The 144179-nt window shown below is 47.3% G+C and overlaps 5 protein-coding genes across 14 annotated transcripts; 3 read left to right on the top strand and 2 right to left on the bottom strand.

The window, feature by feature from the left end:
- The first annotated feature begins 7858 nt into the window (after window positions 1-7858).
- LOC122384887 lies at window positions 7859-10670 on the top strand. Its single transcript, XM_043372692.1, has 4 exons — window positions 7859-8053; window positions 8150-8827; window positions 9021-9449; window positions 9774-10670. The coding sequence occupies exons 1-4, from the start codon at window positions 7859-7861 to the stop codon at window positions 10668-10670; spliced, it is 2199 nt and encodes a 732-aa protein (XP_043228627.1).
- A 78-nt stretch (window positions 10671-10748) lies between these two features.
- LOC122384886 (uncharacterized protein K02A2.6-like) lies at window positions 10749-12680 on the top strand. The gene is made up of 2 exons (XM_043372691.1): window positions 10749-12383; window positions 12561-12680. The coding sequence occupies exons 1-2, from the start codon at window positions 10749-10751 to the stop codon at window positions 12678-12680; spliced, it is 1755 nt and encodes a 584-aa protein (XP_043228626.1).
- A 42390-nt stretch (window positions 12681-55070) lies between these two features.
- On the top strand, window positions 55071-61401 carry LOC122384872 (putative carbonic anhydrase 3). Its single transcript, XM_043372669.1, has 7 exons — window positions 55071-55254; window positions 56496-56528; window positions 57024-57191; window positions 58273-58411; window positions 58700-58805; window positions 59549-59776; window positions 60307-61401. Exons 1-7 carry the CDS (start codon window positions 55194-55196, stop codon window positions 60592-60594), a joined length of 1023 nt encoding a protein of 340 aa, XP_043228604.1. The 5' UTR covers window positions 55071-55193; the 3' UTR covers window positions 60595-61401.
- A 27957-nt stretch (window positions 61402-89358) lies between these two features.
- On the bottom strand, window positions 89359-113370 carry LOC122384871 (midasin-like). Of its 10 annotated transcripts, XM_043372659.1 has the most exons (11): window positions 113238-113348; window positions 112881-112948; window positions 108349-108402; window positions 105068-105700; window positions 99254-99519; window positions 96693-96848; window positions 94896-95080; window positions 93745-93865; window positions 92674-92777; window positions 90961-91119; window positions 89359-90632 (listed from the first exon to the last, which is right to left on the bottom strand). In XM_043372659.1, the coding sequence occupies exons 3-11, from the start codon at window positions 108378-108380 to the stop codon at window positions 89658-89660; spliced, it is 2631 nt and encodes an 876-aa protein (XP_043228594.1). In that variant the 5' UTR covers window positions 108381-108402; window positions 112881-112948; window positions 113238-113348; the 3' UTR covers window positions 89359-89657. The 10 variants fall into 10 exon arrangements, with proteins under 10 accessions (XP_043228594.1, XP_043228598.1, XP_043228602.1 ...); XM_043372663.1 differs by lacking the exons at window positions 99254-99519; window positions 112881-112948 and adding an exon at window positions 99570-99796 and having other exon boundaries at window positions 113238-113367; XM_043372667.1 differs by lacking the exons at window positions 99254-99519; window positions 108349-108402 and adding an exon at window positions 99570-99799.
- Window positions 113371-115459: 2089 nt separating this feature from the next.
- LOC122384870 (extensin-like) lies at window positions 115460-138217 on the bottom strand. The gene is made up of 6 exons (XM_043372657.1): window positions 137901-138217; window positions 127778-127903; window positions 126396-126519; window positions 125457-125575; window positions 117245-117449; window positions 115460-116953 (listed from the first exon to the last, which is right to left on the bottom strand). Exons 1-6 carry the CDS (start codon window positions 137988-137990, stop codon window positions 116226-116228), a joined length of 1392 nt encoding a protein of 463 aa, XP_043228592.1. The 5' UTR covers window positions 137991-138217; the 3' UTR covers window positions 115460-116225.
- Window positions 138218-144179: the final 5962 nt, after the last annotated feature.

The following is a 144179-nucleotide window of genomic DNA, read 5'->3' as shown; positions in this document are numbered from 1 at the left end:
GTCAAGTTAACTGACCAAGCCTAAAAAAGTTTGCAATCATGTCCAGCCTGCAGTGTTTGTCAGAAAGGTTTTAAACTTGGTGGATTGCATGCTGTTATGGGCGCCTACAATTTGTATATCTCGGATTTTTTATATCCGTGACCTAAGGTCAGGGCAGTGGCGTGACCTTTCCATTACAAGTCAATGGAGAAAAATGAAAATGCCTCTAGATCCGTGTGTACGCATAGGAACAGTCCAAATATTTCAGAATCACAACGATTTAGTCCACTCGTGATGACCAAGGTGTCATTTTTGCTGATAGCCTCTAGAAAGGTCATCCGAGGTCATTTGAGGCTACAAACAGTTTTTTGCCAATAACTCGCGATTGGAAAGAGATAGAACGCTGGGGATGCTCTCTTTGTGTTTGTCTCGTTGAGACGCATCGACTGATATGCAACATGACCTTTTCCGGTCAGGTCATGACCTTGACCTGAGGTCAAATTTTCAAGTTATTATAGTTCATTCCACGCGTCTCGGCGAGGGGAACACGATTCTGGCAATAAAAATGTCGTGGCTTTTTGTAATCGAAAGTTATTGTCGAAAAACACTTTTCGTAAAAACAGCTATTTTTGGAGTTTTTGCCCTCTGGAGGCTAAACCGTTGACCTGAGGTCAATATTGATAATGACCTTTTCAACAGAAAAGTGCAAAAGCTATTGATTGCTCTTTCATGCGTTTTTCTAGCTAACATAGTTCCTGAGATAGCGGCATGTTTTCTGAAAAATATAATAACAATTGGCAAATTTTGACCTTTGATGACCTCTGGTGGCCCCAATATTGCTCTAAGGTGAAAAATGACAAAAAATACTTTCAAACGTACGCATTGAGAGCTATCGACTGCTTTTTACCGCGTCTTTCTAGCCCTCTTAGTTTTTGAGTTAGAGGTGGGTGGTAACATATGCCCCCCCCCCCCCCACTAGGGCGAAGTTGGCTGAGACCGCCACTGGTTCGCGGGTTAAGAAGTAGGTCAAACTTAAGAAAATTCTTACGAAAATGATTCACGTATTCACGTCGATCATTTTTGTAAGATCTGCAAGATTTTGTTTTTGCACAATGCCATGACTGTTGTGACACTAAAAAAGCTGCTTATACCGTCAGACAAAATGTTTTTTTTCCCCCAGTGACTCCCACCATTATATAGTTCATTGCGTTTATAATTCTTAGCTTATAGTACGATGATAAGTAACATCATCTGGTAAAGTTACCTAGCCACTCTCAATAACTGCGCTGAACCACAGACATTTTATCTTTGTTGCAGACTTACAAATTACGTGACCTGTTAGGTGTTCAGTGCATTGTGCAAGTTGCATGTGTCTCATGAATGCTGGTTTTAGTCTTGCGTTGTAAATCGCTTGCATAGTGCACACGTCAGTATCGCGCCATGTGGAGCGATGAAAATGGAACGTGCATTATCAACTCCGAACAGGCGCTCGACGTTCGTCGTTAAACCGTTCCGCTTACGTCATTGGTGACGTGATCTGAAACTGTAGCTCATAAGATACTAACAGTAGTCTCCTTTCTCATAAAAAATGATAAATTAGTTGCGTGATGCCTAAACAGCGTTCCATCCCATTATAAAATGTTGGTTCAGAAAAGCGAAAATGTTTGTGAGTACCTATGTCGTCATGGTGATGTAACCTAACCACGTTTAACCATGTCCCGGCCATAGGATTTTGCGTCCTTTTCAAGACATGCTGTCGCCAGATTTGATCTGTTACCTTTCGCACGTCATAGCATGCCGTGTAGGAGACGGCGTGCATTATTCACCTAGTTCATCACTGTCACGAATCTGGACAGTAGTTGCAAGTACAAGGGCGTCTGAGCATTCGTTTGTTTGTTTAAAAAGCTAAAAGAGAGCTCATAATGTAATGCACGCATCATGGCTACCACATGTCACATTACAAGAAAGTTTTTGGTAACATAACGGCCATAATGCAGTATATAAATAAGTGGACATGACTCCTTACGTGATTATACAATTTGTTTGCTCGTCTCGTCCTTATATTTTACGTAGTCTACATCTGACATCTAAACATACTTCAATTTTTGGGAATGACGGAATGAGCTATTAGATCCATGCTGCGGCCAGACTTATAGTCCTTTGCAAATATCGTTGTTTCGTGAAATGTAATTTATCTAAATCATTACACTGAGTGTCATATGGAGCTGGAGCTCTTATGATCTGCAATTGATCCAATTGATACAATCCATGTGATTTTTAAGCGGGAGGGCTACGTATACATATTACATCCGGATTTCGACTTGAATGTCTGACTGAAAAAGATGCGTCTCACTGCTCGCATCATTAGGGTTCGCATGAAACTTGACGTCAATGAATCGCATTCGGCGGCAGCATTCCACAAACCCATATCGACAGCACAAACGGCTGACCACGCACTCTGCTCGCTCGCTGCACCCCTCTCGCCCTCCCCACTCCCCAGTCCAGAACTGACCTGGGTCAACGCTGCATCGTTCGACAGGAGAGCTGTGAGACCGGCGCCGGTCAGACCGGTTAGTGTGGAGGGTCAGGGGCGGTGTGGGACGGCTGAACTGAAGGCTGTCTATGAAGCGTTAGAGAGACACTGGAGTGGAGGATTCAACCAGAATTTTTTGATGTCCTGGATGTTGATAGTATGATAGTTGAGTCGTCCATTAATACCTACTGTTTCGTGAGCAAACGCAGTGGTCTGCCAGAAAGTCATACGACTCCAGCATTGGCTAGCTTTAGTGGCGCCCTTCACTTGTGACTTGGGTATAAAAAAATACAGGAAGAGACGTTAAGAGATGATCGTGATTGTTTTTCATGATATCGTTTCAAATAAGGAGAATTGGTTTCGGATGGCAAGTTAATGAGGAACAATGCTATTTATTTCAAAAGGCTTACGCAGGCAACCTTTCCATAAAACAAACGCGAATTCTTTTCAGTGCCCAGCTCCTCCAAACACAAGGGAACTCGACGCACTCTTTGGAAAACCACGAGCGGTCTCCAGTCTTCCTTTGTTTTCAGCCGGGAGGCGCATTGTTTCTAGGCCTGCGATTTTCTGCTGCTCTAAGCAAATTTCCAACCTGGACCCCAGCCAGATCCTAACGAACCGGAGCGGAAAAACGCTGAATAGCCCGTCTTGGGCTGTGCGCCAGTGGCCTTGGCTGACCTTGAAACTCGCGGGCAATAAATTCGGCGACCCCGGTGTTTTAGTCTGGAACAGCTTCCACGTTTACGTGAGGGGAGATGAAACGACCTCTCATTTTATGCTCCAACACCCACCCAATTGTCACATCTCTCTCTCTCTCTCTCTCTCTCTCTCTCTCTCTCTCTCTCTCTCTCTCTCTCTCTCTCTCTCTCTCTCCCTCCCCCCCCTCTCTCTCTCTCTCTCTCTCTCTCTCTCTCTCTCTCTCTATCATGCCTACATACTTACCATACATACACTGTAAAAAAGTTTAGCATTTGGGGTACTAACGGCTGCTATTCGTAGCACCTTTTAGCGTCAAAAGAACCCTACGACGTATTTACAAAGAAGCATGGTGCTAATACTGTGCTAATGATAGCTAACATTCCCATCAAATATTATAAGTTTAGATCACCCATTCTTCTACTGAGCTTAACGTCTACTTCTGCTAGTACCCAGTCCATCAGCGAGTGCTCTTTCAAGCTGGATTTCTAATTAGAACCATTTTAAGTGTTTTAGAAGTTGGTAATGCTGAATATGGTGCTTACGTTAGTATCACAATAGACGCGTTTACATAGGGTTTGTTGCAAGCTTATATCTCCGTCCATGATGCTGCAAAAGATGCCAATGGTGCTTAACAATTTACAAAATGATCCCCTCTAAATATTTGAAGACCACTGCAACGAAATTATCGCCAAATTAACGAGCTAGAGCCTCGTCAAATATGCTATGTAAACCGGGTTACTAGCCGCGTTTACATAGGGCTAGTTGCCAGATAGTGGAATTTCCACTAACAGAGGGTTCCCGAGAAATACGCCATGGCCAATATCCTGGACGCAATTCGGTGTGCAGACGAAAATATGCATTTGAGTGCTAGAAATTCGTAAATTACATTATTTCATTGACTTTTTTTGTTAAAAACACGTGATGACAAGCTCAGCGAATCTATTCATGGTGGCTTACGTGGCAAATTGGCTTTCCTTTGTGGGATAATGCCATTTTCATAAGCTCTACTTTGATTAGCGTATGACAGGTGTTCGTGTAAAATAAGCAATTTTACCTATTTCCTTCATCAGTTTGGTAGCTGAAACAGCTACCAATTTACTTCCACTATGACAGTTTCCAGTAACATATGCTACTGATTGGCTAAAATTAGCCAATCAGATCTCTGGAGTTCCCCGCAGTGCGTTACAACTATGACGCGGCAAAGACATATTTGGACATAACATTTCTATATTGATATGCCTATCTACATTGCATGAAACTTGTGTGGATGTCATCAAGAGAAGTATTTTGGCATAAGGTCTGTGAGACGCTAGTCGCTTCTCTTCTATACGTTATACCCTTTTTCAATATGAATACGGTGCCGTGTTCTGACTGCAGACTCCTGGTAAGTTTGTGAAGGTCTCACGGAAGGGGCGAGAGCGCTCTTTCGCTTTTCGATCCAGCAGGCAACAGCAATGATTTTTTGTAAGGGAGTATCAGTGGAAGTCACAAATTTATTTAAAAGTTGGTAAAGTTGTTTTGGTTTAAAAGTTGGTGCATTTGCCTTGTCAAGGGTATGGAACCTCAATATATTGCTTAGTCATATTTCCAGGATGTTGATAGGTATGCTTGGAAAAAGATGTTTTGATAATGTCGAGAAATGTAGCAAGGACCTTCCTATCTTCAAATCAGTTGCTCCCTACAGTTTCATGATTTTAAGGTGTGCATGAAATAATGAGACAAGGTAAAAACAAAAATATGAACAAAATTTTTGTTAATTCATGATGCATGATAGAAAAAATAATTTTCTGTCGTTGATTAAAGCAAGGCTTGCGACTGAACCATAATGTGCATTGCCTGCTGCGCAGTGTCCCAAAATTTGTAGATGTGGGTGGGAAACGACATCGAAATGCAAAAAGCATTTTCCACTCTCACCTCCAGTTTTCAAGCCCAATTTTCCACTCCCAATTCCACCGAGAAGGAGCAATTGCGGCAATGGTTGTTTAACATCTGTCACAATTGTAGATGGATTAATGTTTTTGATCATTTTCCCACTATTTTTGGGCCTTACCTGACCGACAATTTTTCACTCTCATCGTTTTTTTTTTGTCAGCAATTTTCCCCTCTGACACCCAAGCAAAAATAGGATTTTGGTACATTGGCAATGTCCCAAAATTTGTCGATTTGGGTGGGAAACGACATCCAAATTAAATTCATTTTTCACTCTTGCCACCAATATTTAAGAATAATTGTCCACTCCCAACCAAGAAAACTTAGGATTTTTTACCAGGAGCAGTTGTGTGGATGCCAGGTTTAGCATCAAACATTCTACACCCTAGAATAAAATACATGTTTTTGTTGTTTCTCACTCCTTTTAGATCTAATCGAATCAGCAGTTTTCTACCTCCCCCCATTTTGGTGGGTATTTTTCCCCTCTGACACCCATGACAAAACTCAATTTTGGGACACTGCTACGCCGGACGCCGGTGAGACCATCTTGCGCCGAAATTCGGTGCAAGCGATTTTGCGCCGAAATTTCTGAGTGATTTGCGCCAAAAATTAGGTGCCCACTGCTATTGCTTAACGACGCTTGGCGACGTTCAGCAAGGTTTTCCATGCCTATCTCTACGCCGAAGGTTGAGGTCTCACCTGGGCGGCCGTTCCTCCGCTGAGTAGACTCAGGGCGGCTCGCCAGTTCGAGCACGCAACGACCGGGGCGGGGACGTCTCGCCCCGCAACCTCTCCAGAGCTGCCCACGGGGCGAATCTGCTGCTAGATTGACCAGCGTACCGCATAAATTCTCGGTGGTGAGCAGCCTGAACACCTAAAGAGACCCTCCCACCCAGGCCCATGTCACTCCACTTTTGATGACATCATAAGGGGGCCTCAGGACAATTAATGGCGCGGTGCGCCACAATCGCTCCCAAGGTACTGGCCAACAGCTGCCATTTTTGAAAATATTATTTTGAAATAAAGTTTCAAGTAATGAAAATATTGTAATGAAGTTGTAACTTAAATCTATACCACATCTAAAAACTTACTGAAAAATGATTTATCCATAGGTAGTAAAAATATGAGCTCGATGCGTTTTCACGTTGCTTTCCTGCTGCTGCAGAGGGGTTTTAATTCGTCTATATCTTCAAAACCGGCCATTTCTTAGCATATTGCTGCTCTTTTATGTCGCTGGAAAATTAGTTGGGCTTTCCATTGACATCAACGGCTGAGCGGTATGTGCAGAGTGTCATCAATAATCTTCAAATGAAGTTAGTCATTTTTACGTTGCAAAGGAATGGAGTACCCCTTCCGAGCATCAGGGATGACGTCACTCAGGATCTGTCTCTGATTGGTCGGCGGGGGAGTGACTGTACCTTCTATAGATGGCCTTGCTCCCACCTTCAAAAAAGTTAATGAATTGGCATAAAAGTGATGTCCAATAGATGAGAGTGAGCAAAAAGGAATATCTACTGGTGTACATTAGTTTCCATCGAAAAATATTCACTGTTTTTTTAATAGATATTACACTTATTATTTATTTCCCGGGGCCTACGCTGTTCATACGAAGTCATTGGGAAACAGTTATTGGTATTTTAAAAGTGCGACCGATGTTGCGCGCAAAGCAGCATATACCACCACTGCTTCTTGAAGATGTTAGGATGTACAAAACTATGGTCCTTTTAAAGAAGACTATGTATTTTACTTGACGAGAATGCTGCAAAAATTCCCCTAATAATAATAACCAGTAATTACTTCTATGATATACGTATGAAGGTACCTATTTTGCAACTGTGTCAAAGCACAAAAGAACAGCATTCTGACAGCTCACTGTGTTATGTGTAAATGGCAAGTTTGGTTAAACTTGGTCAGTGCTGAACTTGGATTTTAATTGCTAATTGTTTTGTCATTTCAGAGTGTTAATGGAAACAGACGATACTGAGCTGGGGCCGGATGCAGGAGGCGACGGACGCTGTGGTGTGCTGGGCAAAATAGTCCAAGATGCTGGTAGCGGGTGAAATACGCAGCTACTCGTCGTCTCCTAGAGCGCCGCGGACGCCGTGGACTGCGCCATCAAAGTCGACGGAAAGTCGGTTCCAGCAGCCGACCGTCTCAAACTACTCGGAGCCACCCCCTCAACCTGCTCCTTCACTTCGGGGCCCATTGCCGCAGTCTCCGCTCCCGAGTGCTCCCCGGATCCAGCAGCTTCGCAAGCTGACAGCGCGGGGCTGGGGACTAGAGGAACGACAGCTCTGCGCTGTGGCGTCTGGATACGTCCGTGGAGTGCTGGTGCACGCGGCCGCCACCTGGCTCCTGGTGACGCCACAATCCCACGTGGAACTCCTCCAGAGGGAGATGCGGGTGGTGACCTGTACATCACCGGCTGCCCCTTGTTTACCCCAGCCCACGCAGTGATGGCGGAGGCCGGACTGATGCCGGTGCCCGCTGGCCGCCCGGCGAGACGTGCTGGTAGCGAAGCTCTTCGCCAAGGCGCACGCGCTCCCCGAGGGCAAGCCCTCAGGACTATCGCGGAAGATGGGCCGCCCAGCCGACTGAAGTCGGTGACGGGCTGGCGTGGGGAAGGGCACGAAACCTGGCGAGCGGCTGGGATAATCTCTGATTCATGCTCGTGTCGCCAGTCGCGAGTGACATCTGTGTGCGGCGCGCGCGTCCAAGATGGCGGGCGGCGATGAGGCGCAGTCGGCCGCCGCCGCCGAGAAGCCGTCTGAGATGGAGCTACTTCGGGGCATGCTGCAGCAGCAATTGGAGCTGGCTGCAGCGGCAGCGCGACGTGAGGAGCGGATGGCCGCGCTGTTGGAGCGGGTGCTTCCCGGCCCGACGGCCGTGCAGGACGCCACGGCACCCGCCCAGGCAGCCGCGGGGCCCGATTCCGGCGCCCGGCCGCGTGCACGCATGCCCGCCGCCGGCACGCCCACGCCCCGGCTGGCGGCTACCGCTACCCTCAAGGAGTTTGAGGCCTGGAAAGATAAGTTCTCCGGCTACTGCCTCCTCACCGGCGTCCACGATCTCACCGAGGCTGAGCAGCGGGCCGCCCTGCTCGCTGTTCTCGACGACGACTGGGCCCGCGTGGTCCGGTTTGGCCTGCCCATCCCGGCCGAGGCGTCCATGGCCGATGTAATCACCGCCATGCACGCCCACCTTCGGCGGCAGCGGAACGTGGTGATCGACCGCTGCGAGTTTAACATGCGGATGCTGGAGCCAGGCGAGTCAGTGGACGATTTTATCTGCGCCCTGAAGGAGATAGCGTCCTGCTGTGATTTTTGCCCGAACTGCACCGATGATAGGTTCCGAGACCATCTGGTGGTGGGCACCAGTGATGACGAGGCCAGACGCCGCATGCTGGAACTGCCCGATCTGACCTTCCAGATGGCCGCCGACCTGTGCCGGGCGTCCGAGAGCGCCCGTCTCAACAGCTCGGTGATCCGTGGCCCGGGCGAGCCGTCTCTGCGCCGGCTCTCCGAGTACCGGCGACATCGCGGTCGGCCGAGCGGCGCGGACTCGCGCCCGGCCGACCAGACCCGGCGGTGTGACCGCTGCGGTGCCGCGCAGCACACGGACGGTCGTGCCTGCCCCGCCCTGGGTCGCACCTGCCACCGATGCCACGAACGGGACCACTTTTCCTCGGTCTGCCGGCATGCCGCGGGCACTGAAGAGCGGCGCCGGCAGACGCCTAGTTCCGAGCGCAGCCACCAGGGACAGGACTGGCGCCACCGTAGCGCGAGCAGCAGCCGCCAGGGGAGGGCCGAGGGGCCGGCGCCACTGTAGCGCAATCAGCCGCCGCCGTGTCAGCACGGCTGCCGACGCGTCGCACCGGCAGGTTTCGGTGCTGGCAGCGAATGCAACCACGAGAGACACGGAGAACCGGCAGCAGTCAGCGCCGCCGGCAGCCCGGACGCCGGGCGCGCGCCTCAACAGTGTGACGGCCCACCGGTCGCCGCAGGTCCGGCTACAGCTGCACCTGCCAAACGGAGTCAGGCGGACGACCGTATGGACGCCCGACACAGGCGCCGAGATATCAGCCCTCTCACTGCAACAAGCCGAGTCCATGGGAGTGAGCAGAGCGGACCTCACGCCCTCCACGGCTGTGCTGTGGGCCGCCGACAGCCGCCGGCTGGACTGTGTGGGCACGTGCGCCCTCACCCTGCAGCTCGGTGACGTCATACAGACCGTGCAGGTGTCCGTTCTGCGAGCACTGCACTCACCACTGCTGTCGTGGCACGATTGTATCGGCCTGGGAATTCTACCGGCGAGCTTTCCCCGGCAGATTTGCCAGCGCGGCTCGGCAGCCGAGACTGGGACGGACGGTGGGGCACCGGAGCCGCCGCCGCCCGGCGAGCCGCCTGAGGCCCCCGCCGCCGGCAGACAGCCCGCACTACGGCGCTGCAGCGGCACGACGGCGGCACCTGAGGAGACCCGGGACCTAAGCCGCGTCTCTGCCGCCGACCGGCCGGCCGCCAGCTCGGCCGGCGCCGACCCGACCGGGCGGGCGCCGCCGCCAGGCCCTACGCGCGCGCCGCCGCCCGGCCGCGCGCACGGCCCGGCCGCCGGTGGCACCCCCTCCGCACGGCAGCGGCGGGCAGATTTCGACAAATTAAAAGCCGAGTTCCCGAGGGTCTTTGATACGGAGTCGACCCTGCGGAAGATGACGGGGGAGCCGATGAAGATCGAGCTGACGGACGACGCCGTCCCTCACGCTGTGACCACCGCCCGGAATATCCCGTTCTGTTGGCGAGAGGACGTGCGACTGCAGCTCGACGAGCTGATGGAAAAGGACATCATCGAGCCGGTGGAGCACCCCACAGACTGGTGTCATCCGATCGTTCCTGTGGCCAAGGGGTCGTCAGACGGCACAGTGTCCGGCTGTCGGCTGACCGTGGACTTCACGAAACTGAACCGGTTCGTGAAGCGACCGACGTACCCGGTCCGCTCGCCTCAAGACGCTTTCGCCTTCGTCTCACCCGGCGCTGCGTACTTCACCAAGCTGGACAGCAAGGCGGGGTACCACCAGGTCCCCATCCGGCCAGAAGACAGAGACCTGACGTGTTTTATCACGCCGTGGGGCCGCTACCGGTACCTGAGGGCTCCAATGGGAATCGTCAGCTCTGGCGACGTGTACAACCAGCGCGGTGACGCCGCGCTCGGCGACATCCCGCGCACGTGTAAGGTCGTGGACGACGTCCTGGCCTATGACGCTGACTACGCCGCCCACCTGCAGCACGTGCGGCAGATTCTGCTGAGGTGTGACCAGCACGGTATCACACTCAACCCGGACAAATGTCAGTTCGCGGAAGACGAGGTCGAATTCTGCGACTTTCGCATCAATTCGGCTGGCTATACCGCCGACGGCAAGAAAGTCCGTGCCATCCAGGCCTTCCCCAGGCCGGGCAACATCACCGACCTACGGTCGTTCCTCGGCCTGGTGACCCAGCTCGGCGCCTTCTCCCCAGAGGTCGCCGCCGCCGCCTAGCCGCTGAGACAGCTGCTGCGGCCGCGGAACGCGTGGCTGTGGACGCCAGCGCACGAGCAGGCGTTCAGCGCGGTGAAGATGGCACTCACGTCGCCTCCCGTGCTCGACTTCTTCGACCCTCGCCGCCGCACAGTCCTTGAGACTGACGCCGCTCGCTCCGGCGGCCTGGGCTACTGCCTGCTGCAGCAAGACGCCGCAGGCCGGTGGCGACTGATCCAGTGCGGCTCACGCTTCCTATCGGACGCCGAGTCGCGGTACGCCGTGATCGAGTTGGAGCTGCTGGCCCTGGCCTGGGCCTGCAAGAAATGCAGCATCTATCTCGGCGGGATGCAGCGGTTTGAAGTCCTGACCGATCACCGGCCGCTCATCCCGATCCTCAACAGTAAGAGCCTTGCGGAGATCGAAAATCCGCGGCTCCAGCGGCTACGAGAACGGCTGGCGCCGTTCAACCTGCTCGCCATCTGGCGGCAAGGCAAGCTGCACGCCATCCCGGACGCGCTGTCGCGCGCGCCGGTGGATGACCCGGCGCCTGAGGACGAGGAAGCCGAGAGGGACGCCAGCCATCAGCTCGCCAGCGTGCTTTCACGGCTGGTCACCGACGGGGCGGACGACGGTCCCAGCCCGTTCAAAGACGCGGCGCTGACAGAGGTGCGCGCCGCCGCCGCCGCCCATCCGGAGCTCATCGCACTCACCGATCTGATCCTGAACGGGTTTCCAGAGCACCGGTCACAGCTGGACCCGCGCCTCCGACCGTACTGGGGAGTTCGGGACCGGCTGGCCGTGGACGACGGCCTGGTGGTGTGCGGCCAGCGGCTCGTGATACCGCCCAGTCTGCGGCGCGCCACGCTCGAGCGCCTGCACGCCAGTCACCAGGGCGTCGAGCGCACCAAACGCCGCGCGCGGCAGGTAGTCTACTGGCCGTTCCTGGACAGTGACATTGCGAACCATGTCGGAGCGTGCCCGGCCTGCCAGCAGTACCTGCCCAGTCATCAGAAGGAGCCGCTGATGCCGGAAAAGACGCCATCACGAGTGTTTGAGGCTGTCTCCGCTGACTACTTCGCCTGGGCCGGCCGCACGTTCCTGGTATACGCGGACCGGCTGTCCGGGTGGCCGTTTGTGTCGCACGTGGCCGGCGAGGCGACTGCCAGAGACCTGGTCTGCAGCCTGCGCCAGATATTCGCGGCCACCGGCGTGCCCACCACCCTCCGGACAGACGGTGGACACCAGTTCACCGCCCGGCTCACCCGAGAGTTTCTGCGCCGCTGGGGAGTGGAGCACCAGATCTCTACACCGCACTACCCTCAGTCTAATGGGCACGCCGAGTCGGCGGTCAAGGCCGCCAAACGGCTCATCCAGAAGGCGACCAGCAGCGGTGAGCTCGACACGGACGCCTACGCGCAGGGGCTGCTGGAGCTGCGCAACACGCCGCGCGCCGACGGCCGCTCTCCGGCTCAGGTCCTGTTCGGCCACCCGCTGAGATCGGCAGTGCCGGCGCACCACCGGGCCTTCGCCGACTGCTGGCAGCGGGCGGCGGACGACTGTGACGCCAGGGCCGCCGCGCAGCAACAGGAAACAGCCGAGCGGTACGACACGACAGCCCGCCAGCACAGCGCGCTCACCATGGGTCAGCGTGTGCTCGTCCAAGACCCGCGGTCGGGGCTGTGGGACCGCGTCGGCGTCATCACGGCGGTCGGACAGCGGCGCGACTACCTGGTCCGGCTGCCCAGTGGCCGAGTCTACTGGCGGAACCAGCGCTATCTGCGACCCCAGAGATCTCTCATCTCGGAGGGCGCCGCCACACCTGCACCCGGGCGCCGGCAGCAGCTCGCTCCGAGCTCGGCACCCGACGGCACGGAGGAGACCGCCGCCGCTGCGCCGGCGGGCGGACAGCCGGCACCACCGGTGCTGCGGAACAGCGCCGACGACCCCAGCTCAGTGCGCCGTGGGACGCGCCGCCGTCGCCGTCCGGCCCGACTGACCGTGCGCTGGGCGGACCAGACGTGCGACTGAGTTCGTGCGTCCACACCGTGTGTGGTGTACATTTTTGTTTATGTGCTAGACGCAATGCGTATCTTGTACCGACGCATGCGTCTTGAGGGGGGGGGGGTGTTGTGATGGGGCACGTTTTCCTTTCCCTTCATTTGGTCTCACCCCCCGGTCATATGGAAGCACATAAAAAATAAACAGTTCCATGGTCGCCGCCATCGTGTTTCGGTCGTCCTGTGTCGCTCCAGGGATATCGCCGTGTTAATCGCCACTACCGACCATAACAGAACTGACGCATCGGCGGAAGCGGGAGTCCGCAGCGGAGAAGCCTTCGTGGAGTGTACACGGGTGTGGGAAATGAATGCTAAGTGTATCCAAATTGAAGGCACTGCTCTCGAATGATATAAATACTGAACAGCTTTGGATTGTTTATATTCCAAATGTTTACTTTCAGGACGAGTACTCCTTGTCATTCGGTCGTCAACTCCTCTCTCCGACCCCGGCTTAGCGCAGGCACGTATAACCTAGAATTTGGCCGAGAGGGGGGGAGCGGAAGAATCCCGTAGAGAGAGCCTCCTACCTACAGAGGGCCCTCTACCCGAGGAGTCAGAGGGGTCCTAGTGGTCAGACATAGACACTAGCGGTTATTCACAGGAGGCCCCATGCTGTAAATTGAAGGACCCGGTGGCAGGCGAGTCGGAGAGCCTTGATTGTCCTGAGTCCTGACGTGATTTTTTGGGGGATTCCCATGAATTTCGTTCGTCTCCGACGTGATTTTGGCCAACGTCGGCCTTCTGCCAGCATGGGCCCTGAAAACCCCTAGGGGGGCGGCGCACCCCGTCCGTCCCCCCTTGGGTACGTCCCCGGTCGGTCCAGCGACTCCACACGCGCCTACCGACACACAAGAAACTCTTGCCATTATGTTTGCTTCCGACGCAATCACGACAGAATTACGCTCTATTGATATGCATGCTGCCAATTGCCATTGCTTTGGAGTCGGTGTTTTGAATTTCTGCGTTTTTTTGGATCGGCTCCACTCTCCAGACAGCTGGCTCAGCCTGATCGACCAGAGCAATGCGACACCTATACCAACTTGATACCAACCTACTTGGCGGGGTGGTGAATTCATGAAGTGCGAATGCGAAACATGGCAATAGATGGCGGAACAAACAGCATGGGGCTATGATGGGGAAGGCTGGGACACGCATTGAGGAATGAAATCCGTCACTTCGCAGATTTCGAACGCATCCTTAAAGTGCATTACTTTTATCTGCTTGCGTTCGGTCTTGGGATTTCTCAGCAGATGTCGCCAACAGTAGAGAGATTGATCTAGAATGTCTCGTTATCGGAAAAGTATGGTAGCCATACACCAAATGGTTTTTGCGTATAGCTACCATATTACTTCCGATATGACTGTTGACATTACTGCCGATATGACGGAGCAGTGCATTGGCAATATGCCAAGGGCAGTAACATGCCGTCAGTCACGTCAGTCATCGGCCTTGGCTATCTGTAAGAATCTTGGCAGGAATCTTGGCCTTTTCTTGGACCCATAGCCTCGGCCTTCGACCAATCATACCGCCGAATTCGCAGGCGGTGAGAGACAAATACGGCGTGCCAAAGACATATTGGGTGTCTCAAAATCACTGAGAACTCTATAGCTCAAAATTTAAGCCCTGCACGTTTTTAGATCTACCCCGTTGAGTGGCATTCTTGTGAAAATTATGTAAATATGTTTATCAGAATAAGGGAGAAGTGTAGGGGGCGGCGGGTGAGGTGCAGAAGAAGAATAAGAAGAAGTTGTACCTATCCAGTAACTTTATCTTGATTTGTGGACTAGACGAAGACTAGATTTTGATGAAGAAATTTGAATTGAAATCGATAAACTTGAACTGCAGGTAAGGTGTTGGTTTGTCATGCCGATTGTCTTGAAACCCTTTCCTTTTAATCTTTCAATTAAAATCATCAACTCCTATTCAAACCACCAAAGAGCCAACAGATCTCACTCAGTCTAAATTTTCGTTCAAAGGCCAGTTTTACTTTACCCGATTTACCAACAAAAATAGCTGCCTGGAATTTTTCTCCTTATATATCCATTCCACGTAGGTACCACATACAGAGAGTAAATGCGATTGGCATGTATGTAAGCAGGGAGGGCTTCACCATTTATGCTCCATATGTAAATTAGCCTTTAGGCAAAATAATCCGGCAGGTGGCTATTTTCTGTTTGTAAAACTGGCCTCAGATGGAGTGGTATCATTTGATTAACCATCACACGATCAGGCATCAACAAATTGTTTGTGGTTTTAGAATCTTGAAAACTTTCTTGGGAGTGGCACTTAGTAGACATCCATTTGAGATTCTGCTAGAGCAATAGCATCGTGCTCAAGCCAGCCATATTTTAGACTGCCAACACAAGAAAAAATGCTTGGTTAATCAGATTTCAGGCATCAAAATATTAGTGGTGGTAATAATCATGACCATATATTAGCATGACATCATTTTTTAACTTGTTGTGGTACACCTTGTTGTATATTGAGGCTTGAAGATGCTCAACTAGATGATATTTTTGATGTGTGTGTTGATTAAGACTGAAGTCCAATGAAAATAAAAAGCAGAAATTATCCTGACCTTACCTTTCCTACTAACCTCCAACCTCCAACCTGTCAGCCTACAAACCACTGTTCAGACTTCATCTACACGCAGGTTTAACATTTTATGATAAAGTAAAAAATGCTCAGCTTGTAATCCAATGCCTTTCAAAACCAATTGGCCTTTTTGGCCTTGCGAATGGTTAACGGAGAGAGAGAGAGAGAGAGAGAGAGAGAGAGAGAGAGAGAGAGAGAGAGAGGAGAGAGAGAGAGAGAGAGAGAGAGAGAGTTTCCTAACTCTTATCATGTAAAAGCTGCTTTGAGAAAATAGCACTGTGTTTTATCCTGGCTTCATGACTCTCTAACGCTCTTTCAAACACATGCTTGTTTTATGACAATTGGTGATACAGAGAGGGTCTGCATTAATGTCTAAGTATGGTCATTTAGGATCAATTTTTGGTGCCCTCGTTTTATATTATTCCAGCAGCCTTAGTCTGCCCAACTGACATGCGCTGACTTTGTCGCATGTGACGTTACACCTGACGTGCGCCGAAATTTTAGGTGGAACCCTGCCACTACGCCAAACATAAGTTATGGAATGATCACTGCTCAGTTTCGCAGGTTCACCAGAACAGCGTCATGGGTGCACAATGACCACCGTAGTGCCCGCAAACCCTAATAAACAAACAAGCAAACATCAGTTGCGCACTTAATGCCAATTTTCACAATTTTGATTGTCTATTGATATTGTTTGGTCATTTCAGGACTCGTGGCGCTGCTCGCCTCCTCGCCAATGCGAACGCGTTCTCTGAGGACAACCCGCCCAAGGCCAGCATGACGAAGCCACGCCACCGCGCCGGCTATAGACTCACGGCCTGAAGCGAGTTTGGGCGCGACGGCTGGCGAGCCAAGGCGGCGGAAAGTCGTCTGGCGGAGCTCCCGTTTGAGGCGAGCTTGATCTGGTCAGACAGCTTCGCCACCGATGGTGTGCTAGATGGAGGAGGGGCCATCCCCCCCCGAACCGCGACATCCGAGAGGTGCGTGTCGCGGCAGGCGCCCTTTGCTCTAGCACGCGCGGCGAGCTATTCGCCCGAAGAGCGGTGTTGGAGGAGCTGTTGACCAAGACTGGTCGCGACACCTCTCTTCCGATAATTATCGTCTGCACCGACTCGATGGCGGCGCTGGCCCTCCTGCGGAGCGGCGCGGCGGCCCAGAGAGCCCCTCTGGCCGCAGACATATGGGGGCTGCTGGCCGCGCTCACCGAGGGGGCCAGCCAGTGATAATGCAGTGGGTTCCTGCACACTGCGGGCTTCCGGGCAACGAGCGCACGGACGCCCTCGCGCGCGAGGCTGGCGCCCTATCCCAACGGTAGCGACGTCCGCCGATCGACGTCGGCACTATCTGCAAGGCAGGCGCGCGCGACGCTGCGCGCGCCTGGCGGCGGAGCTGGCCGGACGGATGGTACCGGTCGATATGGGTCGACCACCGTCTATCCCAACGGAAGCGCCGATCGACGTGGGCGGGCACTATCTGCAAGGCAGGCGCGCCACGGCAGGCGCGCGCGCGACGCTGCGCGCGCCTGGCAGCGAAGCTGGCCGGAGGATGGTACCGGTCGATATGGGTCGACCGCTGTCCCGGCTCCGTCCTGGAGGCCGACCGTGCAGTCGTTATCTACATCCGCTAGTACCTGCTCTGCATCGGCCGCCTCCCGAGGCCGGATGCCCACAATGCAACGACGTGGAGTGCCCTGCTGCCCGATGCCGCGTCTGCCGCGAAGAGGCTGGCACTCCACGGTATGTGCTGCTGCGATGCCCGGCGCTGGCGGCGTTGCGACAAAGAGCCTCGGCAGCTGAACTGCTTCAAGCGACGTAACGATATCTGCCCTCCCCTCCCCTATCGAGCCGCGTGGGTGTGGACGGACGGGTCGGCAGACGCGAGAACCTGCAGTGAAGGAGCTGGGGTCTACGGGGAGTAGCAGGACGAATGGACTGATGAGCCGCGTGTCCCGGCCGGTCCATTCTGCTGTTCTAGCTCCAGGACCGGCCGCGCCGTCGCCACCCGTCCGGCGTCAGTGGAGGACCGCTCATCAGCTGTCGATTTTCATCAGTTTCGTTTGGACCACTGGTCGGGCTCCTGCCAGTGCCGACATTGGGTTGGGCGGAGTCCTACCGATGAATGCCGCGAGTGCTGCAACATTGGCTCGGTACATCTCGGTACATTTTCCCGAGTCTGGTGTGCCTACGGGGAGACGGAATTGGTGACCCTGGCTGCCGCCGTGAGAACCATCCAGAACCGTACGGCTATGCTGCGGCAGCGGCTGAAAGGAACGCAACAACAATAACTACAACAGCAGCTGCTAATGAAAGGGGAAATCATGGAGCCGGATGACCCGGCACATGGCGCTCAGCCAGCTGAGAATGAGAGCAGCTATCATATCGCCAGCAGGGTGCTGCGGCTGGTAACTGACGACCTTGGTAGAGAGAGCGCCTCCGCTGATGCGGATGAAACTACCCCCTCTCGGGTTTGTTTGACGCCGTCTCCGTCGACTCTTTCGCCTGGGCCGGCTGGCGACCGCGACATTTCTTGTGCAGTGACTCGTAACTATGTTCACCAAACTTTTAAAACTCCCCACGTTAGCATCTTTAAAGAATGTTTTCCTTGTATACTGCTGCAATGTCTTATGTAGGCATATTGTACAGTCTGAACGAGTGTGAAATGCTTTGTTGTGCTTGTTCTGTATTTCGTTTGCTATTTATCACGGTGACTATAATTTATTTTGACCAACCCTTGCCTTGTTGCAATTTTTGTGGATGGTTTCTGAACTACAGTTTGCATTATAGATGTTGCTAGTGCGTAGACGCCAAAGATTACTTTATACCTATCGACGCGCCAGATAAAGGAGGTGAAGTATTCCTCTGATCTATACCTACGAAATTCCTTTATGTGTGTTTTGTAATCGATATTGGCGGTTTTCTTATGTGATGCGGTGTAGAGCGTGGCTGAGGAAGGCGATGTTTAAAGTTGCTAGTTATTTTTCAATACATCTATGATCGGACTGTCGTGCTTGTTGTAGGTCGGACTTCCGTTCTTGATGGTGATTGGACGCACGTGCCGGTAGTTCACAACAATGCGGCTTTCGATTATAGTATAGATTTAGATGTCTTTAAAGTGTTGTTTCGAGATATTATCCTTGCGGGCTTCTTGCCAACAGATTGTCCACTTCTGTGTCCAGTACTCATCCCACTCACGAGGCTCACTTATGTTTGCCAACCCCTATACGGAAACATTGGCCAGATAACTGATTAGGTACTACTGAAATTTTAAGAAGCGTGGGCAGTAGGGCATAACGAACGGTCCTCAGGTTATTTCTGACCTGACAGGCTCAGGGGGATTGCTGTTTGTTGTTTTTCTCCGATGAACCCTCTTGCTGCACACTGGCTGATCCAAAGGATGGAAGGGGCGGGGGGGGGGGGTGCAGACGCATGAAAAAAGAAGACAATGTTCTTTCCCTAGCGCACGAAATCAATTCTCAAATGAAAATAAAACGAATAAGCTTCCGTTAAGAAGCCCCCGTTCCGTATCTTCCGTTCCATTCCACGACTCTCGTTCCAGTGACTTGCTGCAGTAGCGTCATCTATACCTCGCCCTTATTGCTCGGAAGGCCGCGAGTCGCGACATCTATACTATGTCTAGGCCTGAACTACCTCGTTGTGTTCATCCGCCACGATGTATTTATTTTTGTCAATCGGTTCGGTCCTTCTGGCCGGATAGGTCGTCAGAATTATCTGAAGGTGCCTGAAATGTCTCGTTAGTGGAAAAAATGTCTCGTTAGTGGAATTCCACTATCTGGCAACTAACCCTATGTAAACGCGGCTAATAGAACCGGACATGCTTACAGAGGAACCAAATTTGAAATTGGCGCCAAAGGAAGTAGCTAAGCCCTTCTTTACAAATCCCTGGGAGTCTTATCACCAGCCCTTTAGCACGTTTTGACGGCGCAGAGCGATATGCGCATGCGCGTGCCAGCTGTTTCCGGCCAGGTGTTGCGCCATTTTAGTGGAGTCCGTTGGTCGTGGTGGGAGTGTGTGCACGTGCTCCGGTATATGAAGTGAAATGAAGTGAAGTGAAGTGCTCCGGGCACATGCCACCGAGTGATAGCTCTGGAATGATAGCTTAAATCAGCTATTATCGGTGGAATCCGTCGTGCGTGGCATGGGAGTGCGTGCCCCTGCTCCGGGAGGCAGTGAGGTGGAGGGAAGTGCAGTGCAGTGAAGTGAAGTGAAGTGAAGTGCTCCGGGGCCGGGTGGTACATGAGCATTTGCCACCGACACATGCCACCGACACCGACGTTGATCGACATTGGTGAGTCTGACACATTATATCTTTTGACATTATCTTATATTGTTTAAGTGCTTCATATTCCGGCTTTGGCAAATCGCGCTTCTTTGGTCTGAAAGGAAAGTTGTGTTGTTTGCAAAAATAGCTAGAGAAATATATTGGAACTGATCCAGTTTTTTTTTTGCTCCAGACATGGAGCCTGGTCAGTTCTTCCGTCGGCTGTCACTTATCAATGGAGGACAACTACGACAACAATACGGGGTCTCCGGGACCGTCTATCACTAAACGCCGTCTGGTCGTGGATGGGGTGGAACTCATGGCCATGAACGGAACGTCGGTTCAGCGACCCTCCCCCCCTCCCACCTCCCCCAGTCGATCTCGCGTTAATCGTCGGTCACTCATACTGCGAGTGAGCAGGTATAGCGACCTTTTGTTATTTCCCGTGCGTTTGTTTGTGTATATATTTGCACTTGTTTTTCATGCAGATGATATGAAGTGTTAATAAATGTTCTATTATTATTTTTCTGTTTTAGAATGTTTTGGATGCTTGAAAGATGCACTTACAAGAGAATATTGCAGAATGCAAAAAACAATTATTGAGACTGTTAAGTTATCACTGATCTAGGATAACCTTTTTTTGCACGCCTTTTCGGCTTAAATTCCTTTTTGGTAATTGATGAGTCCTTTTTGCAGTAACTAGTGAAAGTATATGCTGCTAAAGAAAGCAGTTTTTGCGAACTTTTCATGCAGCAGCTTTAACTAGTAAAGATATTCTACTTTCAGCCCCTTTGCTTTCGTTAGCATTATTCTACTTGTCGTGGGGTACCAACAGCGCTAAAACGGTTCATATGTGAGTACGGAAGGTACTAAATGCATGCTATTCTTAGCACCTTTTAAAGTTTAGCACCGCTAGGGTACTGAAAATTGGTCTAGCAGGTGTAGGGTACTACAATTAGCACACGGGTGCTAAACAAATATGGGTACTTATATTAGCACCTCGATACTAAACTAGATCTCAGTTAAGTACGAATAAAATGCTTAGCTTAGCACCGCTAGGGTACTGAAAATTAGTCAATTGAAAAGTACCTCTATGGTGCTAAACTTTTTTTTACAGTGTACTTACTTCATACATACATACTTACCAAGATATTCAATAGCCGTATACCTATAATACAATGATATCACTGATGTTTTTTTGACACTTTTATTTCAGAAGCAAGTGACAGCATACAGGTCAGAAGTCATCACAAAGGCTTCCATCGTCCTATCCATGTTATCACTGACGTACAGTAGGTCTACAAAATAAGTCCTCTCCGTATATGCGGGCAAGTGGCGCCTGAGTAGCGCTCAGGCGCGAACAGCCCAATGGTGACCCGCTTACGGCGGGGACTTATTTTGTAGACCTACTGTACGTCACATCCTACGTAATGCGTAACTATACCTTTCGATGTCCCACCACCTGTAGGTAGAAGTCGCTCCAGGATGGCAGTGCTTCACGGTCTGGTAACTGTCTGGCATAGAGGTCGCGCTGTATACCTTTGAGGGTCCCAGAAGGGCAGTGGGTGGGTACAGCAGGGTGCTCATCTTCGACCTCAAGTTCTCAGATCTTGCATCCTATGCCTTACTGTGCAACGTCAAAGGTGTTAAACCCTCGCCCGTATTGATGTTTTTCCAGCCGCGAACGTATAAGGGGGGGGGGGGTCCGAGACCCCCTTGCCGTTTCGCCCCTGATCGAGCTAGAGCTTTGCGGAAAAACGAGCGTGTTGCCTGTGACGAGAGGAAGCCGATGCTACCCAATTTTAAGGTCCTAGGTCATTGGTTGACCTTCCAGGTCAGGTCAATGACCCAAAAGTCGGGAAAATCTGGACCTGTTAGAACGTCGTAAAGTATGGCTGCTGACTGCTGAGGGGTTTTTCGGGGTGCTGATCACGAATATCATGTTAGTTTCGATCACAGATGATGTATTCATGCATTTTTGCCAGGTCGGGTCAGGTCAGGTCAGGTCAACCAGTAGGGGTCCTGCCGGGTATTCGTAGTAGGTGTCAACCACCTCTGACAGCTTCGTAACATGTTACGAAGGCACCGAAACTACTTCGTAAACGTTCATATGGTTGCTAAATTCTAATTCAGCTCAAAAAACTGGCCTAGAAACACGTACAACTCGAAAAAGTGAGCCGAGGTCATCAAAGGTCAATGACCTGACCTTCAGGTGACCTTGACACCCACCCTAATGCATGGGACCAACATCATTTCACATGTTTGAATGCTTGAAACCACGAAAAGACTGCAAACGCGCGGATAATGCGAGCCGACATACGCCGAATCGCGATTCCGGTCAAACATGGTCTCGAAAAGTAGGTCACAGGTCAAAGGTCATTTGGGTCAGGGTCATGAAGTTTTCAGGGTAGGTGTAAAATTGATCAGCTCGAGGGTACTGAAGGTTTCGTCGCGATCGGCCGCTTTTTACGCGAGTTATTCGCGAAAAACCGAGGGGGTCCGTTCGACCCCCCCCCCCCTATACGGGCGAGGGTTAAACCAAAATGTTAAATATTCCTTCTTTGCAAGGGAAACGACAAAATTTCGCAATTTTTTGAAGCAGCTGGAGGGGATGTCCCAAAAGTCAGCATTCCCTAAAAATAGCTAATACGTAAAACTCCTTTTTACTTGTCCATGGGCATCTGCTTACAATCCATTAACCCTTGCACTCATTCGGGGGAAGGGGTCGCACAGCTCCTCTCCGGGCTATTCATGAATAACTCGCGTAACAAGCGACGGAGAGTGATAGAACTTCGAGCACTAAACACTTTATCAATTTTTCACCTAACCTTTAACACGCGCACCGACGGGGGGCGGATATCCGCCCCCCCCCTGAGGGTTTTCGCGAATAGCGGGAAAACCGCGGCGCGTAGCGCCGCGAAATTCGGTACGACTATTTTCTCATCAATTTTACACATGGTGTGCAAGTTTGAACCTCCTAACTTTTAAGGTCAGGTCACCAGGTCACTTTGAATGACCCAACCTCAAGCCACTTTTTTGCAACTTTGTCACCGTCCCAGAGCTACAGTATATGTCGGAGGCCTTTGAAAGTCACAGGATGTTATAAGGTCATTAGTGGCTACAATTTGTTTATCTCGGAATTTTGATATCGGTGACCTAAGGTCAGGTCAATTTCTCGACCTCCCCATTATAAGTCAATGGGGGAAAATCAACTCCCTGTTTTTACCACTAAAACGGGTCGGAATGGCCCCATATACCATACATGACTTCATATACAATCAACCTTCACTACCTTGAGGTCAGTTTTGCTGTTGGGCAACTGTAAGGTCATGTGACGTCATCAAAGGTCACCAAAGGTTTTTTTGTCAATAACTCCGTACAGGAACAAGATACAGCCGCGCGGATGGTCTTATTGTGTTCAACTCGTCAAGACGCATCGAATGATATACATGATGACCTCGAGGTCATGTGACCTGAGGTCAACCTTTGACCTTGACCTTTCGAGGTCAACATATATATCATTCGATGCGATTGACGAGAGGATCACGATGATGCCCTTAGGTTGTCCCTATCTTGACTAATTCGAAAGTTATTCGAGAAAAACTCTCCATATCTAGCGCCGCCATTTTGACTTTTTTTGACCCCTGTGACGTCATCTTTGACCTGACCTGAAAATGACCTAAATACAAATTGTAGACCTTGTCCGTGCGTATCCGATGCCGTTTATCGCATGTCGCTATCTTGCTTCGTTCTCGAGATCTCAGGAGGGGGGCGGTCATCCGCCCCCCCCCCCCCCCGTCGGTACGAAGTTGGCGCAGACCCACGTCGGTGCGCGTGTTGAAATCTCATGGCCCTTACTGGCCGAAATACATTTGATCTATGGGACCTTTTCTACTGCTTGGCCAAAATGATGAGCTGATGTATGCCACCGGGCATAATATGATCTTTTTTATCTGATCTGGTGTCGATACTGTAATTCATGTTCTTGGTGGCGTCATTCAGGGTTTCCTAGCTCTGACAGGAGCCAGTAGCGGCGGAACACCTACAATTAAGGGGGGCAGTGGGCACTGCCGACTTTTGGTCCCATTCTTTCCGTGCAACGCCCATAGGGCTAATGTTAAAATGCCAAAATCAAAGAGGGCACGGTGCCCCGGTGCCCTCCCCGTTCCGCCGCCTATGACAGGAGCATAATCCTTATGTGTCCAGTCCGGGTTACGGACAAAACTACGTATCGCTAAAGTACGTAGGACAAAAGTACGTAAGCAAAAGTACGTAGGATTAAAGTACGTATCGCAGAAATACGTACAGTATAAAGTACGTATGGACAAAAGTACGTCAGGGACAAAAGTACGTATCGCAGAAGTACGTACAATATAAAGTACGTATGGACAAAAGTACGTCAAGGACAAAAGTACGTATCGCAGAAGTACGTACAGTATAAAGTACGTATGGACAAAAGTACGTCAGGGACAAAAGTACGTATCGCAGAAGTACGTACTATATAAAGTACGTATGGACAAAAGTACGTCAGGGACAAAAGTACGTATCGCGGAAGTACGTAGGGTATAAAGTACGTATGGACAAAAGTACGTCACGGACAAAAGTACGTATAGCTAATGTACGTTGGGTAAAAAGTACGTATGGACAAAAGTACGTCACGGACAAAAGTACGTATCGCAGAAGTACGTAGGGTATAAAGTACGTATGGACAAAAAAGTACGTCACGTACAAAAGCCTACGTATAGCAAATGTACGTAGAGTATAAAGTAGGGTAGCCTTGGGCAAGACGCCCCAGATAATTTATTTTGCTACATAGGTACCTACTTTTGTCTCACACCACCTGAAAGGCCAAATTTGTGCTCAATGTGTTCTTTGGACATTTTACTTTAAATTCCACCCCTCAAATTCATTCACTTATGATCGGACTCCCAGCTAGGAAGTGCTTTGTGAAGCAACTGCAAATGGGGCATTTTGCCCCAACCCCAGGGCAAAACGCCCCACGGCCTGAGGCAAGAAGCCCCATACACTAGATTAGGGTGAATAGGTCAAAAACGCCCCCATTAAGCGCGAAACCTTCTGACACTCAACCCAACCCAGATTACTCAAACCTTTGGGCACCATCATGTAGCTCATTCTTTTTACTACGCTTTGAGACCAAGAAAAGACACTTGCGTGTGGCATTTAACCCCCCAAAAAGGTTTCCGCATACCCTTACAAAAGGGCGTTTTGCCCCACACCCTGGGTAATACGCCCACACCCATGTGCAAAGCGCCCCCCACCCCATCCATCAACAGAAAATGATGAACATGGCAGAACTTGACGTCATTCTGACGTCATTTGTGGTCAACCTATCATAGCCTTTGGAATAAAATGTTGTTGCAATGTGTAAAATGGCTGCCCGGAGGAGTCCTGAAAGTTTGGTGACGATATCTGCAGTCGTTTAGGATATATCAGCAAAAAAGGACAGGGAGAGGCCTTTTCGGCCCCGACCTACAGGGCGCTACCGTGCACTCTCACCACCGTGCAAAACGCCCCCTTTCAGAAAACTGGGGGCGTCTTGCCCCATGCATCGAGTAGGCGTCTTTCCCCATCCACTCCATTTCCGGTCAACAAAATATTGACAAAAAACGCGCCACTAACGCCGCAGCATAATAAATTCAACAGAATGACAATAAAACGCAGTTTTGAGTGATGTGCACAATAGCAAGTTTTGTGATATAAAGAGGGCATCAAAAGCTTAGGAATCTTCTGTAAAAACAACAAAAACAACACCCAAAACCAACATCAGCACCTACCCACGCTGCTCCTCAAGACGCAGAACCGGAAATAGAGAACTACGTAAACAAGCAGCTGACTGTTCTGAAAGACAGGATAAAACACCTATCCGTCGATAAGATCTACGATTTTTTTAGGGGAGGCGTTTAACCCAGGGGTGCGTTTTCCCCACAGTTACCCTAACCCTCGCGGGCCCGGGGGGCGTTTTTCGCCCCCCCCCCCGGCGAATATTTGCGATAGCTCCCGAACGTTTATAGGGATAGGAAAGCGAAACTTTCAGTACCGTTTCTCCCATCAATTTGACATCTTCTGAAGTAAAAAATTTGGACCTAGCCCCATTGATGACGTCACAAAGTCGATTTTTCTAGACCCCTGCACGGCAAACTTCGGTGTCACAGACGCGAACTTCAAATAGCTGCTTAAAATAGAGTTTTAGAGATAAAGACAAATTACGAGCGCGGTTGTGTAGCGTTTGACCTAGAGAAAAATACAAAAATAGTTTTAGTGACCTGAGGTCAGAGGTCAGGTCAACGACCCCGAGCTGTGGTTTTAGTTTTTCGCAAATAACTTCGACAAAAATGGTCCTAGAGCTACGGCAGTGGTTACCATCGCATTTGCCTTGTCAAGCCGCGTCGAATGATATATATATATATATATATATATATATATATGTATATATAATATATATATATATATATATATATATATATATTGTTTGGAAAAAGACAAGTTTTATGTTGACCTCATGTGACCTCGAATGACCTTTGGTTGACCTTGGCACATCAAAAGTCGTTTCCCGCTGATCACGAATCTGGCATCTATTTTCCTCTAAGCCTTTATTTAGAGCCTCCGGATGGCAAAATTGTCTTATTTATTATTACTAACTTGAATCAGTGAAATAGCCTCTAGCAAGGACTCTCTTCTGTGACCTTGACCTTTGAGCAGCCTTGTATCGTAAGATGTACCACAAATAGGGACCTGATAAGCCTCAAAACATTTCAAAACATCTTGGAAGTTGACACGCAAGATGTACGAAAAAGTGCAAAGTTTGAGGTCAATTTTGAGCATGACCTTGACCTTGACCTTTGATGTTGAGCACATTTTCGGAATTCTCAGATGATTCTCTTCTTTCGTTTGACACCCAATTTTGCCGGTTTTATGCATCCTGCCGTCCTCTAGAACGCTCACTTTGAGATCACTACACATGTGCCGGTTTTTGCCTTTGACCTTGACCTCTGACCTTGAAAATTGACCTGAGGTCAAAAATTTTGGGTGCTTTAGAATCGTCTCGTAAGGACCTTTCGTTTGGTATCTTTTTTGTTTGCGTAGCTCCCTTATTTACGGAGTTAGACAGGGGGCGAAAAACGCCCCTCCCCGGGCTGCGGTGGTTGGAATTACCCCCCGGGCCCGGCCGGGTTAACAGAAGAGAGGATCTTTCCCCAGAACCCTGCCAGTTCCGAGAAACATCGGTGAGGTGTTTTACCTCGGCGGGGCGACTTGCCCCGGTCTACCCTACGTGTGGACAAAAGTACATCACGGACAAAAGTACGTATAGCAAATGTACGCAGTAGAGATGTCAATCGGATACCAACTTTTTGGTATACCGATACCAAACCGATACCAACTCGGTATTTGGTATTTCAATCCTAATGTGTTTGGTATTTTGTTGGTATCATGAACCCTTGCTAATGTTTAAGAGGCTAAGAAATCGGTAAAAAGTTGGTATTTTCCTCATGTTCCCAAGCTGGTTTGGTTTCGGTATTTCTCCACGGTTTTGGTTGGTATTTGGTTTGGTATCGGTATTCCAATTTTCCGTAATTGACATCACTAGTACGTAGGGTATTAAGTACGTACCCCACCCTTGGGTTAAGTTGATCAATGTGCAATACCTTTCTTATTCTTTATTTAATGAGCATTTGTTACAAGGCATAGCAAAATTTCTCGATGAGTAAATGGGCGAAATGGACAAAACTTTATTATTTGGTATATGAATTTATCATGAGTTCCCTGTAGTATGGCAACAGAGCAGCAATAAAGAAAAAGTGGCTCAACTTACACTACTATACCCTACTTCTAGCTTACGTACTTTATACACTACGTACTTTGGCATACGAACCGTACGTACTTTTGGCATGCGTACTTTTTACACTACGTACTTTTGCATACGAACTTTTGCGTACGAACATTTGCGTACGTACTTTTGGCATACGTACTTTATACACTACGTACTTTTGTATATGTACTTTTGCGTACGAACATTTGCGTACGTACTTTTGGCATACGTACTTTATACACTACGTACTTTTGCATACGAACTTTTGCGTACGAACATTTGCGTACGTACTTTTGTCATACGTACATTTTACACTACGTACTTTTGCATACGTACTTTTGCGTACGAACATTTGCGTACGTACTTTTGGCATACGTACTTTATGCACTACGTACTTTTTCATACGTACTTTTGCGTACGAACATTTGCGTACGTACTTTTGACATACGTACTTTATGCACTACGTACTTTTGCATACGTACTTTTGCGTACGAACATTTGCGTACGTACTTTTGGCATACGAACTTTATCGCCTACGTATATTTGCGTACGAACATTTGCATACGTACTTTTGTCCTACGTACTTTAGCGATACGTACTTTAGTCCTAAAATCGTCCAGTCCAGACTGTATGCGGAGTCCCGTGCAGCTTCCTTAGTATACCGCCAGTGGCGCTGGTGACGTGCGCGCTCCACCTAGATGGCGCAGGCGACCGCTAGGCATTGCACAATGCATAGTGACAATGGAGCCGCTGTGCAATTGCATGATTGCATGTACAGGGTGATTTTTTATACAGGGCAAAAAGTAAAGAGCAATGGTGGTACCAGAAAACACATCAACTGACAGCAAATGTATATCTTTGTACTAAGCACATTCTGACATTTCATTTGCACACAAAAACTTTGAGTTTGAGCTCCGTTTAGGCTTACAGAACGTGCTCGAAGTGAGCACAGTTTTAATGCTCGCAAGCCTGGAGTAATTGGCGATTTTTGGGAAAGCATTTTGTTGTGCGCCATTTTCACGGAACTTTACAACAGAATGAGTCCCAAGAAGTCTCTAAAAGGTCCTGAAAACAAAATGACAAACAATTTCCTTTCACGTAGATATACTATTTTCGCGTTTGTTATATGTTTTGGTATCTCTAGGCTTAAAAACTTTTTGCCCTGTAAAAAAATCACCCTGTAGACATGACCATTGCAAAGACTATAGTCTCATTTTAATCTAAAAAGTGTCGTAGCGAGTCACATCAAACAGCCAGTGGATTGCTTTAGTCGAGAAGTCACAGATGAGCATTACCTTTAGCTTTGATCATTTGACGGGTCTGTTTTACAGGTCTTAGCCCGCGCCGGGCCGGTGCTCCGAGATTCCGCGCCGGGACGGGGGTGTGTGTCTGAACACCCCCCTCCTGACTCGGCTCCTGGGCCACGTAGCGACACGCGGATAAGCGGCATTCGAAGGAACGTCCAGAATAAGGTTGAAAACATTCTGGCCATCTTTTAGGTCAGGTCAAAGGTCAGGTCACCAGAGGTCACCAAAGGTAAAATGCTGCATTTTCAGTTTTTTTTTCAAAACAGCGGCACATAGCTCGGAACCAATAGAGCTCAAGAGCCGCGGGAAGTGCATTCGACGCCCTTTTAAAGTTTTAGCCCTCTTTCTGCAATGTGCACTTAGATTTGACCTCAGGTCAGCGGTGGCATCCAGAGACTAAAAAACTAAGAGACTAAAAGAAGACTAAAAAGCAGAGACAAAACAAAAAATAGCCCTTTTACGCAAAATGATTGTAACGATATTACTTTCGCCAGCAGCGTGTTCCTCTCGTCGAGACCCGTCGAATGAACTATAAGTTGACCTTGAAAGGTCAACTTGAAAAGTTAACCTCAGGTCAAGGTCATGACATGACCGGAAAATGTAACTTTGCTTATCAGTCGATCTGTATCGTCGAGCCGAACATATTAAGGCATTTTCATCGCTCTAGCAAGCATCTAACAAAAGTTATTTACGGGAAACTGTTGGATACCTTTCGTGACCTGAGATGACCTCAGGGACATAACGAGTTGTCACGGGTGCCATTTTCCAGCTCAGTGTTTCATGATTACTTATGATTTGGTGATTGAAAGTGTTTAGAATGACGTTTAGAGGAGCCTTTCAGTTTTCTCACATTGACTTAAATGGAGAGGTAACGAAATTGACCTGACCTTAGGTCACCGATAGCGAAATTCCGAGGTGAACATTTGGTACATATTGCTGCTCTCATCAATTGTTTAATGTTTCAAAGCAATCGGTCATTCGGTGTAGCTATGGCAAGCATTGATACTTTTTGGGAGATGAGGTCACTTGACGTGACCTGGTGACCTGATCTTGAGTGACCTTGGTCTGAAATGTTCACAGCATGTATGACCTTCGAAAGAAATTACCAGAAAAAGTTATAATAGCCGTTTTCACGACGGCCATCTGGTACACATTTGGTGCACATTTGGTGCAGCTTAGGTGCAGATTTGGTCAAACTAGGTTCAGTGTAGCCGTTTTCACGACGGTCTATCCGGCGAATGCCCCTGATTTGACCAAATCTGCGCCTAATCTCTTTTACAGCAAATATCTTCATTTTATGAATTTATTTCAGTGTTTTAATCGATGATGCTCACTGATAATATGACAAAGCAGGCATATAAGCAATTAGTGCAACCCTAGCTGACAGCTGCTAAGAGACACACTGAACCTGATTTGACCAAATCTGCACCTAATTTGTACCAGATGTGCACCAAATGTGTACCAGATGGCCGTCGTGAAAACGGTTTGTGTCTCTTAGTAGCTATCAGCTAGGGTTGCACTAATTGCTTATAGGCCTGCTTTGTCATATTATGAGAGAATATCATCGATTAACCCGCGCCCTGATGGGGGGGGGGGCATTTTGGCCCCCCCTGTGGTTTTTCTTAAATAGCGAGAAAACGGCGGCGCGCAGCGCCGCCAAATTTTGGATACCTTACCGGGCATTAATTTGACACCTTCAAACAAAATTTCAAGTCACAGGTCACCTCAGGTCAGGAGTTATTGAGGTCAAACTGAGGTCATGTTCGAGTAAAAACAAGCAAAAAACATGACATCTTGAAACGCTCACCAATTCTACAGTTAACAAGCAATTTTAAAGTTCTTTTTTGTGGTTGTGAAGAAAAAAGACGGCGCTACAAAACTGCAATCTCGGATTTTCAAAATTTTGGGATTTTGACCCTCAAAAATCAAAAAAATTGATTTTTTTTAGAAAAACTCAAAAAATTTCCAAAAAAAAATTCGAATTTCGAAAAACCGGAATATATGTGATAGTCCCTGCGCTCTTCGATATACATACCAAATTTTAGATCGATACCTCTTTTTCTGGCCAAGTTATAGCGAAAAAACTGTTAAAAATTGATGACGTCAAGTTTTTGAACTCAAATTTTTAGCAATTCTAGACCTTGTAGCGCAAAACGGAGACCACCATTGAACTCCCCGTGACAAGCTGCATCGAATCGATACCAATTTTATGCAAAAATATCAACTTTGAAATTTGACCTAATTTGACCTGACCTTGACCTGACCTTGACCTGACCTTGACAAAAACGTGACCTAAGCTGGCCCAAAAGTCTGCCTGACCCACATAGTCGCATTTGTCATGTAAAATGGACCATAAAACATGTATCACACGACACTTTCATATTGTGACCCCCCCAGTGACCTGACCTCTGTGACCTGACCTGGTATCAGTGACCTCAAATAGCAAAATATGTGTTTGAAGAACATTTCCCCATCGATGATTTTCAATGAAATGCATTTTACTCGATTTTACAAAGCATTTCTTGAAATGCCTGTAAACGGTGAAAATTCGACCTTTGACCTGACCTGTGACGTCATCGGTTTGACCGAGGTCAATGAAATTGGATCACAAGGTAGTTCCCCGTTGGGGCTATCCAACGCCGTTTACTGCTTGTCGCTATGCTGCGTGGTTCTCGAGATCTTAGGGGGGAGGGGCCAAAATGCCCCCCCCCATCAGACCGCGTTGCTCGGCAGACCCCATCAGGGCGCGGGTTAAAACACTGAAATAAATTCATAAAATAAAGATATTTGCTGTAAAAAGATAAGGTGCAGATTTGGCCAAATTAGGTGCACTCACCGGATAGGCCGTCGTGAAAACGGCTAATGCTCGCCATAGCTGCACCAACCGAACGATCGCTTTGAAACTTTCAGCGATTGATGAAAACAATAATGTCTATAAAGCCTAAACAATAAAAAAATGTGCGATAGCTTTCAGTTCTCTATCGCTCTATTCAGAGGAATGGCGACAAAAAAAAAAAAACGTCAGAGGGTGTCACCCGCTCTCCCCTCGGTCTGCGAGGGCCAACAAATACCCCATCACGCCTCCTCGCATGAAGACCGTGGTTTGACACTTCTTTGCTTTTGCTGAATGAGATGAATTTCTTCAATTCTTACGGCCTCCGTTGCAAGAGTGGCCGCTAGCATAATCAGAGGACACGGCACTATAAGGTCATGTGTTAAGTGACCTCCGCTAGCACGGAGAAAATTTAAAACACTGCTAACGGTGTAAGTGGTTAAACTGCATACCCACGGGTGTTTTTGAAAGGTGTCAGATAACACTTATATGAGCGTCAAGATACACCATTGTACTATCCCTAAGGGTGTCCAGTTTCTGTACTGTGGTGTCAAACACCCCAGACAAGGGTGCGTTTCGACTCCCCTCAGACACCCTATTTACACTTATAATGGTGTCACCAAGATAACGCCCGTAGGGATACTGGGGGGAATAATCGCTTGGGTGTGTGTTAAACTGCATACCCACGGGTGTAATTTAAAGGTGTCACAACGCTTATAACGGTGTCACCAAGTTGACACCCATAGGGATACTGGGGGGAATAATCGCCTGGGTGTGTGTTAAACTGCATACCCACGGGTGTAATTTAAAGGTGTCACAGCGCTGCTTACACTTATAACGGTGTCACCAAGTTGACACCCACAGGGAGCCCACAGGCTCCATATACTCCATGACACCCTGTGGGTGTCATGGAGTATATGGGCGGCTCCACATGGTGGCGCAGTTGGTACACGGAGAAAATTTAAAACAACGCAAATTCAAATTCAAAATTCAAAACAAGTCGCATGGAAACATGGTTTCATTAGGTTGCATGTGGTGGGATTCAATCGGATCTCAGATCCTGATTTTGGTTTGTTATAAGATGCAATGAGATCATAGATTCAGAGATTCAGGATACATTTTCTACGTGGGATACAATGGGATTATAGATCCAAGCTTGTCGTTTGCTTTAAGATCCACTGAGATCATGGATCAATCACTCGGATCCATGCACATGTCTACTACATATCAGCCCCCCCCCCCCTGTTATAAACTTAAAATCTCTTTTGAGGCCGATGCATTGTATTTAAAAGGTATGCGCCGTCAAAACTAAAAACAAAACACACAAATGCCTACATTTTTAGACCACACACACCTTTCTTTCATTTTGTCCTACATTTCGAAATAAAATAAAACACGTGCTGCACGAACTCGGTAGCCTAGGGAGCCACCATATCGACAATGCCCTATTATCTATAATACATGTAAGCTTTGTTCGTAACACCCCCTCCTCCCTCTTAAGTCCGTATCAGTTCAGTGTTCACCGAGGTCGCCGTAGGACGCTAGCTCTCTCTAGCCCTATTCACACACTTCGCAGTTCATAATCGCCTGTCGTGCCTACCCCCCCCCCCCCCCTCCCTCGCCACACACACCTTTTACAGCTCTGTTCACTTCAGCGCGGCCCGAAGCTTGATCTCTGAGCCCTTCTATCTCTTTGCCCTTTGCTTCAGCTCTTTGAAAACGGAGCGCACTTGAGTGGGTACATGGCAACTGAGCTCCACTTCGAAGACCGTTTGCTCCATGAAAATGTTTATGTTCTTGGCTTTTGGAGGCATATTCTGGAGAAACACGAAAGGACGACACTTAGAAATAGAAACACGTACAGACTACAGAAACAAGTACAGGATGACTCCGCGGCGGGCTTGAGGTGTTTGAACATGAACACCACTCCCCCCTCCTGCGGTATTTCGCAGATCTTAAAAAAACGGCGGCGCTGCCCACTTTTGTCCAAGATTTTTGCACATGTTAAAATTCATACCCAGGTCGCTCAAGGTCAGGTCACCAGGCCACATCAAGTGACCTCATCCCAGAAAATTAAGAGTTTGTTCGCCAATGCTACACTATCTGAGTGATCACTTTCAAATTTTAGGCGATTGATAAGATTAACAGCATGAATAAATACGTATCTCTGAAGCTTGATATCTGTAACCTGTAAGGTCAAGAATGCAGACATTATGCATAAGTCAACGGGAACAAATTGAAATGTGTTCTTTTGGGCGAAAGTCATACTTAACGCCCCCAAGCACTGAATAACAGAGAAACATTACACACTGAATGGGAAAATTGCACCCGTGACTCTATTTATACCCAAGACGTGCTATCAGGTCATGACATGTATCCACTATCCACTATTCAGTTTTTTTTACAGTAACTTTTTATAGAGCTAGAGCGATGAAAACACAAGATGTGTTCAGCTCGACAATACTAATCGACTAATTTGTAACATGACCTTTCTGGTCGGGTCATCACCATAACCCTTGGTCAGATTTTCAAAATCACATTTGACGGTCATATTATTTTTTAATTAGACGCGTCTCAAATCGAGGAACACGATGCCGGAACAATAAATGTCGTGTCGGTTTTGAATCAAATGAATTGCTGCAGAAAACAATTTCTGTAAAACCGTTTATTTCATGGGTTTTCTCCTCTGTAGGGCAATTAGTTGCTCTTAGATCAAATCTGAGGACGCATTTCACACCCACAAAAAACCGTTGAAAGAGCTACTGGGTGTACTTTTCGGCGGCGCTGTAGCTCTATTCGTTCACAAGTTATTCGCCGATTCGTCAACAAGTGGCGTAAGAGGCAAAATTTGTCCTTCGATGAACTTTGGTGACCTGACCTTTGACCCAATCTAAGTCTCCCTTAATATCAGCTTCGGGTTACGTTGTTTTTAACGCCCTTTGGAATTTAAGCTCATCCTTCAGGCGTCCATTAAGGGTGTACTTCAACACTGTTAAGACACCCTAGTAACACTCGTAACGGTGTAAAATTGATAACAAACACTGACATTGCAGGGAATGGCGCTCACATGTGTGATAAACTGAACACCCACTTTCATCATTGGTGTTATTCAACCTTGTTATTACCAACAATTCATTTAAACTACCAGTGATACATTTGTACCTGACACCCTGTACCCAATGGGGGAATCAATAAGTTGTATGCATACCTATATGATACAGCGTTATGAAATTACACACAGAATGTAGGTTGCAGGGAACAAATGCCACCACATTGCATCGCAAATCAGTCTAGCAGCACGGATACGCGGAGCATAATAGAAATAAGCAGAATCCAACCCCCTCCCCCTCTCCAGTGGGGTTACGAATTCGGATAAATACCCAAGCAGGGTGCGTGTTAAATTGCACACCAACACAAGAGGAAAAAATCTGAGGATATTTTTTCGGATATTAAAGAACCCCTATCGGGAGTATGTCGCCATCCCCCCCCCCCAGCGGCCAGTACCATGTCTTTCGGAATCCGCAGCAGTGCCATTGCTAGCCAAGAATAGCTCACCTTTGCTAAAACTGGAGCTCTTCGAGTACCAAGACACCACTCACGATCACTTCTAACTCACTTGCACACACTTATACTCCCAACACACCGTAATCCCACCAGCGCCTCCGCCCGCAGTCGCGCACGTTTCAAACTAGTATGGCGGCCGGCCGCATGGAAGCCAACGGTTGAACATGGGCTACTAGGGCTGCATTATGTTTCCAATATTTTCCCGACGCGTTTTCTTTGAAGTATTGTATATGAATTTATTTATTTATTATCGTGGATTTGTTTATTTGATGTAGTTGAAGCAAATCCATTAGAATATAAATGCAAACTCTGTACACCATACAGCACAGCAGCGCCATCTACCCAACTGCACCCATAGGGAATTTCAAGGGTGTCTGACACTGCAAAGACAGGCTGACGAAGAAAGACGAACGTCTTTCGAAAGCTCCCGTAACTAATAAACGAAGCTGGTAATTTGAATATTTTTATGCTAGAATGTCTCTGTCCCAGCTAAACAATAACATTTATAACTACATGAAGTACCAAGAGAATACGAACGGTGTTAGTCATCCCCGAAACACTGCCACTATAAAAAATGGGTACATCCCAAGTCACCAAGTGTGCTTTTCAAGTGTCGTGTGACACCTTAAACGGTGTTTAAGGGATGACATGGCACACTCAGTACACCTAACGGGTGTTATGTTTTCTCTGTAACACCAAAAAAGGTGTTGGATGGGAGTTGAGACACCTCGATTACACCCCAAGTGTGTTATTTCAAGTGTCATGTGACACCTTAAACGGTGTTCAAGCAATGTCATTACACCAATAACGGTGTTCAACGGGGTAATGACACTGCTATGAGTGTTGAATGGGAGTTACGACACCTCGATTACATCCCAGGTGTGCTCTTTCAAGTGTCGTGTGACACCTTAAACGGTGTTTAAGTGATGACATGACACTTTCAATACACCCAGAGGGTGTTTTGTTTTCTCTTTGACACCAAAAGGAGTGTTGAATGGGAGCTACGACACTTCGAGTTCATCCCAAGTGTGCTTTTCAAGTGTCGTGTGACACCTTAAACGGTGTTTAAGGGATGACATGGCACACTCAGTACACCTAACGGGTGTTATGTTTTCTCTGTAACACCAAAAAAGGTGTTAGATGGGAGTTGAGACACCTCGATTACACCCCAAGTGTGTTATTTCAAGTGTCATGTGACACCTTAAACCGTGTTCAAGCAATGCCATTACACCAATAACGGTGTTGAACGGGGTAATGACACTGCTATTAGTGTCATGATACACCATTAATGGTGCTTAACACCCATAATACACTAATAAAACACCCGACCAGTGTTTTATATTTTTTCAGTATACTGAGATCCGAGCCGGGATGGTCACCTTATCCGTCGGCCGCGGCGGGTCGATCCGGGGCGTAAATGGAGACTGATTTTCAGATAGTAGCGCTATCGCTCAACTGCATAATGCATGACACGTGACATTATGCAGAGCATATCCAGAGTGGGTGCAATTTCTCGTTTGCATACGGTCATTTTTTGTCGGCCATGTCACGAGCGGGCCGCCCGACAGCCGTCTATCGATGGAAGCGCGGCCGGTGCATGGCGCAGTTTCTCTGGGTAACATTTGCAATGAGTGATACCTGCTTCTCATTAACCCTCGCCCGCACATGGGGGGGGGGGTGGTTGCCACCCCCCCAGGTAGTCTTTCTGCTCTGCACTCAACATTTTTAGAGCTAGAAGGCTGATTTTTCGTATAGCTGCTCCTCTATCCTTTGTTGATGTCCACTGAAAATTTCAAGTTTCTGTGGTTTTTGGTTTCGGAGATATGACCTTGTTTTTCAGGTCATGTCATGACCCAAATGGCCAATTCTCAACATCTTGCGTTGGCTATGGGCCTTGTGAGCTTTTGACACCTTGATTTCGGCCTTTTTTGCCAGTATTACCTCCCACCTATCATGGAACATGTTGTTCGACGATGTACAGAGGTCAAGGTCAGGGTCAAGGTCAACCTAGGTCATCTAAGATAATTGCGTTTTAGGCAAGCGGAATTTACTTTTTGTGAAGTTTTTTGACTGCATTTTTGGTAAAAGCTTCTCAGATCATGATTTCATGTAACAGGGACACATAAACAATCGGTGCACACATCAGTATACACACAGACACACACAGACATACAAACACCTATAATTGACCTTGACCTAACTTGACCTGAAATGACCTCAGCAGCAAAAACCTGGTCGGGTAGTGTGACAAAGAGGTTCTAGCTGGCTTGGCACCAGAAAACGGCATCGTCATCGGTATATGATAAGCAGCGCACTTGATATCCAACGGTGACCCAAAACAGCAACATCTTTTAGTTTGACCTGACCTGGAAGGTCAATGACTGACCTGAGAAGGTAAAACTGGGTATCATTGGATTCGTCTATTCCCAAAGCATCTTTTTGGTCTTTACCGTTAAGCTCTATCTTCAATAGGAACGAAATGGCGCGGGGGTGGCAACCCCCCCCCCCATGTGCGTTCTAGGATGGGAAAATGGCATGTGCGGGCGAGGGTTAAAGGCAGCACTTGAAATTGAAGGAATCATATGTGGCGCTTTGGTTTCAATGTGGAAGCATTTCAATCACGGATTTTTTATGTTATATGCAATTGTTTTGTATCTTTCAGGCTGTAAAATATATCGCATAAATACGGATTTACTGTGGCAATTAATAAATTAGCACTTATCGTTGGCACCCTCAAGGCCCTTAAATATATATTTTTTGTCCCATGCGTATTTAATTGTCCGCGATGTGAAACAAAGCAGAACAGGTATGCAGGAGCGCCCTTCCATGCCCAGGCCCGGCTAAGTTTAATGTCACAAAACTTGAATTAAGGATTGGGACTCAAGCAAGTTCGGTCACATCACTCCCTGCTCCGTTTCTAGTTTTGCACTGCCTGCCACTGCACAGAAGGGCATTAGTAAAAGGTTTCCCTGAGAATACAGCAAACAGTAACATCCTAACTAGTAACGATCGCTGGACACTCAGGGTCAGGGCTGACCACGGTTAGGTAGGATAGGGACAAAAAGAGGCGAAGTATAAGCATTTAAGCAGCGATCCCCTCGCATATAAAACGCAACAATCCATCGTTTCATGGTCAAATCAAAACTCCATTCCTTCTTCTCAGTGGTTAGATATCTGCAGTGGCTCCCACAGACCATGTTCACTCTGCGCACTGCGGGCTCATTTGTTCTCACTACTCTTTCTATGCAGCAACTAAGCAGCGCTCCATGCATGTGACTTCCAAGACACAGTCTGATTAAATCGAACAAACAATGCCTGATTTAAGACCTTTGTCTCTAAAACATACAATAAGCTCACTTAAAGGTAACAAGTTTACCTATAAATCACTTATTTATCCACTACTGTTTCTTTGGGAGGTAAATATCACTATGCCGTCATAATTATTGTCCCTGATATTACCGGCTTGGAAATAACGAGCGTCCTTCAAAGTGGAGTACCTGCCTGGCAACAGTTAACGGATGTGTTGCTCAAAACAAGTTACGCCTCGTACACAACCTAGTGAAATATCTGATTCGGTTTCTACTGCGGTGTAATTTAACCCGTGCCCTGCTGGGGGGAGGGGTGAACACCCCACTGCGGTTTTCAGTTTTCACGAATGCTCCGCCGTTTTTGGCAAACCTTATCATACATCAATTTTACACATGTTGTGAAAATTTCAGACCAAGGTCATTTAAGGTCAGGTCAACAGGTTACTTCAAGTGACCTCACCTCATAAAAATTTGATGTCTGCCGTAACTACACCGAGTGACCTATCGCTTAACTTTCAGCGGTTGATAAGCGCGATTGTATAAAATTGAAAGCCGCCTCTTTTGGACGAAAGTCATTCTAAACACTCTCAAGCACTTAATTACAAGTAACCCTGAGACACTGAGCATAAAAATGGCACCCATAGCCCCCTATTTATGCCCTTGAGGTCATATCAGGTCACGAATGGTAAATGTAACCAACAGGTCAGGCCAGGTCAACAAAAACAAGTTCAGGTCACCAGGTCAGGTCAAGTGACCTCACTACATAAAACGTTACAATGTCTGCCATAGCTATACCGATAGACCGATTGCTTTGAAGCTTTCAGCGGTTGATAAGAGCAACAGTGTGCACAAAATGTACATATATCTCGGAGTTTTGATATCGGTGACCTAAGGTCAGGTTAATTTTGCGACCTCTCCGTTAAAAGTCAATGGGAGAAAATTGAAAGGCGCCTCTTTTTGACGCAAGTCAGTAGCCGTTTTCAAGACGGGCTATCCGGCGAATGCACCTAATTCGACCAAATTTGCACCTAATCTCTTTTACAGCACATATCTGTATTTTATGAATTTATTTCAGTGTTTTAATCGATGATACTCTCTGATAATATGACAAAGGAGGCATATAAGCAATTAGTGCAACCCTAGCTGATAGCTTCTAAGAGATACACTGAATCTAATTTTACCAAATCTGCACCTAATCTGCACCAAATGTGCACCAATTGTGTACCAGATAGCCGTCGTGAAAATGGCTATTATAAACACTTTCAACACTGATTACAAGTAACTTTGACACACTGAACATGAAAATGGCACCCGTGACCCCTTTTTATGCCCCTGAGGTTATCTCAGGTGACGAATGGTATCTGGCAGTTTTTCGCGAATAACTTTTGATAGAGGTGAGTATGCTAGAGCGATGAAAACGCCTTAGCTGTATTCAGCTCGACGACACGGATCGACTGATACGCAATATGACCATTTCCGGTGAGGTCATGACCTTGACCTGAGGCCAATATTTCAGGTTGACCTGTCAATGTCAAATTATGGTTCATTCGATGGGTCTTGACGAGAGGGACACGATGTTTGTAAAATTAAGCTCGTGCAAGGCTTGAGTCAAATGTTATTGCAGAAAAGTGACCTAAGGTCAACTTTTGACCTTTCGACCTTTCGAGGTCAACATACATATGTTTCGATGCGGATCGACGAGAGGACCACGATGGTGATATTAGTTTGTTCCTAGCTGGGATACCTTGAAAGTTATTCGAGAAAAACTTCATATATATGTAGTGCCGCAATTGTGACTTCCTTTTTGCTCCTGTGACGTCATCTTTGACCTGACCTGAAAATGACCTCAGTAAAAATTATAGACCTTATCCATTTGTACCCTGCACCGTTTACCGCTTGTCGCTATCTTGCTTTATTCTCGAGATCTCGCTGTCGCTCCCGCTCGTAATAATGGACAGGTCATAAAAATGACCTGACCTGAGGTTAACGCAGGGCGATGTCCACTTTTTTTATTTTCGCATATGAATGACAATTGATAAGGCTTTAACCGTCATCAGACAAAATTGCAACTTTCAGTGGGGAAAATATCAAGGTCACTCTTCGAAAAATAGGTCAAAAGGTCACGTGATCAAAATTTTCAAAAATTGAAAATCCGCGATAGCCAAAATGTTTGTTGGTTGATTGTGAGTTGAACCATATAAAGTTTTTATCGTAGAAAACCAATAGTTTTTTAGTTATAGGCCGCCAAACATAGAGCTGCAGCGCGACATCCAGGAATTGCCCGAGGCTATATCTCGGAAACCGTTGTTCGAAGAAAAAAATCCTTGCCACAGCTGGCTTCCCCGCCCATCACAACCCATTACACCAATTTTAAGCAAAAAATAAAATATGAGGGTGCAGGGCACTTGTCGTGGAACGCCCCATTATTTCAACGCTCTTTCGAACCCCGCCTTTCCCGTATTGCTACGTAGCCCAGGTGCCGAGTTACAAGGGGAATGGGTGTTTACTGTTTACCCCTTCCCCCGCAAGGCGTGAAAATTAAGGACCCCAGCGGGGCGCCGGTTGCACTACACTATTTAACCCGCGCCGGGCCGGGGGGGGGTGTTTGAACACACCCCCTGCGGTTTTTCGCAGATCGCCGTTTTTGGCACACCTGTTCGTGCATCTTTTCCGCACATGTTGTGAAAATTTCAGACCCAGGTCGCCTTAGGTCAGGTCACCAAGTCACGCCAAGTGACCTCACCTCAGAAAAAATAGGAATGCTCGTCATAGCTACACCGATTGATCGATTGCCTTGAAACTTTCAGTGATTGATATGAGCAACTATATCTACAAAATGTATATCTCGGAATTTAATATCGGTGACCTAAGGTCAGGTCAATTTTGCGACCTCTCCATTATAAGTCAATGGGAGAAACTTGAAAAGCGTCTGTTTTGCACGAACGCTATTCTAGACACTCTCAAACATCGAGATGTATGTAACATTGACACACTGAACCGGAAAATGGCATTTCTAACCCCTCATTATGTCCCCGAGGTCATCTCAGGTCACGAACAGAATCTAACAGTTTTTCGCTAATAACTCCTGATAGAGGCGTGCTAGAACGCTGAAAATGCCTTATATGTGTTCGGCTCGACGTTGCGGATCGACTGATATGCAACATGACCTTTTCCGGTCAGGTCATGACCTTGACCTGAGGTCAAATTTCCAAGTTGACCTTTCAAGGTCAAATTATAGTTCATTCGACGCGTCTCGACGAGAGGAACACGATGCTGGCAAAAGTAATGTCATGGCTCTTTTGAGTCAAAAGTTATTGCCAAAAAACCACTTTTCGTAAAAACGACTATTTTTGGAGTTTTTGCCCTCTGGAGGCTAAACCGTTGACCTGACGTCAAATCTGAGAACATTATTCAGAAAGGTCTTTAAAAGGGCTATCGAATGCGCTTTTCCGCGGCGCTGTAGCTCTATCGGTTCCCGAGATAGCCGTGGGCAGTTTCCAAAATGTTGAAATAGTCAACATTTTACCTTTGGTGACCTCTGGTGACCTGACCTTTGACCTGACCAAAAAAATGACCGAAGTGTTTTCGTCCTTATTTTAGACGTTCTTTCGATTGCCGCTTACCGCGTGTCGCTACGTGGCCCAGGAGCCGAGTTAGACGGGGGGAGGTGTTCAGACAACCCCCCCCCCGGCCCGGCGCGGAATCTCAGAGCACCGGCCCGGCGCGGGTTAACCTCTCCAGTCATGGACTTTTCCCGACTCATTATACACGTAATGTGCCTGTCACATGATATAAACAGTAGACCTGTTGGCATATCAAGATGACATGACAGCAGACCAGATAACATGATGGTGACAGTGTAAAGCTGGAGTAAAAAATGTAGTGACCACCACTCAAGAGTTCCAATTTCAGTTTGGAAGCTTTTGACAGCCATATATCGTGTGAATAAACCTACTCTGTGTTTGTTTACCATTTATGCTTGCGTGACTTATGTTATGCCTAAACGTAATGCATGATTGTTTTTTTTTTGCATTCAACACCACAGCAACAATCAAAACCACCGCCCAGCAACCAATAGCGAATTCATGTTTGATTTATGGCACGCCAACGTTCTACGTTTCGACCTGGCTCATATGATATGAATTGCTCAAACATGTTTGCCTCTCAAGTTAGTGAATGTATCTGCGCAGCCCGCGCTGGGCCCCAAATTGGCATATGTGGCCAGAGGGAGCGGCCGCGCAAATCGGGCACATCACTCGGCACGCAATTCTCGTCTGGGTCCGGCCAGGGGGTCTGCAAATCCTGTTCATCTCATTTGGGGTCAGGTTGACGCCTTTATCAGACTGCATTCACCAGACTCAAGCATAATGTTAACATTATAATGAGCTTGCTGGACACATAAGGGACATGTGCACGCTACAAAGGTAGGTGTATTGTTGTGGGTAAATCGTCATATAACAAACGAGAGGTGAGGTAGGAGGGAGAGAGAGAGGGGGGAGAAAGAGAGAGAGAGAGAGAGATAGAGAGAGAGAGAGAGAGAGAGAGAGAGAGAGAGAGAGAGAGAGAGAGAGAGAGAGAGAGAGAGAGAGAGAGAGAGAGAGAGAGAGAGAGAGAGAGAGAGAGAGAGAGAGAGAGAGAGAAAGGGAATAGTGTTACTGGCTTCTCTATACGATCTTCGAACTGGTGGAAATAATATAATGCTGTTTCCTTTTAATTCCGATTGAGCTGGAGTGTCTCAGCAAAATAAGTCATATCGAGAAAGATTGCTAAACGCACGTAGTTTATGCGATTCAGTGAGCCAAATCTTTGCGAATTTCTGTTGACAATGGTCGGATTCTCTACGATGGGAGAGGCAGGCATCGATCCAAAAATCGTTATGATAACCAAGGTGAAGGTGGTTCTAATCGACCGCATGCTTGGAACAAACCAGATGCGGGTATACGGGCTATCTACCAAGTGGGTAGTGACAAGCACTGAAGGTCTTGTAAGGTCGATATATTTACTTTCTTCCTCATCAGACACAAGTACAGAACCGCTCCATGCAACACATCTGGAATGCCCAGTCTATCTGCCATTGTTTTCACCCGCTCCTGTTCGGTCTGTCCACGAATGTATCCTATAGCAGAGCAGTAATCCGTTGGACCCACCCCGTGCCCCTGTATAGCGTCCCGTCCTTCACTGTAACGGTCCTGGGAGCGGCAGGGTCGACCAGTGGACCACTCCGCTGGACTGTCCGACTGTCCCGTCCATTCAGCCATATCCGTCTGTATACCGGACAGAAAATTCAGCGGACACCGCCGAGGAAAGGCCCCAGGAACGAGACAGGGCCATGGTCAGCCCGCTTCACTGACTTTTGGCTGTCTGTTAGTCATATTTGTTACTAAGTATGTGTGAGCTAGATGGATGTCACATGGTAGAAGGCTTGCTGCAGAAGAGAAGTTTGAATATGATGTTTATTGATTAGAGATCAAGGGTATTATTTTGAACACACACAAATAGAGCTGTGTTTTCACATCTGCTATCGCATTACATACTCGTATATCATTCATCTTGCCAGATAGTCGTTTTGTCATCTTTTCCTTTCCTTTTTAACAGTTTTATTCCATACTTGATGCATGTTACGGATTTGCTCCAGCCAAACATTTTTGGACTTTGCATAGAAAGCTATGCAAAAAGTATTGCAATTTTGTATAGCTGTTTTATTCTTCACATTGACGATTTTGCTGAACTGCACTTTGCCGTTCATTTACTCGAGATCAAGCAAAACAATTCGCAGTCTTGTTATTTGAAGCGTTCATTTTTAAACGATGACAAGTGAAACAATGCAACGAAATTCCAGTATTCTGCTCGATGTTCACCAAATACGGTAGCTCACACGACTTTAACGACACAATGACCCGCTGTTGCTAACACTTTTCAGTCTGCAATTTACATGGCTTGGCGGTTTGGAATTACGCTGAAAGCAAGCCTGTCGCGATTACGACAAATAAGTGATTCCCACGCGTCTGAATAGGCTATTTTGTTTGAATCGCCGCCCCTACCGAGCCTTTCAATGAGAGGGTCTCGTGGGCACCATGTGTCTTGGCTAAAAAACAGCTTAAGCCACACCAAAAATTACTTATCGTCACTCGCGATCATTGCAAAGATGATTGTTCATTTGGACTAACCCATTTTTCCTCACACGAGGAAATAAGTTGCCAGGTTATCCAAGCTACTTATTATTGTGAATTTCGGCTTGGATATCCCGTATGGCCACAAAATAATCTAACTTTTGATGGTCCCACATGAGTGAACACTTTGTTTTCAGAATAGCAACGTTTTTTTTTTCTCTCGAAAGGTGAGACGATTGGCAGCGCCTATCTGAATTACAATAGTCGCTTTCCATCTGTAACTCCACTGCCCCAAACGATCGCTTTGAGATAAGACAATTTCCCGCTTTTTAAGCTCATGTAGCCTATACAAAATTCACAAAAAGCATTTTCGCGTTAAAGAAACGTCAAACCATGAGGGTGCTACTCTCTTGCAATGATATAATCAGCATTTATTTGGAATTTCATGGCGTTTTTGGGCATGCTAGGATTGATGCAAGAAGAGGTGAACCAGGCTCGACATTTATGCCTCTATCCGGCGAGGATCTATTCAAATAAACAAGAAGTTTAACATTTAACATGTCAGAGGGCTTACAAACACCGACAGCGGTGACAACATGCGGCAGAGACCCTATCAGTCACTTGTCGGGGTAGCTGGCGCCGTCGTGTTATTCGCACCGATGGGTTCCTGGCCACCCAACCTAAGTCCGGTGACCGCCGCGCCCATGCTGGTTACTAAAAATACATGACCACTAGGAATTATACATACACATATGACCTGCCGTACCAGTCGCGGCGCCGTCCTGCCGACTCGGTGACGGCAGTCCTCGCTATCAGGGCCGCTGAGGACGGTCCGCCGAAGGTCCTACCTGTCCGGGCGACGGGCGGCGGCGGCGAAAGGCGGCCGTCCCTCGCCGTCCCGATCCAATCTGCGCTGATCTATGCTCGGACAGGACAGAAGTGCGTCGCGAAAAGCGCGTGGAACGTGCACGGCGCGGTGCGAGATGTGGTATATCTGACAGAGCGGAGACGAGAGGGCTACGTGTGGTCAGATGAGACACGAAGTGATGGGGGAAGAGACGCCTAAATAACAAGCTGACGGCTGTTTCGCGGTAGTCCGTGGGTGTATTCAACAAACAGTGCATTTTATAACACGCGTACACTCGTATATACGCTTCTTGATGTGTCGCGAAGTTGGGTACCTTATTGAACTTTGTTTGCAGAGTGCAAAAAGGGTGATAATTTTGCGCCGGTTGTCAAGTGAACAAAAACAAACACATAAATGGAGATTGCAACACGCTATTTATAATTCGTCATGCTGCTAAAACGAGCGATCAGCATTATAAATAAGCTCCAAAGATGCATCACTCTGATAAGTGTCAAGAAGTATTACGCAAGGCACAGACTTCTCTATATATAGAGAGAGAAGACTGTGGACAAGGTCATTATTTGGCGAACCTGCGACATAAATACACAATTAGCTTCATATTTTCTCATTCAAGGTCTACAAATTATACTTCATTTATCTATTTGTTTTTGTTGCAATTCCGATTGAAATTGTGCACTCCCTGCCACTCACCAGTACTGCGTTTGTCTATCCAGCTTCTCTGCGCAAATTGAGGTGTCAGAGCTAATGCATGGTTCGTTGGACCCCGGGGCTCCAATGGGACAGCACATCTGACGGACAGCACATATGACTATATAGCAGGGAACGGCTTGGATGTCACGTCGGCCACTGTCACATAAACTACAATCACCCGGCACACGAGTTGCTTCACTTTATTGGAAGATAGCGGAACACTAGTGGTCTAAGCTGTCACTATTGCAAACAGAAAACAGCATTTCCTATAAAGAAGTCGAAGCGTATAACATTATGTTGTCCCATTGACGTAAAAATGGAATTTCAATTGACATTCCAACCAACTATTTCAGTGTCGATGTCCAATGTTTGGTAATTGAAATGTTATGAAATGTACAGGAACAAACATCATTGCGTTCACCTTGACCTTTTACCAATTGACCTCTGCACTTTGACATCAATGTTTAAGGGAGGAAGGAGGCCACCCTCTCGGGGTGCAGCGAGTGATTTGAGACATCGGCAAGGCACAGCTCAATTTATATCCCATTAGCCACTTCTTGTAGATATGTCTTTTTTACATTTTGTGAGCCTCCCTAATTAATATGCTTGAATTTTCACATGATTCCCAAACGCCGTAGCAGGCCCGTGGTGATTTTGTCCTTCAAGGTTATGTTTAATGTTTCTTCCTTTTGGGGGGACGGGGGGGGGGGGGGGTGCAATCATAGCGAATAATGCATATGAATTATGACATTGTAGCCAGAGCATGCATTTCACACTAATGATGGTATGCCGCTGAGGATCTCGCCCGAGTAGCCACGCCGTGTCGATTTTCGCCTGGTCCTCCAAGGTCAGGTGGCCAGCGTCCTATCAAGGTATCGCTGGGCCTTGGACGGGGAGGCCGGAAGCCGGAATTAACTTTCAGTGCATCTGCCCCTACTGGGTCGCCCTTTGTCCAGCGTCCCCCTGAACCGTGTACGAAATGATGTAGCCTGAGAGGCCAATTCGGACAACTATTCCAAGACCTGGCGGGGAACGTCCACTATTTGATGTGTAGATGCCATTTCATTAATCGAGCGCATAAAAAACATATCGCTAGTCGATAGCAAAAATGTTTGAACAAAAACTGGCGAAGTGACAGAGAAATTGCATGAGAATGATGCTTCTAATTAGCACTTATGAGCTCAGCAATGAAGCTCAAACGAATAGAATCACTTCAAGGATGTTATTGTCACAGCAGCTTATAGAATTCGGTAACTTATTCTGTAATTGAGATCGTGAGAGATCGAAAAAGTCTAGATGTTTAAAAAGCAAGAAGATTGAAGTAAAAAGGCAAACATATCATATCACACAATGTGGAAATTCTTTCTTGATACAATTAAGAAAACTTTGTCTTAATCGCATTGCACTGTTATAAGGTAAAAGAGGCCTTTCCGACAAAAGAAGAGTTGAATTATTTGTAGGGAACCAATGACGTAGTAGATGGTGGACGACGTCCAAAGGCCGCACCCCCCCCCCCATACCCCCCGCGGTGAAGGTCGGCGACTTTGGGCCCTCGCTCCACCTGGCGAGGGGGACTGTCAGACCGGGTAAATGAGCGGATCTAGTCCCACGAGGGGCAGGAAGTCACAATTCACAGACACACACATGGACGCACTTCGGTGACATTCGACACGGTACAGAGCATCGTTTACAGCATGTGTTATAGTGAGTGACGTTCACACTCTGCCACGGATGTCTGTCAGTTGTCACCACTCTATAACGCTCACGTAAATGAGCAGCTCACATACTCCAGGGCAATGCCTTTCGAGGAGCGTTTCGGCCCGAATTTGGGACTTTGAATTGTGAAAATACGCCCGCTCGTCGCAAAACGCAAACACCGCAAAACGCACAAAACGCACGCCCGAAACGCCAACGCCAACGTTGCAAAAAAGACAAACAAACGCCCGGCCACCGCAAACAGCAAAAAAACGCATATACGCCGCAAAAAAATAAGACCACCCGTATCGCACGCCCGCTAACCGTCAACCGAAAACGCCTAAAAGTCGCACGCCCGCCGCCAAACGCAAACACCGCAAAAAAAGAAACGAAGAAGCGGCCGCCATCCGCAAGCAAATTTAACACCGCAAACGACGCAAAAAAACGCCCGCATCGCCCGCCCGCCTGCCGCCAAACATAAACACCGCAAAAAAAAAACACACACACACAAAACGCCTGCCCGTATATGTATGTGCGTGTAGTTGTACAATTACATATTAGGTCGTTCAATAAGTAACGAACAATCGGTCATAACTTCTTTATTTCCTTGTCTAACACTTTCAAACTTTCACAGATTATAGATCAAATGTTTCTGAATGTAGCCTTTGCCTCAAACCAGTCGCCGCCCGCCTGCACATACTTCTCCCAGCGTTCCGGCCAACGCCGGAATTTCGCCCGGAAAAACGCGTTTTCCGTCTTTTTCACCCAGTTCTTGACAGCGCACCTGACTTCAGCGTCGGTCTCGAAGTGTTCACCACGGAGGCCATCCTTCAGGGGACCAAAGAGGTGAAAATCTGAAGGAGCCAGGTTCGGACTGTAGGGCGGCTGGGGCATGATATTCAGCCCTGTCTCGCGATCTCCTCGCGTGTGGCTTGAGACATGTGCGGACGAGCGTTGTCATGGTGTCATCCTGGTGGGCTTTCTTGAACCTGGGCGGACTATGGACAGCGGGCCGCTACATCACAGTCCTGCAGGAGACTGAGAAAAGCAATCCTGAAGAAGAGGCGCGGCTCGGATGTCAACAACATCACCATACACCATGACAACGCCCGACCGCACTAGTCTCACGCCACGCGCGAGGAGATCGCGTGACAGGGCTGAATATCATGCCCCAACCGCCCTACAGTCCGGACCTGTCTCCTTCAGATTTTCACCTCTTTGGTCCCCTAAAGGATGGCCTCCGTGGTGAACACTTCGAGACCGACGCTGAAGTCATGTGCGCTGTCATGAACTGGGTGAAAAAGACGGAAAACGCGTTTTTCCGGACGGAATTCCGGCGTTGGCCGGAACGCTGGGAGAAGTATGTGCAGGCGGGCGGCGACTGGTTTGAGGCATAGGCTGCATTCGGAAATGTCTGATCTATAATCTGTGAAAGTTTGAAAGTGTTAAATAAAGAAATAAAGAAGTTATGACCGATTGTTCGTTACTTATTGAACGACCTAATAGATGACAACGAACAACATTCTTTTAACCCTCGCCGGACCTATTGGTTTTCTACATACGCGCCGGCCGAGGGGGGGGGGGGGCGGGTACGACCCCCCCTCGCCGTTTCGCCCCTGGTGGAGCTAGCGCGTCGCAGAAAAAACGAGCGGGTGCGCCGTTACGAGACGCAGAGATTGGTACCCGATTTTAAGGTCCTAGGTCAACCGGTGACCTCTGAGGTCAGGTCAAGTGCCCCAAGGTACGGTTCAGTTTTTGGTGAATAACTTCGCAAAAACGGCCGCAGAGCCGCGATTTTGGCAGCATCGTGTTCGCCTCGCTCAGGCGCGTCGAATGATATACTTTTTGTCCGGGTCCGGTCAACTTGGGGTGTTGACCTCAGGTCAAGGTCAGGTCAGCACCCCGAGGTCACGAAGTTGGTCGAAAGAGGTCATGTCGCATATCATTCGATTCGGTAGGTCTTCCTGAGTCCATTGGTGGCTTTCCCGACTCGCTAGCTCAATTTGTTCAAGAGTTATTGACGAAAAACTAATATGACCTTGATGACGTCATAAATGACGTCACGCAAGGTCAACATTGCAAAACTGACGCATCTAACCTTGCAAGGAGTGCATCAAATCACGATTCTGTGTGCTTGAGATAGTTGGAGATCGTTCCCGGCGCCAGAATAGCAGTTTTCATTTTTCCCCATTGACTTATAATGGTGAGGTCACGAAAATGACCTAACCTCATATGACCTTTAGGAAAAATCCGAGATATACAAATTGTGAGACTCATAATGGATACTAGATCCTGCAAGTTTCATTTCCCTGTGACATCTCCTCTGGCAGTGAGGGCGTTGCGAAGTTGCGACATCTGAAGACCGTGCAGAGGTTCACTTATGACGTCATAGGTCAGTGACCTGACCTGACCCAAAAATGCGGTTGGTGTCAAAAGATCCGGATTGAATCAAAGGTCAGGTATGCCAAGTTTCAGCTCTATATCCCCAGCGTGTTCGGAGCTATCGCGAAAAAACCCTATGGGGGGGGCGGCACCCGCCCCCCCTCGGCCGGCGAGGGTTTTAACACTCGCCGGCCGAGGGGGGCGGGTGCCGCCTCCCATAGGGCTTTTCGCGATAGCTCCGAACACGCTGGCGATGGATAGGTGAAATTTGGTGGCCCTAGTCTTTGATTCAAGCCGGATCTTTTGACACAGACCGCATTTTCAGGTCAGGTCAGGTCACTAACCTATGACGTCATAAGTGAACCTCTGCACGGTCTTCAGATGTCGCAACTTTGCAACGCCTTCTGTGCCAGAAGAGCTTTCACATGGAGATGAAACTTACAGGACCTAGTATCCATTAGAGGTCTCATAACTTGAACATCTCGGATTTTTCCTAAAGGCCACATGAGGTCATGTCAGTTCCGTGACCTCACCATTATACCTACCTAAGTCAACGGGGAAAAATGAAAACTGCTATTTTGGTGCCGGGAACGATCCCAAACTATATCAACCACACGGAACCGTGATTTCTTGCACTCCTCGCAAATTTTGATGCTTCACTTTTGCATTGTTGACCTTTCTTGACGTCATTTATGACATTACTTTGGTCAGGAGAGTTTTTCGTCAATAACTCCTGATCACATTGAGTTAGCGAGTCAGGAAAGACACCAATGGACTCGGGAAGACCTGCCAAATCGAATGATGTGCGACATGACCTCCTTTGACCAAGTTCGTGACATGGGGGCTCTGACCTGACCGTGACCCGAGGTCAACACCTCAAGTTGACCTCACCCAAACAAAAAGTATACCACTTAACGGGCCTGAGCAGGGCAAACACGATGCTGTCAAAATCGCGGCTCTGCGGCCATTTTATGCGAAGTTATTTGTCAGAAACCGAGCTCGTACGTTGGGCCACTTGACCTGACCTCAGAGGTCATCGGTTGACCTGATACCTTTGAATCTGGTATCATTCGCTGCGTCTCGTAACGGTGCACACGATTGTTTTTTTCCGCGACGCTCTAGCTCCATCAGGGGCGAAACGGCGGGGGGAGGTCGTACCAGCCTCCGCCTCGGCCGGCGCGTATGTACATACCTAAAAAACCAATAGGTCCGGCGAGGGTTAATTCAATTCTCCTTCTAAGTGTACATACCAGACAACGTCCTTAGCCTCAGTTTCGAGTAAGGCCATATGATTGACTTATGGGTGTGTCATGAACATTAAAATTGTGTTTTATTTCAAATTGGAGGCTTCCTTTTTTGTACACTTTTCGGTACAATACCATGACGCATCTTTTATGGAATGAATAAGCTGCTCATTTTTTATATTAGGCACTTGATCCCAGGCAATAATCACAAAATTTGGAGTAAAAATGTTTTTTAGAAATAAGACATGTTTACTTAGTGTATATTGTTACAACTCTGACCTCATGTATTTTGAGCTCATTTAATCCGTGTTCAGTGATATCGTAGAATAGCCGTTTTCAAGACGGGCTACCTGGCGAATGCACCTAAGTTGACCGAATCTTCACCACATCTTTTTACAATAAATGTCTTCGTATCATGACTTTGTTTTAGTGCTTTAACCCGCGCGGGGCTGGGGGGTAAATTTTACCCCCCCCCCTTGCGAATTTTTGCAATATCTCAAAAACGGTGGCGCGCAGCGCCGCCAAACTTTCAGTACCTTTACTTACATCAATTTGACACGTTCCCTGAAAATTTGAGCGAAATCTGTCGGAAAATTTTTGAGAAAATGACGTTTAAGTGACGTCATGTTAGCCATTTTCGCCTCAAAAAACGGCAAAATTTCAAACGCCGCTAGCATCTTCATTGTTAACCCGGCACCGCCTGGGCTATTTCCGTACCCACGACAGCCTGGGGGGGGTCGGATCCGACCCCCCCCCTGTTATCTCGAGAACCAATGGTCGTATCGAGCCCCGCGAGGCGGCGTTCGAAAGGTCTCTACGAGACCTTCCCAAAGCACCCTTAAGATTTTAAGATTGAGGTCAACTTTCGGGTCAAGGTCAGGTCAAAGGTCAAATTCAGGGGTTTTGCATGATTAGGCTTACGGACAGCGGAATCGATAGCTGCTGCTTGAAACTCACCACAAATGACCTCAAAGACCTAGTGAAGGTACCATGTGCGTATAGGGGTCATACTAAGTACGGGTCAAGGTCAGGTCAGGTCACGAAAGGTCACGGTTTTCACTTTCTGCTACATGGGCGTGCGACACATGTTTTATGGCTTATTTTTCACGCCAAATCCGATGGTAATGGTTATATGTGACCCCAAGTCACTGTGCTGGTGATAAGTGTGCATTGAAAGCATAAAATATCGTTTATACCATACACAACTAAACGAGGGCTAAGAAAAAAAGTCAATTTTTCAACTTTTTATTTTTGACATAAAAATGCACTTTTCTAGACCACCTTTGTCCCAGGAATCTAGTGGTGCTATTTGTTTTCACATGCGATGTTCAGAAGTGCCTCTAATTCGCGAAAATGCTTATGACGTCACCATGCCCTATGCATGTTGGAGCTATTTTTTACAATTTGGGGGTCAAAAATCAAGATAGAAAGTTGAAACTTGGGACATCTAATGTTCAAATAGAGCTCTATAACATATATTCCGGTTTTTTGGAAATTCTCAAAATTTTGGATTTTATTAGCTGTTTTCCGAAAAATATAGTTTTTTGAATTTTTAGGGGTGAAAAACGCATTTTATGGAAAATCCGAGACAGCCATTTTAAAGAACTCGTTGAGCTGCGTCTTTTCTTGTCCTTAATTTGCAATTTACTTAAAACCTCGATTTTTGGCGATTTTTTAAACACTTACCATTTTTTGACTGAAAACGCCATGTAGTTACATCACTAAAATCGATATATCTAAACAAATTCAAAATTTTTTCTTAAAAATTGCACAGGAGACGTCAAATTGATGGGGGAGAAGGTATGCTAAGTTTCAAGTTGATAGCGCAAGCGGTTCATGAGTTATTCAGGAAAAAACGGAGGGGGGGGGGGGTCGGATCCGACCCCCCAGGCGGTCGCGGGTTAAGGGAATGAAGACGTAACAAAAAAGGTTATACGTGATTCTACTTTGTCTATCAAATGGCTATCTCGGTATTTTGAAAATTTTTGATTTTGGCCCATTTTTTTCTCAAAAAACTGACTTTTTTGGAAAATAATTATAAAATCCAAAATTTTGCGTGTATAAAAAAACGGAATATATGTCAGAGAAGTGGTCCATATGCACCTACATACCAATTTTCAGAAGAATCGGTTCAAAAATATTGGAGTTATTCAAAATATTATGACGTCACGACAAACAATTTTTTTTAAAAAAAATCTGGAAGTTCTAGACCTCGTACGGAAACAAAAATAGCACCATTCGATTCGCCGTGAAAAACTGCACCAGATAGACACCTTTTTAGGCCTTAACAACCAACTTCGAAATTTGACCTCACTTGACCTGACCTTGACCTGACCTCGACCTGAAATTCATCCAGATGTGGTCCATATCACCTATTGAGTGTGCCTATTGAATTCTATGAATAAAATGACCCATAAAACATGTGTCGCACATGTCCTTTTCTATATTTTGTTTTTGGTGACCTGACCTGACCTGACCTTGACCTTGACCTCTGAATGATATTGTATGCAACGAATATTGTCTTGGTAGCCTAAGAACACGTTTTGGGCAATCAGTCTCAGTCCATGACTCCATTCTTCGGCAACTACGGTGCAAGGCCGATACTGTAGAAACTTGCAATTTGTACCCTTGACCTGACCTTGACCTTGACCTCAAACTTTAAATTAAGTACCTTTTTTTAGTTGTTCGTGATGAGTTCTTTCGATTGGCGTTTGAATTTTCCAAATCGGACCATTAGTTCGGGAGATAACAGGGGGGGTCAAATTTAACCCCCCCAGCCCCGCGCGTTCGGCTGGAGACCCCAGCCCCGCGCGGGTTAATCGAAATTAATGTCTGATAATTAAAAAAGAGGTATACAAATAAGCGTCCGTGCATCTCAAACTGATAACTTTTAAGAAACACTCTGAAGTTAACTTGGCCAAATCTGCACCAAATCTGCACCAATATCAATACTGATTAATAGGTATTAGTGCTGGTACAAATGCGTTATAATATTAGGAGTTCTCCTACAATGTTACTCATCACAATGTACAACCTACAATGTTCTCTCATCACGTAGTGCAGAAGGCCAGGACAACAGTTAGCTCTGATATGATCCGAACTTTTTACTTTATGCACATATAGACGCTTACTGTTATGCAAGAGCGGTAAATCACCTTCCACTACCACGGCAATCATCAAACAAGCATCATGCTCTCTTTTCCTTAGGCATAGAAAACCTGGCGTTTGACACACATTTCAGCTTCCTTCCGCCTTTGACTAGGTAACTGTGACGATGAGTCGCTGAGCAGACGAATTGTATCACTATGACCCGACATGGTTATGTTAAGTCATATGACATAATAACCAGACATAGAGAACCGTCACTGTAGATTATGTCACAATGGCAGTGTAGTTACGATGCCTTGACATAACACTGGGCCATTCCTTTGAGATCAGACCTCCATTTTTCCTTCAGTCTGCATCAGCCGTCGGCTGAGCTCATCCCTTTACGCATACCGGTCGCTTCCCGACCTTTTGGGGAAGTGGTGACTACTCAGCCACCAGCCCCTGGGGGCACCTGACCCCCTCGCCGGCGGGAACTCCCGGAAGGGCATCGCGCCGCCGGTGGCGTCGGAGGCGGTGACGACGGCGGGCGGCCACGTGACCGGCGCGGATTTGATAGGGAGCCGGCGTCGGCGGGCGGCCAGTGTCGCGGTGCAGTGGAGGCCGGACGGTGTGGCTCGTCCCGAGCTCCCTCATCGCACTCCTGTCAGAGCCCAGCCAGCCCAGCTCAGCCGACCATGGCTCGTCCGCTGCAGATTGTCCTGCTGGTGCTCAGCGCCGTCACACTCGTACTCGCCGGTCAGTGGAGATTTCAGAGAAGTCGGAGATGGGGAGAGTGAGTGATGTGACCGCGGTGGATGGGGCGCATTCGGACTCTGATACCGACGGAAGGCGGTGATATCGGACACTTGTCTCCGCCCACACACCGGTGCTTGATATCAGAGTGGATAAATGGATAAACAGCTCGAGAGCCGGGGAAACTCGGCATGATGGCACACATTTTAGTGTTTACATTCAATTATAGAGTTATCACGGATTTGAAGGATTTCCACTTTCGCGTATTTAACAATTTCATCGTTAGAAATCACTCTAGGTGATATTCACCGTGAGCTCAAAGGTTCATATATCCAGCTAAAAGGCAGAAGTCACCAAATCGATGCATTTAAGATTACCGTGAAATAACAGCAGAATGTTAACGTCTCCCGAATCATCGGTTTTGCGAATAATACTTGTTTTGAATCCGCGCAAGAAGCAATGCATGTCAAACAGCTACCGAGAAAGCCTCTCATAAAGTTTTGAGTAGTGTTTGACGTTTGAGCGCAGTCTTTGAATATCTGATCATTGTGCGTAAATGCAGTATCGTAGTTGTCAGTACAGGAAATTATTTTGGCTTAGCCCTCACAAATGTTCGCAATTCATAACAAATTACGACGCTAAAACACATAAGTAGATCAAAGGGGATTCAGTGGCATATGCATAGAAGATTCCGGTGTCTTCGCTTGAAATGTTCCAAAATAATGCATTCATAGAGCCGCCATGGTACCGCATCGAATTCCTAAAAGCAGTTGAATCAATCCAACGGCAATGCGTTATCAATAAGGCCCATATACATACTTACAGGTTCTTCCATGGCCTCAGTCCTGTGTCCAATCTAATCAAACAACCTTCTGTCGTAACCCCACACTTTTTATGTAGTCATAGAGGAGCTATTATCACAAACCCGGTGTATTTTTGCTCATTGTCGTCGAGTATACCGTGTAACTACTCGGTGTTACCGCTCGCATCCGTCCTCCCTTTCATTGTGGGTTAAAAAGTGTGCGCCTTTCCCGTCCAGTGCCGGCGGAGTTTCCATGCCCTCCGCTTATTGTGCCCGTCCACTGATTTCGCCCAGCCTTGGGAGTTTTTATGCTAGCATCGCCTGTTTAAAGTTTCCTGTTATATACATACATATAATATATAGAAAGCGTCTGTAACATTTTGTATCAATCGTTTTATGACACTGCCATCCTCTTATACATATTCGTCTTTTTTATTTCCAGGTCATGAATCGTGGACGTACGAAGGAGAACTCGGTGAGTAAAACTCTTTTTAGTTTTTACCATATGTATCAGCATGGAAGTCGCGTGCAGAGACAAAATGCTTTTAAAAAATGAACAATCAAATTTTCCGTATCTACACGACATAATATACCTATTACATTTCATCATGAATCGTCACACCCAAATATTTGGAAACGAAAGTTATATGATGGCTTCTTTGATATCATGCAAGCCACGCACCAATGTTGGGATGGTCTGGCCAAGCGTGATATAGGATCACCTTCCAGGTGTGAAATGACTATATAATCGCGTGTAACTTACTGAAATCTGGTCATGGGCAACATATTATATGACGCTGGACGGATAAACCTCAGCGAAGTAACAATGGGCGATCGCGACCAGTTAGTGTTACAAGCTGAAATAGTTTGTTTATTTCGCTATTGGTACACGCTTTTTTTAAACGCTATTTGCCTACTGTATTGGCAATCTAGGCACATTTATCTAGCGATGTTGTGTGCTCCGTTTCAGGACCGGACCATTGGGCTGATCTCGGCTTCAAGAACTGCGACCGCCACCGGCAGTCGCCAATCGCCATCGAAACCAGCAGCACGGTCCGCAAACGCATGAAGCCACTCGAGTTCTACCACTTTGACGAGATTCCGCTCACCATGAACCTAACCAACAACTATCACAGCGGTGAGTAGCCCACTATCACCGCCGACTTCTCACCGGCCTCTCACCGGTGCTCACCTCCCGCTAGACGCTGGCCTGCTAGACAGTGAAGTGCCTGGAATGTAAGGATCCGACTGTCATACGTCGATGTAGTGGGTAATACAAGGAACGGTAGTCACAGGACGAAAGAGACGTCAGTCAGTCCTGAGGTTTGACTGAGAGGGATTGGATGGATTCAGCTACAAGGCTCACTGGTTGAATCATTTCAAAGCGTTTTTTTCGTGTCAGTTGCAGTAATGCAGCTTAACATCTAAAAATGAATGGCGAATGCTATTGACGTATTCAGCTTATCACGGAAAAATGTATGTAACCACGAATCATAATTTGTCCAACAGGCAAAAAACTTATTTCTACCGATAATACATTCAAATCGTTGACATGTACTGCAAATAGCATCGCAAGCAAATTTTAGGCAGTGCTCTTGAATATATATTAGGCTACCGCTCTTCCTCAATTTTCTTTAACGCAGCCAGCTAAATCAATGATAAAACCAAACAAACGCTTAAAAAAAAAACGCGTCTCCTAGTGACGGCAGTCTTCCGTTAATCCGTTTGGTTTAGTATCGATTTTCTCTTATTAGTACCTACTGTATGACGTGAATCTTGAAGAGCGAAACCACACATTCGCCTTGGCCCGGTAAATTTTCTCAGAAACGTCACTGAACTACGTCGATGTACTGGCAGAGACGTCAATGGCTTACGGCATCGATTGCTTCTTCTCTCACTAATCTAAAGTTACGAAGAAGTCATAGATCGACTGGCAGTTATATGATTCACCATTAAAGTCTCACCGCATTGGGCTTGTTCCCGCTCCTTCTCCGACCCAAGTCACATTATTGTCAAGTCTATAATAAAGCGTTCTGTCTAGACATGCCTTTATACCTGCTTGGTGCTTGACCTTTTCGCCTTAAGCGAAGGTGCATCGCCGAAAGCTGTGGTCGTGACTGATAAAACGTCACAGCATCAGCGTCTCTGGTATGTACCGTCACGGCCTGTTTGCTGTTGCCTGACGACCTCAGACTGATAGACTTCCACTTCCCTTTCAGCCGGAGCTACCATGACCACTAGGAAAGTACCCATGGTGCGGAGCGGTGGTCTGCCGGGCAACTTTGAGGTGGTTGGATTCCACTTCCACTGGGGTCTGGACAGCACCACCGGCTCGGAGCATACCGTCAACGGCAGACAGTGAGTATAAAGACACGAGGAGTATCTAGAGTATCTGTAGTATTTAAAGTTTCTAGAGTGACAAGGACACTTGACATGTTGTTGGTCGGGTTGGGTCAGACTTGGGGTCACAATGGATGGTCCTGAATCGCCGTTTATTTATGTAAGCGTAACGGTAAATATCTTGTCAACAAGTAACTTCGAACAATGCAACGCTTGAATACAAATGCATCAAATACGATGGAACATAACGGCCATATGAAATCAATAGTCGCATGTCGATGACGGTCATTATTTGCATCATTGCAGCTATCCCCTGGAAATGCACGTGGTCTGCAAGAACACCGATTACGAGGAGCTGCAGGAGGCTCTGAAACACGAGGATGGTCTGGCTGTGCTCGCCGTTATGTTTGAGGTGGGTGCCGTAATCCGACTCCTGTGTGTCTGAGCCATGCCATTTTTACAGTTAGCCAGCCGCTCATTTGAGGCGGCGGGCTGAAAACCACCAAATTACATCCACACGGCAGACTACTGACTCCCCGTCACTTAACTTTCCGATAATCATGCTGGAGAAAACATTGAAAACAACTGGTACATACATATGCCCAGATAAAAGATTCAGCTGGGATTAGAATCACGGAAACTGGCATCACAGCAAAGCTGATAAACGTTGCATTGCTCTTCTGCCACAGTGTATAGACTGTTGAGCGACAGCACGTCTTGTTAGCGTTTCGGTTTCGCCACTGAAGGGCTCCAAACACCATTTCTTCTATCGTTATCATGAGATTATAGCCAGGTGTGACATCGTCTGAACCGTTACTGCAGAGTATCTAGAAATCCATCGATGATTTACAATCCACAACAGATAAACAAGCAACAAAGACTTTCGACATTTCCTAAAAAGTGCCTTCTCCATGCTTCTCTGCAAAGGCCATTCACCCCACCGTCATGACAAAGTAGCGGGGCATAACAAGCATCCCTATCAAACAATGGAACGTATTTGACATGGTGCATTCATCAAAATCTCACTCTCACGGATCACGCTCGGTTTACTCGATCTACAACTGACCAACAACTCACTTGTCGGACATTTTACATTACGCCTCTCTAAAACTGACCCATAATAACTTATTAAAAAATTTTCTCTATCGTCTGCAGTTGAGCGAAGCCAACAACCGTGCCATCGGCCGTCTGGAGGAAGCGCTCGCTCAGATCACGGAGGGCGGCAGCTCAGTGCCCGTCGTGGACCCGCCGCGGCTGCAGGAGCTCATGCCGCTCAACACCAACGACTTCTACCGCTACGAGGGCTCTCTGACCACTCCCGGCTGCTACGAGGTGGTCACATGGACCATTTTCCAGCACCCCGTCAAAGTCACCGAGGCGGAGGTAAGAACCACAATAGACGAGACGCCGGCGGTAGCGGCGGTGACTAAAAGTTGTGTGATTTATGTTAGAGATGTGCCGCTCTCAGAGCTTATTTTCGCTTGGAGGGAATGGCATGTGTTGTGACAAGACGTCTTTCGCGAATTGTTGTTACGTGGTTACTGAGCAAAGGATTTATATTCCTCTCTCCATCTATCTTCTCCCTCTGTCGGTCTCTGTCCTGTCTATGTCTCTGTCTCTGTCTCTTTTCTCTGTAAGTCTCGCTCTATTCTTTTTTCTTTCTTCTCTCTCCATCTCTTTTCTCTTTCTTTCTTTCTTCCTTTCTTTCTTTCTCTCTCTCTCTCTCTCTCTCTCTCTCTCTCTCTCTCTCTCTCTCTCTCTCTCTCTCTCTCTCTCTTCTATGCCTTCCCCAATCTCCCCGAATCTTCCAGACTTCCTGATGAGCTGATTTCTTCTTCCTTTTTTTTGCTATATCCCTTTCCGATATCAATGTATCTTGCCGTTGCTGACTCTCTCTCCCCTCCCCTCCCCAGCTGGAGCTGTTCCGCTCGCTGAAGCGCACCGAGAAGCTGCCGATCGGGCACAACTACCGGACGCTGCAGGCTCGCTACGGTCGCACCGTCTACCTGCGACGACCCGAGGACGAAGAGGACATCTACTACGACGACCACGACGAGCACGAGCTGCTTGACGAGCTGCACAAGAAGCTGCTGGAGGAGGAGATCGCGCTGCTGCAGCGGCAGCGCGGCGGCGGGCCAGGTCTCCGGCCGACCGCGCTGACGGCGCTCGTCGCGGCCGTCATCGCCGCGGTTCGTCTGTGAGGTGATGCTAAGGGACTTGGTCAATAGCTTTGGGAGGCGAGTGGGCGCAAGGGACGGGGAGGGAGGGGGCAGCCGTAGCGGCTGATGGCCTGGCCCCGAGACGGCATTGGTGCGGCATTTAGGCGCCGAGCGGGCGCGTCCAGGCTGTCTTCAGTGCGCGTGCGGGACCGACACCCACTCTGTACAATCGTCGGCGGTCGGACCGGCCGAGCCGCGGCCGCGTGCAAGTCGGTGACGTCATCTCTGACGTCAGAGTGTGATAGCAGTGTCATAAACGGGAGTGGTGCTGACTGCTTGTCTGAAGTCAGGGAGCCCAGGACCCAAGTCGTCCTGAAGCCAGTTATCGAGCGTCTGCGACCACTACCGATGGCTTTTTCTGTCAGCCCGCCAGCAACACGTTTAGACTTTTGTCTGCGTGTTGCATGCAAAAGGAAGTTTACACTCCTTGGCGTCGGCTTCATTGTGGCCTCTTGTTGACGATGTGAACCATGCAATATGTGTACTTGACTGACTCATATGTTTATCCATGTGTGACCGCAGTGTGAACGATTGTATACCATGTGTCAAACTGCTCGTATTTATGTGTTCTAACACTGTTTACCGCTTACTTCTTCGCTCCGCATTGTCGTTTTGGGTCATGATTCATATTTTCCTTTTCTAACGTCCGTTAGACGTCTATGTATGAAAACAACAACAACAAAAAAATCACAGCTTGCAGCAATATGTCCATCATCTGTCTACAACTGAAGCTGAAAAGAGGCTCGTGTGAGTGTGATGGGAATCTCGCAATAAAACTGAATCGTACAACGCTGAATTTTCAATGCGACAGGCGCATGTGTGCAGACAGAGAACTGCGTAAACGAAGCCGATTGATATTGCGAGCAGCTCAGCCTAGCCCATCGAAGCCTTCCCGCATGTCCGTCGAGACTAGCCCGTAGGTACTCACCGTGCCAAAAATGCTCAGAACTGACTCGCATATTTGGCGCACCGATCACCTGATAACCGTCCAACCGTTGCATACGAGAGTGGGGCCAACAACATGGCGCAATCGGCACGAAAACAAACAAATAACATATTTGAAGAAGAAAAATAACGAAGGCGCCTGACCACTTTGGATAAAAAGCCAAATTTGCTATATGTTTTCGCCATGCACTGACCGACACGATTGGTTGCTTGAGGTGTATGTCTGTGTTCAGCATGAGGGAGCCGGGGATAAACATTGTTCCAAATATAGCACATAGATTCACATCAGTATTTGGCCATCATCGATTACTGTCCTTCAATAACAGCGCTGATTTATGCATCGTACAGTGATTGGCTCAAAAGTAGATATTTATGTAAGCACTCGGTGGACTCATTGGCCACGGTAAGCAGAATGACATTTGATATTTGGTGTCAGGCGTTCTTGCCATAGCTACTGTTTTATCTGAAAATATTAGCTTTATAAATGCGAAAGTTATCTAACAAATAGGGGTGAACGGATCAAACAAGCCGATTTTCTAGTTAATTCAACTTTTGCTGAATTAAATTGACAATTCAACTTGTGCTGAATTAAATCAAGTAAGGGACTTATTCGCGAAAAGGGGTCTCATTATCTAATTCGAGTAAGGGTGTTATTATATAAGCGAATGGGTGTCTTATTCGTAGGACAACACATTTCATTTCCCTGTGTCCCATGACTTAGCCGCGCGCATTCTGGACATGCATGGAAAGTAACTCCCTTTGAAAAGTTTTTATTCCTGTTTTTCGTTTTGGTCGTCGGGAACTGAGTGATAGTTCCGAATTCGCACAATGCAACACACTACACTGAGCTACCAAAGTGATGTCACCAAAACGGTGGTAGGTGCCTGCGGCAGGCAGTGATGTGAGCTACCGGTTTACCTTTTTGAAGTCTTCTGTAGCGGTCATAGTGCCTATGTCATGGTCATGATGCGGTCACATCACTTATGGCACGATAGAAAATGTTTCATTAAAATTATGCATCAACAACTGGTTTTTGGAGTTTCGTAGTGGATTCCCCGTAATCCTTCATGTCTTCAAAAGGAAAGCACGGGAAATTTCAGGTAGTAGGAACTAGGAAGAGATGTATTTGCATTTATCTGCCCTGGATTAAGAAACTTCCCTGACTTGGCATGGCAACAGAATAAGCATACGGAAAGTTCATCAAGCATTGTATGAAACTAATTGGTCTATATTTTTTTCTGACATATTTACCAGAAATGCTGCATGTGTGTGCCATTTTGTAGCTTTTTGTATTTCTCATTTAATTAGTATTTGTTCTGTGCTATTAACCCGCGCCCTGGTGGGGTCTGTTTATAACGCGACCTGGTGGGGGGGGGGCTATTTTTTGCCCCCCTCGTATCTCCGAAACTACTGGACGGATCCGCAAAATTCAAACGGCGTTCGAAAGGCCTGTCAAATTTGTCGAAGGAAACCAAATTTCATTCACCTCGGGGTCACCGATGACGTCACAGGTCAGGTCAAAGATGAAATGTTTCACCGTTCACGGGTCTTCTAGGGAATGCGCTATAACACCGAGGAAAACGCATTTTTTCGAGAATCAGCGGTAAGGCGTCAGTTGCTTAGTAGATATGTTGCTATTAGAGGTCACTAGCAATACCAGGTCAGGTCACAGGTCAGGTCACCAAGGGTCACAGGTCAGGTCACATGAGCCCAACTTTACTAAGGTTGTGTGATACATGTTTTATGTCCAATTTTTCATTTCCTACTCAATGGTGTTGGTTATAAGACTATCAGGTACGGCTTAGGTCACTCTCTGGTGAAGTTCAGGTCAAGGTCAGGTCAAGGTCATGCCAAAAAGGTCAAATTTTAAAGTTGATAGTTTTGCATAAAATTGGTATTGATTCGATGCAGCTTGTCACGGGGAGTCTAATGGTGGTCTTTGTTTTGCGCTACGGGGTCTAGAATTGCTAAAAATTGAGTTTGAAAATTTGACGTCATCAATTTTGAACAGTTTTTTCGCTATAACTTCGCCAAAACAAGAGGTATCAATCTCAAATTTGGTATGTGGATGGAAGGCGGTAAGGACTATCACATGTATTCCGGTTTTTGCGAAATTCAATTTTTTTTTATTTTTCGATTATTATATCCAAAAAATCTATTTATTGATTTTTAGGGGTCAAAATCCAAAAATTTCAAAAATCCGAGATGGTAGTTTTGTAGCCCTGTTCAATCTACAGCTTTTATGTCTTTATCATTTTTCTGTATTTGCAAAGCTATAGGCCTGACAGCTCTTCCCGCGAAACCCTTTTTTGGGTCGAAAACGGCAGAACATGACGTCACTCTGACGTCATTTCCGGCCAACCTATTATAGCTGTTGGAAAAATTTTTGGTCACAATGTGTAAAAGTGATGTCCGGGAGGGTACTGAAAGTTTGGTGACGATCGGCGCAGCGGTCCTGGAGATATATCGAAAAGTCTGGAGGGGAGGCAAAAAATAGCCCCCCCCCCCCACCAGGTCGCGGGTTAAACGCTTGCATTTCACAATCGCACCTATCAGGGGCGCGGAGCCGGAGCCGGAGCTGGAGCCGGAGCTGGAGCCGGAGCCGCCGGAGCCGCACATTTTGCCCGGAGCCGGAGCCGGAGCCGCCGTAACCATTCACCCGGAGCCGGAGCCGGAGCCCGATTTTTTTCCGAAGCCGGAGCCGGAGCCGGAGCTGTCTGAAATTTCCACGGCTCCGCATCCCTGCGCATATGGGATGTACTGAGTCGGAATCGGAGCCGGAGCCGCCGGAGCCGGACCATTTTACTCGGAGCCGGAGCCGGAGCTGGAGCCGCCATGGCATTTCACCCGGAGCCGGAGCCGGAGCTGGAGCCGAGTTTTTTTTCTCCGGAGCCGGAGCCGGAGCCGGAGCCGTCTGAAATTTTCACGGCTCCGCATCCCTGCCTAATATGATTAATAAGTACAAAAAATTGTCACCTTCATAACAAACAAGATGAGCCGCTTCTCTGTTCCAGTCGAAATTTTCACAGCTTCACCGAGTTTGAGCTGTTCTGTGAGAACTACGTCACCAGACGCTTATCAACCCTCCCCCTCCTACACACACACACCGGTTAAACGGAGTGGGTACGATGAGGTAATTGCGGGATGACCCTACACCTCACGTGTTGTCACGGCTAGCGCTAAACGTTGGTGGAGCATTTTAAAGTGGTCTGAGCGCTTTTGTGCCGCCTTGAAGTAGAGAACCTTCGTGTTTTATCAACGAAAATGAAAGTGTTGGCTTACGTCACTTTATAGTTTATTTTGTCGTGTAATGAATTGCATGAAATCATAAGCGTATTTAGTTGAGATGCTAGATAATCAAATTATTACGTTGGTTGCAAGGCTGCAAACTATTGAGAGTCATCTCTCTCGAGTGCCGATCAGGATGCAAGTTGCAAGGTCAAAAGCAAAGTCGCAGAACAATCAGTTCACCACCTGTTTCCAACTGCATTGTGGACTCGGCAGTTCTATCAGACCTTCTCACTTCCTCGCCCCAAGCCGGTGTTATATTGGCCGGCCCTACCCATGTAGTGATCTCTGGTCTGTCCGGCGTTTACCTGAATGTCTCCCGTTCTAAGTCGTGTTTTGTCACATAAGACCCGAGATATATGTAAGCAGAAGCTAAGTACTCTGATATATCCGGACTTCGCGACACCTCAAACGGGCTTCCCAAACCGTAGTCAAGGTCAGCGTCCAGAGAAACAGCTGGGGGAGAGGTGGGTGCGAATCACGTGAACTCTGCCACTGTCGTCCCCAAAGCCCCATATAACACCCCGACCTTGCACAAAAGGCGATACCGTGGCCGCTCGGATACGCACACGCATCGCCTCAGCGAATCTCATTAAATTCAGAGGTCAGATGACTAAGTGTCCTGTGACCGTAAGTGTCTCCAGCGCACCTGCACTCCGACGGCAAGGCGAAGTAAGGACAGAGTGGGCCGATTGAAGGGTTTGATGTGTCTCAGGGTCGCAGGACCGTCCCGGCGAAAGAGGACAGGGTCTGGGGATCTTGTTCTGGCCCCGTGACCCCATCTCGCCGCCCTGCGCCACCTCGCGCCGCCTTGCACCGTCTCCTGCAGCGCGTGCTGTATCGAGGAGCAGCAGGCGATGCATGAATTCTCAGAAGCATTCAGGATGTCACATGAGTCCCCCTGTGGCAGAGTGGGGGTGTGCAGTCACCTGCTGCAACGGTACCGTTTCGAGGCGCCTGCTGAATCGTAATCAGGCGCTGAGGGACTAGGACCACTGTAGCTGCGTGTTATCGTCCCCGTGATTCGACCGGACCGAACGGTCCCCTATACAGATGCATTGCTACATTTACATATGATTTAGTCCCGGTGATGGATACTTCGCTGTGGTGAAGTGGATGAGAAAGGAAGGGTCACTCTCTACCAAGTACCATGTGATGCTTCTCTACCAGGTATTATGCATGCAATCTATCCCATCAGAGCTTCAGACAGACAAGAGTTGAAACCACCTACGGTACAGGATACAGCTCATTTAAAATATGATAGGATGAGTATCGAATTAGGTGCTACCATAGCCTCTGTATACAGAGGTCTATGCTATGGTCTGTGCTACTGATCTAACCACTCCTAAAACTGAGAAGCGTGTGACTACAGGTGCAAAAAAAAAAAGATGAAGAAAGTATTGCTCGGGGATGATTATTGTCTCAATCAAAGACTTCTCTATACATATTTAGAGAATGTATAGAGACAGCTGTACAAGCAAATCAACGGCGTGGCAATGGGGTCACCACTCGGTGTCCTCTTTGCTAACGCCTACGTGTGCTCAGTAGAAGAGACGGCTTTGAACAGTTTGGACCGACAGCCGTACATATACAAGAGATATATTGATGATATCTTCCTTGAGATTGACAGTGAAGCAGAGCTTGAAATTCTTCGACAAAAACTAGAAGGTTCCTCCATCTTGAAGTTCACCTGTGAGGTAGGTCCGTCTGGGAAGCTGCCGTTCCTTGACGTTAATGTCGACATCACTGGCGGCAAACACACCACCTCAGTGCACCGCAAGAAAACTGATGGTGGACGCTGTATGAATGCCCGGAGTGTCTGCCCCGCGCGATACAAACGTGGGGTGATACGGACATATGTGCGCCGCGCCCTGAAAACATGCAGCACATGGGAACTCTTTGACAGTGAAATGAGCTACGTGAAAGAAATGCTCCTCAATAACAACTATCTGGCCACAGACATAGAGCATGAAATCAAAGTAGCACTTGATGAGCACCTCCAACCTGGCAAAAAGGATGACAAACGGCACACAAACATCTTGTACTACAAGGGTCAGATGAGCGACGCCTACCGTGCCGATGAGCGCATCCCGAAAGAAATCATCAAGACCAATGTCACCCCTGTCGAAGACAACCATGTGGCGCTACGCATATACTACCGCAGCAGGCGTGCTTCTAGCATGGTGATGCGAAACAATCAAAACAGGACAGCTAAACTGAAGGCCACCAACATAGTGTACAAATTCACATGCCCAGATGAGGACTGTCAGCCTCAGGATACCCCGGTATGCTATGTTGGTCATACTACAACGACGCTGTCCCGAAGATTGACGTATCACAAGCAAAATGGAGAACTGGAGCGGCACATGAGGGAGGATCACCACAGGCGGATCACACGTCAGGACCTGGTGGATTATACAGAGATTATCCACCATGAGACGAACACGAAACGCCTGCGTGTCCTAGAAGCGGTGTACATACATCTGTCTAAACCTGCGTTAACCCGCGCCCCACTGGGGTCTGTGTATAACACGCCCTACTGGGGGGGGGGGGGCTATTCATAGCCCCCCCTCCTAACTCCGAAACTACTGGGCCGATCGTCAAAATTCAAACGGCGTCTGATAGCCCCGGAAAAACTGTCGAGCGAAACCTAATTTCATTGACCTCGAGGTCACCGATGACGTCACAGGTCAGGTCAAAGTAAAAATTATTAGCACTTTGGCTTGCTCACATTTTGGGCTCTGGCCGCCGTCTTACAAGTCAGATCAGGCTCATTTTTGGTTTCCACACTCGTGAACAGATGCTCTAGATACCTTGAGGGTACCAAACTTGTACTTTGATTTTCAGGTCAGGGTCAGGTCATCACAGGTCACGAAAATATTATATCATGCGTCGGTCACGTGACACATGTTTTGTGGTCCATTTAGGCCATAGATTTCGAATTTGATGTCGTCTATGTCATTCGAGGTCATTTTGAGTCGAATTTAGCTTAGTTCAGGTCACTTTCAGGTCAAAAAAGGTCAAATTTTGAAGTTGAAATTTTTCAACAAAAAAGGTGTCTATTGGATGCAGTTTGAGCTCAGGAACACGATGGTGCCATTTATATTGGTGTACGATACCAAATACGTACTGAAAAATTGATTTGAAAAATTAATAATTGTGAATTTTTTGCAATAATGCGTATAACTTGGCCATTTTTGAAGATATTTAGCTAAAACTTGCTAGAGTTAGTCATAATCATGCGTTCTGTCACATATATTCCTGTTTTTTCGAAAAGTCAAAAACTTTTTGAATAAAATATAAAAATATAAATTTTGAATATTATTATATAAAATTTTCGAAATTTTCAAAATTTTGAAAATCCGAGATAGCAGTTTGATAGCGCGGTCAATTTTGAGTTCTTTCATGCAAAGAAATTGGATCTAGCTTAAAAACTGAGCTCTTGGGAGCGATTGCCGTGGTTCAATGTTTTGCGTCGAAATCGGCCGAACATGACGTCACTCTGACGTCATTTCCGGCCGACCTATGGTAGCTACGAAGTTCAAATTTTGACACAAGGTGTCAAATTGATGCAGCCGAAGGTACTGAAAGTTTGGCGTCGATCCGTCAAGTGGTTTGGAAGTTATTGCAGAAAAACGGGAGGAGGGCTATAAATAGCCCCCCCCCCAGTGGGGCGCGGGTTAACCCGCGCCGGGCCGGTGCTCTGAGATTCCGCGCCGGGCCGGGGGGGGGGGGGGGGTGTCTGAACACCCCCCGTCTAACTCGGCTCCTGGGCCACGTAGCGACACGCGGTAAGCGGCAATCAAAAGAACGTCTAAAATAAGGACGAAAACACTTCGGTCATTTTTTGGGTCAGGTCAAAGGTCAGGTCACCAGAGGTCACCAAAGGTAAAATGTTGACTATTTCAACATTTTGGAAACTGCCCACGACTATCTCGGGAACCGATAGAGCTACAGCGCCGCGGAAAAGCGCATTCGATAACCCTTTTACAGACCTTTCTGAGTAGGGGCATTCCAGGACGATTCAACAGGTGCATAACACCCGACCCCCTCAGATTTGCTTCTAAATTGCTGTACAGGGTTATTCTGTGCCCAGAAGCCGAATCTGAAATTGTCAGACCCGTAGAAGCAACAGTTTTTGAGTTATAGCATTGGAAAATTTTGGAAAGTTAAAAAACATCATTGTATTTTAGTAGCTATATCTCTTCGAAAACTTTTAGTTAACTATAAAAATTATACATATTTGAACTCGCCACATCACAAGCTTTCTGATGGTATGCAAAAAATTTCAAAATTTTGAATTTTAAATTTTCCGAAAATTGTTCAAAAATTTATTTCAAATTTTTCAAAGTGTGGCCAGTTAAATAAAATTTATTTTTTTAGCTTTTATTAATGCTTAGGGTATTGGGAAGCTATATTGTGAAAATTGGAGATAGGTATTTTTTATAAATATTTTATTTTATTTTTCACTTTATCCATGTAAATATACCATTTTGCTTTGATATGGTGCCGACGGTGCTATCTCGGGAACGGATGATCGTAGCGCGCCGGACGAGGCGGCAATGGAAAGATCTCAACGAGATGGATCTAGACATTGTCCGAATGTTGTTCTTAAAGGTCACAGGTCAGGTCAAGGTCAGGTCAAAGACCAAAATTCCAGGTTCTCATTCCCCGGCTGCTCCAGAGGCACTTTCATAATGATGAAGCGATGTGAAAATCGCACAGCACGCGTCCAACATATTTATAAAGGCGGTGAATCAGTAAATATGCAATCACAAGGTGAGGTCAAGGTCAAAATCAGGTCACGAAAGGTCATGATGAATAAACAGGGATTAGGGACATGCGACACATGTTTTATGAGTTATTTTTCGATTCCAAGTCAATGGTGATGGGCATTTGACCATTCGGGACCAAATCAGGTCAGATTAGGCCAATGCCAAGGTCAATGTGTAAAGTTGCTGTTTCTATGTCGGCATTAAAATACCTACCTAATAAAATTGTATGATATATGGCTATACTAGAGTAATGAGTGAAATGAAATGAATAATTTTTACATTTGTCTCCGTTTCTAAATTTCCATTTGGCCCATCCCGAAACCTATCGCTATATCATCTGCGTCTGTGACAGACCAGTCACTGCGAGCTCGGCTCGCTCGAATGAGCCTTGGCGCGGTGACAGACGACGCGCCGGTCCATGCGGTCAAAACAGCACAATAAAATCATCGGGTGCCATAAATCGACCACGCAGTATGTGACACTGAGAATGAAGAATGCATGACGGGAATGTGTCAGGATTGCCCTGGCGAGGCTGGTGTTGACACGTTCTTGAGCCTCGTCCTCCACGACGAGGAGTGTGTGACCATGGACGACCATATGTATAAACAGTGGGTTAGCACCGACCGATGTGAGCTTATTGATGTGCGAAAGTACTGGGATGATTTCATTCACGATCTATCTGTGTCAGTGGTGAAGCTCACCAACCATCACTATGTAGCAATCCGACAGAGTAGGGCATTTAAGGAGTGTAAAGAAAGTGTTGTGGAGGGAGAGGCCGTTGTCGTTGGGGACTTCAGTGAGAACTATACGTTCGTCATACAGGATGAGGTGCAGAGTCATCACTGGGACGCGCCACAGTGCACCGTTCACCCGTTCGTGGTGTACTGGAGGGAGAATGGAGAGGGACAGCACCAGAGCTTCTGCATTATCTCAGATAATCTAAAGCACAACACGACCGCTGTCCATGCCTTCCAAAAGGCTCTGATTCCACCACTGAAGGAAAAAATTCCGTCTTTGACTAAAATCAGATACTTTTCAGACGGCTCAGCAGCACAGTACAAAAACCGTGGGCTAGACTGCGACTGGCAATTTTTTGCCACCTCGCACGGGAAAGGCGCATGTGACGGCGTGGGAGGCACCGTGAAGAGAGCGACCGCTCTCGAGAGTCTACGCAGGCCCGCAAGGGAGCAAATCACAAACGCGACCAAAATGTTTGAGTTTCTAAGTGACAAATTCGAGACTACAGTGAACTTTGTATTCGTGTCGAGGGTCGAAGTCGAAAAAGCTGCAGAACACCTCAAAAAGCGTTTCAGCAAAGCGGTGGCAGTGAAAGGCACGCAGAGTCTGCACTGCTTTATTCCGGTCAACCACGAGACACTGCGAGTCTCAAAGTTGTCAGGGGGACCAGGCTGGCTGGTGAAAGTGCACCACAGTAGGGCACCGAAAAGACGAAAGTGAGCCCGCGTAGACTTGCTAGCACCCCTGCCATGTGTCTGTATGGTGGCTTTCTGTGCACTTTATTGTTGGTGATATGTGTGCCCAATACATTTCAGCGAGCTGGTCACCAAAATGTGTGTTGTATTTCCTTCGTTGAACAAGGGATTGGTTGACCTGACCGTGACCTGACCTGAACTGACCTGATTTTGTCCCGAATCGTCAAATGCCCATCACCATTGACTTTGAATTGGAAAATAACCCATAAAACATGTGTCGCATGCACATAATCCCTTTTTATTCATCATGACCTTTCGTGACCTGACCTTGACTTGACCCGTGACCTTTAAGAACAACATTCGGACAATGTCTAGATCCATCTCGTTGAGATCTTTCCATTGCCGCCTCGTCCGGCGCGCTACGATCATCCGTTCCCGAGATAGCACCGTCGGCACCATATCAAAGCAAAATGGTATATTTACATGGAGAAAGTAAAAAAATAAAATAAAATATTTATAAAAAATACCTATCTCCAATTTTCACAATATAGTTTCCCAATACCCTAAGCATTAATAAAAGCTAAGAAAATAAATTTTATTTAACTGGCCACACTTTGAAAAATTTGAAAGAAATTTTTAAACAATTTTTTGAAAATTCAAAATTTAACATTTTGAAAAATTTTGCATACCATCTGAAAGCTTGTGATGTGGCGAGTTCAAATATGTATAATTTTTATAGTTTTTAAAAAGTTTCCGATTAGATATAGCTACTAAAATACAATGATGTTTTTTAACTTTCCAAAATTTCCCAATGTTATAACTCAAAAACCGTTGCTCCTACAGGTCTAAAAATCTCAGATTCGGCTTCTGGGCACAGATTGACCCTATACAGCAATTTTGAAGAAAATCTGAGGGGGTCGGGTGTTAATTTGCACCCATGAGCTGTTGAATCGTCCTGGAATGCCCCAGTAATGTTCTCAGATTTGACCTCAGGTCAACGGTTTAGCCTCCAGAGGGCAAAAACTTCAAAAATAGCCATTTTTACGAAAAGTGTTTTTTTGGCAATAACTTTTGACTCAAAAGAGCCATGAGATTACTTTTGCCAGCATCGTGTTCCTCTCGTCGAGACGCGTCGAATGAACTATAATTTGACCTTGAAAGGTCAGCTTGAAAATTTGACCTCAGGTCAAGGTCATGACCTGACCGGAAAAGGTCATGTTGCATATCAGTCGATCCGCAACGTCGAGCCGAACACATCTAAGGCGTTTTCAGCGCTCTAGCACGCCTCTATCAGAAGTTATTAGCGAAAAACTGATAGATTCTGTTCGTGACCTGAGATGACCTCGGGGACATAACGAGGGGTCACAGTTGCCATTTTCCGGTTCAGTGTGTCAATTGTACCTATATCTCGATGTTTGAGAGTGTCTAGAATAGCGTTCGTGCAAAACAGACGCTTTTCAATTTTCTCCCATTGACTTATAATGGAGAGGTCGCAAAATTGACCTGACCTTAGGTCACCGATATCAAAATTCCGAGATATACATTTTGTAGATATAGTTGCTCTTATCAATCGCTGAAAGTTTCAAGGCAATCGATCAATCGGTGTAGCTATGACGAGCATTCCTATTTTTTCTGAGGTCAGGTCACTTGGCGTGACCTGGTGACCTGACCTAAGGCGACCTGGGTCTGAAATTTTCACAACATGTGCGGAAAAGATGCACGAACAGGTGTGCCAAAAACGGCGGCGCTCCGCGCCGCCGTTTTTGAGATATCTGCGAAAAACCGCAGGGGGGGTGTTCAAACACCCCCGGCCCGGCGCGGGTTAAACATTCAACGCGAGCATGACAGAATTCTGACACTGTATGACATGGCCGTGTAAATGAATGACAAGCTCTGACATTCATTTTTCAGTTCTTCAGAGAGCAAGTGGTACCACGTGCTTTTGCATGTTTTTTTTGGAATTTAAAAGTGTAGAAATGAAAACAGTGTGTAAAATTTATTTGAATCGTTCCTGTAACGTTTGCTTGTCTTATTTTCTGTAGACATATGTTTTGTATATAATCGCTTGAAAATGTCATGCTGAATATGACGAAACCGGTTGCGATATAAATGACTATTCTTGGAGAGTTACTGAAGGGTCTTAATGATAACGATAAGCAACACGTACGTTCTATCGAAAAAGTCCAAAAGAAGCTGATTAACACACGAAATGCGGTCTTCTTCAATGAAACATGTCTTGAACAAGGGTTGCTTCCTAAGTATTCAGATATTTAGAGAAGTCTATGTCTCAATCAAATTGCAATCCCGACTTACTGCATGAACTTCATTCACGTATGCATATGTGAAAGGGAGTGACCTCATTTCCACTTCTCCCCTCTTTTCCTCATTTTCCCATGATTTCGAGGGAAGATTTCATCGGACTAATTTGTAACTCCCAGCCTTGCCGATATTCATCAATTGTGGCAATGCTCTCTCGGTGTGAGATAAGTATGCGCTTCTAGTTAGGCTTGAGGCGCATGCGAGCAATTCACTCGTGTCACTCCCCCACCATATTTCCCCTGCCTGGACAACAGACGCTCGCCGTTTGTCCTTTGAAGTCTGCAAATCGCTGCACCATCTTTCCATCGGCGGAGATTGCCCTCTGCGTCTGGGTGACCTTGGTCATGCCCGGCATTCTGCACCAGCACGCGGGACGCAGTTGGTAGAGCGCGTCAGCAGCAGCGCGTCAGCAGATTTAGGGTGTGCTGTAGATAGAAGAGGACAGCGGCTACGCCCACCGCTTACGTAAGAGGTACATAAGTGACGCGGGTCCTTACCAAGGTGACGTCCACGATGTACCGAACGGCTTCACGTTAGGTTATTGCGGCTTTGCTGTGTTTGTTAGCGGTGTGAAGGGGAAAACAACATCCGACAGTGTTTAAAGCAGGCAGACAAAAGGTTGCGACATGCAAGAGGTTGAAGGAACATGGTTGCGATGGGCCAAAAATAAGCAATATGACATCAAAGGGAACTTACGTCAGAGCTCATTACACATGCCGAATATCAATTGACAATGGTTGCACAAGCTGATTTTTTGTGCACTTTTAATTCACGTAGACATAAGCTGATGGGAACTGTTCGGAACACGCTAAAGTTTATGGGATTTATAGCAATTCACGGCGTAAGCCATAGTGTGGGTCACGGAGAACAAGGACTTTGACTTCTGCTTCTAGTAACAAGGCTGTTCTGGGTCGTAAAACGGAAAATATCAGAAGCTTTCCTGCACCCTTTCGAAGCCTGCCATAAAAGATAACAATGTGCGTCAGCATGATAACTTTCTACACATTGCCCCCATACACCATTTTTGAATCCAACAGCAAAGCTGGTAAATCAAAATGCAGGCAATCGTTTCTTTGTTGACTATAAGACATCCCTCATTTTTACAGCGGTCTCAATAAAGTTGAAAATCCCGGCAATATCATTTGCGATGCCTGGCGCCTCTTTAGTTTGACCGAGCCATATTGTTCATGGTCATGGCGAGACATTATGTCACAGGCCATTGTGACGTGAGCGCTATCGTGGCGATAACGCTATAGCATACACTATGTCTGGCTTTGATTAGAGGCTACAAATAGACCCCCGCATGGTCAAACTTTCCACGGCGTCTATCCATCATGGTCACGCGTGATCATGGTAGTTAGCTGCACCTTAAACTGAAAGATGTTACATGGGTATTTAGTATTTATTTCATTGGATTCATACTTGTGATTACGATCTGACTTGAAAAATACAGACATTCAATGGAATATTGTACTTTTTACGCCTGCGAACTGATCCACTTTCAAACCGTTTCCTATGCGTCAGTCACGGCTTTCCTGCACATTCATTTGAGTCGACCCTATATATACAATCACGCACTGCCATATACAATGTGTAAACCTGATCTGTAGCGAGAGTTCGTCGCTCCATGACCCCCACAAGGCCCCACGGCCCGCAATGTTCCGATATCCGATCCCACCTGTCAGAGGAGAGGGGCGCAGACGACGCTCGACGCTCAGTCACCTCCCAAAGGACCGCAGGGTGGGGGGCGGATGTGATAGGATGGGTGTCAAAGGTCGATATCGCTTGTCAGAATATAAGCAAGAAGTCCGCTCGGTTCCCGAGATTTGGTGAGTGCGTCACGCAGCTTGACATTAGGATTTGTCGAATATTGTATTCATCTCTACTGTCGTAAGATACATTAGTGCTGCCTCTGAAAGTGCGCAGGCATGCATTAAAAGCAGTCATACCTACCTGTGACTTTTGACGTACCTAACTTATGATGGGAAAAAGAAAAAACTGATTTATTGAAAGCCAAAACAGAAGATATTGCTTACCACATATTACAACTGCCATTTTCTGATGGCCATGTGTCACTTTGCAATCGCGTGTGTCCACGTGCAGAGAAAAACAAAGCAAATTGCTATATACCTATAGAGGATTGAACTGCCCTCGTGCGACAGCTACAATGATATGGCCCAGCAGGAGAGACACAACAAAATAAAGAAAGACGTGTCCGTTTGACCGGCCACGCTTCACCGACCTATCAATTTCAAACAACTTCAAATGTAACGTGTTCTGCTGATACGTGTTTGTCAGCCAGCAAAAATCGTCCTAACGGACTTCACGTGATGATATCATTTGGTCAATAGCATATTTAGCGTTCGGTAAACGTTGTTAAGCCGATCCCGGACCACGTTATCAAATGCATATGCGTCACTTATTTCCGGTTCTAATCGAGGAATCTAGCCAGGCGTGGGAGGCATCGGAAGTGCACGTCTCGATTTTGAGTACCTGCGGACACTCACGCTGTTCTACGAGCAAATGAATCGTAGTTTTGGATTGGGCTAGGTCAATTCACAATAAGCTTGTTTATCATTTAGTCATTTGTCTCATTGGGGATAATCGCGTCCTTTGATTATGTCTCAAATATCAACACAGGAGGCCTTCAGTTAACGTCGTATCGCCAGTCTTGCGCCCGTATAGGACTTTCAGCTTCGATATAGTATTGATGTCCTATCGAGGCAATTGAACTATAAACCCATTCATTGCGTCAGAGCGCGAAGCTCACCGCTTGTACTTACGGATGCTTTCGTGGTGATAAAAAGTAAAGTGGTCAAGAAGAAGGTATGTAAGTTACATTGATTTCAAACCATTTGAAAAAATATATAGTGAAAAAGACCTATGCAAATTAGATTTCAGTTACTGGTAAAAAAGCAATATACGGTCATACCATGAACTTTGTGAAAAATTTGCTTCAGCTTCCTTCAGTTACGCTCCCTGCTTTCTCATAGTGTTATGCTGCACTTTGTCTACTCCTCCAAACCCATGACAGCCACAAGTGATCATGCTTTGCAGCGTGCAGCTAAGAACGATGACACAAGCACAGTCGATCGGTCGCCCGATACCGTTTAGTTGACCACTGTCTGGGCCGAGCCGACCCCCGTCGCAGTGACTCGGGCGAACCGTTGGTTGGCTGCCAGATGCCGCCAATTATTGTCGTTGGCGACCGTGATTCTACGGCAGACCTCCGCTGACGACCGGCGAGGCAGCTCCCGTGACCTATCTGACCTGCCAAGCGAGGCTAGCGCCACCAGCGGACGACTGACCGGGCAAAACGGTCACAGACATCGACCGATAGTGACCGAAAAGTGACGCAGTGTCGAAATGCGCATCCAGATGGGCGGTGAGGTCACTTATAGGCGGAAGTACTCAGAAGTTTTTGCATGGTGGTTGGTGCATATGTTGGTTGGACGAGGAAATTGCTTCACTTTTTTGCTTGAATGTCATTGGAACGACCTTTGCAATGTCTATTTGAGGACGTCCCCATTATTGCAATCGTTATCTTCCAAACATGAAACAACAAAACACGGTAATATCATGTATGTTTTTGTCTTTTTCATAAACAGTTTGTGTTCCCACGATATTTATTATTGTGTTAGCTCCTATAGTTGAAACGTTACTTCTGTAAAGCAGCACTACATAAGCTGCTAGCTGCCGTCCGCAATTGGTTAGAAATCTCTACCGAATAATAAAACAAGCGGGCAGCCAAAATAATGGAAACACCTGTCGTGAGCTGCTATAATAGGTACGTCTTTCCGCCAGTTTTACAGCAGCACGAATGACATTGCCAAATCATCGTTGAAGGTAGCTTGAAATTAGATGGATAAACCTTACGTTGAAAAGTCCAATCGCCGGCTAATTCATGATATTTGTGTTTCCGACGTCGGTATAGCAGTCTCACCGAGAGTACTTCCACCACCTCGGGAAGACCATTCTCGCCTGAGAGCCGTTTAACTTCGCATGAAAGCCGTCATAAAAGCCGAAAAATATGTTTATTGTTGTAATATATATTAGTCATTATATCATATTATATTTTATCATATTATCTAAGCGGCTTGTAACATACATGATTTTGACTTCCAATATTTATTTAAAATTGCTATTAAATGTCGACTTTACTAAGTTTACATACTATGCAGTATGAATTGACGTGCTGCCATAAGAAAATAGACCTTTATAGCACATGAACACGAAACAGCGAACTGTTTCCGTCATCGGTATATTAGTGCGACTGCAATGGTAAGAGAGATCCGTGACAAAAGCACCACCCAAGGCTGTCCGCATCCTGTGGCGACCAATGTGGCGACCAGCAATGTCACATGGTGCCCATAACAGCGTGTCATCCCGTCAGCCGTGAAATCAGGAGCCCTTTCTCGGAGTTCAAGCTCAGACAAATGCTCATACCAGAAAGCATCCATTCAGCAGAATCCAGAAATCATGCGTACGAATTATTTACTGACTTGTTTCCGAGGCTATTCTTTAGAGAAATAAAAATTAAGAATGTTTGTAGATTAAAGGGCATTAACCCTATTCCTGGCGGGGGGGGGGGGCCTCAGGAGCCCCCCCCCTGAGGTTTTTTGGTTATTTCTCCCAAACGCTTTGAGCTAGGAAGCTCAAATTTTCTGACTTTTACTAAAAGGCTTTTACGCAACATTTCTGAAAATTTTGAGTTCATCTGACCTAAGGTCAAGTCACCAGAGGCGGTTGGTGACCCTACCTCAGAAAAGTTTGCAATCACGCCAGAGCTAGAGTTTTTGACCGATCAATTTCTTCCCTTCAGGCTTTAGTTAGGGTACCAGTACCTATGTGCAATTTGTATATCTCAGAATTTTCATATCTGTGACCTGAGGTCAGGCCAGACTCGTGACCTTTACATTGCAAGCCTATGGGAAAATATTGAAACTTCTCCTGCTTCGTGTAAACGAGTCAAAACCACCCAATTCTTTCAGTATTATGGAAGATTATCTCATCGGTGATGATCCTGGTGCCGCTAATTGACAGGGGCACCGGCAAAGGTCATCTGAGGTCATGTGACGTCATAAATCGTTTTTCTGTAAATAAATCACGACATGATGGTGCTAAAGACTTGTAAGTGGTACCAAACTGCTCGCCTGGTCAAGGCGCGTCGTTTGGTATGCAGCATGACCATACCCCACAACCTCATTGATGAATGATCTGACCTTGACCTCAGGTCAAATTTCAAATTGACCTGTGAAGGTCATCACATACTTATTTCGCATCGCCTCGGCGAGAGCAACAAAAAATGTATTGGTTTTATGTCTCTATGTTTCTTAGTTTAAAAGTTATATAGGTAACTAATTCCAAAACATTTTATCGTTGATGACCTCTGGGCTCTGGTGACCTCAATATTGACCTGACCTGAAAATGTTTTTTTTGTAAAAGTTGTAGATCTTTAAACGACCTATCAAACGCCGTTCGCCGTTTGTCGCTGCGATGTGTAGTTTTTGAGATCTGAAGGGGGGCCGAATCGCCCCCCCCCCCGCCAGTTTCTTGTCCCGGCGGAGCCCGCCAGGAATAGGGTTAAGGAAAACTGCCAACTTTGCCCACCGAATTATCGTCGTTAATGGATTATATCATCAATGTGTTGCGTGGTAATACACACTACACACAGCGCGTCATTCAAGTCAGCGATATTAAATGGCCATCATTCCACCGCGTCCAACCTGCAAAGCCCTCAAAGAAGCTGTACATGCAGCTGCTACGTGATCGCGAACATGTCCGAGGCGGGGGGTGGACGGGAGGCGGGCGGGGACTGCCTGGTGATGACCATGCAGACTTTGTAAGTAGCCTTTGTGCAGCAGCGGTCCCGAGACCTGGCCCATGCGGGAGCGGCAGCGGCCGTGCCAGGCGCCAGCAGTTTCACGTGGTGTCACGTTCAGAATCAACAGCTGACTGCAGGCGAACACCTCGTGACCGGCGCTGTCGGCGGGGGTCGTCTTTCACCAAATAAAGGGCGGCGTGACCCTTGGAGACGGAACATGCGCGGCCCTGAGCAAGGTGACCGGCTCGTCGGGAACAGACATCGCTCAGCGGATGTGATGGGTTTTGACTTAAGGTCTTGAAATGGTGAAAGCCGTTTATGTGTTACATTTTTCTGTTATGCAAGTTTGATTATTCTTCATTAGAAAAAGACCGTCAGTTTGTCTTCGCATAATGGGACAATATCAAATAGAACATGTAGCGGAGGATGCACTTACGTAGAGGGAAGCGGAATAGATTCTAGCGATCTCGCTGAGCTTAGACTGATTACACTGATAGGCAGAGCTTAGAGCTTATACTAGAGTAGGTACCACTTCTTATCGCTGATCATTCTGTTTTTTATATATAGAAATTGATCGAAGTATATCATTTAGAGGATCAAAATGAAATATATTGTTGCAACTTTTTTAGTTTCCCCGTGAGATGCCACTGATTGGAATGCAAAAAAAAAAAACGTTTTCTTACATTCAACTTTCAGATCCATTTCAAGTGTTAACTACTCGAATGCTTCACCAAAGCCCACAGCTGACGTATAGGAATTGTTGGGTTACCAGCATTTAGCATTATTGGGCTACACAAAGACAGGACGAGTGTGCTACCACCACTGTCTGTCCGCCAGCTATCGCCAGCCTGCGACACGCGATTGACTGACGTTCGCTCCGTTTTTAATCGAATATAGACGAGACGACGTAGCGCTGTTTTCAACTACCAAGGATTTGTAAGAATGTTGTGACGTGAATTCATGAAAATGTTCCTATCAGCGTTTTCTGTTCCATTGCGATGCCTTGCACTTTGCAGACATGCCACGGGCAATGGGTATGCTGCGTCAAAGTATTTCTAAAGAGCTGATAGTTAACCCTCGCCCGCACATGGGGGGGGGGTGGTTGCCACCCCCCCCCCCAGGCAGTCTTTCTGCTCTGCACTCAACATTTTTATAGCTAGAAGGCTGATTTTTCGTATAGCTGCTCGTCTATCCTTTTTTGATGTCCACTGAAATTTTCAAGTTTCTGTGATTTTTTGTTTCGGAGATATGACCTTGTTTTTCAGGTCATGTCATGACCCAAATGGCCAATTCTCAACATCTTTCGTTTGCCATGGGCCTTGTGAGCTTTTGACGCCCTGATTTCGGCCTTTTTTGCCAGTTTTACCTCCCACCTATCATGGAACATGTTGTTCGACGATGTACAGGGGTCAAGGTCAGGGTCAAGGTCAACCTAGGTCATCTAAGATAATTGCGTTTGAGGCAAGCTGAATTTACTTTTTGTAAAGTTTTTTGACTGCATTTTTGGTAAAAGCTTCTCAGATCATGATTTCATGTGATATGGACCCAAAAACAATCGGTGCACACATCAATATACACACAGACACACACAGACATACAAACACATATAATTGACCTTGACCTAACTTGACCTGAAATGACCTCAGCAGCAAAATTCTGGTCGGGGAGTGTGACAAAGAGGTTCTAGCTGGCTTGGCACCAGAAAACAGCATCGTCATCGGTATTTGATAAGCAGCGCACTTGATATCCAACGGTGACCCAAAACAGCAACATTTTTTAGTTTGACCTGACCTGGAAGGTCAATGACTGACCTGAGAAGGTAAAACTGGGTATCATTGGATTCGTCTCTTCCCAAAGAATCTTTTTGGTCTTTACTGCTAAGCTCTATCTCCAACAGGAACGAAATGGCGCGGGGGGGGGGTAGCAACCCCCCCCCCCCCATGTGCGTTCTAGGATGGGAAAATGGCATGTGCGGGCGAGGGTTAATGTAGAGCGTGGTTGTAGGGAAACTTGTCTCCTCATTCAACTTCGGATCGGGTTTTGTTTCACCTGGCGACAAAGTCAAAACTGCTCTCGAACTTATTTCTTTTGATATTGTCAAGTGTTAAAGAGCGAAGCAATAAAGTATGGAGATGCGATCATGCCACGATAATAGAGGTCCTCTGGAATAATTTCTGTAAGCCCCCATTTTTACTGAGATTTCACCCAAAGTGCAGGCTGAAATAAAGACGCTCCTCAATTTTCCGAGCCGAATAAAGCAAACAACTTGTATTGAGGACCGATGAGCAATGTTTACCCTAAGATATTGCAAGTCATTTTGGGGAGTTCACAAATCACATGCCGCGGCAATCAATGCAGCTTGGTCACGGAGTTTTAGGTGCGTCTTATGAGCCGCGATTATCTTATGCATAATGACGTTCGTCACAACTACGCAGCCAGCACAAGTGAATCTCATTGTTGCATTACCTCATTGGTATTCATGGCTGTTATATCATCCACGGCGTGCAGAAAGAGTGAGGAAAAGTCGGGTTGCCACCCGCCGTTCGCAGCTTGGCATATCATCACGTAATGAAGGATAAAACCACACTGCTACTACTGGTTGACTGAATCGAAGGCGGAATCTCGCAAAAAGTTTTTAATGCGTCGTTTTCTCTGTCGTCATGCCAGCTTTCCTTTATCTTAGCAACAGCAGGACCTGGCTTATGCAAAAGGCAGTAAACTGCACGCCCTTTTAGAAAGTGAAGTTACGTGAGCTCTAAAAGGAAGAGATGCCGCTACTGGTCATAGCATGCCACGATTCAGTGGAAGGTGGAGACAGTGTTGACAAAAATGCGCATAAACATTACTCGTTGGGTGTCAAAAATACCTTTGTTTCCCGCTGATTAGCCAAAAAACGTGATCGTTGACATCCCCTTGGCAACAGCCTGTAAGCCTGGTTATGATGAATTTTAAATGAACCCCACCTTTTTAAATAAGGCAGGTAAACAGCGGCTTTACCGTTTGGGCTGAAACGTCTATGTCGTAATTGGTGTATAGATAGAAATGTTTAGTATATTCACGATTTACGTGTATGCTTTGCTGACTTTGATAGTTTTGTTTTAGGTTGGGAAATATTAATAAAAAATTTCCGAGTGTCATTCTTTAGGATCAGTTTGCAAACTACTAAATTTCTACTCAATATTTATTGAACCTAAAGCCAGACGACACATCTTCACCAATATGATCCCAATATCACAAACTGCATAACGTTGCATAGCAAGTGAATACGCCACGGTTGTTGATCATGACATCTAGTTATATTCTAGTTATAGAATATAACTAGATCTAGTTATATTTCAGCCAGAAGGAGACTTAAAAGGAGTATAAGAAAAGCAAAAAGAGCATCAGAGATAAATCTAGCCAATGAGTGTGGAGGTGATTTGAAAAAGTTCTTCGGTTTTTATAAATTTAGTAAACATGATTCAAGGATTGGACCAATAGAAAGTCAGCATCAGGTTTACCATGACGATGCCGACAAGGTTAAAATATTCAATGACCAGTTTTCGAGCGTTTTTACTGATGAGTGCCTCAGGCAGTTTCCTACAAATGTACCTGAATCGACAACACACCCTAAACTTAGAACTATTTACCTGTCTGAGGATGACATAACTAAAGCTTTGTGTAATCTTAAAGCAAATAAGACAAGTGGTCCAGATAATATTAGCACTAGGGTCTTAAAAGAAGGAGCAAGAGAATTATGTGTTCCACTTTACATTATCTTTAAAGAGTCATTAGAATCAGGTGAAATTCCTGATGATTGGAAGTGTGCGAATGTCATTCCAATCTTCAAAGGTGGAAACAAAACTGTAGTGAGCAATTATAGACCAGTAAGTTTAAGTTCGGTCGTGTGTAAAGTGCTAGAAAGAATCATAAAACGTCAAATAGTTGCTCATTTTGAGGAACACAAGATTTTACTTCCATCTCAACATGGTTTTTGTAGTGGACGCTCCTGTTTGACAAACTTATTAGATTTCCTTGAATATTCGACAGACCTTTTGGACAGGAGTAACAGTGTATCAGTAGTTTATTTAGACTTCAGCAAGGCATTCGATAAAGTTCCACACAAAAGACTCTTGATCACATTAGAGCGTCATGGTTTAGACGGTCCTCTTCTCAAATGGATAGGGGCCTGGCTAGTAGGTCGCAGGCAGCGAGTCATTCTAAATGGCCATCAAGCTGACTGGAAAGCTGTCAAGAGTGGTGTGCCTCAGGGAACTGTTTTAGCACCATTGCTTTTCATTATTTTTGTAGATCTTATAGACTCTGACTTAACAAGTAACATATGGAAATTCGCGGATGATATCAAGATAGCTAAAAATATTACTTCAGATGATGATAGAAGAGCACTACAGGCAGACTTAGATGCTCTTTTAAAATGGAGCAAGGAATGGCAGATGGAATTTAATGCTGATAAATGCAAAGTTCTTCATCTGGGAGTAAAAAGTAACGATACATATTATTTGAATGGAACTAAGTTGGCAACTGTGAGGGAAGAAAAGGACCTGGGTGTTTTGGTGACAAATGATCTGAAGTTCAGTGGCCATTATGTGCAAGCTCGAAAAAAGGCTTTAAAAATGTTGGGGGTTATAAATAAAAATGTATCATATAAAAGTAAAGAAGTAATGAAAAGACTCTATTGTTCATTAGTTCGGCCTCATCTTGAATACTGTGCACAAGCATGCCACTCGTCTCTAAAAAAGGATATAAAACTTTTGGAGCGTGTGCAGAGGAGGGCAACAAAGATGGTTCGTGGGCTGGGTGAAATGAGCTACAGAGAACGCCTGGCTTCCTTAAATATGTTTTCACTTCATTACCGCAGGATAAGAGGGGATTTGATTGAACTTTTTAAAATATACAAAGGGATTGATAAGTTAGATTTTGGGAAGATGTTTACACTCAATACAAATTCCACGAGAGGAAATGGGTGCAAACTAGTAAAGAAATTTTCAAGAACCAAGTTAAGACAGTCCTTTTTTACCAGTAGGGTCATAGAAGCTTGGAACGGTTTACCTCCTAGAGTTATCAATAGTTCCTCCTTAAGTAATTTTAAAAATGAGTTAGACTTGTATCATAAACAGCGTGGGCTAGTGTTCGATGAAATGGTGTAATTGTACCGTGTTTTACATACAGTGTTTGTTCATCTACCTGTAACCTCGTTGGGCCCAAGTGGCCTGCTGTTACATGGAATACATGTTATGTTATGTTATGTTATGACACGTGTGTGCCTCCCCCCCCCCCCCAACGTCACGTATGTACTTACACTTCGGATACTCAGGCTTCGGCTGTCGGTGCACGCTTTATAACCTCAGGGCAGTGGGTCACGTAGCGCTAGATCACATACAGATGGTGCCGACAGGTCCATACAATGCTTCAAGCGGTAATTTGGTAGGTTATGTAACTGGTAGGAAATTATGAAATTATTTTTAAAATAAAGGGCTTAAGAACATGTCTTGGGCTAATGGTGCTATTTGCACTTGCAGGGAATATTTTTGTTTGACGCGGTGCGGATGCCAATTGTGTTTGACGTTCGTCCCTATACGGCTTCTGTTATTTGAAATAGTCTGCAACGCAGCAAACGAAGCATCTTCTCGGACATGTCTATTTCTAATGCTTACTGCTCATTGTTCACCTTCGAAGTTAATTGTGAAGGTCAAGCTTTACCCAGTCGCTGAAGCTATATTTCTGAAGAAAGCTGTGCAATACAATTCCTGAATTTTTGGGACCACCGCCCTTCCCCTAAAGGCTGCCTTTAAACAGAACTGATATGCAGGGACGAAAATTATTACCCGGCGCACAGTGGCCCTTTTTCAGAATTAGCACGCATAAATTCAAAATATTTGTTTCTCTTCTTTTGAGTAAAAAGCAGTCTAATCGTGTGCAAAACATTCCAAACTATCCGATGGTGCCATTTTTACCTCCGAAAAATAATTACCTTTGGTAAAACTGACCGCAAAATCGAAGTTTGTCGAGAGTCGCGCGGACATGACACCACCGGCGGACCCTAAAAAGTAGGGTGAGATGAACATCAATTTGTAAGACTTTCGATGAGAAAATATTAAAAATTATTGACATGGCTGTGAAGCTGAGTTTACGTAGAAGCCCTAGAAACCACTATTTTCATTGTATAAACTTAAATAGACCACTTTTGCCGAATATTGTGGACACAATAACAGGACAATTATTAACTGGAGATGGTGGCATACATATGAAGCTTTATGTTAAGTGGAACACTCTGGAACATGTCGTATTATACATCGTTCGAATCGCCGATCTCTTCTGACTATGTCCACCAAAGGGCATCGCGCCATTTTGCGCCATTTTGCTTCTACGGTGGATAACGCGAGCCAGTTCAGTCCGCGAGCGGCTGTGGCTCCTGTTCGATACGACTAAGCTCATTGACCTGGCTCGAAGCTGGTGTCACCTGGTGTGCGCCTAAATGTGGCTTGGCTTTTGCCATAAGATGTGCTAATTGAAATGTCATGTAGGCATAACGCTGTGCCCAAGAAAAACTGTCCGATTTCTTGTCGCGTTTGATGTCCAAGCCGCACAAGTCCCGTGGTCGGCTTAAGATCTAACGTCAAAAGCGCCTATGTGTTTGTATTGTTCGCGTCGCGATGACCTTAGTTGCTGCCCGGCCGGGGCCGACTAACGGGGACTGGCAACAGCTGTAGATGCGGTCATGTGACGCCCTGGGGCGTCCTGGCGGTCAGTGCAGCGCGGTCGGCTGGCGGGCTCGCCACACTTGCGTTCGGAGCGGCCTGGGCCGGCGGGCGAGCCGTGCGAACGTGCGCCAAATCTTGGGCCGAGCGGCCTGTCGCTGTTGGGCCGAATCTCCTTGGGCAGTTCGTTTCTTTTCTTCTCTTTGCATTGGCAGGGAATACGTCCTTGATCACGTGGTGATGTCTTGCACCACTTTCAGGTAATGTGGGAATTAATGCGTGCTAATTCTGAAAAAGGGCCACTGTGCGGCGGCCGGCCATTGCTTCGATAGGCTTCTTTTGGAAGCTGCCTTTCCCTTTATCCCTGGCTGGGGCTGCTAGTGTCTCTATAGGCAAGGAAAGCCGAGTTCGAATTAACTTCGTTCTTTCTCGGTTCATATTTTCTTAATATTGATTAGGGGAGAGCGGGGCCAGTTGAAACACGGGGTCAGATGAAACATGGCTTTATTTTCAACAGTATGCAACATATGGCGTTGCCGACACCACTGCGCATCCGCGCTCGACCACTTCCTTTGTCAACGGCGTTTGGGCGGCAAACGGACGGTAATTTTGATTTGACACTTGTTTTTGTGTTTTTGAGGGGCGTTTGGGAGAAATCGGTTTTATGAATATTTTGTGATATATCATATACCTTTGTTTGCTGAAAGAAGAACTCCTGGCTCCGGAATAACACCTTATTTGGCCCTTCATTCAGCATGATGCCGTCCCTCCAGCTCGTTTGACATGTACTTTACGGCGCGTGCGAGATGGCGGGAGCGGATGGGGTCAATTGAAACGCTTCTCTGAGGGTCAGTTGAAACAGGGCCACAGGCCGTTTCAATGGACCCCGGTGACCTTTGCAATGGTTATTGTTCAGAGGCTGTAAACATTAAAGGAAATAGTCCACCTTTGAAATGAGCTTTTAAACTGAAATAGTAGTTTAATAGAGCTCAATTTTTGACCCCTTTTTCTCCAGCCTTTTGCTTGAAAGCACACTATAGCCTGAGATATTTCTCATTTTTCTCATCCGCACATTTTACCATAGTCTATGTACTTTATGTCACCTATTATGAGGAACTTTGCACTTTTAGCTTTCCAACGACCTATTGAATGTAGCATTTGGAAAAGTAAACCGGACAAAATATCTCCTTAAGAAAGTGGCCTTAAAGAGGAAAACATCCCATTGATAAGGATAGGTGCAATTGACCCCATGGGCTGATTCAATTGACCCTCGCATCGGGGTCATTTGAAACGGGCGTAGAGCTGTTTTATAAGCATGCGTTTGGCAGCAAAATATGTTTGAAACATAATTTTACATATCTTAAAATAAAGCCAAAAGAGCACATTTTGTCATGGCATTGTGCATTTTTCGATATGACAACTAGATCTCGCTGTGCATGTCAATATATAAAAAGTGGTTCAACTGGCCCCGCTCTCCCCTAATCGTTTTTAAAGTGTAATGAACTGCTAGAACTCTACGTGCAGACTAGTATAATTCATCCACAATCATGAATATGTAGGTATCTAAGTTTTATATGGAAACACTCTCTGTTCGATCTTGTATGACCATAACAAGACTCGTCAATTGTTTCGTGAGGAGCACACCTCGTGGGACGATTCGAAGCGTCGCTGCCAAACAATGTCCCCCTTGCACGCAAGATCTACCACCAGTCAATGGCCTATTCGGCTTGGGAATTCTGACACGGTGAATAGCTATTGTTTATGAAGCTGTTTTGGGTGGCAATCCCAACAATATGCTTCATTTAACCATGGCTGGTGAAAAATATTTTGGCCCATTCAATCAGTAGGCCCAGCATATACTTTTTGATCCTAAAATTGTTAAACACAGATCTGGCACACGAAATCTTTTTTTCTTGTGGATGGGACCTTCCAACTATGATGATATTTGCACACATTTTTTTTCTCTTAGCATTGTATCAAAGGCTATTTACGACTAGAGTCTCGGTGCAACTGTCAAGCTGTTGCTACTTTGTTTGTTTGTTTATTTAAAGATCGACAACGGGCTTGTAGCCAATGGCAGGTGGAGTCATACGGTAAAATTATTGTGGAGTAACACTTCGTAATTATTGTGAAAATAATGTGGAGGCGGAGGGACTGAGCTGGAGCTAACGGCGTCGTGGCCGCTGTAGGGGTGACAGTCCGCGCTGAAGGGTCGTCTTCCGCGTCCGATTCCCCTGCGTCTGCCTCTCGTGCTGCCTCGTTTCTGTCGTGGTCGGTTACGCCAGTCGCAGTAGGCGGAGCTGACCCATGCTGCTGACGGGGAGCTGGTCACAGCTGCAGCCTATGGCGAGCACTATGGGGGTGCTGCCGTCGCGGCAACTGGTTCAAGGAATGGACAGCATCCATTCCTCGCGCCAGTGCCCGCGCGCGATGTGTCGCAGATGCCGCATGAGCTGCAGCTGTGTCCATTGCACACATCTACAGCACCATCTGGATCTCTGCTCCGGTGCCACTGCGTTCGGTGCCAAAGTGGCCGTCGTACAGGTCTCATTCAACTTTTTTTTCGTTCTTAATTAACCCACGAGCCGCTGGGGGGGGCATAAAGTTGCCCCCCTTTACGTTTTGTGAAATATCTCCGAAACCTGATGAGCTACGAACGCGAAACTTGGCATAGCTTCAAATGAATACCTAGGCAATGTTTGAGGAAAGTTTGGTGGTTGTAGCACCTAAGATGACGTCACAGTGACGTCATGAAGTTTTGTCGTTTTCCGACATGGACCGCTTCTGATGACGCTGAGCATGAAACTCGACTGTAAATGAACTGGACAGCACCTGCTGTCATCCTAAAACATCTTACTACACTTCCATCTAGTTTCTGACCAATAATCGGCCCTTTATATTCGGTCCCATATATGTGATGTATCGTGAGGAATATGAGAGTCGCAAATCTATAATTTCACTTATGACGTCACTGTGACGTCATTTCAAATGGGATCGACACCAAATTTGGACACAACCTCAGCTAGGTATTCAGGAAGATGTGTGCAAAGTTTCGCTTCTCTATCTCTTCGCGTTGCGACGATATCGTCGCAGAAGTAAAGGGGGGGGCAACTTTATGCCCCCCCCCCCCCCCAGCGGCCGGCGGGTGGCGCGGAGGCCCAGCGGCCGCCGGGTTAAAAAAAAAACACCTACACACATCGTCGGTGTAAGCAACTAAAAGTATACTTAGGAAAAAGACAAATGAAGTGAGGTTACTGGTTTAGCACAAGGCTCGCATATGTAGCAATGCTCGCATAGTACCTAATGTACATGCTCGTAGTACGTGGACAGTAAGATGCAGTGCAGTGAGTGATATACGGATAATGAGATGCAGACACAGATCGGTGTAAGCATAACATGTCAAGCGGAAGCGATCCTACCTGTCGCTCTGATGAAGTAAAAAATGTGGTTATCAAAGCCAAGTTGGTTTAACTTTTATTATTTATTGACACAATACATAACCAAGTACATCTTGCCTCATCATTATTTGCACATCCACATAAGACTAGCCGCAACATATACATGACTTCTCCACGACACGCAGCATATGAAGGCATACCTACTGCCACATTGTGCTGCAAAGTTAAAATTACAGATACTGAGAGTATATTCTGATGTTGCATACCACCAAGGCGCGTTTGCGTATTTGACAAAGCGCTATTTTACAAGAATCCCCCCACCCGCATCAACCCAAGCCATCCGTTTATAATATCCTGTAATCTGATTACCCTAGCTCATTTACAAGGTCATTCAGCTGTCTTTCAAGCATACGGTACTTTTCTTTCTCGTTTCTAAGCTCGTCAAACAGCCGCTCGGCAGTGGTCTTCAGCATGTAGTTGCCCTTCTTGATTGCCTTCTCGCTCTCTTCGTGGCGCTTCACCCGTTCTTGAGTCGCTTTGAGCCGCTCCTCCAGCGGCAGCTCCTCGTCAATCGACTCTGACTCCTCCGACTCCGACTCCTCCTCGCTCTCAGACTCTGTCTCGGAGACGGACTCCTCGCTGGATTCCTCATCAGACTCCTCATCGTCCTCGTCCTCGTCCTCATCGTCACTGTCCTTCAGCATCGCGCCCATCTTCTTCACCTCCCTCTGCAGTTCCTTGTACTTCCTGTTCTCGTCCTTCATGTTCATGTTCAGCGTGCGGATCCTGTTCTTCAGGTTCATCCGCTCGTCCTTGGCGTGCTTCTCCTTCGTCTGCAGGTGCGACACCTTACTCTGGCACATTTTCAGCTCCCGGAGCGTCTTGCGCCGCTCCTGGTCGGCATCGCGCCGTCGCTCCTCCTCGCTGTCGAGCTCCTCGTCCGACTCCTCGCCGGAGGACTCCTTCGCCTCGTCCTCGAGCGGCGCCTCCTGCTTCCAGCCGCTCTCGTCGCGGCTGATGCGCGCCTGGGACGCCGTCTTGGACAGCCTGTCCCTGGTCCGACTGCGGGCGACCTTGGCCGACGAGCGGTTACGCCGCAGCTCTCCGTCCCCGCCGCCGTTCTCCACCGACACTTTGCGGCTCTTCTTGTTCCCCGTCTCGAGCTCCTCGAGACGAGCTCGCAGGGCAGCCAGCTCCTGCTCGGCGTTGAGACAGCGCTCCTGCCACTGCTGTGCCTCGCGGCTCGACTGGCCAGCCTGGTCTCGGATAGCCTCCATCTCACCCTCCAGAGCGCCGAAGTCGTCATCCAGTCCATCCACAGCGTCATCGGACCTGTCCGGCTGGGCAGGGAAAATGGGTGGTGTTAGGTGGCGTCTAAGATCTCAAAAGATGATGGAGTGAGTTTTTGAGAATTATCATGTTGATGGGATACATTTGTGCTAGTGAGACATGCGACACTAAATTTCTTTTGACAATGCATTGTCGCATTGACGCAATGATTTTACATTGATGCATCGAGCCGATTATAATATGCAAAGATAAAGCCGTTTGGAAAAGTGATTTCTCGGGAGCCTAGAATTACGATGTATGGCTAAGAGTGTTAGCACTGGGACGGTGAGTGGAACATGCATGCATTACTGCGTACTTATTTTACTTAGCGGTGCATACCTTGGGAGGAAGTGTAACGGAGACACGAGGTCTCTGCTGCAGCTCTTCTTGCGCCTTCTTCAGCTCATTCCTCAGGTGTTTGTTTTCCTTTGTGAGACGCTCCCGGTTCTTGACCTCTTCTCCCAGCAGCTGGCGTACAGACTGGAGGTCGTCGCGCACCTGACAGGATTACATAGGTCGGGTCATGTGAGGTCAGACTTTGATATGCATTCAAAGGAAGCTCACATTTTAGTGCCTGCGAGATGATGATGTCCCTTCGCGATGACGTGGTTAGAGGTTACATTGAGTGGGTGAGAGTTGTTTACTACATACTCGTATGCCTGGTTATTTCTGGTTTAACATTCGATTGATATTTGGCTGCTAAATTGTAGGTATATTGCTTTCCAATACGTATTGTACAATTTGTATATGCTGCTCTGTTTCATCGTTATCGATCGTCGGTATATGTTACATGATGGCCTTTCATTATTTTGTTTTTTAGAAACCGCGTAAGCAATAATCTTCCCAAAGAAATCACTGAACTACTTCCACCGACCTCTAGCGGCGATTACGGTGCTCATCAAGTAAGATTACAATGTCACGGAAAACATTTGTGCGTCCGTATGTGTAGCTGGCTTGCAGATCAAAACTGCATTGCTCCTACAATGCTATGCAATATGCATTGCCTCGAGTCAGCTGCGAAGTTAAATGTCAGCATGAGCAAACAGAGGGTGAATGCAGGGGGTACCCAGAGCCCGCGTTCTGTTTGTTCAACCCAACCGCTTCCAGCCCACTGATTCAGCGAATCACAAGACGCTAGGTGCACGCAGTCATCTCATGCACATCAGACTCCGAGCACGACCTGGCAGGAACGTGCGAGAGGGGACCAGGCGGACGCCAGATCTTTGACCTGCAGGTGACGCGTCCCCTGCCTCTGTCGGCGGAAAATCCACGCAGTCAGACGTGTCACGTGGTGTCCCCGCCTGCGCCCGCGGGCCGCAGACCCTGAAGTCAGCGTCTGTGCGCGGTCATCACCGCAGTCAGTGTCTACCGGTGCCGCTTTGTGGATCGTGACCGCCACTGGGGTGGGACGCGACTGGCTTTTTGCCGCCTGGTCGCGTCACTGTACGCGCCGGATCACGTCATCTTGACTCGGTTCCTGTGCTTTCGGCTGAGGTGTAATGAATCATTTAGCGGAATAGGAAGCGTTACAAATTGATGTGCTCACGGTTTGGGCTTTGCTCTGCATCTGTTGAAAATTGTTTATTTTCTTTTAATTTTTGTCGACGGATTCGTCACTGTTTCGTGTCAATTGTAATTATGTCTTATATGAAGTCATGCTGTATGAGCTGCCAGGCCCTTTGTTTCGTATGAAATATTAATGCACTCAAAATAATTGAAGAGACCTTAACAGTGTTATCATGAGCTGTCGTCACCCTTCCACCCTTTTATGGTATGAACTTGGGAATATCATATGCATTTCTTAGAAGCCTAGTATCCATTTAGCGATATCCCTTGTCATTCCATCTATAAAAGACATTTGAAAACGCCTTCCTATAAATTTCTCAATCACGCTGTCCTCAGTTCTCAATCCCCAGTCCCCAAGACATCGGTCCCCAGTCGCAATCCCGAGTCCTCAATCCTCTGTCCCCAAAGCTCCGTCCCCCCAGCCCGCAGTCTTCAATCCCCAGTCCCCAGTCCTCAGTCCTAAGTCCTCCGTCCTCGACTCCTCACCCTATCGATGTCATCCTGATCCTCCGGCTCGGAGTCCATCAGCTCCTCGGGAGGCAGGTTCAGGAACGCTTCCGACGTCCTCTGCCTCCGCAGCTTCCGCAGTCCTGCCGAGAAAACCAGGTCATCGCGGCTGGTCCGAGAAAAGTCGGACGTCCTGCTGACTTTGTGACACCGCTTGAAATTGCGCCCATCTGAACAAATAAGCGGCAAAGGTATATTTACTGAGAACAGTCGCCGAACTAACCTGATTCAGTATCACAATTCACAGGCTTGGAATGATTACCGTTCGTTGTCTTACGACAGGACACCCACCATGACTACCCAAGCCATGGTGTGCACTGTGCATTGTGAAGGGTTATTAACAGCGCAAAAAAAAAATGAAATCGTTCCATCTCGGTATTTTTCATACTTCAATAGTTATTTGTGCAACTTCTCCAGCCTGTGGTACCAGGCAAACGTCTTTACTGAAAGAACAGGTTCAATGCAACATACGGCAATGCCGGATTTCTAAATGGAATCGATCATACGGCTCACATTTTACTTGGTGATTTTTCCACGTAAATAGCAATATACTCAATAGCACCTGAGGGCCCACAGGAATGTCTTGCATTCATGCCCATATTAAGAACGGTGGCGCAAAGCAATGCTTTGTTTTTCCATGGGATATGGTGCAACTATGCATTATCTTGCATCCATGCCCAAGGTCTCTTGCAACAAGTAAACAATGCGTGACAACGCTCGCAAATTGAATTGTGTTGCATGTGTCCAATCGTGTTCCGTCACACATTTTTTAGCTCCATAAATTGATTTGGTCCGTCTGCCAAATCCGCCTGAGCAAATACGATGAATATGTAATTTACAGTCAAATAATGTATGCGCACATTGATATACTTCATATCCAGCATAATTCAGAATTTGTGTGAGATAAAAGTGGAACAGACAACATTCCAATTGTGGTACACTTAACAAGTCAGCACTGCTTTGCTAAATAAGGACATGTGGGTTGAAGTGAAGTTCCACTAAACAATTGACTGAGTATAACACAAGTATCGAGCGTTCAGTCGTCCTTACCTTGCAGGTTCGGCCGGCTTCTGTCGTTGCAGCGAACCTTTTTCAGTTTGACTCCACTGCGGATGTCGTTCATCAGCTTGGCCGCCGCCGACTCCTTCGCTTTCTCAGACTCAAACACAAACTGGAAAAGACAAAAATGCTGAGATTTGGTATTGCAACCGCTAAGTGCTGATGTGTTTATATGGTGAGGCAGCATTATGCAAAATAAGTAAAATCCATTTTAATAAATCTTATATGGCTTACATTTTACACGAAATCGATGGATAATTAGCATTGCAATGTCAATAAAAACTATATTTATTATCTAGCAGTGCACCGAAAAAATCGATAAAGTATCAACTTTCCTTCACTAGCGCTCGTCAAAATCCGTATAAACACCCTTTCAGTTGAGTTTACATAGCGACCTTCACTGCTCCTGTAGTATACACATGGCAGCCCACCGTCGAAGAAAGGAACCATTCTGTGGGTTCGCGGTAACAAACGCGTGTTCTTAGCTGCACCTGCCCTTGGTCCGTAAATAGCTGGTCTAAACAGTCGGGCGGGAGGGACAGGGATCGGACCACCAGGTTCGTTTGGCCTCTGAACTGATTCCTGCAGGTCGATAGACGGCCAGATTACAATCTGTCGTGCAGGCTGCAACCTAGATCTCAGCGGCGAATATTTTAGTGGTAAAATCCTCTTGCGGATAAAATGAACGGAGAATGTAAATGTTTTTATATGTGGTGAATGTGTAATTACCTACTATACATTTACTTATTGTCTCGTTCTCTGCACCTTCTGCTATGTATGGCGGAGCCAGCTTGAACTAGCCTCTGAAATGATAAATAAACAACAATGTTTCGATGGACGTTAGATGTGAGTAGATTTCGCTGCTTAGCACTGACTTTGTAGCTTACTGGTATCAATTGATTTATTCACTCTTAGCTGGGATTCCCTAAACATTATCTGGCTATGAATGAAGCATTGACAATATTTGGTCGCTCCGAAAATGGCAAGCACTGCATCGCATGATTTCATTGCGATTCATTAATCAAAAACATTCAAACCAAACTATCTTATCACTTCCTGTAGACTAGACCGAATCCCCGCACCCCTCCCCTGGATCCCTGACCAACTGAGACTCGTACCTGGTGGATGGTGGCGCCACCTACCTCACTACCTCGTCGTTTCAGGTCGTGGATGATGGGGGCGCTGCGGTCGCGACACTCGACCCTCTTCAGCTGCCGGTCGGGACATGTGATCTCCTTCATCATTTCGTTCCAGTCGGGTCGGCGGCGAGGAGTCTTCTTCAGCCGCTCCAGACGCTCCTGCTGAGATTCGCTCAGAGGCTTCTTGTCTGCCGACACGGGTGCACGTAAACATCAGAAGAACGCATGGAGCGGGACAGTAAGAACATGAAGACATATTACATTGAAAACGTTGTGATCAAGACACGTGTAGGACGGTGAAGGTAGGCGATTAATGTGATATACGTTATGAGGAAATATAACTAGGAATGGGTCAGTTATCTTGTTATGCAACAGTGGCCCTTTATAATCAGACAAATTATGCACGCAAGTGATTGCTACATGCGACTGCGGTGAATGGTGATGGGCTATGAAAAGAAGATCCCGTAGTTGACTTTTTTGCCAACTGTGAAATAAAAACTGCTTCGATGTGTGACATTCATGGCTGAATATAAAACAGTAATTGAATGGAGTAATTGAACTTGTGGATTAACTTTGCATGAATGATTTATTTCACCCTATAGGAAAATGCCAGTAAACAGAAACAATATTCGTACGAAATTATTGCTATAATTGAACATGGGTCTTCAAAATAGCCGTGGTTAACAGTAGGGGAAGTTGGGGGAACGCCGAATACTTTTTTTCTGACGCCTGTAGCACGCAAGGTAGACAACATAAGCTATTCTTGTTGGCGTCATTCGAGAGGCCAGTCTTTTGTCTTTCAAACATACCAGGCGCATTTGATGAATTCGCATACCGTTAAGCGCAAAAACTAAAAATATCAAACAACTGACTTTTTCGGCGTTGCCCCGGACTGCGGGGAAAGCCGAAAATGGGATAAATGATCTACAAGGAATGCCGACATTGATGTTTTGCCAATTTATCTCAAACTTTATCCAAAATTCATCAAAGCTGACACGCGTTTTAAGAGCTTGAGGACGCTTGGTGCACACTGGAAGTTATAATTGTGTGATATAATAAGAAAATGCCAGGTAAATTATTCCTTACAGGCAACAGGCCGTTGTGCCGGTTGAAAGTGTAATTTGTTTGACTAAAAATACGCGTTGCTATTCTACAGCAGTAAAGTCCACCTAGCGTGCTTTAACGTGCGTAATTGCACGTTTTCGGCATTACCCCAGCCAGCCATACTTTCATTTGCAGGCCCATAACTTTTAAACGTGCTGTATAAATTTCAAATAGGCAGCACACTTATGCAAAGACATGCTGAAGATTACTTGACCGAATTTGCCAGACAAACGGTAGCATAATGAGTAAGAAATGCAGCTTCAAAGGCGCATGTAGTACAAGGGAAACGTACCTTGAAAACGCTTTTGGCGCCCTCACAGCCGAAGTATTCCAAATGACGACTCGTAACAAACATGCGATAATTGTAGTCACTTAAGCTTCAGAGCATCACTGAGACGTGGCATCCATGTCGTACGGTTTTAGAAATATCTCGAATTTCGGCTTTGCCCCAACTCCGGCATTGCCCCAACTTCCCCTATTAGATTGAAAAATGTTAAATAGTTAATTTTACCTTCAAAAATAGGAGGGAAAAATAGACGAACCGAAGCTATATTACTGCAGATTTACAACCGACTGTCTTACTAGCCTTTTCATGTTAATGTGTAGAGTCAACGACGAAATGAGGTGGTAAAGGTTACTCAAAGGTTGTATTAGTATTTTAGGCACCAATGACGGACCACATGTCTGCCCATATACCTGGCGGTGGCGGCGGTCTGCCAGGGGGCGGGGGAGGAGGAGGGGGCGGAGGGGGCGGAGGGGGCACCAGCTTCACGGATTCCCATGGCGCCTTGGCCTCCGGTGCTGGCTCAACGGGCTTCGATTTGTCCTCCAATTGTTTCAGCTTGCTGAAATCTGCAACAGTTTGGGTCAGAACAGCCTCGCAACATGGTATTTGTATGGGGCCATACAAAACGCGTGCTAAGCAGTGCAAGCGAGATCCTGATCATGGACTATTTTCTACAGTTTACTAAATGCGCACTCGGAATGGGCATACGAGTATGCTCTAAAAATCATTCGGTCAAGACTGAGTGAAACTGTCTCCTTACGTAGGCAAAGCTAATCTTATGGCTACACGGTCAACAAAAGCACACACGATAGCTACACGAGGGAGGAGTGTGTGTGTGTGGGGGATGCAAGGGAGGGAGAGGGGGGAGGGGAGTTACAATAATACATTTGGTTGTTTGCGCGCTGCTTCGTTTGCATATGCACTTCGCATTGGTAGTTCTAATTCCAGTCGCTAGATGGCACTAGCGTTCAGCGCCTGAAGTTATACTGTACCGCATGACTTCAGGGCTTGTGTGGCGTCGGTATCCAGGGCGGTTTTCGTAAAAAGACAGTATCATCTAATGTGATGTGAGCGCGGAGTGTGCAGGTATACAGAAATGAGTCAAATGGGTGAAGATGAATAAAGATGAAGATGGTCGCAACGATGACTGGGAAGGCTGCTGGGGAAGGCTGCGAGACATAGTTAGGTACAACACATTAATTCACTGTTACGTTAGGCCGTGAGTGGATCGTTCGCCGACTAGTCGGAGATTCGGAAGCGGTCGGATGGGATCGGGCGTTCTTGGGTGGATCGGGAGGAATTATGAACAGCACGAGTGCAACTTTATATATAAAATGGGTTGTAGCAGGAACCCCAAAAGGGGGTTGTAGCAGCAACCCCAACATCTCTGAAAATGATCATTAAGCCTATTGGTGTCGTATGGAAAATAATTGACTCAAAAGCCCAAGCGCACTGCGCAACCCTGGTATTTTCTTTAAAAAAAACTAAGTTATGTACACGTTCACTTCTGGTGATTACAGTGTCCCAAACTTCAGATTTCTCTTGGGTGTCTGAGTGGAAAATTCGAGCCACCCAAAATGCGAGAGTGGAAAATTATCCATTCTTATTCTTGAGTGTCATCTTCAGCCCAAATGAGAAATTTTTGGAACGCTGACTGTGGACGGTTCGAAATTCGTCCAACTGGTCAGATGTGTGACTGCAAGCATCATACCGGTCGTGAAGACGCATAATATCGCTTGCAGACTTCAATCGGCTGGAAGTCGCCGACACTACCTCTAGTTTGACTCTGGCTTATATCGTGTCTATCGGCGAGCCGTCTGATATCGCTCGCCTAGGCTTATCCCCGACCGTCTGAACTGGTCTGTTCTTTATTTGTAGTTTTTCTTGTAACCGACTGGTCTGCGGCAGATGCTTATGTGACTGCAACCACTCGATCGATCGGAAAGCTTGCAAGAACTCTCGCAGACCTCGATCGGCTGGAAGCCGCCGACACTATCTGTAATTGACAGAGGCAGAGGTCTTTCGCGATTATTGCATAAAATTTAAAGCCTCGGTCACACTTCACCGGATTGGACCAACGGACGAGAAACAGACGAGAACTGTCAGCGTCCGGTGATGTCCGTTTGTTTCCGTTGGACGTCCGTTTGTCATCCGTTAATATCCGTTCCATGTCCGGTGGTGTCCGGTTGAGCACACCGGACACCACCGGACATGGAACGGATATGAACGGATGAGAAACGGACGTCCAACGGAAACGAACGGACATCCCCCGGACATCACCGGACGCCGTCCGTTTCTCGTCCATTGGTCCAATCCGGTGAAGTGTGACCGAGGCTTAGTCCACTTAGTCCACTATAGTTCACTTTTTACCCCAAGAGGATATTGCAAACAATAGGTTGAATTTTTTCACAAGAATATGTTTCACCGATGGCTACTTTACAGTCTGAAAATGTACGATAAGATCTGCTAATTCAATTTGAAATGTGGAAATTTGGAAACTTAGATTTTTCGGAAAATTACTGGTGGGCCAAATCTTTGAGGCTGGTGGGCCATTTCGGGTCACTGGTGGGCCATTTGGCCCACCAGTTAACATGTTAGCCGAGGCCCTGGTTACGTAAATATAGTCATTTACACATACGCACTCAATTACTACGGTTCCATACCATCTGCGCGACTGTCTTCACGGGGATATTGGTGTCAAAAACCCATTAGCGTGGTGTCATTGGACTTTACATTGCTAGTAAGGTGGTTTGGTACAGGTGTCCTGGGTGTAACAATACTACCGATAATAAAATGGGTGACCATTCCGCATCAATACATTCAAAAGTCAAGTCCGTCAAGCTACTTCTACGAATGTTTCGATCCATGCTTGACTTGGGTTCTGCTACGATTTTCTCTGTTCTGCGCACATTCAACATTGTCTTCTAAAAGGGTTGGATCGGATCGCAGTTCTATAGCTTCATGTAACAACCTTGCTCATCTCCCTCGTCCTCTTCCTCCTCTTCCTCATCACTGTCCTCTTCCGAGCCACTTCCGCTAGAGCTCCCCGACTCATCACCAGCAGGAGCTGGCGGCGGGGGCGGCGGCGGGGGCGGCGGTGGCGGCGGCGGCTTCCTACCGGCCGCGTCTCTCAGCATCTTCTCCCTCATCCAGTCCACCTTGTCAGTGAAGACTGACTCCTCTTGGTCTTCATCATCATCCTCTCCATCTTCATCGCCTTCCTCCCCGATGCGCGACCTGTCAGGACAGACGGCAGACACACGTCAGGTGTTAGTATATCAACTCACCGATAGAGGCGCTGCGCTCGGCCCACTCGGGCGGCGCCCGGTCGAAGCTGGCCATTTTGTCCAGTCGGTTGTGACGCTCCAGCTTTCCCAGGGTCGCGGCATCCAGACGTCGACCGCTCCACTCGGGTTGTGAGACGTTCGTCGGCGGCTTCTCCTGGCTCCGCTTTCTCTCCAGCTCCTCGAGGCGCTCGACATCGACCTTTCGTTCGGCCCAGTCGGGTCGACTGCTGCTGTCAAACGGTTGGCCGCCACCAGTCGGATAGGTCAGTCTACTGCAGCGCGGCACACCAGCACAGCAGGCGGACCTAACTTCCTACAGGTGCTATGTACATTACTGCGAGCTAGACACCAAAGCATTCGCAAACTACATACGGTGATAGGTTCACAGTCCATCGCAACTAGTTACACCGTCTTATCTTACAAAACATCTGGGATGTTTTTAACAACTAACAAGCACATCATTCTGAATTAACCCATTAACGCCCGTAATTCCCCAGCGAACGCACACGGGTGCCCATTTGCTGAATTGGAGTAAATGGACCCCTAAGAGTACCATGTGAGTTTGGTAAATGTGCGAAATCTAGAAATATCCTTTTTTGAAGTGGTACCTTTTGGTACCACTGGGCGTTGGTGACATCATTTTTTCGCAAAAACATGCATTTTAGCAGCATACAAGATATGTTTGCCAAGAAGACTTTGCAACTCATTCGTGAAAATTAGAATATTAGACGACATACTCATCGGCAACATTATGGCAAACACTCGCCTCTGATGTTTTCCAAGTTGTCAGATTATGACGTCATTACTGACATGCTATGCCTAACTGCCATAAAGATCGATGCTATTATTCATGGTGGTGGGTCGGTCTAGTGAACTGTAGGGGAGAGTGGGGTGGGTTGTATCAGTTTTTACTCCGAGACCCATAACCTCGTAACTATCCGTGATAAACTCATTATTTCCATACTATCCACTTCCTTGATTCTTCTGCTTTTTTGTGCAAAGTAACTTTTCCGCTACCTCTACCAGTTTTTCTTCTACGGTCTGCCGAATAGAACAATGTTTTTGATACAACTTGCCCCATGGCTTGGGTGAGTTGTATCACATGGTGGGGTAATTTGTATCACTTTTTCACGTTTCAGGGAGTGTGCTTGCTACTGGTTTTGAACATAACAACAACATTAAATGGGGTTAATACAATGCATAGGTATGCTCAAAGGCTTCACTTTATTAGACCAAACTTAGGTTAATGCAATCCGAACGAAACATCAACAGACTAGACGCAAAAGTGGCCCGTTAAGAGCAAAGAAGCCAACACATTGTGCCGAAATGGAACGGGCATTGACTAGCTACCTACAAACGCGAGCCAGGGCTTAGCTTTCGCGATCAAAAGCAACATACCCATGCATACATACATACATACATACATGTTACAACATACCCCACCCGGCTCTGATACAACATGTACCTAGCCGCCATCTTGGAAAAAACATCCTCGTGCTAAAAAAACAGCAGACAGCTGGAGAAATCCGCTTTCACTCACGCAGCCTTAGAACCTACCCTCACCACCGCTACGGAGACCTTTCAAATTCGTGCACATCTAAATGCCCAAAACACACATTTTCTTGCAACTTATTTTTTTAGAATGACATTAAAAAAAACATAAAATCGGCTCTCACCTCGAGACGCGTCCACTCAGCCACACGACAGAACAGGGAAAGATGGCGCCCGGAAAACCTCGTCGGCTGGTCGTATCGCGAGCGCCATCCATTGGATAAGTTTGGCACAATTCGCCCTGATACAACTTGGACATGATACAACTCTCCCCGCTCTCCCCTACTGTTTCAAGCAAGGATGCGGAGTCGATGGATTTTCGGTGACTCTGACTCTGACTCCAATTCCGACTTTCACTTATCACCTCCGACTCCGACTCCGACTCCAGGTATGGCTGTCGACTCTGACCGACTCTAACCCCGACTCCATGTTCGCAGCCCTGGCATTTGCGCGGAGTCGCGGGATTTTCGGTGACTCGAACTCCGGCTCCGGCTTCCACAATCGACTCCGACTTTGACTCCGACCTCGGCTAGAGATATCGACTCCGACTGACTCCGACTCCGACTCCGCAGCCCAGGTTTCAAGGCTTGCAGGGTCGTTTATTTTCCTAAAATGCACAAATATTTCTATACAAATGACAAAACTAACAGTTTTCTGAATGTTCTGAACCAGCAACTACTCTATAATATCTTTCAAAACTATGAAAACAAACTTGAAACCCATAGATCAAGAGCCAGCAGAGTTTGTGGTTACGGTTCATGCACAGCAAGACCCTTCCAAATCTAATTCAGCAACCAAACGAGACAGATCTCCAAAATGGACTTCAACCGGATCGTGCAGTGCTGCTTGCGCCGAGGCACACGCTGCAGCAGTCAACACGCATACCCTGGTCAATATAGGTCTTACTTTTAGCCGTGATGCTTCTCTCCATGTAAGTACGTCTCCGAGCAGAGCGCCACTCGCCACTTGCCACAGATGACTTTAGTGCCAACCACGTACTTTGCAGACGCTTTGCCTTCGTGGTAGGGCCAGCTCTAATCCAGTGTCCGAATCCGTCGCGGTGTAGGTATGCATCCCATTCTCAGGTGTACGTACCACTGACCAAGCAGCAGGTCTGCAGGAACTCGTCTGTCAATACCATCCGCATCAATATTTCCTCCGTAGGTGTATTACCGCACAAACTGCACTGGGATATGACGCCGTTACCCATTTCTTCCTGAACAACAGCAATAGCCTTCCTATTCCTGAACAACAGCAACAGCCTTCCTAAACAACAGGACTATCTCAAAACCGTGCCCCTTCCCCTCCCCCAAGCAAAATTCATTTGGGGCCTTAACCACATGGTTGCTCCACAGGGGTACCCGCAATAATACCAGCGATTATAGGGCAAAGCATCCTATCCAACATCCATGCGTCACGTTAGCAGTGAATGACCAATCAGCAATGAATGCTCCAGCTTCTTTGGTGGCGACGAAGGCGCTCCCCTCTCCGACCTCTTGCCGCAAAGGGCGCATCACCCCTGAGAAACGTTACACAAACGACCTTCAACCTACATAGGCACCCCTTTTTCGCATGAAGACGCCCCATAACTTTCATAGGCGCCCCTCTTTCGCATGTAGGCGCCCCTATGGGCATCAAAAGCGACTCTGTAGACCTTACAGGCGCCCCTCGTTCCCAGTGAGGCGCCCACAGGCGCCTATGGGCTTCACAGGCGCTCCTTCCTCTTTCCATAGGCCTCAGAGGCGTGGCCATCTTTGGGATGCAGGGACCGATCTTTCGCATGGAAGCTCCATTATGGCGTTCAAGGGCGCCCCTTTTGCATGTGGGCGCCTCTACTTATGGGCGTCATGGGCCTCAGAGGCATTCCTATAGGCTTCACAGGTGCCCCTCTTTCGCATGCAGGTGCCCTTATGGGCATCCTCATTTGCATTGAGGCGCCCCTAAAAACTTCATAGGTGCCCTTCTTTCGCATATAGGCGCCCTTATGGCCTCAAAGGCGCCCCTCTTACGCACCCAATTCCCTCGGGCGATGGCGTCCCCTTGAGGGATGGCGCCCCAAATAACAATTTGTCCGCATCACTCCGTTGAGCGTTGTTTCCCCTCTGCAAAGACCGCACACGCATGTAATTGCGAAAAAACGCTTAGCCTACCGCCCAGTGGTACCAAAAGGTACCAACAAAAATTCTGCCCCTAGGAACGCCAGGATTCATGACGAAACATCTGATTTTCTGCTTAACTGCAGCTGCGAGTTCTTCATCTTTATTGTAAACACACTTTGGCTAAAAAAATATTTACAGACAAGCAACCACAAACGTTTTTATCTCCCAACGTCAGCCCATGACTGCGGCGCCTCGAAACACTCCGAGCTTTTCTGCACCTCACACGAAGCTCTTCGTATCAGCACGTTATTTATACCCAACAGCATATCCGGAAAGGAGGTCATTATCCGATGACAAAATCTATCCGGCGAAAAACGTGTGGTCTCAACGCAGCAAACCAAAATGTGCGTTGGTACCTTTTGGTACCGCTGGGCGTTAATGGGTTAACCCGGCAGTTGCTGGGGTATTTCGCCACCCACCGTTTGCTGGGGGGGGGGGGGGCGTTAAACGCCCCCAGCCGATAACTCGAGAACCAATAGGCGCAGCGAAACGCACGCGGCGGCAAACGAAAGAGCGCGACGAGACGCTTCAGATGAGTACTTTAAAGTTGAACTTTGAGGTCACAGGTCGGGTCAAGGTCAGGTCAAACACCTGAAATCGGGCTTTCAGTAGCATGGACTTCAGGACTTCGCAATGGGCACCTCTCGTCATAAACTCTGTCAAAACGGTGCACAATCCATCATATAAGGCCTACAAGAGTGTCAGCTCCATGTAGGGGTCAGTCAATCATAGGTCAGGGTCAAGGTCAGGTCAACCGGGTAGGCACATATCCCCGAAAATCAAAACTGATATTCGCAGCCTGTGACACATGTTTTATGGGTAATTTGGGGCGTAGAACACGATGGTGACATTCATTTTATCATATGTGTACGTGTTTGGCTCAAAAAGTTCAATTTAAGAAATGCATGAATCATGGTCGTGAAGTAGTCACGAAAAATTGCCAAGATTCAGTTCAAGATTATGGAAAATACGGAACGATAATCAATAATCGAAGATAGCCATTTGGATGATCATGGTATTGGCAGTCTAATGGCGTTTACGGCATGTCTGTATGTCTATTCTGTGATTTTATATGATTTTTTGAACATATGCCGTTTTTGGTCGAAAACTCAGAAATCATGACGTCACTAAAATCTCGATATCTCAAAAATTTTCCAACCGATTTTTTTGAAACTTTGTCACGATAAACTTCAATCAATTCCCTACAGGTACCCAAAATTTGGCGCGCCTGCGGCGCGCCGTTTTTATGCTATGGCCCGGCGAAAAAAGTGGGGGCGTTTAACGCCCCCCCCCAGCAACTCGCGGGTTAATTTACACCTGTGGCTGAGCACTGGAAAAACACAAATGAATATAAATCGCTAATCAGTGAACTTGGGAAGTGGGATGATATTTACGTACTATGAGATTTTGATTCAGACGTTGAGCACGTAATCGGCTAAAAATACTGATGCAACAACAAATCATCGATCTAGTTCAGACGAGTAGCAGGCAACAGCAATCTGCCACGCTGACTAAGCTTACTGACGTCGACATAAACAAAGTTAGAATAATATGGCTCAACTCCAGGCTGTTCGTCTTCTTCATGGCAACGAATCAGTGACAAGAAAACTAAAACCGGGCCACGATGGCTGATTGCGAGCGCTGAGTTACATCCAGGGGTTATTCAAAATGCGTAGCTTTGTGCATGTAGCACGGCAAATAGCAGGTATGTTTCACCATTCCGGGAAGGCGTGATGCAAAGCGCGATAAGCGAAGCGCGAGGAGCACAGCAGCGGCTGTAACACGGACCTCTCAGTGGTGTCCTGGTGCTTCAGCAGCGGCAGTGGCACGTCTCCGAGCCGCTTCTTGGCGTCCTCCGCCCACTCAGGAAGCTCGGTGGACGGCTGGCGCACCACGCTGCTCTTCCTCTCCACGCGGCGCAGCTTCGGGCGCCGCCAGGGCACCGGGTCCTCTCCCGAGGCGGACATCTCGGCGGTGCCCGGCCGGCGCCGGACCGGAGCCGCCTCGCGGTGTCCTGAGCCAGAGGAGGAGTCCTCTGAGGACTCCTCGTCGTCGGAGGACTCGCCGGAGGAAGACGCGGTGGTGCCGTTCGTTTGAGGAGGAGTGGTAGGATTGGTGGTGTGGTTGTTTGGCTTTTTCTTCTCTTGCTCTTCTTCTTCACTGGATTCCTCTTCTTCACTGCTTGTCTCCTCTTCAGAGGAGCTGCTCTTTGCCTTGGTCGCTGACCGATCTGTCCCCTTTTTCGTTTGTGTTTCTTCCTCTGATGAGCTCTCCTCCGATTCCTCAGAGGATGTTTCCTCCTCGGAGCTGGATTCCTCCGGTTTCACGGGTAATTTCTTCTCCGGAGCATTTCTCTTCCTCGGCTCGGGGTCAATCACCGGCGTGTTCGAGTACCTCGAACGATAGCTGTTGATAGACGTCCTGGGAAAAACGTGGCGCCATCGGGTTAAATCAGGAATTCGTTATGGTTCACGTCAAACGTTTGGCACGTTAACACGTTGACGGTCTGATACACGTACTGTCACACGTTAATGCGCCGTTACCTGTTAACGACGCTAATCAGTAACAGTTGCGCTACGGTTCACAAACAGAAACTAAGTGCCCCTTAGTTTTGATATCCCGAGCGAAAACATTCCAAATTGGCTAGGGCGTACACTGAACAATGCTATTGGGTTTCGGTATAATGGTGGAATGATTCAGCGGGCTACAAGCAGAGCAGGCAGGATGACGCATTAAAAACTCATCAAACTCTGCAAGAAAACGCGACAGACACCTGCAACATGCAGACATGCGGTCTTATGTATGTACGCGCGTTGACCAGACAGGGACTAGGCTCGGCGGCTCAGCGCCTCTGTCAGGTACTGCTGTCAGCTGACACAGTGTACCGCTGTCAGCTGACGCAGCGTACCGCTGTCAGCTGACACAGCGCCCCCGCGGCGGCCAGCTCGCGCTCTGACGTCACTCAGGGATGCGCAGCTCGCTCGTTGGGCCGTCGCGGGGCGCGTGAACACCTCGTAACTGATGGCTCGACCGATGACCGCGGGCTGGCGACGGCCACGGCCAATCCGCCAACGTCACCGAACGACCGACCCCTCTCCTCTGACTGCCCGCGCCCGGCCCGGAGGACCTGTCACCCAGAATAGAGGCCACAGGTCCCACCGGGTGGCAAAAACGAGAGCTGCCTCTGAGTCAGGAGAGGCCATGGCTCAGCAGGGCTGCCAGTGTGCAGCTGTCTGACGAGAACGCCAACTCAGGGTGCTGCTCTGAGAACAGTCGGTGGCCTTTGACGTGCAGCTTATCGTGACTATAATTAGACTGTGAGGGAAAATGAATCAGCGTGAAGTAGTGGAGAGGTGCCTCATTAAATGCCGGTTAAGCCAGCTATGCTGATCGCAGTCTAAGACGTACTGATTTTACTAATTGGCTTAGCTCGGAACTCGGAAGTAATCCTAATCAAGCATACAAGTCGCGTCTAAAGTCTTTCCTTCAGACATTATGTGCGGCATATCGTAGCATGCTAAATGTAAATATCATACAGTTTCGAACCGAGATTATTGAGGCAACGGGCAAAAAAAAAGACATGAGACGCACACACAAATACTGGGAGCACTGTAATGCGCTATTGTGCATTTTCAAAAGACATGATTCCGATTTCCGACTACGAGCTGGGAAGAAGCTAGGCCTACGTCAACGGCTAATTGGCTTGAGTAATTACTTAATTACGCACACGACATAGGCTACTAAACTGACTACTACAACTGTACAATCGCATATACATACACTGAACAACCACACATATGCTTTAACCCGCGCCCGGCTGGGGGTCCTGGATTTCCACGCCCTGCTGGGGGGGGGGTGTTTGAACACCCCCCCTTCTAACTCGGCTCCTGGGCCACGTAGCGATACGCGGAAGGCGGCGTTCGAAAGAGCGTCAAAAATAATGAGGAAATCACTTCGGTCAATTTTTTGGTCAGGTCAAAGGTCAGGTCACCAGAGGTCATTGAAGGCAAAATTTCGCCGATTTCCAGGTCGAATGTCGACAATTTCCAAGAAGCCAACGCATAACTCGGGAACCAATAGAGCTACAGCGCCGCGGAAAAGCGCATTCGATAGCCCTATTAACGCCCTTTCTGAGTAATTCTCTCAGATTTGACCTAACGTCAACGGTTTTGCCTGCAGGGGGCAAAAACTGCAAAAATAGCCGATTTTTTTCGGAAACAGTTTTTCTGCAATAACTTTTGACCCAAGCATTGTACGAGCTTACTCTTACCGGCATCGTGTTTCTCTCGTCAAGACGCATCGAATGAACTATAACTTGACCTTGAAAGGTCAACTTGAAAATTTGACCTCAGGTCAAGGTCATGACCTGACCGGAAAGGGTCATGTTGCATATCAGTCGATCCGTATCGTCGAGCTGAACACATCTAAGGCGTTTTCATCGCTCTAGCATGCCTCTATCAAAAGTTATTTGCGAAAAACTGTTAGATACCATTCGTGACCTAAGATGACCTCAGGGCATAAACAGGGGTCACGAACACCATTTTCATGTTCAGTGTGTCTAAACCACTTGTAATTCAGTGTTTGGGAGTGTTTATAATGTCTTTCGTCCAAAAGAGGCGCATTTCAATTTTCTCCCATTGACTTATAATGGGGAGGTCGCAAAATTGACCTGACCTTAGGTCATCGATATCAAAATTCTGAGATATACATTTTGTACATACTATTGCTCTTAGCAATCGCTGAAAGTTTCAAAGCGATCGGTCACTCGGTGTAGCTATGACAGACATTGAAACTTTTTATGAGGTGAGGTCACTTCAAGTGACCTGGTGACCTGACCTTGAATGACCTTGGTCTGAAATTTTCACAACATGTGTAGAATTGATGCATGATAAGGTGTACCAAAAATGGCGGCGCTCCGCGCCGCCGTTTTTGAGATATTCGCGAAAAACCACAAGGGGGGGTGTTCAAACACCCCCCCCCCCCCAGCAGGGCGCGGGTTAAACAGACGTGTCGTCAAACGAAGCCATTCGAATTCATAGGACAAAAATCTACTCATTGCATGCTCTTGCCTCGGAAAGTACGAAGATCTTGAGAACGCCATTGATTCTGATAGTGACTGGAAGCTGAAAAAGGCAGACAGTTCCAACATTTGAACTTTCTGATCATGCCTAGCCTTCGATGCAATAACAAATCTGAAGGTGTATGAGAAATACATAATCACGAATGTCAGCCCTAAAGTTATCTAGGTCATTTGATTTTATCAGGAACAGGAAGACATGTAAAGACTGTTTTGCGCTGGAATCAGTCGCCATCAGTGTCATCATGCTCAGCACGGAACTCTTTTCTGGGCTCCCTCTCCACTATGGGTGTGAGTTGGTGCAGTTGCTGGAGGTGTGACCACTAAATGAAACCTTCAGGCTTCAACCTTGGTTGCATGAGATGATGTCAAAAATCGAGATAAAATTGTGTCATTTAATGCAGAAAGATGCCTTAAAGGAGATGAAAAAATGCGTAGAAATTATATCCAGAACACCACAGCACACTATAATAAGCCGCACCGGCCTTGCTTATGAGTTCGTAAGAACAGGCAAGTCGGTGGGCGTTTCTCCCTCAATTCGCCCGCCATATGTGACCAAGCAGTTGAGCCTGCCGGCCACGTCAGCAGACAGGCCTCAGTGACGTCATTTCCTCGCTCTGCCGCGAGCCACGAATGCCGCCAGAATAGTTGTGTTTACCGGAGCGGCGCGGCTGTGTTTTCGTTTTATGTGTAACGCTGGCCGAGTGCCAGTGTGCCGGCTGCGGCGCGGCGCGGCGATACCGACGCGGCAGTAGCAAGTCCGGCCCCGGCACCGCCGCGCGCGACAGGAATAAACCGAATGGGGGTCAGGGGGACGCCGGCGCGCCGGTGGCAGCGGCAGTGGTGCTGGTGTGCCGGCTGAACTTGACTGTCGGCAGGGACGACCACCGTCTGGCCGCGAGAAATGTGACAGTTCTGGGACGACATCCAGGTCGTCGGGTAGAGGATCTCTGGCCCATGGTACGGCTCTCGCGAGATTAAGCGGTAGGTTTTGCACTTTTACATTTCCGGTTATACCTCAGAAGCTAATCGATCTACGATGAAGCCATTTTACACGATCATGGCCGGCTTGTTACCCAACAAGTCGATCGCATCTTCAACACTTAAGCTTAAGACGACGAAGATATAGCCTGAAGTACACTAAATTTTCTAGGTGCAAAACCTACCGCTAAAACCCGCGAGACCTGTACCTTGCAGTGACTCGCGTTTGGTGCGACTTGGTGTCTAAAGCTGAATTGTATCCTACTTGTCAACATCCAACCAGCACAGCTGGACGAGCATAATAGGTCAACGGAAGCTGTTAGTTATGAGACGTTAGAAACGTCACGTCACGTCATCGGATCATATACTAGTGATGTCAATTACGGAAAATCGGAATACCGATACCAAACCAAATACCAACCAAAACCGTGGAGAAATACCGAAACCAAACCAACTTGGGAAAATCAGGAAAATACCGACCTTTTACCGATTTCTTAGCCTCTTAACCCTCGCCGGCTCATTATTATTATCGCCGGCATTATCGCCGGCATCATTATTATCTCATCCATGCCTTTATCATGACTTTTCGCGTGCATTATGGTTGCACCTGCTCTTCATAAAATATTTCATATATCAGCTCAAAATCCTCAGATCACAGGACTTAGCTTTACATAAAGTCCATTTGAATTCTAGAAAAAGTTTTCATGAAAGAACTTCAACCTACACATGCGTCATGCAACCTAACCAATTAAGAGCATTGATCAGACCTGAGCTTGCAAGGGGTGATTATTGATTATTCACTTCGAAATCGATCCCTACAAAGGAAACGACGACCACCTCATGACAATCTCTTCAAAACTTGTATAAATGAGTCCACTATTTATTTCATAAACGTCGTTATACCAAAGAATATATTCCTGCAAGCTTCACCGGTTGTTGGCAAAAAGGATTGTCGTGCCCGACTCGAAATACAGGTGAGACATGGCCTGTGATGGATTGCGCAGCGACAGTTGGCGCTTTCCGCAAATAAACAATTTTCGCGGCTCCGGTCATTAAGTGCTGGCGCGTCACCAAGAGATGACAAATTCTGCTGAGTTGGATCGCCCGAACTGTCAATGACACTCAGAAGTCAGAACCCCACGCATCAGCGACCGTTTTCCGAAAACAAAACAAAATTGCACCCGTCCATCAGCCAATGTAGTGAACAAGCAATTGTATTGGTGTCTGGTATCAATCTATCAGATGCACTTTGCCACATGTAAAAAATGTTTTCTGAAATTCTCAATGGTACTCTATAAAAGAGTGCACCTTCCGGTCACTCAGAACACAGGCATTGCATCAGTTTGGCCGCCAAATGCGGTGTCTCAAGTCTTTGTGCAGCCGTGCTCCACTGGCAGCACGGACCGGGCTCTTAGCCGACCGCTTCATCATCCGGCGACATGATACTTGGCAGTGACCGCGGTCGGGAGCCCATTCTGGCCGACGCCCCTGTCCACGACGCCCAACAATGCGGCGCCCCTGGCCAGCGCAGTGCTGCCCAGTCCCACTGCGTGGTCGACAGTGTACTTACAGAGAGAGCCTGTGACACAGTGGGCGCAGAGGGACTCTCGAGTGAGCCACTCGGGTTTTACATGACTTATCCTTGCTATCCTTGCTAGCTAACATCCCTTTTTATCACCCCACTTCATCAGATTCCCGCGAAACGTTCCACTACGCTCCTTCAGGTATTCACCAATCAAAATCCTAGCCCTCCTCCTAACCCCCTCCCCCTAGTCCCCCCCCCCCAACCTCCCCCTCTCGCGGCGTCCGCCGTCAGTCTGTCAGTCCGTCTCTGCGCCGCGGTATATTTCGACAGCAGGTGATTGACGTCCAGGGGAGCCACCGACAGCGCGCACGGGCCCCGTCTCTCTGAACGAGGCACGAACGGACGCACCGAACTGGGACGCCGCGGGGCACTGAACTGGGGCGCCGGGGCACCGAACTGGGGCGCCGGGCGCCGAACTAGCGCTGCATGTGCAACTGCACGGGCCAATACACGCACGGAATGGAGAACACGTGTGAGATAGCCGTAAAGTTTGATGATTTGTGCGATGGATGAATGATAAGGGATAATTTAGTAAGCCTGTGATAATGTAAGCTGGAAACGCTTTCTAACACAATATCATATAAAAAATCACAACTATTCACCTATTTGCAGAACAGGGCCTATCGTTGGATACTTGGTTTGTAACTTTGGACGTTGAAATTCACGTTGCATTTGTATTTACTTCCCATGGTGCCTTCAAGAATAGAGTCGCCTAACATCTTTCTCTCAACTACGATATTCCTTGCCAATATCGCAGAGAGTGCAATTGAGCTCGCCTATACAGTATACGTCTTTCGCCTACCCCACACGAGACAGGTGTTCGCCGGTTAACCACCAACGTAGATTTAGAAAAAGAGCGTCGTTTATAGGGCACTGCTCCTGTAAATTGTTTGGTCGACTCCTCCCGTATCTACGAATTCCGCCGTTGTCTGTTGACGGCCTATGAGGCAGTACCTTTGGAAGCTCTCCGGGAATTGTTTGGCCCGTTCGTGCCCCAGACACACAAATTTACCTTGTTGTTATTACAGACTGTTGACGTGAAGGCTACTTTCTTGGAAACAAGGTGCAGCCTTCAGGTAGTTTCTACTTTTCTTGCATGTGTTTTTGCATTACGCATAAGATCCAACTCCTTTAATTGTAAGTCATATATGCATGCATGTGTAGTTGTCGCTGAATTGAGCTCTTGGTTTATGAAATCGAACAATGTATGTAGTATTGTATGCTGTAATATTGGCGCATAACACATGCTTCAAACATATATTGAATAAATTTGAAAATAAAACTTAAGCCGTTTCTGAGAAAAAAGGAGACTCATTTATAAAATGAAACGAAACAGAGAGATATAGATTGACATATGGAGGACAAAAAAAAATGTTTGAACTTAAAGGAAATAGTTCACTTTCCTGAAATTAGTATTTTGCTATGGATTTATGTTTTTTATGCTCAAAATGATCAGAAAATAAAACAAAACGTTTTTGTAAAAAGGATTATTTTCTATATTTTAGTATAAGAAGAACTATATTCTATATAAAATAATGTTTGACGCGGAAGCTTATTACGCGTTGACCAATCATATTGCGTAGGACAAACCCATCGGCTGTAAGCAGCATTCTGATTGGCTGACGATGACGTGACTGCATTCCTCAGCAAGGCACGCATTCCTCTGCAAGGCACTCTTTTCGGAACGAAAAATGGAATATCTTCGTCTAGGGTGATCGTTGGGCCGTAAAAGCTTCTGATTTGTGCTAGTCTCAGCGCAAGCAACAAAACTGCTATTCCAGCTCCAAACCCCATGTTAAAAGTGAACTATTTCCTTTAATAAGCGATCGGAAGCCAGCACGAACGCACGTAACACAATGGCATGTACCTTTGCACGTTCATACGCAAGCCGTAACGTACACACATGCACATAACAATAGATGGTCAATCACCATGGCATTGGTAGTTCATCGACTTACAATAAGGTCGGCCGTCCTACTGGCAGTATTTACACAGTTCAGTGGTGCTGGTGTAATCGCACGCTGGGCTGAAAATAGTTAGTTATTTTTTTCAGCTAAAGAAAAAAGCTATCACAGACCTATGTCAAAAAAGTTAATTTCATGAGTAGTCACTAATGAATAATGATAGACTATGATAACATTGGCATGCATGTTATACATATGGTGAACTGTAACATTATTAGCCCTGTGATGTTCTTCTGTCAACACTTAGAACCCGGAAAGTCCAGCTCGTCCCTGTAAAACCTCCACGGCGTCCATAAAAGTACACATGAAAGGCTGTCTCAGGTAGACCATGGCAAAGGAGCGGGCACCTACATTGTTCTGTGGAGCGACGATCCTCACACCCACTGCACAGCCTGCACACCTTCCGTAGCACGCCGCGTCACTGTTCCGACTCCCTCTCTGTCTCTCTCTCCCGACCGCGTTCGCCGCCGACGACACACTCGCTGGCCGGTTGGCCCTGTGCCCTGTGCTGAGCCGGGCGCAGCTCCGACGGCTGAGACAGGGCGTGCTGAGTTCTGGTGGCCCACTCCATTCCACACGTGCACTGCAGTCGGCCTCGTGTCTGTGAAGATCTGACTCAGCAGTCAGCACGTGGATACTGGGTTCAATGCTGGAATGTCTAGCGCTGATATTTGTAGCATGGTATATTACTGGGTTTGGTTGCATGCTTGCGGTTTTTAGCCAAGCGTACTTGGTATAGTTTTCATGATTCAGCTTTTTTTCTTCAAAGTGATCCCATGCGACTATTGGGTGGCATCGTCTCTATTCTGTTGCTGGTTAGAAGTTCCTGCCCGTCCCATTAAAATTTGTGATGCTTGCTCATTCCCTTCTCCGTTTGAGATCATCAACCAAGATGTGTGAAGTGTGAGCTATGCGCCGCGAAATTTAGTACGACTATTCCCTCATCAATTTTACACATGGTGTGCAAGTTTGAACCTCCTAACTTTTAAGGTCAGCTCACCAGGTCACTTTGAATGACCCAACCTCAAGTCACTTTTTTGCAACTTTGTCACCGTGCCAGAGCTACAGTAGATGTCGGAGGCCTTTGAAAGTCACAGGATGTTATAAGGTCATTAGTAGCTACAATTTTTTATCTCGGAATTTTGATATCGGTGACCTAAGGTCAGGTCAATTTCACGACCTCCCCATTATAAGTCAATGGGGGAAAAATCAACTCCCTGTTTTTACCACAAAAACGGGTCGGAATGGCCCCATACATGACTTCATATACGATCAACCTTCACTACCTTGAGGTCTGTTTTGCTGTTGGGCAGCTGTAAGGTCATGTGACGTCATCAAAGGTCACCAAAGGTTTTTGGCCAATAACTCCGTACAGGAACAAGATACAGCCGCGCGGATGGTCTCATTGTATTCAGCTCGCCAAGACGCATCAAATGATATACATGATGACCTCGAGGTCACGTGACCTGAGGTCAACCTTTGACCTTGACCTTTCGAGGTCAACATATATATCATTCGATGCGGATTGACGAGAGGATCACGATCTACGAAAGACTCCGTTCGCATCGCTCGCTCCGTAACGAAACACTGCGCTCGCTTCCTCTCCCCGTAAAAATGTATGGTGAAAAGGTATAAGGTAAGCGACCTATTTCTTAAAACCCGCGCCCCGCTGGGGGGAGGGGGGAGGGCAGATCTGCCCTCCCCCCTCCCGTTTCTCGCGAATAACTACTAAACGCAATACGCCAGCGACGCCAAGCATTCAGTATACCTTATCATACATCAGTTTAACAAGATCCCTGAAAATTTGAGCGAAATCCGTCGGATATGTTTTGAGAAAATGACGTGTTAGTGACGTCGTCACGTCATTTTCGCTTCAAAAACTGCATAACTTCAAACGCCGCTAACTTCTTCATTTTTAAAGGAATCAAGAGGTAACAAATAAGGTTATACGTGATTTTACTTTGTCTATGAAATGGCTATCTCGTTTTTTTAATTTTGGATTTTGGCCCAGCATTTTTTCAAAAAACTGACTTCTTGGGGCAATTCAATATAAATCCAAAATTTTGTGTTTTTCGAAAACCCGGAATATATGTAAGAGAAATTGTCTATGTGCACCTACAATATCCCTCGATGCGACAAGTACATATGAATTACGCAATTCCACCATCGTAGCGAGATAAGGTTCTTCTTTCTGTAGCTCACATGGGGTCCATACACGTCTTGCCGATACAACATTTCTGCACCCCCTCGCAGAGTGCATCATTGCTTTTGCACCGGTCTGGCAGCGGGTAGACATGGCAGCTGTATAACGGTTAGGTTACATTGGCCGAGGAGGGCAGCGACCCGGCTTTGTCGTCGGATTGAGAACAGGATCCACGCACTCGCACTGGGTACCGCAGCCTCCAGCGCAGCACTTCTTGTTACCTTCACAGTTGAAATCGTTACTCTGGCCAGACTCTGGCCAGGGATCCGGCAGTGGGCAAATAAGACACTGATATTTGGGTGGTGGCGGGCACCTGCCTGACTTTTCTAGATGCTTTCTAGTTTGCTCATTCAGCGTTCCCACAATGCCATTCCATTGTTCTTGGTTTTCATTTTATTGAAACAGCGTACTGCGCTAAAAGCATCATATCACGAACAATGGCTGGCATCACGTTCAAGAGAGACCTGGTGTCATAGGCCGTCAACGCCAAACGGCCACGCACATGCACCTATTCATGCACTCGTGCGAAAGACAACACTAACCCTATTACTAGATGGTGACTAGATAATGCAACAAGGCTTCTAGAAAGCGTAGTTGTATATGCCCATGAACACCAAATCAAACACTCAATAAATACAAACAGTCGCAAATTGTGAGAGCGATGAACAAAGATATGATGACAACGTGGAGTTGTGTGCATGGCATCTGAAGGGACTGGTCACTGAGATCTGAACATCGCTTCGCCGCGTCACTATACTGAAGGCAACAGATAGAAAGTATAGGTGCATAGTGAACACGGAAAAATTGCAAACATTACCCACGACGAACAAGCGGTCAACAGCCATTTTGTTTCGCCATTATGCTGCACGCAATGGGTGCATGTCAGTGAGAGCATACTCGGAGCCACACTCGGAGAGAACTATCCTCAAAGTGTCAGCGAATGCTCTGCAACATATGATGTTACGGCATTTATTTTAAAGGTCATATCTGACGTCACCCAGGCGCCATGCCTAAAAACCACCCAGCGTTGTCATACCTAGTGACTGACGTCAAAAAGATTCGCAATACCTGACGTCACTCAAAGACGCCGTATATGTCACTTTATAACGTCAGTTAGTGACGTCATACTGTTAAGGTCACCACCCAGTGATGAGCTGTTGCTGCTGCTCCATTGGGTAGCAGAGTACCTCCTGACTGGCGGCGAACGTCTCCGCCAGGCCTGCACTCTCCTGCAGACAGTCCAGCCCAGTCTGGGCCTCGGCCGGTCCCAGGTACCCCACCTCTGTGGGAGGTCCCATTGGGGGCGGGGGCGGGGGCGGCACGGCCCAGCCGCCCTCGGCCGGCGGCGCCATCTGCTCCAACGGCGGCACCACCTCACCGGCCTTCAGCAGCGGCTGCTCTAGAGCGAAAATGTCACCCGGCTGCGAGAGATCAATCTGGTCCAGAAACTGACCGTCAGGGGGCAGGCCGATCGGTCCGGCGAACTGAGCGCCACCTAGCTCGTCCGCGGCCGCCGGGGCGTAATGACCGTACTGAGCTTCGGTGCCATACATCAGTGGCATCTCCCACATGTAGTCCGAGAATCCGTCGGCATCCGCCTCGCCGTAGTACGGACTCCGATTGCCGGAGAACGTGCCTTTCGCATACGGCTGGCCCTCGGAGTCTGGACGGAGGATGTACCGAACCTCAGCTTCAGTCGGCTGCCAGCAGGTGGCAGTGTCGGTGGCCATCCAGTCGGCCGAGTTGGAGCTGGGCGGCGGAGCCACCGCGGGAGCCGGCTCCTGGTAGGCGGGAGCCGGGCTGGAGCCGCTCCATTGGCACACGCACTCGAATGGAGGACACGAGCACATGGTCCACGATGAATCTGAAACAGAGGAGACTGAATTAAAAGTCTGGCTACAAAGTATGTGTCTGTAGAGCTTTTTTTGCCGAGCCGGATTCTAATTTCAGGTACAGGTTACTGCAAAGTACGGTGGCTTACCAATTCCGTCCTTAGGTAGGCATTTACCTATGCCTAGTGAATATGGTAACGTGGCAATTGTTTTTCCATTCATCCTACAGGATTAACAAGTAATATTCCAAGAACTATCAGAATCATCCTAAAAAGCTCAGTCCACTCCCATAAGAAATATCGAAGAACCGAGTATTGACTCACCCTCTGAGCAGACGGGCACGGGAACGGGGACCGGCGGCGGCCGCTCGCCGCCCAGTAGCGCCCTCTGCAGCAGTTTTCCGGACGGCTCGCCAGGTGGCGGTGCGGACGTCGGTCCGTGCCGCTGCCGGCGGCTGGAGCCCACTGAGCGGCGAGCCTCCGCGGTCGACTTGGCCTCGGGTCGCCGGTGGCTGTGCACGCCTTTAGCCTGAAACAGCGAGGGGATATGTGACTTCAAATTGCTGTAATGTGGACTACACGGACCTGTGGAGGTGACAGCGCGATGCTATTTGAGTCGTTGAAGTGGTCAATTACTTAGTAAGGTGGATAAGAGTAGCCAGAATGCAAACCGAGCTCGAGATCTTACCTCCAGTTTCTGGGGGGTCCAACTATAAAAGCAGCAGCAGCAGCAGCTAAAAGGCGCATTATAAAAGACAGGTTATCAAAGTGGTCTGACAAGGCCGGATTTTACTCTCATAAGCCAAAAGCTTGATTGATTTGGCATCTACCCTGGAATTAAAATGACCAGCTGACCCATAACGAATTTTGACCTGTGACCTTTCTAAAGACCATGTGAGCCCTGCAGAGCTGCAACTTTATTGGTTACCGAGTAATGCGCCGTTCTTTAACCCTCGCCCCACTGGGGGGGGGGGGCAATTTGCCCCCCCCCCCCCCTGTGGTTTTTCCTGAGTAGCAAGAAAACGGTCCGGGCATCAATTTAACACCTTCACACCAAATTTCAAGTCTTAGGTCACCTTAGGTCAGGAGTTTTTGAGGTCAAACTGAGGTCATGTTAAAGCAAAAATGAGCAAAAAACATGAACTCTTGAAACACTTACAAAAGCTACAGTTGGGGCATTCCACGATAGATCGTACCACTTTTTTCCAATTTGACACCCTCATCTCTCGGAATTTGACGAGAATTGGTCTCAGGGGTAATCAGGGGCTCTGAATCCACCTGTAACAATTTCAGGCTTATCAGATAAATATTTTTTGAGTTATGGTGTATAACATTTTTGGATCTTGCTTTGCAGCGCTAAGTTTGGCGGGCTGTAACTCTAAGACGGATTATTCAAATATCAAATGTTATATAACATTGAACTTGCAATGAAACAGAGATTTATGTGTATTTTTGAAATTTCGAAAAATACGCTATTTTTTATATATGACATATCGAGTTTTCTTTCATTTGTATTTTTTGGACTTTGGGACCAAATTTTTTTGAATTTTTATTTCTTTAAAAAAATATTTGGCTCATTGTTAAGAAGTATGCGAAAAATTAGGAAGGTGTTCTTTCTATAAATGTATTTATTTTACGTCACGATAACGGTTTCGAATAGTGATTTCGGGAGGGGAGCTTACAAATGGCGTGGTAAAGCTGCCTAGTGACATCACGGGTTACTGAAATTTCAATTCAAGTCTGAGTCATCTGAAAAAAGTGAAAAGAGGGTTCATTCAACCCTCTTTCCTATAAGCGCGACGGTGAAAAAGGCTGTTTGGTTCTGACATTGTTTTGGACGCCAATGACCATAGCTGTCCGAGATGAAAGTTACAGGACGCATACATGGTGTCTTCCAGAGGTCTCACAACTTGTATATCTGGGAATTTTTCAAGGTTACATGAGATCAGGTCGGTCACGTGACATCACTGTTATAAATCAATGGGGAAATATAAAAACTGTTATTTTGGCGCCGAGAATGATCTAAAACTATCCCACGTACATGGTATCGTGATTTCATGCACTCCTTGCAAAGTCCAATGCTTTACTTTTGCATTGTTAACCTTGCGTGACGTCATTTATGAAGTCACTAGGGTCGTACGAGTTTTTCGTCAATAACTCCCGATCAAATAGAGCTAGACAGTCGGGAAAGTCACCAATGGACTCGGGAAGACCTTCCGAATCGAATGATATGCCATGTGATACCCTTTGCCCAGCTTCGTGACCTGAGGGGCTCTGACCTGACCTTGACCCGAGGTCAACTACTTAAGTTGACCTCACCCTAGCAAAAAGTATACCATTCGATGCACCTGAGCTAGGCGAACACAATGATGCCAAAATCGCGGCTCTGCGGCCATTTTTTGCGAAGTTATTTACTAAAAACCGAACCCGTAACTTCAGTCACGTGACCTGACCTCAGACGCTACCGGTTAACCTGAGACCTTAAAATCGGGTACCAATCGCTGCGACTTGTAACGGCACACACGCCCGTTTTTTCCGCGAGGCTCTAGCTCTATTAGAAGCGAAACGGCGTGCTGGGGTCGTATCAACCCCTCCGAAACCCATTTTGTTTGCGGGAAAATGAGGAACTTATAGAAAGAACACCTTTCTAATTTTTTGCATGTCGATTTGTAATGACATGAAGATTATTTTGAAAAAATAAAAATGTGAAAAATGTTGGTCCCAAAAGTCATTAGAGGCAAATGAAAAAAGATTAAGGTTTTTGCTAATTAATGAAATTTTTTCTTTGAAATTTTTAAATAGTAATATTAATTTTTGATTCATCGCAAGCTTAGTGTTGTTTACTTTTTGTTGGTTGCTTAACCCGTTCTTGAGTTATAGGCCATCAAACTCACCGTTACATACCGAAGTTAAAAAAATGGAATACAATATAGCTCAAAAAGTTTTGATCTGAGAAGTCTGATATTTTGCCAGGCGTCTTTGGGGCCTATGATTACCCCTAGGACCGATTTTCATTAAAATCTGAGAGATGAGGGTGACGGGCCTGGTACGATCTATCGTGGAATGCCCCAGTTACCAAGCAGTTACCAAGCAGTTACCAAGCAATTTCAAAGTTCTTTATACGGTCATGTACAGGTGAGCCATAAAGATTTACCCATCGAAAATTTAACTTTGTTTCAAGGCGCGCTGACATAGCTATGTCATCTTTTACATGCATATAACAACGTCATCTCCTAACTAATAAATGTAGTATGTTTGCTGCATGCTTGCATTCTTCTTATGTTACGCGCCCGAGACGCAAGAGCACTATGGCACGCGGCCGCCGCACCGTCTTTTCACTTATTTTCCTCGATAACCATGCTATAACAATGCTGCACCGTATGTCATTTGCGGTGTTTCAGGGACTTGGTAGAGTCGGGTTTTCAGGATATTTCAGTTTGCGAAGCCCGTGGGGCTGAAGTCGGGGATAAATGGTGCCCAGCATTCTTTAGACCAAGGAGTGTTCAGCAGCCAACACCCAGTGGTGATTCCTGAATTTCAGGAGCGGCGGATGTGCGTTAAGACGACCTCGCATTTCAGGAGCGTAGCAGAGACAGTGGACGAGCATATACAAAATGGGCTACACCGTCAGGATTGGAGACAAATTTGCGACATATATGCAAAAGATGGCATACCTACGCCAACCCGTTTGGAAATAAAGTGAATTTATCGATGGGTAAATCTTTATGGCTCACCCTGTAGACAAAACACAGCGCTACAAAACTGCTATCTCGGATTTTCAAACTTTTGGATTTTGACCCCAAAAATTCAAAAAATTGATTTTTTTTTAGAAACAAAACTAAAAAATCCCAACATTTCTCCGAATTTAAAAAACGGAAAATATCGACACCTTTTTTTAACCCCACATTTGTTCTCCGGTGAATTTCAGACAAGTTGGTTAGAGACCTTCAAAAAAGGTACAATCACTCGATTTTTGTCAAGTTTGTCTGTCTTGGCAGATAAAGCAATACCTACCAGAACAGGCCTACGAACACACATATTTGATCAGGATCGGACGATTGGACGCTTTTAACCCGCGACCTGGTGGGGGGGCTATTTTTTGCCCCCCCTCCAGACTTTTCGAGATATCTCCAGAACCGCTGTGCCGATCGCCACCAAACTTTCAGTACCCTCCCGGACATCAATTTTACACATTGTGACCAAAAATTTTTCCAAAGGCTATGATAGGTTGGCCGGAAATGACGTCAGAGTGACGTCATGTTCTGCCGTTTTCGACCCAAAAAAGGGTTTCGCGGGAAGAGCTGTCAGGCCTATAGCTTTGCAAATACAGAAAAATGATAAAGACATAAAAACTGTAGAATTAACAGGGCTACAAAACTGCAATCTCGAATTTTTGAATTTTTTGGATTTTGACCCCCAAAAATCAAAAAATAATTTTTTTGGATATAATAATCGAAAAATCCAAAAAGTTTTTTGAATTTCGCAAAAACCGGAGTATATGTGATAGTCCTTACCGCCTTCCATCCACATACCAAATTTGAGATTGATGCCTCTTTTTTTGGCGAAGTTATTATAGCGAAAAAACTGTTCAAAATTGATGACGTCAAATTTTCAAACTCAATTTTTAGCAATTCTAGACCCCGTAGCGCAAAACAAAGACCACCATTAGACTCCCCGTGACGAGCTGCATCGAATCAATACCCATTTTATGCAAAACTATCATATTTATAATTTGACCTTTTTTGCCTGACCTTGACCTGACCTTGACCTGAACTTCACCAGAAAGTGAACTAAGCCGTACCTGATAGTCTTGTAACCAGCACCATTGAGTTGGAAATGAAAAATTGGCCATAAAACATGCATCACACAACCTTTGTAAAGTTGGGCTCATGTGACCTGACCTGTAACCCTTGGTGACCTGACCTGTGACCTGATCTGGTATTGTCAGTGACCTTTAATAGCAACATATCTACTAGGCAACTGACGCCCTATCGCTGATTCTCGACACTATGCGTTTTCCTCGGTGTTATAGCGCATTCCCTAGAAGACCCGTGAACGGTGAAACATTTCATCTTTGACCTGACCTGTGACGTCATCGGTGACCCCGAGGTCAATAAAATTTGGTTTCTCTAGACAAATTTGACAGGCCTTTCGAACGCCGTTTGAATTTTGCGGATCCGTCCAGTAGTTTCGGAGATACGAGGGGGGCAAAAAATAGCCCCCCCCCCCCACCAGGTCGCGTTATAAACAGACCCCACCAGGGCGCGGGTTAAAAGGAGATCTTTCGTGCCTCCCGGAAATTCACGGGAGAGCAGATGTGGGGTTTAAAAAAAGGTGTCGATATGTGATAGTCCCTGCGCTCTTCTATATACATACCAAATTTTAGGTCGATACCTCCTTTTTTGGCCAAGTTATAGCGAACAAAATGTTCAAAATTGATGACGTCATATGTTTGAACTCAATTTTTTGCCATTCTAGACCACGTAGCGCAAAACAAAAACCACCAATGAACTCCCCGTGACGAGCTGCATCGAATCGATACCCATTTTATGCAAAAATATCAACTTTGAAATTCGACCTAATTTGACCTGACCTTGACCTGACCTTGACCTGACCTTCACCAGAATATAATCTAAACTGACCCCAAAGGCTGCCTGACCCACATAATCGTATTTGGCATATAAAATGGACCATAAAACATGCATCACATGATATTTTCATATTGTGACCCTCAGTGACCTGACCTCTGTGACCTGACCTGGGATCAGTGACCTAAAATAGCAGAATATGTGTTTGAAGAACATTTCCTTATCGATGATTTTCAATGAAATGCATTTTACTCGATTTTACAACGCATTTCTTGAAATGCCTGTAAACGGTGAAAATTCGACATTTGACCTAACCTGTGACGTCATCGGTTTGACCTAGTTCAACGAAATTGGGTCACAAGGTAGTTCCCTGATCAGGCTATCCAATACCGTTTGCTGCTTGGCGCTATGTTGCGTGGTGCTTGAGATCTTAGGGGGGAGGGGCAAATTGCCCCCCCCCCCCACCAGCAGGGCGCGTTGGTCGGCAGACCCCAGCGGGGCGCGGGTTAAAGTGACCATCCCACCTTAACATTAGTTTTGAGTTGAGATAGCCAAATTGGTGGCCATGGCCTGCAAATACCGGCTTGGGCACTCACATAATTCGGAGAGTATGGAATTTCAAACTTGCAGTTTTCGGATTCTAAGGGGCTAATGCATTGGAATGCCCCCTTAGAATTTTTGACGTCAGCGGTGATCTAACGATTTTAAAACCGTATACTAACATCTTTGTGAAGCAGTGGTGGTATATGCTATTTGCGCGCAACATCTGCCGCAAATCCCGCACTTCCAAAATGAAGTCGCTATAGGAACAGCGGAGATCCCAAAAAAGTAAACCTAAGTAAAAGTATAATATCTTGAAAACCGGTGAATATTTTTCGGTGAAATTTCGTAGATACCCGTTTTTGCTCGTTCTGAACCGAGCGACATTACTTTCATGCCAATTCATTAACTTTTTTGAAGGTGAGAGGGTCCCTTTAATCTTGCTCTGCAATCTGCTTTTTATCATTTACTCCGTCTTTGACAGTGGCACAAGTATTGCTGATATTCGAGCCTCGAGACCAGTGATAGCTTATTATTGGATGTAAAATCCATATAAGCGACATCTTTATCAGCATTTACCAGTGTATGATGTGTGTTTATGCTGCCAAACATATACTTAACGGCCACTAGGCCGGATAAAAGATACGACCACCACGCCCGGTGCTAATGCTGAGTTACAACACTATCAGGTGTTAACTCCTCATGACGGAACGATGGTTTATTAAGATTAAATGAGTCTTATGCTGTTTAAAGCGCTGCCAACGACAGTCCCGGCGATCAGCAACAATTATCTCTATAATATATTAGCTGGGCTGTGGCGTCTCGCGCCGCGCTGCATGCTCCATTGCCGTGCCATTAGCTCTGCCAGCGGCGGCATTCTAATGAATTGACCGTCGCTAATCAAATTTGACGGCCGAGTTATCATCAATGAGCTACCATTGGGGTGATAGGGCCGGTTAGGTCCCCGGCGGCGATGCAGAGCGCGGCTGGCTCGAGCTGACCGGCACTGCCGCTACCCTGTTTCAGACCAGCTGATTACAGCTCCCTGCCACGACACGATAGCCAGGGGCAGGGAAGACTTCAACGCAGCACGCGAGCGTATCTATAGGGTGGTCGGGCCGGGGGCCGCCGTGCCGCCGCGCCGCCGCAGCAGCCGCAGCAGCGGCCGATCGCTGTATGCTCTCAGCGGGCTGCCGTGAGCTGGGATGGTTGTCGGATGGGGAGGGGAACACACGCCCCGGGGCCAGCTCGAGCGGCCGTCAGTAAAGTCCATTACCGCGGCGCCGGGAGCCTGCGGGCGGTAGCAGCTGAGGTGAGCCGCCGCCGAATGGCGCCGCTAACTAGACGGTCTCGTTCGGCGGTAGTTAGCAGTTAGCACCTGGCCATTTATCCCGCATGCCCATTAGCGCGTGTTCAGTTTGCAATGCGCAACGATTATGCAGCGCTCATTGGTCGTTAAACGTCGTGTCTAATTTAAATTCAGTGCGGAACTGTGACGCATTGAAAATCCCAGGATGTTCCGATATTATTGCGACGTCGCGTGATGTAGTGCCCCAGTTACAACGGCATGATGTCATATACCAGAGAGTTACATTTCCGTGAAAATCGCTCAGGTCAAACTGTTTTTAATTATTTGTAGTAATAAGAAACGATAAATAAAAGCGATGGAAAAAGAACGAGAAAAAAAAGAGGGAGAGCAAAAGCAAGAGGGAGAGAGAGAGAGAGAGAGAGAGAGAGAGAGAGAGAGAGAGAGAGAGAGAGAGAGAGAGAGAGAGAGAGAGAGAGAGAGAGAGAGAGAGAGAGAGAGAGAGAGAGAGAGAGAGAGAGAGAGAGAGAGAGAGAGAGAGAGAGAGAGAGAGAGGATAAATTGAGGGAGAATGACTATTTGTCAGCATAAGAATGTTAATGGAAGCAACCAGCCAGGCGAGACTGTCAGCGCAGCGACGAAAATCGAAAAGAAGCACTCACCTGGAAGCTGAAGATCTCTCTCTCTCTCTCTCTCTCTCTCTCTCTCTCTCTCTCTCTCTCTCTCTCTCTCTCTCTCTCTCTCTCTCTCTCTCTCTCTCTCTCTCTCTCTCTCCCTCTGTCTCTCTCTGTCTCTGTCTCTCTCTCTCTGTCTCTCTCTGTCTCTCTCTCTCTCTCTCTCTCTCTCTCTCTCTCTCTCTCTCTCTCTCTCTCTCTCTCTCTCTCTCTCTCTCTCTCTCTCTCTCTCTCTCTCTCTCTCTCTCTCTCTCTCTCTCATTTCAAAGCAGACAGACCTGACTCTATAACTTTATCTTTGATCTCATAAATGAGAGTATAAAGTTCCCCTGGCATAAAGGAAGTCAAAATCATCATTCACCCACCCACTCGTACTACCAGAGAGAATTAAAAATATCACTGATATAAGCAGTAAGAGCTCGTCTTACCTGGAAGAAGGTGGCGAACGGCGTGTGTCTCCAGAAGTGGGTGACCGGATAGCCCTGGTGGCCTCTGCACGCGATGATGGTCAGCTTTCCAGCACAGCGCGGATTCGGACACGGCTTCCCTGCATGGCGATTGGCGGGGAGAAGAGAAAAATGAAAATACTGAGGCTAATTAGATACTGCGGGTTTTGGTTGGTTTTAATTTGACTCTAAAATCCCTTTGGATGCTTGACTTTCTTGGCAGCTTTGATATCGACACTTCTTTTCCATGTTTGGGTGACTGAATGAAAATGTTCTAGCATGCTCTTCTGTGGTTAAAGCAGAGATTCCTGGTACAAACCTAAGCCACGCCATATTCGGTCGATGAGATGTGTAGCTACCCAGCTGCTCAGATCGGCCAGCAGATGCAGCGGTGACGATTAGAATTTAATGTTCTGCTGTGTCCCGGACAGCTATTGCATTTCTGATTATTTAGCCGACAGCTAAAACTCAGGTTAGTTCGTGCCCAGCGTGTGTATGTTTCCGGGTGCCTCACCGAACATATTGTGTTCGTCTTTGATGCTTGCCTTCAGATATAAAAAAAAACTGCATTTTGCAACGCTCATTTATGCGCTGACCCGGCGAGATGAGCAGCTGGTCATTCCACAACATTTACAACAGATCGTTCAAAATAAATTACTTTAACATATGTACCGAATAAAGTTATCCGGTCTATGTAGGTACTGTGCAAAAAAAAATGTTGAATAATGATTTCATGAGCTAATTACGGAAACAACTTTTATCTCTAATCTCTACTTTTTCTCTAAAGGAGGTTTGGTAAAAGTTTCTATTTTTTCTTTTTCTCTCACATACATAGAATGCAATCATCATAGGTTTCCCCTATATCTTTACGCAACCCGCCATCCTCGTTCCGTCTCTCCCACTCACTTCCTTCTTTCTTACCCTGCTGTTTTCGTCGCGCCTTATCGCAGATGGCCGGTCGCAGGTGCACCATGGAGCCATCCTCGAGCACACACGAGTCCGAGCATACCACCACGCCCAGGCAGCTCTTCTTCAGGATGCTCACCTGTGAGAATGGGAGATAGTGTTTGAGAGTCGCCACGAGAAGAGGCTTAGAGCGAGATGGGATGGGTATTGGCAAGTAAGAGCTGGGAATAGAAATGTCAGAATAGGTGCTGACTGCTGAACCATCCATCCAGGTCTGAGGTCTCGCAATTTTGTTTATTGGATGCCGCGGTGAGAACGAAGCATATTTTAAATGACAAAATGGCAAAACTTAAATTGGTTCTATGCAGAAGTGATGTTCTGTGTTTGTGCTATAACTGCATGCTTTTCCAGAGAGTCTCACTGATAAAAAAAAAAAAATTGAATTGCTGGCAACAGTTCGGGCGTTTTTTTCACGACGCGTCAATTAGGAGTAAATATTTAGCATATTTTTTTTTACAGTTTTCTGCAATGAGTGAATTGGACTCTGGACAGGCTGTTGAGCTCGATAGGCTAACATTTAGGCCATAAGGAAATCCTTCAATCAGCAATGTCACTTTGTCAATGTATGTAAAATAAATGCACGAGCGTAGTTCAAGGCAGCGTCAAATAAAAATATGCAAATGACGACGGACATGTAATTGCGCCAACCCTAGCCACTATCTGATTGTCCAACAAGAACGAAGACCGTCAAGCGTATGAGTATTTCCGGCTCGTGACTACGACAACAACATCTCTGCATCATTTCGAAATCCCAGCCGGCGGCGGGGTGAACACCTGGCGCAGCGCGTCGGCTTCCTCCCTCCCATCCCTCTCCTGTTCCTGTGCCACTGCCTGGCCGTCACGGTCGACCTGTCAGCCGGGCCTGACCGGTGACAGCCAGTCAGATGACTGTGCAGGTGACACCTCCGGCCGGTGTATTGATTAATGTCGGCAAGAGCTGCGCTGACATGACTCCATTTATCATCTGCGTTAGATGGTATGCGACATGATCTGCGTATAAGCCGGGGTGGGCTGGAGTGTAACTTTGGCATTGCTGCCAGTTGCCTCACAGTCTCTGTGACGATACGTATAACGCAGCTGTATTATAAGTGTCTGTGTTTAAATTTGTAGACAAATTATTATAATACGGGATCGCAGTGTCTTTTTGTTGAGCGCTGCATGCTACATTATAAATTATTCACGAGACGAATGGCGTTATGTGGAAAGAACTCATCCAACTGAAGTTATTCGACCTAAGACCTCAAAGTGTGCAAGCAAAGCAAAAAAAAAAAAAACATGTTCAGTGTTCATCCCTGTCAGTGTAGACTTTTCCACCAGTCACCGCCCGTGTTACTCACGTTGTGGTTGTTTGTGTTGCGCATGGCCCAGCCGGAGGTGTGCTTCTTGGCGTCCTCCGAGTCGGGAGCGTATACCCTCTGGAAATCACCGTCCGGCCATTCCTCGAACGTGCTGTATCGCACCACCTGGGGGCAAACAGGGGTCAGTTAAGGATGGTCAAAGGGGTCACTTAGTGCTGGCAGGAAGCATCACTCAGGAGCCTTAGGATGGTATTTTTCAGGATTACAAAGATATGGTCACTAATGTGGTCAATTATTTTGGAGGTCACACGTACTATTGGTGATATTTTCAGCCCTAATTTTGTGTCGCTGAGATTTTCTTAAGATGGCTTTGCCTCCTCCCAATACGTACTTACGAACATTTGGAATGCATTGATGTCAGATGTGCGCTTATGCTGCTCAAATGATATATTTGTCATATATCTAGTTATCAGGATGTTTTTGATGGCTATCGGCCCTCATTAAACTATGCATGTTCGGTCTACACAAATATTGCTGACAGGAATACCAAACAGTCATTGAGACCTTAAATAGACATATAAATTACATGCATCAGCAATAAAGGTGCTTCTAATGATTGTAGCGAGTGCCTCAGTGGTATTCAGCCCATGTGCTGATCACAATCACGCAACAGACCGGCGCGGATTTAAGTCACTGCGCCTCTGTAATCTCTGTGTGTTATCGCAGTCCCTCAGATGCTAACGAGACGATCACCAAATGTACGAGACGCTCTGTGCACGTCGAATGGCAATGATGATGTCTACTACACGATCTCGCAGTCACGGGACCGAGTTTGCAGCGCGTGCCGAGTTCATTAGTTAATTAACAGGTCCTTGGGTATCACAGTGCATCAGTTGTGGATGTAAAGTAGCTGTGTTCGAAGTGGCACCTGCCCACCGATAATAATTGTGGGAGCAGTTAACCCATTTACGCCCTTCGTTGCGTTTTCGCAACGCAAGCAAGCGTCGACGTGATCGAAGCTTGAGAAGTGTGTAAAAGAGACTAACCGATGAGACAAGTTTCAGTGTGTGTAGCATGGTTGTGCGGATGATGCTACGCAGTTACAAGTCTGTGCGGCCGGTAAGTTACTGCCTAGAGCTCCCAGAGGGAAGTCGAAGGTTTTGTGAGTGATGACGTCACGAAAACCAAGATAAGTAGGCCAAGTGCTTAATAATATCGTAATGAAAATTGTGTAAACATATTCTGCAGAGTCCCTACAATAGCGTAGATATGCATTTTGTTAAGAAATAATGCTACAAAAAGGGTTTGTGACTATTTTCAAATATGACTACGGTCGCGTTGCGGGAACGCAACGAAGGGCACATCGGAAAGACAGCGGTGTTGCGAAAACGCAACGATGGGCACATTGGCAGGGTAGCGGAAGTATGAATATCAACAGTAGACTTCACTCCTGATACGCTGTGGGTTCTTTCTTTCTCTCCCCAATCTTCCTCCCTCTCCTCCTCGTTCCCCAACTCTCTCCCTCTCTCTCTCTCTCTCTCTCTCTCTCTCTCTCTCTCTCTCTCTCTCTCTCTCTCTCTCTCTCTCTCTCTTTCTTTCTCTCTTTTATTTTGTAGCCATGAGGCTGTAGCGACGGAATATCTTCAATTAAGGGGGGGGGGCACTGCCGACTTTTGGTCCCATTCTTTCCATTTCCATTTCCATGCAACGCCTATAGGGATAATGTTAAAATGGCAAAATCAAGGGGGCACGGTGCCCTGGTGCCCCTCCCCCTTCCCCCCCCCGCTCCGCCGCCTATGCCATGAGGGACGTGTATAGGATAGGTATGTTTAGTGCAAGGTGCGTTCGCACGTAAAATGTTGCGACACATTTCATATTTGCTGGCTCAAACAGCCACAAAACTCCTTTCTTATTCTCTCGCAGATTATCGGCCTCGGGCTGTTCGTTCACCAAAGCAATGTGTTCCCATGCATCTGAAAATCGCATGGTAGGAAAAGGGCCCATGCATCAAACGGTCGGCGATGCTAACGGAGCTGAGAGATAATTAGGTCCTTTGGAAATTGGATCTACTATGTACATTGTGCATAAATGATGAATAACGGGGATGCATTCTGGTATCAGGCGACAGATAGGCATCGCCATTCTCTGGATAGAATCTGCTGACTACCAACATTTACGTTAGAAAAGATAACTGAGGGTCGGCAAATAGTGGGATAGGCCCCCTCTGGGGGTAGCTGAGCCCTTCGGCAGGGGTAATGAGGGCGGACCTGGAAAAATAATAGTTTTTAGGATTCATAACTCGCATAGATTCATAAGCTGCATACTCCACATCAAGCATGCATGCTTGATGTGGAGTATACGCTTGTTTTCTTACTTTGATAGGCTTTTTATCTAATCAGACTTAGAGCTAGCAGGATTATTGGAATTAGGGGAGACATTTGTCTGACCGGACACGGTTAATCGTAGACTGGAGACTGAGCCCAGCCAGTGGGCACTGGGCAGGCCACCCATGACTCACCCCCTTCCCCCCTCCCAAGCACTCACTGCACCCGGCTACAGGCGCGCTCCTATGTGAGCTGCCCGATTGCGATATACGTTGCCGGTCCAGCCCGGAACAGGGGGTTGAGGCGTGGAGGAGGATTCAACTATCCTGAAGATGGAAAGGACGGATTGACGTCGAATCTCCATTCTGTCCTGGCATTGTCCCGAGAAAGAGGTTACACGTGAAGGTCGCTGAGAGTGGGGCCATGAAAATTTTGGATTAGGTGTAAACATGCTAAACTGGGAGTCGATTTGTTGTGATGCGCTATGCCTTACGCGGGTAATTTGTTAGAGCCGGATCGGTCCTTTTTTTCTTTTTGCTGAGAGTGGGTACGACTAACCTGCAATGGAATTTAACTTTACTCCTAGGAGGGTGGTTAACAATGATTGCGGATATACTCGCATACGTGAGGCACTAGTTTACTCCCAATCCTCCGTTTAATTGTATTCACTTATTCAGTGTGGGGTCTGATAGGTGGGGGTAATGGCTCTGTCTAGCTTCCAAAAAGAAAGCATCACCCTGGATACGTGTCGATCACAACTTTAAATGAACAGCAATGGACAACGTAAATGGTTGATAATGACCGTGTTGCCATCTCCCCGTTCGCGAATCATGAAGTTATGCTTCCTCACCGAGGCTCTTAGGCGGGTTATAGAGCACGACGAATGTGGGTTCCGCATTTTCAAGCAATAGTTGTCAACAGTTGATTGATGTTTTGTTAAAACATATTAGCATATACGGCAGTTCAGTGTACTTTATATCCGTCTGATGTGCCCGTCGTTGCGTTTTCGCAACGCTGATGGCGCCCGGTGTGCCCTTCGTTGCGATTTCGCAACGCTTGTTTTTTACGTTTTTCTCGAAAAACTTTTGCTGCAGGCAAAAATTATTATCGATTCCATGCAAGGCCCTGGTAGGAGCATAACATATTTTGATTTCGTCGATTTTCATGATGGTCAATATTCCTGGGCATAAATGGGTTAATGGCGGTACTCTGGGCGTGCGGGAATAAAGGCATAAGTTACCATTCGTGGGGTGGAACTCGGAAGTTATAATAAAAGTTGATGATGAAAAAAATGAGAGAGAGACACAGTTTTTGCCTAAGTCATTAGCACCAAAAATAAAAGCTGAAGCTAAACCTCGAGTGTCGTCTACAGCTTAAACGTTTATAAGGCGCATTTACTTTGCTTATATATCCAGAAAAGTGCTTGAAGTGAGCCGCTTGGTCACGACATACTAGAGTTCTGCACGGCTGCAATTTTCCACAGCCTAGCCGCCCCGCAGCCGTGGCTCCACAGCCACAGCCGCCCACAGCCGTGGCAAACTGTGGGCAGCCAGCCGTCAGCCGGCCGTGGATACTATCAATGAAATGCAACCAAATAGCATATAATAAGCTGTTTGTAGTTAAAACATATAGCCAAAAGCACATTGCAATGGGCTATAGATTCTCAAGCTCATGAAGCATCATAGGTTAAGTGGTTGTGTATCTGGCTTCAGGCCGAAGGCCTGAAGCCTGATGCGCAACGCATGCCTACACAAGCCCTTGCAAGGGGTTAAGAAAGATGGGTAGGTATAAGGTAGGTACCTACATCAACAGAAAACGTAAACAACGAACCAGAATAGAAGCACTAGCAGTGTAGACATCTAATGCCAAATCCTGGAGCATGGTTGTGGGACAGAACAACAGACCTTGATGCTTTTCATTATCAATGTTATGGAAAATGAAACTGAAGTTGAAGTTGATGGACTGTCAAACAGTGATTGTCTAGTCAAAACTCTTGCTCCTTTCTTACCTTGCATATTTTCTGGGGTGTGATATGCCAGGCTTGAAGCAGCCTTCTGAGCAAGTCTCAAACTAATTTGATATGCAAGCCGCAAGGCATCAAAACACTAGTGAGCATCCAAGAAAGAAAAACATTCACCTATTTTGATTTTTCCAATTTGATTTTCATTTTTCTTCAATCTTCGCTCAAATCACCAAGGACGTGCGAGCCACAATTGCCTCTTTCAATCAAAAATTTTATTCGAGTTTTAAATGACGTCAATAGCAAAGAACTGGCAATAATTTTTTTGTATCTCTACAAACAGCCATAAATATAATGTTTTATAAATAATAAGGCTAAACAATTAAAAACATGCTCTCAAACAAAGATTCAGTATCAAATCTTTACATTTTCAGAAAAAGACGTCATTTTATTAGTAAAGTCAACTGCTCGCGTAAGAAATGTCGTGCTCAGGGTTTTCAACGTCATGTGAATTAACCGTAAGTAAGGTTTGTGCTCCCTAATAATCTAATTCCATTGGCTTCGTTGATGAGCATTTTCTGTTAGCGGTCACTCACACACCACTTAGAACATAAAGCGCCAGTTTTATATTATGTAATTGGACTTGCCGAAAATCCAGAAATACATCTAAGAGTTATTTAAGATAATATTTTATGAAGTCTTTGCCTGCCTTTACCTAGGCGTTATTTCTTTTTCTATTACCTGAAAGAATTATTGAACGCTTGTCTTCAATAGCTGTAAGGTGCTCTCCTAATGACCAGATGAGATTGATTTGAGAGGGATGTGACAATGCAACATGTTGCATTTTCTGAAACTGTCAAGCTCTTGATGATGAAGGAACAATTGGTACGTACGTACCTATAATTAGTATTCTGTACCAGAGTGCAAACTCCCCTACGACAAATGATAAAACCATTACAGGTTATCAAAGGCTTCACCACTTTCAATGTTGCTGGGCAGTGGGCATCCTTTGCATGATTTTTACAGGCTAGACTGCTTATCAGAATGTAAGATTAAGGATTTAAAATTTTATATTTGAGTACTTAAGATTGAGCTTGAAATCTCACAGCCGTGGCCACAGCCGTAGCCGTGTTCTTGGAGATATTTGCAGCCGCCCCGGCCCACAGCCGTGGGGCTGCAGCCAGCCGCGGCTGCAGCCGGCCGGTGCAGACCTCTACGACATACCCCAACATAAAATCCAAGTGGCCGGTACCAGGGGCGGATCCAGCCGATCCGTTTGGGGAGGGCAAAAGTTTCCGACCTATCCGACGACCCCTATCCGCCCCCGCACTGGGAGGAATGTAAAATAAATTTTGGATGGGGATGCAAAATTTTCTCAAGGGGCCCCACTGAAGGTTTTGGGCCCCTTTACTTTTTAAGCTGTCAATCATCGATTTATGAAAACCAAAAGTTAAGGAAACAATCCATGCAGGAAGTTATCCAAAATGTTTGCATATTTCAGTGAACCTTACAAAATCACAGCATACCTAAATAAGTGAAATGCAACAAGTTTTTTATTGGGTGATTTTTCTTATGCTAACCACCACCCGCAAGCCTCAAACCACTTTTCTGGATCCGCAGTGGACCTTTGAGAGCCCTACGGGTCCGCTCTTACAAGACCGTTAAAAAACCTGGAAACTGAATGACTCAATGGAGGCTCCTCCAGAAGCCTTCACGACTTCTCAGATTGAATGAGTCCCCGACCAGGGTCGGTTCCTCAGAAGGTGCTGAAGGGTTTCAGAAAGCAGCGTAGGCTCGAGAGTCTGGAAAGTTCTCAAAGACCGGCATCGGACCCAAAGAGCCTGTATGGAGATTGGAGGCCCTCCAAAACCGGGATAGAGGCCAAAGGAGCTGATGTTTAGCCTAAAGAACCGGTGTGGAGGAAAGGGTAGGAGTCTGAGTGAGGCCTTCAGGGGCAAGCGTTAGGGCCCCAAAAGTATGTGTGAGGCTCTTGGAGGCAGGTAGGTCCCTGGAGCGTTCATGGGGTCCCAAGAGCTCCCGTGTGAGCCCAAAAATTCGGCTTCATGTCCGTGGAACATGCATGGGGATTCTTAGAAGCCGCTTGGACACATATTTGATGGGTCGTGGGTACCAAGATCGATATAATGGTCCTAAAAGCCGGTGTAGGGCCAAGAAGTTCCGGTGTTGAGACTCTCAGAGGCCGGCGAAGGGGCACCAGGAGCGGATACAGTGTCCCAACAAGCCTACATGGGACCTGACAATCAGTGTGGAATCCCACGAGCCTGCGTAAGCCCTCAGAAACCTTTGTAAGGCCCTCAAAGGTCGTTGTGAAGGGCCTCTGAATCTGAAATCTTCGCGGGGCCCCGAGGCCAGCATGTCCCCTGCCTGCGTTAAGGCACTCCAGAGGCCGTCGTAGGGTTGGCCAGCGTGAGCCCTTGGAGCCTTCGTTACAGGACTCTCAGAGGTCAGCATGACCCCTGCAGTCTGCCTGCGTTGAGGCCAGATCAGAGGCCGTCGTGGGGGCCCTCAGACGCCAGCGTGGGCATTTGAAGCTTGCATTGGGTCCTAGAGGTCGTCGTGAGGGCACTCAGGGAACGTCTCGGGTGGAATCACTGTGGAAATCGTTGTGAGGGCCCTTAGAAGCCTTCAAGAGGACCATCAGAGGTCATCATGAAGATCCTTGGCCATCATGACGGTCTTCATAGGCCCTGGGCCCTCAGGTATCTTTGCAAGGCCCTCAGAGGCTGTGGTAAGGACATCAGAGTCCATCGTTAGGGGCATCAAGAGACCGTCACAGGTTCCTCAGATGCCAGCATAGCCCTGCAACCTGGTTGTTTTGGGGCCCTCAGAGGCCGCCGTGGGCCGTCTAAAGCCCGATGGGCACTCAGACCTGAGATGGGTCTAGGACCGTGTCACGAGGGCCCTCAGAGACCGCCGTGGGGGCCCTCAGAGGCAGCGTAACCCCTGGAGTCTCCGTGGGGTCCTCAGATGCCGTCATGGGGCACCAAACGCGGTTCAGGACACTCCTAGCCGGTGAGGGCCCCAAAGACCAGCATAGGGCGCTCCTGACCAACAACTAGACGTCTGATGATCGGTGATCCCACATGATCGTTCGTTTCCCGATCACTGGTTTTTAGGATAAAATGTATTTGGTGGTGTGACAGGCCTCTTATACGGCTTTTGGAGGGTGCAAAAAGCTATGTTTGCACTCCAAGGTTTTCCATGGGTCTGGAGCTGAACCCCTGCACCCTCTATCCGGATTTCCGCTGCCCTTGAGCACCGAGATGACCAAACGACTTTACAACGCCACACTATCTACATGCAATCAGTTCAGGGAGTTCGATCTATTAACAGCATTCTGCCATAAATCATCAGCAGCGAGCGTCCAGCTCCTTCCTTCAGAAAGGCCGTCACCGAAAGTTCTGCTTTTCGTCCAGATAGTCCTCGACGCCGTATTCAATTTTATCATCTCTATATGCTTCGGGAGGGGCAAAAGGACAGTCTTGCCCACATGATTTAGCTTTGGGGAGGGCAAATGCCCATTTTGCCCTCCCCTGGATCCGCCACTGGCCGGTACTGCACAGATAGTCTCATACTTGTCTGACGGGAAACATGCGCACCGTTCTGTCCCATTGACGTTTATGTCTGTTCGGCAGATGTCCTGATAGCAATGTCACTGAGCTGTCACCATTGCTCAGTCTCAGTAGCTCCGTTCAGGCGGAACGGAGCCGCGGGAAGCCCTCCCCGGCGAGCTGCGACTGAGTGGACGGCACCCACGTCTTCGATTGGTAACATGTCAATGGTGCGCTTTTGCATTGGCCAGATGTAGGTATAAGAAAGGAACGTTGGTACATACGTTCTAGTTTAAAAACGCATAGTCACTTTAGGTTGGTTATATTTATCTTTATTTTTTTGCTTCTTGTTTCTCCATGAGCTGGAAAACAGTGAACGGAATGAAGCAGAGCTTGCGTGCAATCAATATCGGGATGTCTTGACTGCACGACCCCCGTGACTAGAAACAGAAATAGCCAGCTTCAAACCAGCCGTCTTCCAAACCATGTAATTTCTCCCGGGTGGTTACCATGAGCCCTGAGAGGAATGCAATCGCTCACATGCTGCGAAAATAAATATCACGTAACGAGCTCGTTTGTCACTGAGACCATGGGCGCATTCATTGCATTACACGAACGCAGATCATTGTGTTTCTGAACGTCAGCAGGTGAGTTCGATCGTGTGTGATCTGCAGCTTTGAACTGTTCGGTAGGTGAAGAACCTAATTAAGTATACCATAGGTGAAGAATGCCGAGAAGAATAAACACGGAAACGGCTTAGCATATTGGCATTACAACATTGTAAGCTCCGATATGCTAACAGTTACAGTGGTGTGGTGAGCAACGTCGCTGTGCTGAAGTCAAGCGCGAGGACTGCGGGTGGGTCTGATGCTTCTGGTCTCTGAGGGACCGGTTCAGGGGTATCATGGGGGATAGAGAGGGGAGAGGGGAGGGGAGAGGGTGCTGGTGGGCAGCACGTGCCGACCGCCCACGGCACGGGATGGCCCCGTCATGACTTGCAGACGCTGCTGGCACCCAGCAGCAGCAGCAGCAGTCGCCTCGTCCTGCCGGGGGCAAACCACCGTTTAGCAGAACCTGTCCATGGACACAGGGCCAGCCGCAGATATTGAATAAAACGGCGGCTCTGGCCCCCGCAGCGGGCAGTCCGTGCCAGTGACGAGCTGTTAACTGCGTCACGGATGTCCAGGACTGACGATGAAGGCCAGCTTTGCGCCGCCGCCGCTGCCGCCACTGCCGCCGCCGCCGTCACCCCGTCGCCCCGGGCGGAGCCGGCAGCCTTTGATTGGCTTCACAGTACCGTTTGACGGCCTCTATCAGGCTCTCATGCATTCGAGCATCAGCTCGCTGCTGTATGCTGAGCATGTTTTCACTCTCAGTGGGGTCCGGCGGTGAGTGGGACCGCCCCGGCCGGCCGCCCGCCCTGAGGTCGCCGTGATGTGCCGTGGCAGCCGACTGCAGCTGGTCCAACCGAGTCTCCGGACCGCGGTCCTATGTCGGACCATCAGACCCACGCGTCGATGGCAGATCGACATAGATGCTGTCAACTGACAGAGGCGCGCCCGGCTGTGACGGATGGGCTGTCTGGCGAGGTTGACAGTGAATGGGGCCAGAGCATGCCGACGTCGCCACCAGGGTCGTGCGGGGGATATTAGACGGCCGAGCGGTGTTGTCGGTTATGTGTTTGTGTCTGCCTAATGTGCTGCGTTTTGTTTTGTTTTACAGATGCCTTATAATGAAGTGTTGGTGAGCATGTTAAGTTTAATGGTGTTATTGTTAGAATATAATGGGTAATGGATGAAGCTGTGGTAATGCACGAATCGCGTGTCAAACAGCAACCGGAAAACGGTGACTAAAAACAGAGATACGCTAATGGTGGCAACAGCATTGCACGCGCAGAGATGCGTGACCGGGTTTTAGAACAGGGTAAAGTGCCCCTTTAGGGACTGCCCAGGATTCGTGCTGCTGACAGTCTGCCTAATTTGCTGCGTTTAGTTTTGTTTTGTAGATGCCCAAGCGAAGAAGATGCCGTTTTCCGTTTCCGTCAACCTGATCTTTCCCGAAGTTCTCACCGAAGCGTTTGCTGCATCAGTCTATAATCGCTGAGCAGATGCACCAAGTAATCTTGGGTGCACCTACTCGTAGACGCAGAAATACCTCCAAATTCGTTGTTTTGTAACTTTGTAGCAACATTTAGCCATAACGTTTAGCAGAATAACTCCCTCTCTAACACTCTGACTAGGTAATCAAAACATTTTATAGACTCTCCTAATAATTTATGACTGATATCCGCCCCCACCGTGACCGACCTTTGGCACGCTGGCGTCGCTGATCTCGTTGATGTCCCACTCGGGGTCGGGTCGCGGGCTGGGGCTCTCGCTCGGCGTGTGAAGACTCATGGCGCAGCCCAGGCTGCCGCTGCGGCACCTGATGTCGGCACGCGTCAGTCACACATCACAGTGAGGTGACAGCTATCACACTGATGTTCAAGGTGATACGTTATCACTAAGGGTGGGCTAAGGCACTCGTGATGGCACGCGCGCGGAAGACGTCCCAGACTGACAGCAGTTTGTCAAACAGTTCCGGCTGCCGATCGTCTCGTTGTCACGTAATTAGATCAGTAATTGGGCGTCAGTGGCGGATAGCTGGGCGGTCGGCCGGGCGGAGGCGGCGCGGGCGGGGCGGCCACGCACGCCGCCAACTGGGTCGGCTATCGGCCGGCCAATCAGGACGCGCACCGCCGGCCGTCCGTCATGCCGGCGGCCAATGAGCGCCTCCAGCGCTCTCATTAAGCGTGACGTCAGCCAATCAGAGCGGCGCCCGGCCGGCCGTCGCCTGTCGTTTGTCATTGCGGGAGAACCCACGGCGGGGGGCGGGGGAGGACACCGCTGTCAATGGGGCCTCGACCCGGGGAGAAAGGCGGGGAGGGGGAGACGCGCGCCGCCGAGACGTGAGAGGTGTTCAAAACACACATTACCAGCGGAGGCGAGTGTCGGTAGTTAATTACTGGGGCGGCTGTCGCGAGGAGATGGTCCCCCACTGGGGAACTAGTGTCCCGTAGATTGGTATACGGCGCCGACACTGAACGGACGGGGACCACCGCCGCGGGGGACGCGCCGCTGGCAGACAAGCGGACAGCGCTGCCTGCCATACATGTGCTAATGTCGTGGGACAGCCGATTGTCATCTAACGGGGCCGCAGGAGCCGCGGCTGACAGCGCGGACACAGGTGGCGCCGCTGACACAGTTTCACAGAGAACAGGGCAGAGTTACGGTCTCCTCTGTTTGCCGAAAACGAGCGCCAGCTCCTCGAGTTTGTTCTTTGTATTTGTGTGTCTTTCTGAATGGTGTCACTTGATGGCGAAAGCTGAGCGTTGGGCTTGACTCGGGATAAAAAAGTGGAGGAGTGAGAGTGTTGCACATTCGTTTTCTAGCAAAGAGGAGTGAAGATACGATAAAGTCGTATATTCCATGAAAGCAACGAATTAATCCTAGGCATTTAGAACTTCTAAGAATGAAGCAGAAGCAAAACATTTCGAGCTGTTTCTATAATGTTTCAGATCCCATAAAGCAAGAGCTAGATGATGAAATAAAAGAAGATCAGTATTTTAAAACGAGAGTGAAAGTTTTACCGATAAAGTAAAAAAAAAAACTATGAATGTTCTAAGCGTAGGTAAAGCCTTCAACGCTCCAGATGTTAATTTTCATCGTAATAACAGCTGGCACATTTTATCATTCGGATAAAAATGGCTACTGGACAATCTAGAAAGAAATGAAATAATTGTCTAAGGAGCCGCTGTACCGTACCGTATGCATCACTCACGCGACGTTCCTATTTGCTGCGACGCTCATGACTTCGTGATAGCGTTTTGTCCGTGCATTGCAGTCCCGCTCTGACGCAGCGTCCTGTCGGCTTTCCCTGGCAGGCTTTATCTGTTTGCCACTTGAGACTATAGCATGCATATAGCCGACGCTCGTCCTTGATCTGACAGTATCCCGCTGAGCGCACAGAATAGAAATGACGCGGCGTCGAGAGGGGAACAGTGGCCGCCCGTGCCGTCCGTGCCGTCCGCCCCTGTCCCTGCATCACACCAAGGTAGGCAGACAGCCCGACTGCCGGGGACGATTAACCGTGCCCGCGTCCTGTCACGGCGCCTCCGTGAGTCCAGTCGTGACCGAGCTGTGCCACTCTCCGTGACCGGGACGCTGAACAAACCGGTTTAGGGCGTGCTCGACGAGACCCGATAGACGCAGCAGTAGCGCCGGCCGATGGCATGAGGCGTCTCGTGCCAGCGTCAGGAAGGGTTGGGTGGTATCAGCAGCGGTACTGCCGGCCCGCGGCGTCCCGGGCCCACGTCAGGAAGGGTCAGGCGGTATCAATCGGTGGTAGCGCCCGCCCGCGGCATCTCGTGTGCCGGCGTCAGGAAGGGTCAGTCGTGTCAGCCGGTGGTAGCCGTGGTCCAGAGCCGCTGCCCAGACGCTGCTCCGTATTCATCACTGATCAGATGCACGGAGGTCAGCCAGTGCCAGCCATCCTGTCATTTTGTATCTAAAAACACCCATGAGCATTGCTGCGAACGGTTGAAGCGTGGCCGCATTTGGTACGTGCTCGTCCCTCGTGAGTCGTGAGCACTTCATTTGATGGTCTGCATCACTTCGCCACCCTTCAGTGCTCTTAGCAGCGTATTTGCACAGCTGGGCCTGAGAGAAATTCGTCGGGGTGCGACATGTGCCTAGCAAGGTCAGCCAGCCTCAGCTGGACGCCACAGCGCGGTGCACGATAGGAGGCACACAAGGCCATCGAAGCGCGGAGATGAGGCGATTTTCCGTGAGGATCTTGGTGACAGAGTGCTGGCGAAGATGCAGACAAGAGATGAGCGTTGCTGAGTTCTTCTAGATAGTGGTTTGATGACGTCAAAATGCGAGATTTATTGTGGCTGCTGACTGCTGTATCATATCGTGGATGGGGATGACCACTGACCAGTGAAGGGAAATAACCAAGAGACAGTGAAGTACGGTCTACGGGTACGAATACAGAGAAGCTCTGATGGAAGTGAGAGAACGACAAGAAGACTAAGAGTAGAAAGAGAGAGATAGGGAGAAAGAGAGAGAGATAGATAGATAGAGAGAGAGAAAGAGAGAGAGAGAGAGAGAGAGAGAGAGAGAGAGAGAGAGAGAGAGAGAGAGAGAGAGAGAGAGAGAGAGAGAGAGAGAGAGAGAAGGAGATGCAAGAACCAGCACCTGGTGCATCAGTCGTCATTCCTCCCTGATCTCCCGGTGATCCTGTGACGTCATCTCTCCTCTGGGATGCCCCTCACGTGGCAGTGTCGGCTATCACTGTGCATTGGCACGCTCTGCTGACACTACACAACATTGACTACAATCGCGGCGCGTCGGCGACGCTGCGGCGCGCCCGGCGCTGTTTGGCCCAGCTGCCGCCGCCGCTGACGGAGCCGACGCCGCTGGGGTATTCATGTATGCGGCTACATATGTGCCAAATATGCGGAAGGCCGTTTAGCAGTCAGCAAACCAGTTCAGCTATCGCACGATTTTCATCGGGCTCCTTGCAGCTGGTAATATTATGTTTACTGATTGGATGGAAGCTTAATGTTGTTTATTTAATTGATTTCGTTCTTTAAGGAATTTACCCAGGGTGACAACGTTACGATCAAGGGAAAGTGAATATAGTATAGTATTTGGTGAATCGCTAACAAAAAGCATTTTGAGACTTATGGGACAAATACACCAGCAAAAAAGTATAAAAAAACACCATGCACCATGCGTGCTCGAGGATGCCAAAGGCGCTTTTCTCAAAACACGCATAGGTAGTTAAAAGACAGCATACAGCACCTTGGTGTGTTTTTTATCTCTGCCTTACAAAATCTTATTTCAAACTCATAAACAAATTTATTTTGAGAGCTTAAAAGGTAAACCATCATTTGAATGGCATTAGAGCATGACATGGTAGCTCTCAAAAGGTATACTTAGATGACGTTCATATAAGGCAAATGATTACCGGAATCTATATCGGTTTGTCCAAGAGGTGTCAGTAAAAACAGCGTACCTTCTGCTCCACTGTATCCTAATTTGTACAGCTATTGAAGTGAAGAGTGTGGATTGTGGAAATCATTGATTTAGCTAAGAATATGTTTTGCACAAAGCAATGCCATCTTTAAGGATGATCTACTACATACCTAGAAGATGTAATTAACCATCTCAAATTAGCTCGATTGACAGTCCTTGCATTCAATGACGTTCGAGTCAAAGCCCTAACAAAACAAATGGCGAATTTTAAGTAGAGGGTAAATGCTGCAACCGATCATGTACATATGCTGCTTTTCTAGCCACATCATAAAATGATCTTCAAATAGGCCATACCAACAGAAGCATACCAATATGGATGACGAAACAGCTTAGTGCACTTTTGTTTCGTGACAGCGTTATTGCTCTTTAATGTTATAAGGAAATTAAATAGGAGCACTGAAAGCTGCAGCTAAGCGACTCTGGATTCCGATTCGGTCATAAACAGCTATCAACATATCATGTGATGAATGGAAAGGAATTTTGTTTATCTACTTAGCCATGCACGACGAAACGAGCACCTGAATCTGATGAAGAGGCTCAACATGTTCATTACCATTGTTTATAATTTCCGGGTACCAGGTTCATAATCCCTCCCACATCAAGCTCAATCACGTGCACATGACAGACCATTGACAGCCTAACCACAAAACGCTTCTGCTAGCCTGACATTTACCACAAAACCACCGACTCCCTGATAACCGGGATATCTTAGTAAACCACTTCATGACCCCTCCAACAATTGGCGCCGAGCCAGGGGAGGCCACGGGACCGGTCGAGGTTGGGGTCACGGCCAGGAGCTCCCTCCCTGCACTGCCGGAGTCGCCCCGACCGGTTTCTGACCGATCTGCACATGCAAAATTGCCGAACAACAATGCTGAAGGGTCGGACGCTCGGCGGCGGCTGTGCCAGTCACGTGGAGCAGCGGCCAAGTGAGAGTGTTTCGGTGCGGGGTAGAGGGTGTGGTGTTGTTAGCGGCGTCATTAATTTGATATTGTTATTCGTTATAAATGAAATGAATAAGCCAAAAGGTGTCATGAATCTGTGAGAATTGCCGGCTGTTTTCTAAAAATTACTGAAGGTCGCATACCGGTTAGTTAGAAAGGGTCGTACGGTAACAGCTAAAAAGGCAAAACCGTGAAAAGGCAAGCACAGTCTCACTTGACAACCATTGCGTACCGAGCCGGGATTCAACCAAACACACAACCACAACCAAACAACAAACCAAGCATGAACACAACAAAAATGTTTTCACCTGACCACCTCGACATCCACTAACGCATCAGACCAAACAGAATGGCATCAATCGGGCACCTGACGCTGACACTCACCTGACGACCATGACGTGTGTCTTGGAGAGACGGTCCTGACACCGGCAGCTGAGCTCGCTGAGTGAAGACCAGTGAGAGACGCGACCCCTGGTCGAGGACTGGACCGGGCGCGACCCCTGCTGGGAGAGGACTGGCCCGGCGCGACTGTCCACTTCTGACCGGTTCGAGATGACCGGCCGCCTCCGCCGCCCGTCTGTCTGTGTGTCTGTCTGTGACCAGTGTGTGTGTGTATCTGTGAGCTGTCGGTGCCGACTGAACCGTCGGGAGGCAGCGGGCCGCTCTTCACGGGCGACGCTGCTGACCGGCTGGCCGGCTGCCGGCGGCTGGCCGGCCAGCCTCATCCTACTGATCCACTGAACGTCGTCCCAGACGCCGATTGGTCCTCGGCGCAGTCACGTGACTCAAACGGGGCCCTCCGTCGAGCGGCCGGGCCGGCTCAAAATTGCATTTTGTCCGCGCGAATGAACAGTTTAAACAGCCGTCCGATGAACGCAAACGAGTTGCCAGGCTGGATATTGACACTGGCGGAAGATGTTGCTGATTATCGTTGTAGAACGAGATACAAGTTCGCGAAACGCGACAGCTGCCGAGAAAGGATGCTCATCGGCTCATAGGGCGTGAAATGATGATTGCTGGAAATCAGAACAAACTTCTGAACTACAACTTTGATCACCTGTGGATGTTTTACTCGTCATTGTAGAAACATGAATAAATGAAATAAGTGAAATCAATCGTTAACCTGAGTAGTCAGCCGGGTTGAATATTTCCAGAGCACCGTCATGTTGATGCCGAAGAGAAAATATGTAAAAGTAAGTCAAACGCTAGAATATAGTCGTCATATTGATACCTAATCGGCCTAATCCTATTCATAAATACCAAATAGATGCGTCTCCGCCAATGCGAGTTAAATAAAAGGGAAATTGGCCTGCTTTCAGTTTCAAATAAGGCTCATTTGTTAGCTATTATCAGATGATCCATAAGTCCTTAGGGAGTAGGGACAATACAATGTTTTTTCTATAGGAATGTGGATTTTCTTTCACGAAAAATATGAAGATTAACCATTGACAAGGAGAGCAAACGGCTGATGATTATAATGAACTGATAGTCTTGGTGAGCAATTTTCATTTGGCATCCAATGTTAGATCTGACTTTTTGCGGAGTCCTAGATTCAGCAAGA

This window comes from Amphibalanus amphitrite, unplaced genomic scaffold, assembly GCF_019059575.1.
Source record: "Amphibalanus amphitrite isolate SeventyFive unplaced genomic scaffold, NRLGWU_Aamphi_draft 000201F_arrow, whole genome shotgun sequence".
Lineage (NCBI taxonomy): Eukaryota > Metazoa > Arthropoda > Thecostraca > Balanomorpha > Balanidae > Amphibalanus > Amphibalanus amphitrite.
Note: the sequence above shows the minus strand (reverse complement) of the source record. Positions and strands in the feature narration are given on the sequence as shown.

Excerpts from the sequence above, each read along its gene's own strand:
- LOC122384887 (XM_043372692.1), top strand. The coding sequence starts at position 7,859 with ATGGCGGGCGGCGATGAGGCGCAGTCGGCCGCCGCCGCCGAGAAGCCG. Across the intron at positions 8,054-8,149 it reads ACGCCACGGCACCCGCCCAG|GAGTTTGAGGCCTGGAAAGA; the intron begins GCAGCCGCGGGG and ends GCTACCCTCAAG. Across the intron at positions 8,828-9,020 it reads AACGGGACCACTTTTCCTCG|GTTTCGGTGCTGGCAGCGAA; the intron begins GTCTGCCGGCAT and ends TCGCACCGGCAG.
- LOC122384886 (XM_043372691.1), top strand. The coding sequence starts at position 10,749 with ATGGCACTCACGTCGCCTCCCGTGCTCGACTTCTTCGACCCTCGCCGC. Across the intron at positions 12,384-12,560 it reads GACAGCGGCGCGACTACCTG|CCGGCACCACCGGTGCTGCG; the intron begins GTCCGGCTGCCC and ends GCGGGCGGACAG.
- LOC122384872 (XM_043372669.1), top strand. The coding sequence starts at position 55,194 with ATGGCTCGTCCGCTGCAGATTGTCCTGCTGGTGCTCAGCGCCGTCACA. Across the intron at positions 58,412-58,699 it reads CATACCGTCAACGGCAGACA|CTATCCCCTGGAAATGCACG; the intron begins GTGAGTATAAAG and ends GCATCATTGCAG. Across the intron at positions 58,806-59,548 it reads TGCTCGCCGTTATGTTTGAG|TTGAGCGAAGCCAACAACCG; the intron begins GTGGGTGCCGTA and ends TATCGTCTGCAG.
- LOC122384871 (XM_043372659.1), bottom strand. The coding sequence starts at position 108,380 with ATGGCGTTCTCAAGATCTTCGTACTTTCCGAG. Across the intron at positions 93,866-94,895 it reads TGAAACGACGAGGTAGTGAG|TTTGTGTTTGAGTCTGAGAA; the intron begins GTAGGTGGCGCC and ends TGTCTTTTCCAG. Across the intron at positions 90,633-90,960 it reads CCGTTACACTTCCTCCCAAG|CCGGACAGGTCCGATGACGC; the intron begins GTATGCACCGCT and ends TTCCCTGCCCAG.
- LOC122384870 (XM_043372657.1), bottom strand. The coding sequence starts at position 137,990 with ATGAGTCTTCACACGCCGAGCGAGAGCCCCAGCCCGCGACCCGACCCC. Across the intron at positions 127,904-137,900 it reads GCGACGCCAGCGTGCCAAAG|GTGGTGCGATACAGCACGTT; the intron begins GTCGGTCACGGT and ends GTTTGCCCCCAG. Across the intron at positions 116,954-117,244 it reads CGTGCCCGTCTGCTCAGAGG|ATTCATCGTGGACCATGTGC; the intron begins GTGAGTCAATAC and ends CCTCTGTTTCAG.